Source organism: Bufo gargarizans, chromosome 1, assembly GCF_014858855.1.
Source record: "Bufo gargarizans isolate SCDJY-AF-19 chromosome 1, ASM1485885v1, whole genome shotgun sequence".
In the NCBI taxonomy this organism is placed as follows: Eukaryota; Metazoa; Chordata; class Amphibia; order Anura; family Bufonidae; genus Bufo; species Bufo gargarizans.
In genome coordinates this window covers 515,703,291-515,847,469 of record NC_058080.1, presented here as the reverse complement: position 1 = coordinate 515,847,469, position 144,179 = coordinate 515,703,291, and positions in this window count along the sequence as shown.

The window sequence follows — 144,179 nt, the reverse complement described above, 5'->3', positions numbered from 1 at the left end:
ACTGGAGGAATGTCCCTGTGCTGCCAGCGCTTCGAGATAGTACAAAAGAGTTGTACATGGCAACCTGTACCAAGTAGACCGCAACTTTTTTGTACCATGCCCGGGTTTTGCGCATGGCATTATATGGCCTGAGGACTTGATCAGAGAGATCAACTCCTCCCATATACCGATTGTATGACACTAAGCTATGTAGAACTGTACAGTCTATGGAAGATGTCCATAAACTACAAGCTGACTTGAACACTCTGAGTGATTGGGCATCAAGTTGGAAAATGAGGTTCCATGTGGATAAATGTAAAGTTATGCATCTTGGTAGTAATAATCTCTGTGCTTCATATGTCCTAGGGGATGTAACACTGGGGGAGTCACTTATAGAGAAGGATTGGGGTGTACTTGTGGATGGTAGATTAAATAACAGCATACAATGTCAATCAGCTGATTCTAAGGCACCAGGATATTGTCATGCATTAAACAAGGCATGGACTCGTGGGGCAAGAATTTAATATTACCACTTTACAAAGCGTTGGTGCGGCCTCATCTGGAATATGCAGTTCAGTTCTGGGCACCAGTCCATAGAAAGGACGCTCTGCAGTTGGAAAAAGTACAGAGGAGAGCGACTCAACCAGTGGCGTACACACAATCCATGGGGCCCCGGTGCGAAATTGATCCATGGGCCCCCCCCCCCCAACCCGCCGCCGCACCTACCCCCACTACCGCCCCTCAGATGATCAGATCAGCCCAGGCCCCAATCTGGCAATCCCGTCAAAGCAAGGCAGATGGCCCCTGGCAGTTGACCCTGGGGGGGGGGGGGGGGGTTTACAGTCACTGGCACTCGTCTCTGGCAGGAAAAGCCCACAGCAACAGGGCACACTGAGGCCCTCAGCCCCGCAGGCATCCCCCCTGGCAGATGACTGGGGGAGGGGGGGTTTACAGACTACAGTCACTGGCACTCATTTCTGGCAGGAAAAGCCCGCAACAGGGCACACTGAGGCCCCCAGCCCCCCAGGCATCCCCCCTGGCAGATGACCGGGGGAGGGATTACAGTCAGACTCAGTGTGCCCTGTTGCGGGCTTTTCCTGCCAGAGACGAGTGCCAGTGACTGTAAACCCTCCGCCGGTCATCTGCCAGGGGGGATGCCTGGGGGGCTGGGGGCCTCAGTGTGCCCTGTTGTGGGCTTTTCCTGCCAGAGACTAGTGGCAGTGACTGTAGTCTGTAATTACCCTCCCCCTGCCCCCGGTCATCTGCCAGGGGTAATGCCTGGGGGGGCTGGGGGCCTCAGTGTGCGGGCTTTTCCTGCTGCCAGAGACGAGTTGTGGCCCCCCCCCCCCGGTCATCTGCCAGGGGGTAATGCCTGGGGGGCTGGGGGCCTCAGTGTGCGGGCTTTTCCTGCTGCCAGAGACGAGTTGTGGGCCCCCCCCCCGGTCATCTGCCAGGGGGTAATGCCTGGGGGGCTGGGGGCCTCAGTGTGCGGGCTTTTCCTGCTGCCAGAGATGAGTTGTGCCCCCCCCCGGTCATCTGCCAGGGGCTAATGCCTGGGGGGCTGGGGGCCTCAGTGTGCACTGTTGCGGGCTGCCAGGGTCCGCTCCTCCTCCTCCTCCTCCCTCCCCCCCTCTTTTCTTACTTACCGTCTGCAGTTCTTCTCATCCTCTTTCAGTCCTTCCGGATCCCGGTCTGACTTCAGGCGCGCGCCGCGCGCGCATGTTCTCGCGAGACCTGCACGGGAGTTCGCACAGGTCTCGCGGGAGTTCACGGGCCCGGCGCCGGCCGCAAGGAGGAGGGAGGGGGCGGGGGCAACTTAACTGGTATTGGGATGGGAAGATTATCAGATGCCAGACGCAGCTGCAGCAGGGGCCAGGGGTCCGCAGGCGGCCGGGCCCCCTGAGGTGCCGGGCCCGGTCGCAACTGCGACCCCTGCGACCCCTATATGTACGCCACTGGACTCCACTCATAAGGGGCATGGAGAGTCTTAGTTATGAAGAAAGCTTAAAATAATTGAATTTATTTAGTCTTGAGAAGAGATGTCTAAGGGGAGACATAATTAACCTATACAAATATATAAATGGGCCATACAAAAAATAAGCTGAAAAACTGTTCTATGTAAAATGCCCTCAAAAGACAAGGGGGCACTGCCTCCGACTTGAGAAGAAAAAGTTCAGTCTCCAGAAGCGTCAAAGATTCTTTACTGTAAGAACTGTGAATCTGTGGAATAGACTCACTGATGTACACGGGGAGGTGTAATCAGTGATTGATAGCATTCTCTGTGTAAGTGTGTATACATAAATAGCTGTCAGTCACAGATAGTTGTACATGGGGGAGGTGTTATTAGTGATTGATAGCATTCTCTGTGGGCATGTGTATACAAAGATAGCTGTCTGTCACTGATAGATATACATAGGGATATGTAATCGGTGATTGATATCAATGTCTGTGTAAGTGTGTATACATAGATAGCTGTCAGTCACTGATAGTTGTACAGAGGGGAGGTGTTATTAGTGATTGATAGCATTCCCTGTGTAAGTGTATATACAGAGATAGCTGTCAGTCACTGATAGTTGTACGAGGGGAGGTGTTATCAGTGATTGATAGCATTCTCTGTGTAAGTGTGTATACAGAGATAGCTGTCAGTCACTGATAGCTGTACACGGGGAGGTGTAATCAGTGATTGATAGCATTCTCTGTGTAAGTGTGTATACAGAGATAGCTGTCAGTCACTGATAGTTGTACATGGGGAGGTGTAATCAGTGATTGATAGCATTCTCTGTGTAAGTGTGTATACATAGATAGCTGTCAGTCACTGATAGATGTACACAGGGGAGGTGTTATTAGTGATTGATAGCATTCTCTGTGTAAGTGTGTATACATAGATAGCTGTCAGGCACTGATAACACCTCCTTCCTGTACTGATAGCTGTTCAAACAAGCAAAGATAATGCATAAATGACAAGTTTTACTGAATCTTTTCTCACAAAAATATATATATCAATCTGCTCAACTCCTCCTGCTCTATGACACGGTACTTTAAGAGTGCACTGCATTTTGTGGTGACAAGTCCTCTTTAACACACTAGTTAATGTTTCCTACATCTGTATATCTAAATTGGAAGCACTTCACAAATATGTTTAATATCAATATAAAAAGATGCTAATGCAGGAAAACAGGGGGGTCTGAATGGACAATTAGGCAAATCTATTATTTCTTTGCAGCTCATTCTAAGATAACGCTAAGAATAAATTAAGTGTGTATATCGCGGTAATGATATTGCTTGCTTAATGCACATCTACAATCACATAGATTTATATATGCCCTTTTAAGGGAGATAGATATTTTATATCAATATGATAACATTTCAACATTTTTAAAGTGCATCCTTAACAGGATACCCAAGCAACTTAAGCCTAGTAGACTGCATGGGGGAGATTAGCCAAGACTAGTTTCATATCCTTTGCACATAAATCTGGCCACCTGATCCGGCAGACAATGCCAGGGATTGTTCGGAGACAAACTGCAGCGGCCGACTGGCATTCTGTTTGTATCCGGCAGTACCAGATCCAGAGAATTCCGGCAGGCTGTTCTCTGCCAGAACAGCCTGCTGGAATACATGCCCAAGATGCTAAACTAGCCTTAATGAATGCACCAAAATTCTTGAAACTTCTCCTCTAGAAGAATTGCTATAGAGAGGCTGAGGCTATGTTCACACAGATAAAATGCGCTGCGGAAAACGGTCATTTTCCACCCTGTAAATAAAAACGACAACAGCTTCTCATTTACTTCAGTGGGGTAAACACCACTGTGCAAAAACACAGAAATATAGTGGCAAATCTGGGGGAGCTGCTCAACCCCTAACACTGTAGCGTGTTTTTCATTGGGATAGCAGCCCCACCGCATGTGGACCGCAGCAAACGACTATCCCCAGCAAAAAATATTTTGCATACGGTGGAGGATGACGGCGCGGTCCACATGCACCACAAAGGCATCCTACACAAAACGGAGCATTGTGCAGATGAAAATATAATCATAAATCACAGAAAAAATGCACCACACGGATATGCCACTGACTATACTGGCTAGTCATAAATGCAGATATTAAAAGCTGAGACTTTTGCCAATATATTCCTGTCAGGAAGATATCGGAGCCCCAAGCACCACGTCACGGTTCTCAGCATGGCAAGGGGTCCTACCACTAAGCTACCTATGGTGTGAACAAGGTCTGAAGGTGATGTAATCCAGCTCACAGCCAAGCTTCCACACAACCGCCTAGCAGGACAACTAGTGCAATGTGAACAAAGCCAGACTGTAAGCCACACCCATATCAGACCATGTGATGGAGGCTACCAGGTGCAAAGGAGAGTGTTTAAATGCCAGGTAAAGGCACATACACTACATATAAAACAAGACAAAAACACAGAAATATAGTGGCAAATCTGGGGGAGCTGCTCAACCCCTAACACTGTAGCGTGTTTTTCATTGGGATAGCAGCCCCACCGCATGTGGACCGCAGCAAACGACTATCCCCAGCAAAAAATATTTTGCATACGGTGGAGGATGACGGCGCGGTCCACATGCACCACAAAGGCATCCTACACAAAACGGAGCATTGTGCAGATGAAAATATAATCATAAATCACAGAAAAAATGCACCACACGGATATGCCACTGACTATACTGGCTAGTCATAAATGCAGATATTAAAAGCTGAGACTTTTGCCAATATATTCCTGTCAGGAAGATATCGGAGCCCCAAGCACCACGTCACGGTTCTCAGCATGGCAAGGGGTCCTACCACTAAGCTACCTATGGTGTGAACAAGGTCTGAAGGTGATGTAACCCAGCTCACAGCCAAGCTTCCACACAACCGCCTAGCAGGACAACTAGTGCAATGTGAACAAAGCCAGACTGTAAGCCACACCCATATCAGACCATGTGATGGAGGCTACCAGGTGCAAAGGAGAGTGTTTAAATGCCAGGTAAAGGCACATACACTACATATAAAACAAGACAAAAACACAGAAATATAGTGGCAAATCTGGGGGAGCTGCTCAACCCCTAACACTGTAGCGTGTTTTTCATTGGGGGAGCAGCCCCACCGCATGTGGACCGCAGCAAACGACTATCCCCAGCAAAAAATATTTTGCATACGGTGGAGGATGACGGCGCGGTCCACATGCACCACAAAGGCATCCTACACAAAACGGAGCATTGTGCGGATGAAAATATAATCATAAATCACAGAAAAAATGCACCACACGGATATGCCACTGACTATACTGGCTAGTCATAAATGCAGATATTAAAAGCTGAGACTTTTGCCAATATATTCCTGTCAGGAAGATATCGGAGCCCCAAGCACCACGTCACGGTTCTCAGCATGGCAAGGGGTCCTACCACTAAGCTACCTATGGTGTGAACAAGGTCTGAAGGTGATGTAATCCAGCTCACAGCCAAGCTTCCACACAACCGCCTAGCAGGACAACTAGTGCAATGTGAACAAAGCCAGACTGTAAGCCACACCCATATCAGACCATGTGATGGAGGCTACCAGGTGCAAAGGAGAGTGTTTAAATGCCAGGTAAAGGCACATACACTACATATAAAACAAGACAAAAACACAGAAATATAGTGGAAAATCTGGGGGAGCTGCTCAACCCCTAACACTGTAGCGTGTTTTTCATTGGGGGAGCAGCCCCACCGCTGCTCCCCCAATGAAAAACACGCTACAGTGTTAGGGGTTGAGCAGCTCCCCCAGATTTGCCACTATATTTCTGTGTTTTTGTCTTGTTTTATATGTAGTGTATGTGCCTTTACCTGGCATTTAAACACTCTCCTTTGCACCTGGTAGCCTCCATCACATGGTCTGATATGGGTGTGGCTTACAGTCTGGCTTTGTTCACATTGCACTAGTTGTCCTGCTAGGCGGTTGTGTGGAAGCCTGGCTGTGAGCTGGATTACATCACCTTCAGACCTTGTTCACACCATAGGTAGCTTAGTGGTAGGACCCCTTGCCATGCTGAGAACCGTGACGTGGTGCTTGGGGCTCCGATATCTTCCTGACAGGAATATATTGGCAAAAGTCTCAGCTTTTAATATCTGCATTTATGACTAGCCAGTATAGTCAGTGGCATATCCGTGTGGTGCATTTTTTCTGTGATTTATGATTATATTTTCATCCGCACAATGCTCCGTTTTGTGTAGGATGCCTTTGTGGTGCATGTGGACCGCGCCGTCATCCTCCACCGTATGCAAAATATTTTTTGCTGGGGATAGTCGTTTGCTGCGGTCCACATGCGGTGGGGCTGCTCCCCCAATGAAAAACACGCTACAGTGTTAGGGGTTGAGCAGCTCCCCCAGATTTGCCACTATATTTCTGTGTTTTTGTCTTGTTTTATATGTAGTGTATGTGCCTTTACCTGGCATTTAAACACTCTCCTTTGCACCTGGTAGCCTCCATCACATGGTCTGATATGGGTGTGGCTTACAGTCTGGCTTTGTTCACATTGCACTAGTTGTCCTGCTAGGCGGTTGTGTGGAAGCTTGGCTGTGAGCTGGATTACATCACCTTCAGACCTTGTTCACACCATAGGTAGCTTAGTGGTAGGACCCCTTGCCATGCTGAGAACCGTGACGTGGTGCTTGGGGCTCCGATATCTTCCTGACAGGAATATATTGGCAAAAGTCTCAGCTTTTAATATCTGCATTTATGACTAGCCAGTATAGTCAGTGGCATATCCGTGTGGTGCATTTTTTCTGTGATTTATGATTATATTTTCATCCGCACAATGCTCCGTTTTGTGTAGGATGCCTTTGTGGTGCATGTGGACCGCGCCGTCATCCTCCACCGTATGCAAAATATTTTTTGCTGGGGATAGTCGTTTGCTGCGGTCCACATGCGGTGGGGCTGCTCCCCCAATGAAAAACACGCTACAGTGTTAGGGGTTGAGCAGCTCCCCCAGATTTGCCACTATATTTCTGTGTTTTTGTCTTGTTTTATATGTAGTGTATGTGCCTTTACCTGGCATTTAAACACTCTCCTTTGCACCTGGTAGCCTCCATCACATGGTCTGATATGGGTGTGGCTTACAGTCTGGCTTTGTTCACATTGCACTAGTTGTCCTGCTAGGCGGTTGTGTGGAAGCTTGGCTGTGAGCTGGATTACATCACCTTCAGACCTTGTTCACACCATAGGTAGCTTAGTGGTAGGACCCCTTGCCATGCTGAGAACCGTGACGTGGTGCTTGGGGCTCCGATATCTTCCTGACAGGAATATATTGGAAAAAGTCTCAGCTTTTAATATCTGCATTTATGACTAGCCAGTATAGTCAGTGGCATATCCGTGTGGTGCATTTTTTCTGTGATTTATAAACACCACTGTGTCCACATGTTGGCATTTTTTCCCACCGCTGATTTGCAATCTGCTTCAGAAGTGGCATCTTACTTCTTTGAAGTTGATTTTAGCTGTGTTCCCCATTGAAGTCAAGGTGGAAGGGTTAAAAAAGCTAGGTTTTCTGTGCACATTTTTGGCAGCGTTACTGCCACCATACATGTGCTGCTCACAGAGGCATGTGAGCCTACTGATCTGCCGCTGTTTTTTAACATGGCGGATTTTTGCTGTGTGAATATAGCCTGAGGGACCCTATAGCCTGCTGCACAGCGCTCTGCTTTCTGCATACAACTGAAGGTAAAACTAGTTAATTTGTGACGCTAGCATGTCTGGAATAACACCCCCGCTTTCACCAACTGAAGTGGAAAATGTGCTTGTCTGGGTAAAAGTGGTGGAAAACCTTTATACATATTTTAAAGGTAGTTACTTTAGATACCTGATATATTTGCATTCATTATATCATAATGTTCAGATTGCCATGCATTTAGTTGGTAGGGCTTGTAGAAATTATATGCATACAGTACATAGATAAGGGGCAAAGATGATTGTAAAACGGTATCAAAATCCTTTTCTCATCCCAACACATGATAGACATGCAAGTAACAGATCTTACAAGGAGTCGGTCAGTTAGGGCTCATGCACACGAACATTTTCTCTCCGTGTCCGCTCCGTTTTTTTTGTGGACCATATGGGGAACCATTCTTTTCAATGGGTCCGCAAAAAAAGAACAGAAGGTACTCTGTGTGCATTCCGTTTCTGTATGTCCATTCTGCAAAAAAATAGAACATGTCCTATTATTGTCCGTATTACAGACAAGGATAGGACTGTTCTATTAGGGGCCATCTGTTCCGTTCTGCAAAATACAGAATGCACATGAGCATCATCCGTATTTTTTTGCAGATCCGTGTTTTGCGGACCGCAAAATACATATGGTTGTGTGCATGAGTCCTTGGAGAGTACCTTTAACCCCTTAAGGACTCAGCCCTATTTTACCTTAAGGACTTGGCCACTTTTTGCAAATCTGACCAGTGTCACTTTAAGTGCTCATAACTTTAAAACGCTTTGACTTACCCAGGCTGTTCTGAGATTGTTTTTTCGTCACATATTGTACTTCATGACACTGCTAAAATTGGGTCAAAAAATTTTTTTTTTTTTTTTTTGTTCATGATAGTGCAAACGGATCCGTTTTGACTTTACATTGAAAGTCAATGGGGGACGGATCCGTTTGAAAATTGAGCCATACTGTGTCAACTTCAAACGGATCCGTCCCCATTGACTTACATTGTAAGTCTGGACGGATCCGTTTTCCTCCGCACAGCCAGGCGGACACCCGAACGCTGCAAGCAGCGTTCAGGTGTCCGCCTGCTGAGCGGAGCGGAGGACAAACGGTGCCAGACTGATGCATTCTGAGCGGATCCGTATCCACTCAGAATGCATTAGGGCTGGACGGATCCATTCGGGGACGCTTGTGAGAGCCTTGAAACGGAACTCACAAGCGGAGCCCCGAACGCAAGTGTGAAAGTAGCCTAATACATAGTAATACCCCAAAAAATTGTGATGAATTTACATTCCCCATATGTATACTTCATGTTTGTAGCATTTTGGGAATGATATTTTATTTTTTGGGGATGTTACAAGGCTTAGAAGTTTAGAAGCAAATTTTGAAATTTTTCAGAAATCTTCAAAATCCCACTTTTTATGGACCAGTTCAGGTTTAAAGTCACTTTGTGAGGCTTACATAATAGAAACCACCCAAAAATGACCCCATTCTAGAAACAACACCCTTCAAGGTTTTCAAAACTATTTTTTACAAACTTGGTAACCCTTTAGGTCTTCCACAAGACTTCATGGCAAATGGACATAAATTTTATGAATTTAGATTTTTTTAAAATTTTTCCAATATAATCAATTTTTTCCTGGAAAAAAATAAGTGTTAACTGCCAAACAAAACTCAAAATGGGTTTCCCTGATTCTGTAGTTTGCAGAAACACCCCATATGTGGTCGTAAACTACTGTTTGGCCAAACGGGAGGACATAGAAGGAGGGGATCACCATATGGGTTTTGCAAGGCAGATTTTGTAGGACTGGCTTTGTTTATACCATGTCCCATTTGAAGCCCCCTGTTGCACCCCTAGAATAGAAATTTCAAAAAAGTGACTCCATCTGCGAAAGTACACCCCTCAAGGTATTCAAAACTGGGTTTACAAACTTTGTTAACCCTTTAGGTGTTCCACAAGAGTTAATAGAAGATGGAGAAACTATTTAGAAATTTCAATTTTTGGGAAAATTTGCCAATATAATAAAAAAATTTCCAGGAATAAAACAAGGGTTAACTGCCAAACAAAACTCAATATGGGTTGCCCTGATTCTGCAGTTTGCAAAAACACCCCATATGTGGTCGTAAACTACTGTTTGGCCAAACAGGAGCACATAGAAGGAGGGAAACACCATATGGGTTTTGGAAGTGTCATGGAACCATGAACCAGACGTACAACAAGAGATAAGTGGAAATAAGAAGGCTTTATTGAAAATCAAGCAGTAAGCAAAAGTCCAAATGGATGGCTAAACCGAAGCAGGGTCTTGCGTAGACAGAGGTCAGGAACCAGAAGGGTAGTCAGACGAAGCCTGGATCAGGAACCAGCAGGGTAGTCAGACGAAGCCGGGATCAGGAACCAACGGGGTAGTCAGACGAGGCCAGGATCAGGAACCAGAAGCAGCAGCAGTCTTAGAAGCATGTGAACACAGGAGGACCAAGCAAGGAACTGAAGCCACAGACCTCCTATATATATGAGCTAGGCATCCAGCTCCTCCCAGTGGGAAGGAGAAGCCGCAGGGTGGGAGGCTACAAGAAACCCAGAAACCAAGATGGCCGCCAGCACATGTCAAACGAAGGAGAACAGTAAGAAGGTAAGACCATGACAGTACCTCCCCCTCAAGGGCCCCTCCTCCGCGGAGTAAGGAACGGTTTCTGAGGGAAGCGTGCGTGGAAGGCTCGGAGCAAAGCAGGAGCATGAACATCTGCGGAGGGAACCCAGGAACGCTCCTCTGGACCATAACCACGCCAATGGACCAAAAACTGCAACCGACCGCGGACCAGGCGTGAGTCCAGGATATTGCTCACCTCATATTCCTCACGATTGCCCACTTGGACCGGACGGGGCCGAGGAAGTGAAACGATTACACACCAATGGCTTCAACAGGGAGACATGAAACACGTTGGAGATCCGCATGCCAGGAGGAAGCGCAAGGGCATAGGCTACCGGGTTTACCCTGCGAAGCACTCGGAAGGGACCAACAAAGCGAGGCGCCAGCTTGGGAGTGGGCACTCGAAGGTTGAGGTTGCGGGTGGACAACCATACACGGTCTCCGACCTGGTAGGAAGGAGCGGGCGCTCGTCTGCGATCAGCCTGGAGTCTCTGGCGCTGCGCAGAGACCTCAAGGGACCTCTGGATCTGTACCCAAGAAGCACGTAGGACGGAAAGGTGATCCTCCACAGCCGGAATATCCTGGGGAGAGAATACCTCCGGTAACACGGCAGGTTGGAACCCATAATTGGCCATGAAGGGAGACGTCCCAGAGGAAGAGTTCACCGCCGTGTTCCTGGCAAACTCAGCCCAAGGCAGGAGGTCAACCCAATTGTCTTGGTGATCGGAGACATAGCAACGAAGGAATTGCTCCAAGGCCTGATTGGATCGTTCTGCGGCCCCATTGGACTGAGGGTGGTAGGCCGAGGAGAAAGAGAGATGAATCCCCAACTGGGAGCAAAAGGCGCGCCAGAACCTGGACACAAACTGACTCCCCCGATCCGACACAATCTCCTTGGGCAAACCGTGCAACCGGAAGACCTCCCTGGCGAAAATCGTGGCCAACTCTTGTGCAGAGGGTAACTTCTTGAGAGGAACACAGTGGCACATTTTGGAAAACCGACCCACAATCATGAGAATGACCGTATGGCCTCGGGATGCAGGGAGGTCCACAATGAAATCCATCCCCAGGTGTGACCATGGGCGCTCCCCGGTGGCTATGGGTTGCAAAAGGCCCAACGGAAGGTGCCGAGGGGACTTACTCTGGGCACAAACGGAGCATGCCGCTACATATGCGGCGATGTCGGAACGTAGAGAAGGCCACCAGAACAGACGTGAAACAGCCCAGGACAGCTGATTCTTTCCAGGATGCCCCGCGGCCTTGGAGTTATGGTAGGTTCGCAACAACCGAGTGCGCAACCCCTCAGGCACAAAACACCTGCCGTTGGGTCTCCCAGAGGGAGCACCAGATTGAGCCGCCAAAATCTGCTCACCCAGGGGAGAGGTCAGGCTGGTGCGAATGGCGGCCAGGATCTGATTCGGAGGTATGACCGAAGTCGGAATCGACTCCTCCCCAGACAGCTCGGAGTACTGCCGTGATAAGGCATCCGCTCTGATGTTCTTGGAACCGGGTAGGTAGGAGACCACGTAATTAAAACGTGACAAGAACAGAGCCCATCTGGCCTGACGTGGTGTCAATCTCTTGGCCTCAGAAAGGTAGGTCAGATTCTTGTGGTCCGTCAGGATGAGAACCGGAACCACCGAACCCTCGAGCAAGTGCCTCCATTCTTTAAGGGCCTGCACGATGGCCAATAACTCCCTGTCACCAATCTGATAGTTGCACTCCGCGGAAGACAGTTTCCGGGAGTAAAACCCACAAGGAAGCAGAGGACCCTCTGGTGTTCTACGCTGAGACAGAAGGGCGCCTACTCCCGTCTCAGACGCGTCCACCTCGAGGACAAAGGGCAACCCAGGGTTGGGATGCGACAGAATCGGAGCCGACACAAAGGCGGACTTTAGAGCCTCAAAAGCTCGGATGGCCTCGAGCGGCCAGACCTGGAAATTACTGCCCTTCCTGGTCAGATCCGTGAGAGGCTTGGCTAGCATAGAAAAGTCCCTGATGAACTTCCGATAATAATTGGCGAAGCCCAAAAAGCGCTGCAGGGCACGGAGACCACTGGGCTGGGGCCACTGTAAGACAGCCAAAACCTTCTCAGGATCCATGGAGAACCCCTCAGCGGAAATGATGTAACCTAAGAAGGTTACCTGGGATCGGTGAAATTCGCATTTCTCAAGCTTACCGAACAGCCTGTTCTCTCGTAACCGTTGCAACACTCGTCTGACATCCATAATGTGGGCCTCCATGGATTCAGAATATACCAAGATGTCATCCAAATAGACCACCACACACTGCTGCAACAGGTCACGGAAAACATCGTTGATGAATTCCTGGAAGACTGCGGGCGCATTGCACAACCCAAAGGGCATAACCAAGGATTCATAATGACCGGTCCTGGTGTTAAAAACGGTCTTCCACTCATCGCCCGCCTTGATCCTTACCAGGTTATATGCCGCCCTCAGGTCGAGTTTGGTAAAGACCGTGGCCCCTTTGAGGCGATCGAACAGCTCGGAAATCAAGGGTATCGGGTAAGCGTTCTTGATCGTGATGCGATTGAGACCCCTGTAATCGATGCAAGGCCTCAACTCACCGCCCTTCTTTTTCACAAAGAAAAATCCAGCCCCTGCCGGGGACGAGGATTTGCGAATGTGTCCGCGTGAAAGCGCCTCCCTCACGTACTCCTCCATGGCCTCATTCTCCGCTACCGACAGTGGATAGACTTTGCCACGAGGAGGAACGGCACCAGATTGTAACTCTATGGCACAATCGTATGGGCGATGCGGAGGTAGGGCAACCGCGCGCACCTTATCGAATACATCCCGGTACTCTTCGTATTCAGGAGGCAACAGAGAGTCCGAGGAAGTACACAGCAACTTGACAGGCCCATGGATGCAACTAGCCCCACACTGCGGTGACCACGAGAGGATCTCGGCCGATCTCCAATCGAAAGTCGGATTATGCTTCTGGAGCCAGGGGTACCCCAAGACCACCGAGTAGTGTGGAGACGAAATCACCTGGAGACAGACCGACTCTCTGTGAACGGCACCAATGGCTATCCCCACTGGAAGGGTCTCATGAGTCACGTGTGGCGGCAGAAGGGGTCTGCCGTCTATCGCCTCAAGAGCCAGTGGGGAACCTCGAGGCTGCAGAGGAATGGAATTGGCGGCAGCGAACACACTATCAATGAACAAACCACCAGCACCAGAGTCCACCAACGCCTGGGTCGTCACCGAGCCCCCGACCCAGGAGAGGACAACAGTGATCAGTGGTTTGTCAACACGGGAAACCGGGGACGAGGAGACTCCACCCAAGATCTGCCCCCGACAGGATCTCAGGTGCGAGCGTTTCCCGGACGGTTCGGACATGCCAACCGAAAATGCCCACCGAGACCACAGTACATGCATCGCCCCTCGCGTCTCCGGAGTACCCTCTCCCCCTCGGACAGGCGAGCAAACCCCAGCTGCATGGGTTCACCCCCAGACGAGTCATCCCCAGGAGGCGTGGGAGGAGAGGGAGTCACGGGTGGGACAGCAAACGTAGGCGCCAATCTGTTAGAAGACCTCCGCAGGCTCTCCTTAAAGGAAGGTCTCTCCCTGAGTCTGGTGTCAATCAAAATCAGGAAAGAAATAAGAGACTCGAGCTCCACTGGTAGGTCCTTAGCTGCAACCTCATCCTTCAAGGCATCCGAGAGACCATGAGAGAAAGCAGCGACCAGAGCCTCATTATTCCAGCCCACCTCTGCTGCCAGGGTACGAAACTCAATGGCGTATTCAGCTACGGATCGTGAACCCTGTCTGATGGACATAAGGAGCTTCGCAGCAGAGGCAGCACGAGCCGGCACATCGAATACCTTCCGAAGAGAAGCAACAAAACCGGAAAACTCGGCAACCACCGGATTGTTGTTCTCCCATAAAGGGCTGGCCCAGGCCAAGGCCTTGTCCGAGAGCAGCGAGATCAAGAAGCCCACCTTTGATCTCTCAGTAGGAAAGGCATGTGGCAGCAACTCGAAATAAATGCCCACCTGGTTAAGGAAACCTCGGCACTGAGTTGGCTCTCCCCCAAAGCGCTGTGGAAGGGGGGCAGAACCGGTCATACCCCGAGACACCGCAGGCGCAGCAACAGGTGTCGGGGTAGACTCTGGCGCAACAACCGGAGCGGCAGTAGGAGCGGGCCCAGGAGCGACAACCGACCCATCGGCAACGGAAGCGAAATGAGCCGTGCGTTCAAGCAGGGTTTGCAACGCCACAGCGAACCGACCCAACAGGTGATCCTGCTGATCAAGTCTGGCAACCAGCGTAGGTAGCGAGGATGGCCCTGTACCGTCAAAATTCATGGCTTGGTCCTAATGTCATGGAACCATGAACCAGACGTACAACAAGAGATAAGTGGAAATAAGAAGGCTTTATTGAAAATCAAGCAGTAAGCAAAAGTCCAAACGGATGGCTAAACCGAAGCAGGGTCTTGCGTAGACAGAGGTCAGGAACCAGCAGGGTAGTCAGACGAAGCCTGGATCAGGAACCAGCAGGGTAGTCAGACGAAGCCGGGATCAGGAACCAACGGGGTAGTCAGACGAGGCCAGGATCAGGAACCAGAAGCAGCAGCAGTCTTAGAAGCATGTGAACACAGGAGGACCAAGCAAGGAACTGAAGCCACAGACCTCCTATATATATGAGCTAGGCATCCAGCTCCTCCCAGTGGGAAGGAGAAGCCGCAGGGTGGGAGGCTACAAGAAACCCAGAAACCAAGATGGCCGCCAGCACATGTCAAACGAAGGAGAACAGTAAGAAGGTAAGACCATGACATGAAGGCAGATTTTGCAGGACTGGTTTTGTTTATACCATGTCCCATTTGAAGCCCCCTGTTGCACCCCTAGAATAGAAATTTCAAAAAAGTGACTCCATCTAAGAAAGTACACCCCTCAAGGTATTCAAAACTGGGTTTACAAACTTTGTTAACACCCTTTGGGTGTTCCACAAGAGTTAATGGCAGATGGAGAAACAATTTAGAAATTTCAATTTTTTGGAAAATTTTCCATTTTAACCCTTACTTTATTACTGGAAAAAATGGATTGCCCTGATTCTGTAGTTTGCAGAAACACCCCATATGTGGTCGTAAACTACTATTTGGCTAAACGGCAGGACATAGAAGAAGGGGAACGTCATATGGTTTTTGGAAGGGAGATTTTGCTGGACTGGTTTATTTACACCATGTACCCATTCAAGCCCCCTGATGCACCCCTAGAGTAGAAACTCCATAAAAGTGACCCCATCTAGGAAACTACGGGATAAGGTGGTTGTTGTTTTGGGACTATTTTAGGGGTAAATATGATTTTTGGTTGCTCTATATTACTCTTTTTTGAGGCAAGGTAACAAAAATGTAAATTCAAAAATTGTTTCTACATTCGCTATTTAGTTTTGTAGAACACCTAAAGGGTTAACATAGTTTGTAAAGTGACTTTTGAATACCTTGAGGGGTGTAGTTTCTTAGATGGGGTCACTTTTTTGGAGTTTCTAGTCTAGGCTACATCAGGGGGGGCTTCTAATGGGACATGGTGTAAAAAAAAAACAGTCCATCAAAATCTGCCTTCCAGAAACCATATGGAGTTCCCTTCGTTCTATGCCCTGCCGTGCGGCTACATAGTCATTTATGACCACATATGGGGTGTTTCTGCAAACTACAGAATCAGGGCAATAAATATTTAGTTTTGTTTGGCTGTTAACCCTTGCTTTATTACCGGAAAAAAGGATTCAAATGGAAATTTTGGCACCGTTTTTATTCATTCGAGGGGTTTGGTCAAAAGTTATTTTTATAGCGACGACTTTTACGCACGCGACGATGCCCAATATGTATGGCTCTCAGACTTTGGAGACACTAAGCAGGCATCATAAAACTGCGGCCCTCCAGATGTTGTAAAACTACTATTTCCACCATGCCCTGCTGATGGCTGAAGGTTGTCTGGGCATGCTGGGAGTTATAGTTTTACAACATCTGGAGGGCCGAAGTTTGAGGATGCCTGCACTAAAACTAATATTTTTTTGGGGAAAAAAAATTGTTTCCGTGTCTGAGAACCATAGTTTTTTATGTTCTCTAGGGGACTGTTGGGGATTATAAAAATTTAGTACTCCATGGAAGTGTGATACTCCCGAAGCAATCTATAACGCAGAGGCCCAGATGATCGGGGCACGTGTCGCACTGAGTGGTGGTGTCCTTCCGTATCCCCCTCCTGCGACACACTCTGCACTTTTTTGGGGTTTGTCCCTTCTTTCCAGTATGGGGGACCATACCTGGAAAGTGTTGGCCAGGGACGATCCGGGCGCCTCCAGTTCCCGAGGTACTCCGGCCTGCTCTTTCCCGGTCCGAAAAGATCAGGGCCTTGAGGACTGCCTCATAGAACTGGAGGAATGTCCCTGTGCTTGCAGAGCTTTGGGATAGTACAAAAGAGTTGTACATGGCAACCTGTACCAAGTAGACCGCAACTTTTTTGTACCATGCCCAGGTTTTGCGCATGGCATTATATGGCCTGAAGACTTGATCAGAGAGATCAACTCCTCCCATATACCGATTGTAGTCGACGATACAATCGGGCTTGAGGACCGTTGCCGCGGTACCTCGCACAGAGACGGGGGTGTTGCTGTTACCGTGGATTGTGGACAGCATAAGGACATCCCTCTTGTCCTTATACCTGACCAGCAACAGGTTTCCACTGGTAAGTGCATGGGTCTCACCCCTGGGGATAGGTACCTGGAGGGGATAGGCAGGAAGGCCGCGTTGATTTTTCCGCACAGTCCCACAAGCGAACGTGAATCTGGCGGCATAAGGTCCCACACGAGTTTCCCGCTAACACCCAGAGTGGGGGGACATTCTGGGGGTTGAATACAGGGAATCTCGCCCCTTGTACACACGAAATTTGTAAGTGTACCCTGAGGTACTCTCACAAATTTTGTATAGCTTCACGCCATACCTCGCCCGCTTTGTGGGAATGTATTGGCGGAAACTGAGTCTCCCCTTGAACGCAACGAGAGACTCCTCAACCGCAACCTCCCTTCCAGGTACGTAGGCCTCCATGAATTTGGCCCCAAAATGATCGATGACCGGCCGTATCTTATACAGACGGTCATAGGCAGGATCACCTCGGGGGAGGGACATGCTGCATTATCGGAATAATGCAGACATTTCCAGATGGCCTCAAACCGGGGACGTGTCATGACCATACTGTACAGTGGGGTCTGGTATAGGACGTCCCCACTCCAGTATTGGCTGACACTGGGTTTTTGCACTAGACCCATATGCAGCAGGAGGCCCCAAAATGTCCTCATCTCGGCTGCACTGACCGGCGTCCATCCACCGGGTCTAGCCAAAAATGAGCCCGGGTTTTGAGCGACAAACTGTTGGGCGTACAGATTCGTCTGCTTCACCATCAGATTCACCAGTGGGTTACTGAAAAAAAAACTAAAAAAGTCAATTTCAGTAAACCCCACTGTGGGAATCTGGATTCCAGGATTGCCAGCAAAATCCGGAATCTCAGGCTCAAAGTCCACTGGGGGACACCAATTAAGTTCATCGGCAGGGGGCTCCGGTGGGCTTATTTGGTGGGCCGGGAAACCAGTACGAACCCCAGGGCGGCTCGTACTAGGGTGGGCGACAGGATCCCTAGCATGTGGGGCCCCTGGCTCCGCCTGGCGGCGTCATCCTCACTGGGGCGTATGCAATCTGGGCGTATGCCTCCTCGGCCGAGAACATCCGGCGGGCCATGGGTGTGTGTGCGTGTATATGTGCGTGTGTGGAAACCTTTATTATATGTGCGTGTGTGGGGGGGCAACGCGTGTTCGCGTACTAAAAATTCCAGGCAAAAAAAATGGGCAAGTGTTAGAAAAAAAAATGTATGTAATAACATTTCTGGAACATCTCAATAATACAATAAAGTTCCAACTGGGTGTTACCAGTTGGGGGGGTGTCTTTGCACAGTCTGACACTACCCAATCAGTGCTGGCACTGTCAGACTGTACAGGTAACACCCATTTGGAACTTTGTTGTAGACGGCTAGGAATTTATTTAGAAACTGTTAGTAGGAATAATCAAGGAATGGCACAACTTAGAGCCATAGAAATAGATGCTCCCGAATTTATATTACATGAGGAATGCAAGTAGCCTCTAACGCAGATATGCTATCTAATGATATTGATGACTCATTGGATTTGTACAGATTAGGGCGCATTCACATCACTGTTTTGTTTTATGTTCTCTAGTCCATCAGAAGACCCCCCCCCCCCCCCAAAAAAAAAAATATATATTTTTTTTAAATGGATCCGTTATTCTGAGCATCAGATGTTATAGGTTAGCATTAGTTTACACTAAAAATAACTGATTAGTCTTTTTTGAGCATCCTTTATTATCAGTTTGCTTCAGTTTGTGTCAGTTCCTCAGAGATTCATTATTTTAGATGGGAGAAAATGTCCTGTGAGGAGGACTTTTCCTGTCCTCTAAAATAACGGATCTGTAAAGAAAAACGGATGCAAACTGATCATAACAGATGCTCTAAATAACAGATTCTTTTTTTAAAAAAGGTTTCTGTTCTGACAGATCAGAAAATCAGAAAACAAAATGTGCCCTTTTAAGGATGTGCCCTTTTATTATTATTTAACTACAACTGAAATAGTAGAAATGTTAAAATTCAAAGACTGCAAGCAAAAGTGGTTTATTTTTTTCTATAGATGCACTTTCATTTATTATTTATCTATTATTTTATTCATGTACTTCACAAGAATTCATTTAAAAAGTCTGTTTCTCCACTTCTTGTTATTGCTCTGTGTATCTGAATAGACTCAGAAGATGAATCCCAATCAATTTCTTGAAATTTCATACATTAAAAATGTGATTAGGAATAAATGCATTACAGCGAAGATAATGCATAGCTTTGTGCTGATATTGATTTGTATCCTAATTAAAAACTAATATAAAAATGCATAAATCCCCTATTACTTATTACTGATTTACCTGTGCGGCTGCTTTATAGTTCAAGCACGCACTCATAAGGATAATCATAATGCATCAGTAACATCTGGATATTTTTAGATAGCGACAAACATTTCATTTTTATTTAAAAAAAATATACATACAGGTTGTCAGCTTGTTAGTCAAGAAAACCTGGAAAAGCTTGTGTAATTCTACATCCAAATCGGTGGTACTGTATTCCGATAGTCTGTTCTGGCAGAGAAGCAGACTACCGGAATTACCAAATCCAGCATAGCCAGACACTACCGATGCCTGCTGGATCCCTATTCACTATAACAGGATCTGTTGTGATTCCAGCAAGAATGTCAGCTTTCTGCAGCAGTTTTTTGTTTCGACAGAAAGCTGGCATTCTTGCCGTAAACCCAACAGATTCCATTATAGTGAATAGGGACCCAGCTGTGTATGGCTATGCAGTAATTCCAGTGCTCTATTCCTCTTCCAGAAGGGACTAGATTAGAGCAGTGTTTCCCAACCAGTGTGCCTCCAGCTGTTGCAAAACTACATCTCCCAGCATGCCCACACAGCCAAAGGCTGTCCGGGCATGCTGGGAGTTGTAGTTTTGCAACAGCTGGAGGCACACTGGTTGGGAAACACTGGATTAGAGTACTGAAGATGTGATCCTATCCTAATCCTACAGGCTACGGTATGGTTTAAATTGTACATGTCTGCATCTAAGACTTGTACAAAGTTCAACTCATAGTTGGGGTTGATTGAACATCAGCAGCCACATTTATGAGTATGATCCCATGGGATGACTTTTCTGATGAATTTCCATCGCAAGTTTCTTTGAAATCCACACCTGCATTGCTGCAGGAATAGCGGCGGGTTTTTCTATGCTTTTAACCTTTGCATTCGAAAGCCATGGGTACAACCCGCAACATAAATTGACCTAATACAGACGAAAAATGGAAGCACGAGTCAAATTATGTTGCTGGTTTTCCTCCTCACAGTGTCCCCTTTTTTGCTACCACACAACTCTGCAGATTTGTCGCACACAGAAAATCCAAAGTGTTAACACTCTGTGGGAATGTACCTTACGTGTCTGTATTACAGCCAAAACACCTACTGTTTGACTAAACAAGAACCACGATCACTATAGGGGTCAATGATCTCCTAAAATGTATTTCAGTAGAACCATGTACAACGCCATTATTGCTGGTGGGGGGAGGGTTAGTTTTAGTCATCCCTCCAGATCATACTAGGTCTGATATTCATGGCAGGTTGGCCCCCACGCCATGGCTCACATGACAAAAGGATATATTACACCGCATGATTATGGGCAAATTATCGTGAACATGCGTTCATAGGTGTGCTCATTGTGATAATTAGTTCATATAATCAGTGGTGTCACCAAAGAGGGGGCCACGGCCTCCCCTACTTCACGCTGTGCTCCCCCAACTGAAATGCCCGCATTCATTTTGGTGTGCACTGTGGCAGGGCTGAACTGGCGGATCCAGGGGGGGGGGGGACAACGGGACAATTGCCCCCCCCCCCCGAGCTGCTTAGAAGTGGGGGGCGGCAGCCGCAGGGCACAGGGAGATGAGCGTTTCCATTGTGCTCATCTCCATAGTCATCTGTATCGCCGTTCTCAGCGATACAGATGCCTGTGCAAGTGCGGCGGGGCAGGGGAGGGAGAGGTGTGTCCCTTCCCCTGCCTCTGATAGGCTGCAGGCACTAGGCCAGCAGCCTATCAAAGGCCGCCACAGGCGGCGCAATGACGTCATCGCGCCGCTTGAGCCGTACAGCGCGGGACACAGGCCGGAAGAGGCCTGCATCACATTGCATCGCTGACACGGAAGTAAGTATAAGTGTTTTTTTTTTTTATATGTACAATAGTTTTACAGGCATATTAGGGGGCTCTTGTTACTGGCACATTGGGGGGCACTTGTTACTGGTCTGGCACATGATGGGGGGCTTATTAGTGGCACATGATGGGGGAACTCTTGTTACTGGCACATGATGGGGGGCTCTTGTTACTGGCACGTGATGGGGGCCTCTTATTACTAGCACGTTAGCACATTATGGGGGGCACTAGGAGGAAGGGGAGAGGAGCACTATGGGGGCATTTACTGGGGGAACTATATAGTGGTATTTTATACTGGCACGTTATGGGGGCACTATTGGGACATTAGCTCAACTGGGCATTATGAGGGGGTATATTTTGCACTGTCACGTTATAAGGAGAATTATTTCTACTATGGGGGCATTATGGTGGGCTTTATTACTCCCCCATGGTATGACCCCCTAGTAGCAGCACCAGACTCTCTCTGCTCTGCTATCCCTCTGCCCAGCTCCAAATCCTTATTATGAAATCTTTCTCATTAGGATAAAACACAACATCAGCTCCACCGAGCCCCCCAGCCAAGTGTTGAAGTGGTGTCCGAGACCCCCAAGGGCCAAGCCAAGTAACTGTAAGTGTTCATGTGAAATATGTTTATGTTATACACATATAGCATACACTGTGCCACACAATATACAGTATACCTCTACACTGTGTAGTCTGTTCTATAAGCACCCTTGTTCTGTGGCGGCGGACAGAAAATAATCTGGAAGTGCCCCTCCTGAGACCAGGCTCTGGATCTGCCACTGGACCGCTCACAGGAGTGTACATTTCTTCTAAACTGTAATCCGTATCCTCTGACCTGCAGAAATCAGCGCTTGCTCGGTAACAACTAACAGGCAGTGCCTGTAGGCTGTAGCCTGGCCCTGTTACAAAAGCTAGCCGAGTGGTGTAAGGTTAAGGTACTAGTAGAGATGAGCAGCCGCTTAATCCTGATTTAAAGTTAAAGTTACTGCAGGATATGGATTACAGTTTAGAAATGTCAAATGTACACCCCTGTGAGAGGCGGATCGCACCCACACGGAAAACTCGCCCGTGTGAAAGGGGCCTAATGGTACGGCCACACAGTCAGATTTCTGATGCAGTTTTGGAAGCCAAAACCAGGAGTGAATTCAAAAAAGGAGGAGAAGGTGTATATCTCCTTCATACTTTCCCTCCTTTTATAATCCAACTCTGATTTTGACTTCCAAAACTGCATGAGGAAACCTGACCGTGTAGCAATACCATTAGTCTTTGGGCCAGATTTATCATTACTCTGACAGCTCACTCCACTTTAACATATGGCTAAAGTCAGTTTTAGCCAAGTCAGATTTATGAGAACACATAGGGCCAGATTTATCATTAGCTCAGGTCAGAATAATGGAGTAAAAAAAGTCCCCAAAAAAGTCCCAAACGCTAAAACTGCGCACAAATTTTCTGCTCTGCACTGTGCTCGGCAGTTTTCTAAAAGTGGGCGTGTTTTCTTATGTAAATGAATCTCTAGACAGATTTACTATTGGGACTATTTAAAAAGTCGTAAAAAAGTCGCAATTTCACTCCAGTGAGGACCATGCTTATCTTATGAGACTTTTTAATAGAACATGCGACTTTTTCATAAAAACGTGCGACTTTTTCGGAAAGATGTGCGACTTTTGTAAAGCTGCTTACTGACGGATAAACTGCTACCGTCAAACCACATTTATTACAGTCTTAAAGGGCCAATCATAAATAGGACTTGGCTAAAACTGACTTTAGCCATATGGTAAAGTGGAGTGAGCTGTCAGAGTCATGATAAATCTGACCCATTCTCCCTAAGTCTATGGATTACGTATCATGGGTCTGTACAACCTGGAGGTTGAATGGAGCCATTTATTCCCATCATACATTACATACTGTATAGAAACATAGAAACATAGAATGTGTCGGCAGATAAGAACCATTTGGCCCATCTAGTCTGCCCAATATATCTGAATCCTATGAATAGTCCCTGGCCCTATCTTATATGAAGGATAGCCTTATGCCTATCCCATGCATGCTTAAACTCCTTCACTGTATTTGCAGCTACCACTTCTGCAGGAAGGCTATTCCATGCATCCACTACTCTCTCAGTAAAGTAATACTTCCTTATATTACTTTTAAACCTTTGCCCCTCTAATTTAAAACTGTGTCCTCTTGTGGTAGTTTTTCTTCTTTTAAATATGCTCTCCTCCTTTACCGAGTTGATTCCCTTTATGTATTTAAAAGTTTCTATCATATCCCCTCTGTCTCTTCTTTCTTCCAAGCTATACATATTAAGGTCTTTTAACCTTTCCTGGTAAGTTTTATCCTGCAATCCATGTACTAGTTTAGTAGCTCTTCTCTGAACTCTCTCTAGAGTATCTATATCCTTCTGGAGATATGGCCTCCAGTACTGCGCACAATACTCCAAGTGAGGTCTCACTAGTGCTCTGTACAGCGGCATAAGCACTTCACTCTTTCTACTGCTTATACCTCTCCCTATACATCCAAGCATTCTGCTGGCATTTCGTGCTGCTCTATTACATTGTCTTCCCACCTTTAAGTCTTCTGAAATAATTACTCCTAAATCCCTTTCCTCAGATACTGAGGTCAGGACTGTGTCAAATATTCTATATTCTGCCCTTAGGTTTTTACGCCCCAGGTGCATTATCTTGCACTTATCCACATTAAATTTCAGTTGCCAGAGTTCTGACCATTCTTCTAGTTTTCCTAAATCCTTTTCCATTTGGCGTTTCCCTCCAGGAACATCAACCCTGTTACATATCTTTGTGTCATCAGCAAAAAGACAAACCTTACCATCGAGGCCTTTTGCAATATCACTTATGAAGATATTAAACAAAATTGGTCCCAGTACAGATCCCTGTGGAACCCCACTGGTAACATGACCTTGTTTTGAATGTTCTCCATTGACTACAACCCTCTGTTGTCTGTCACTCAGCCACTGCCTAATCCACTCAACAATATGGGAGTCCATGCTCAATGACTGCAGTTTATTCATAAGTCTTCTATGTGGGACAGTGTCAAAAGCCTTACTAAAATCTAGATATGCAATGTCTACTGCACCTCCACCGTCTATTATTTTAGTCACCCAGTCAAAAAAATCTATAATATTTGTTTGACATGATCTCCCTGAAGTAAACCCATGTTGTTTTTCATCTTGCAATCCATGGGATTTTAGATGTTCCACAATCCTATCCTTTAATAGGGTTTCCATTAATTTGCCTACTATTGATGTCAGACTCACTGGTCTATAGTTGCTCGATTCCTCCCTACTACCTTTCTTGTGAATGGGCACGACATTTGCCAATTTCCAATCTTCCGGGACGACTCCTGTTACTAATGATTGGTTAAATAAATCTGTTAACGGTTTTGCCAGCTCACCACTAAGCTCTTTTAATAATTTTGGGTGTATCTCATCAGGCCCCTGTGACTTATTTGTCTTCACTTTAGACAGCAGACTTAGAACATCTTCCTCTGTAAAGAAACATGCATCAAACGATTTATTAGTCATCCTTTCTAGTGGAGGTCCTTCTCCTTCTTTTTCTTTTGTAAAAACTGAACTGAAGTATTCATTAAGTCAGTCGGCTAGCCCTTTATTCTCTTCTACATACCTTCCGTCCTTTGTTTTTAATTTAGTTATTCCTTGTTTTAATTTCCTTTTTTCATTTATATATCTGAAGAATGTCTTATCCCCTTTTTTCATAGACTGAGCTAGTTTTTCTTCTGCCTGAGCTTTAGAAGTTCTTATAACTTGCTTGGCCTCTTTCTGCCTAATCTTGTAGATTTCCTTATCTTCATTGCTCTGTTTTTTTTTTTATAATTACAAAATGCTAGCTTTTTATTTTTAATGATTTGGGCCACTTCTGCTGAGTACCACAGTGGTCTTCCTTTTTTTGCTTTTACTGACAAGTCTAATGCAATTTTCTGTAGCCTTCAATAATGCACCTTTTAAGTAGTCCCATTTCTCCTGGACTCCATGTAATCCGTTCCAGTCTGATAAGGACTCATTTATGACTAATTTCATTTTTGAAAAGTCTGTTTTTCTAAAATCTAAAACTTTAGTTTTTGTGTGGTGGGACTCTTTCACAGTTCTTATATTAAACCACACTGCCCCCCATAACGTTAGCACATTATGGGGGGCACTAGGAGGAAGGGGAGAGGAGCACTATGGGGGCATTTACTGGGGGCACTATATAGTGGTATTTTATACTGGCACATTATGGGGGCACTATTGGGACATTAGCTCAACTGGGGCATTATGAGGGGGTATATTTTGCACTGTCACATTATAAGGAGAATTATTTCTACTAGGGGGGCATTATGGTGGGCTTTATTACTCCCCCATGGTATGACCCCCTAGTAGCAGCACCAGACTCTCTCTGCTCTGCTATCCCTCTGCCCAGCTCCAAATCCTTATTATGAAATCTTTCTCATTAGGATAAAACACAACATCAGCTCCACCGAGCCCCCCAGCCAAGTGTTGAAGTGGTGTCCGAGACCCCCAAAGGCCAAGCCAAGTAACTGTAAGTGTTCATGTGAAATATGTTTATGTTATACACATATAGCATACACTGTGCCACACAATATACAGTATACCTCTACACTGTGTAGTCTGTTCTATAAGCACCCTTGTTCTGTGGCGGCGGACAGAAAATAATCTGGAAGTGCCCCTCCTGAGACCAGGCTCTGGATCTGCCACTGGACCGCTCACAGGAGTGTACATTTCTTCTAAACTGTAATCCATATCCTCTGACCTGCAGAAATCAGCGCTTGCTCGGTAACAACTAACAGGCAGTGCCTGTAGGCTGTAGCCTGGCCCTGTTACAAAAGCTAGCCGAGTGGTGTAAGGTTAAGGTACTAGTAGAGATGAGCAGCCGCTTAATCCTGATTTAAAGTTAAAGTTACTGCAGGATATGGATTACAGTTTAGAAATGTCAAATGTACACCCCTGTGAGAGGCGGATCGCACCCGCACGGAAAACTCGCCCGTGTGAAAGGGGCCTAATGGTACGGCCACACAGTCAGATTTCTGATGCAGTTTTGGAAGCCAAAACCAGGAGTGAATTCAAAAAAGGAGGAGAAGGTGTATATCTCCTTCATACTTTCCCTCCTTTTATAATCCAACTCTGATTTTGACTTCCAAAACTGCATGAGGAAACCTGACCGTGTAGCAATACCATTAGTCTTTGGGCCAGATTTATCATTACTCTGACAGCTCACTCCACTTTAACATATGGCTAAAGTCAGTTTTAGCCAAGTCAGATTTATGAGAACACATAGGGCCAGATTTATCATTAGCTCAGGTCAGAATAATGGAGTAAAAAAAGTCCCCAAAAAAGTCCCAAACGCTAAAACTGCGCACAAATTTTCTGCTCTGCACTGTGCTCGGCAGTTTTCTAAAAGTGGGCGTGTTTTCTTATGTAAATGAATCTCTAGACAGATTTACTATTGGGACTATTTAAAAAGTCGTAAAAAAGTCGCAATTTCACTCCAGTGAGGACCATGCTTATCTTATGAGACTTTTTAATAGAACATGCGACTTTTTCATAAAAACGTGCAACTTTTTCGGAAAGATGTGCGACTTTTGTAAAGCTGCTTACTGACGGATAAACTGCTACCGTCAAACCACATTTATTACAGTCTTAAAGGGCCAATCATAAATCGGACTTGGCTAAAACTGACTTTAGCCATATGGTAAAGTGGAGTGAGCTGTCAGAGTCATGATAAATCTGACCCATTCTCCCTAAGTCTATGGATTACGTATCATGGGTCTGTACAACCTGGAGGTTGAATGGAGCCATTTATTCCCATCATACATTACATACTGTATAGAAACATAGAATGTGTTGGCAGATAAGAACCATTTGGCCCATCTAGTCTGCCCAATATATCTGAATCCTATGAATAGTCCCTGGCCCTATCTTATATGAAGGATAGCCTTATGCCTATCCCATGCATGCTTAAACTCCTTCACTGTATTTGCAGCTACCACTTCTGCAGGAAGGCTATTCCATGCATCCACTACTCTCTCAGTAAAGTAATACTTCCTTATATTACTTTTAAACCTTTGCCCCTCTAATTTAAAACTGTGTCCTCTTGTGGTAGTTTTTCTTCTTTTAAATATGCTCTCCTCCTTTACCGAGTTGATTCCCTTTATGTATTTAAAAGTTTCTATCATATCCCCTCTGTCTCTTCTTTCTTCCAAGCTATACATATTAAGGTCTTTTAACCTTTCCTGGTAAGTTTTATCCTGCAATCCATGTACTAGTTTAGTAGCTCTTCTCTGAACTCTCTCTAGAGTATCTATATCCTTCTGGAGATATGGCCTCCAGTACTGCGCACAATACTCCAAGTGAGGTCTCACTAGTGCTCTGTACAGCGGCATAAGCACTTCACTCTTTCTACTGCTTATACCTCTCCCTATACATCCAAGCATTCTGCTGGCATTTCGTGCTGCTCTATTACATTGTCTTCCCACCTTTAAGTCTTCTGAAATAATTACTCCTAAATCCCTTTCCTCAGATACTGAGGTCAGGACTGTGTCAAATATTCTATATTCTGCCCTTAGGTTTTTACGCCCCAGGTGCATTATCTTGCACTTATCCACATTAAATTTCAGTTGCCAGAGTTCTGACCATTCTTCCAGTTTTCCTAAATCCTTTTCCATTTGGCGTTTCCCTCCAGGAACATCAACCCTGTTACATATCTTTGTGTCATCAGCAAAAAGACAAACCTTACCATCGAGGCCTTTTGCAATATCACTTATGAAGATATTAAACAAAATTGGTCCCAGTACAGATCCCTGTGGAACCCCACTGGTAACATGACCTTGTTTTGAATGTTCTCCATTGACTACAACCCTCTGTTGTCTGTCACTCAGCCACTGCCTAATCCACTCAACAATATGGGAGTCCATGCTCAATGACTGCAGTTTATTCATAAGTCTTCTATGTGGGACAGTGTCAAAAGCCTTACTAAAATCTAGATATGCAATGTCTACTGCACCTCCACCGTCTATTATTTTAGTCACCCAGTCAAAAAAATCTATAATATTTGTTTGACATGATCTCCCTGAAGTAAACCCATGTTGTTTTTCATCTTGCAATCCATGGGATTTTAGATGTTCCACAATCCTATCCTTTAATAGGGTTTCCATTAATTTGCCTACTATTGATGTCAGACTCACTGGTCTATAGTTGCTCGATTCCTCCCTACTACCTTTCTTGTGAATGGGCACGACATTTGCCAATTTCCAATCTTCCGGGACGACTCCTGTTACTAATGATTGGTTAAATAAATCTGTTAACGGTTTTGCCAGCTCACCACTAAGCTCTTTTAATAATTTTGGGTGTATCTCATCAGGCCCCTGTGACTTATTTGTCTTCACTTTAGACAGCAGACTTAGAACATCTTCCTCTGTAAAGACACATGCATCAAACGATTTATTAGTCATCCTTTCTAGTGGAGGTCCTTCTCCTTCTTTTTCTTTTGTAAAAACTGAACTGAAGTATTCATTAAGTCAGTCGGCTAGCCCTTTATTCTCTTCTACATACCTTCCGTCCTTTGTTTTTAATTTAGTTATTCCTTGTTTTAATTTCCTTTTTTCATTTATATATCTGAAGAATGTCTTATCCCCTTTTTTCATAGACTGAGCTAGTTTTTCTTCTGCCTGAGCTTTAGAAGTTCTTATAACTTGCTTGGCCTCTTTCTGCCTAATCTTGTAGATTTCCTTATCTTCATTGCTCTGTTTTTTTTTATAATTACAAAATGCTAGCTTTTTATTTTTAATGATTTGGGCCACTTCTGCTGAGTACCACAGTGGTCTTCCTTTTTTTGCTTTTACTGACAAGTCTAATGCAATTTTCTGTTGCCTTCAATAATGCACCTTTTAAGTAGTCCCATTTCTCCTGGACTCCATGTAATCCGTTCCAGTCTGATAAGGACTCATTTATGACTAATTTCATTTTTGAAAAGTCTGTTTTTCTAAAATCTAAAACTTTAGTTTTTGTGTGGTGGGACTCTTTCACAGTTCTTATATTAAACCACACTGACTGGTGATCACTAGATCCCAAGGTTTCGCCTACAATGACATCATATACCGAATCCCCATTTGTGAATACCAAATCCAAAATGGCCTCCCTCCGGGTTGGCTCCTCAACCATTTGTTGTAGGGATAACCCCAGTAGGGAATTTAGAATATCTGTACTCCTGGTAGAACTTGCTATTTTGGTTTTCCAGTTTATATCTGGAAGATTGAAATCTCCCATAATGATAACTTCTCCTTTCATTGTCATTTTAGCTATTTCTTCAACTAGTAGATCATCTAGTTCTTTAACTTGACCAGGTGGTCTATATATCACACCTTATATGTATAACATATTCCTGCCTAAAGGGAATGCGTTGCCTATATATTTTTCTTTTAGTTATAACTAAATAGTGACCTTTTTCTAATCTGCTTTTATTTTCTGATTACAGATTTTTTAATTCAATTTCTGCACATGATTATGGGGGCTGCCATCTTGCCCAAGCTGTTGTTAACAGCATTTAGAGATATGCCCTACAGCAGCCACCATTGGCCATAGACTAATAGTCTGGAGGGGACCTCATTGACTTCTATGGGAAAGTTTTTTAGACATGCTCTGTGACCTGTACTAAGCATTTAGAGATATGCCCTACAGCAGCCACCATTGGCCATAGACTAATAGTCTGGAGGGGACCTCATTGACTTCTATGGGAAAGTTTTTTAGACATGCTCTGTGACCTGTACTAAGGTCAGAAGGGAGTAGATAAGCTGTGATATCACCTAATGTGAATGGTGGATCCTGTGGTATCTATATTTAGGTGATATCTGTTCTAATCATTCCTGTTATGATAATGATGAAAAGTGATCTGACCAGAGTACGTTGGCATAGTGGCCAGTGCAAAAAATGCTGGATTTTAGGATTTTTTTAAAATCCTAGATATAGAAAATTTAAAATAACCATCCAAAAGCTTTTAAAATATGTTTAACATAAAAAGTTGATTCCAACTATTTTTCTGATGATGCATTCCCTTTAAGGCCTCTTTACACAGGCCAATGATCTTGGCAATTATCAGGAAGGAGTGTTCCTAGAGTGCTTCCCAGTGATTGCCCTGTGTAAAGGTGCCGCCGATCACCCGATGAACCAGCATTGGGTGAAAATATCACCAATGCCTTCACATAAAGCCATCGCTTGTCCCCATCCAGTAGAGTGAATGTGTCATTCACAAAAAGTGCCTGCTGGGTCGGCCCATGTAAAGGAGATACACAGATACAGGCATATTTTGTAGGGATGCTATATTAGAGTACAGTATAGGGGTGAACACTGATATGCAAATGGAAGCAGGCAATGGTAAGAAGTTTGTGTTTTAAAAATCAATAGTTGATCGCCTGTGTTCATTTTTGCTGGACTCCATTTTTAAAAAAATTGTCAGTACTTGTCTATTTTACTTGCAGGAAAAACCATAGCCACCTGCTCCCCGCTGCTCTCTCCAAGTTCTCTGGTTTCGTTTATTGTTCTTTCAGTCCAAATCCTGTTAACTTCTGGACGGATCAGCTACTATGCACTGCTGCAGCCAATGACTGGCCTCAGTGGTGACCTGTCCCCAAGCGCCACATGACATAGCAGTGATGTGCCACTTGGTGATACATCACCTCTATGGCCAGTCATTGGCTGCAGCAGGAACTTTACAGATACAGGACGGGGACTTAAAGGGAACCTGTCACCAGGATTTTGGGTATAGAGCTGAGGACATAAGTTGCTAGATGGCGGCTAGCACATCCACAATACCCAGTCCCCATAGCTCTGTGTGCTTTTATTGTGTATAAAAACCAATTTAATACATATGCAAATTACCCTGAGATGAGTCAGAGTTTGAAAATATGACTCTTCTCTGGTCACACAAGTAAGATATGACTCTTTTATGTTAATTTGCATATGTATCAAATTGTTTTTTTTACACAATAAAAGCACACAGAGCTATAGGGACTGGGTATTGTGGATGTGCTAGCGACCATCTAGCAACCCATGTCCTCATCTCTATACCCAAAATCCTGGTGACAGGTTCCCTTTAAAGACCAGTGAAGGGAGCCAGGAAGCCTGAACGAAACAGCAGGATGCAGGTGACTATGGATTTTCCAACCGATATAATGGGCCGCTACTGACAGTTTAAAAAGTTAACAATACTTGGCAACCCCTTTAACCTCTTAACAACTGGGAAATTTTCACATTATTTTTTTTCGTTTTTACTCCTAACCTTCCCAAAGCCATAATTTTTGTTATTTATTTTTTTCAGTTACATAGCTGTATGAGGGCTTGTTTTTTACAGGACAAGATGTACTTTGGGTGCAGGTGAACAGATTGAAAATCCATAACCACTTGCAACCAAAGTGCATATTGCATTTTAATGCTTTAAAAAAATGTTTTTTTCTTTTCATCACCATATTCTAACTAACTTTTTTGTAGTTATGTGTATAGATCTGTGCTAGGACTCTTTTTTGTGGGGCGATCTGTACTTTTCAATAATAACATTTTGGTGCGTGTATGACTTTTTGATTACTTTTTATAAAAAAAATTTGGGGGAGGTGAGGCAACCAAAAAACTGCAAATCGGGCATTTTTTTCCATTTCTCCGTTTGGCGTATGGGAAAAATATTTGTATATGTTTAACATGCGGAGATGCCCATACTGTCAAATAGGAGGACAGGGGCTTAAAAGGACTATTCTGGGAATTGCTATTAAATTAAAGCCAGCAATTTACTCATAGAACCCTTTAAAATCCTTGAACTGCAGTCTTGTCCAGTACATTTAGTTTGTGATGAGAAGAAGACTTAATGTGCATTCCCTACTAGTGATAACAGATTCACTATCACATTTCTTCTAAAAGACAAGGTTCAGCGAGAAATCTTGCTGTGAATTAGTATGGATAAGGCTTTGTAATCTGGCTGTTCTGTGAGGACTGTATGACTGGTAAAGATAATATAATGTAGTAATAAATGAATGTAGGCCATTGTGGGTGATCACTGCGTGATGTCTCAGATTGTAAAGCAGAAGACTCTAAAACATATTGCAATTTGGCCTATAGTTGTTTTACATTAGCTGTAATTGGTGTTCTGTTCTTTCCGTTTGTATAATTGCCAACAAGACATCAGGGCCAGCGGAAACTGGCATAAATTGAGAGTTATCTCATCTGCGTGCCTCTTAATAGCCTTAATATGACTAAGCATTTTTATGAAAGCAGTAAAATTGTGTTTAGTAGGTAAGAAGATTGGGGCGTAAGGAACAGCGTCTCAGCACTTTTTAATAAAACTATCCCATGACATGACTAGACATTTACTGTTCTGGGCAGCTGAGCTTTAATCATGTATAATGTTCCTAAAAGACCCTATTTGGTGCTACTTAACAAACATTTTTATACTTTTACATTAAAATTACGAGGGGAGATTTATCAAAACTGGTGCAAATGAAAACTGCCTTAGTTACCCATAGCGACCGATCAGATTCCACCTTTTATTTTCAAAAGGAGCTTTGAAAATGAAAGGTGGAATCTGATTGGTTGCTATGGCCAACTTAGTCAATCTTCCTTTACACCAGCTTTGATAAATGTCCCCCTATATATATTTAGAGTAGTACACTAGCATGACGAGTCCAAGGGAATCCGACTTGCAGGAAAAGTTCAAGTCACCTCCAAATGAAGTATAAGCTGCTATATTTGGAGCACTTAAGCTAAAAATGGCTATTCATGGCATACATTATGTTATCATTAGTACAAAAGGTATATGTTGTTGTAAAACAACCTACAGGAAATTGGATTTAGCTGTGGTCTATTCACTGTAGCTCATAATTGAGTCAATTCTGATGCTATACATATACACCGATCAGCCATAACAATAAATCACCCGCTTTATATTGTGTAGGCCCCTCTCAAGCTGCCAGAAAAGCTCTAAAGAATAAAATCCACAAGACCTCTGAAAGTGTCCTGTGGTATCTGGCACCAGGCTGACAGAAGCAGATGCTTAGAGTTGCGAGGTGGTGCCGACATGGATCAGACTTGATTTTCCAGTTCATCCTACAGAGGCTTGATTGCATTGAAGATTGGAGGCCAAGTCAACACCTTGAACTATTCGTCATGTTCCTAAACAATATCTGCATAGTGTGGCAGGATTATCCTGAGTTGTGTTTTTTTTTTGTTCATCCTCCCTCAAATAAGTTTTAAAAACTTAAATAAGTCTTATGTACAGGACGCCAGAATGGTGCTAACTCCGGCAAAAAAATAATTCTTAGTCAGCAGTGAATAGAAGTTTATATTATATTTTATATAAAAAGTATGTATATTTGGTATCACTTTATACTACACAGTGAATGATGTAAAAATAAAAAAAAGCATATAAAAAATATATATAAAAGTTAGCTTCTCCACTTTTCCTGTGCCGTGAGGTTTAAAAATCCCTCCACTATTAACCCTATCCAGAATGATTATCTTATTTCTCTCCTAGTATGAAATGATTGGAGAGATATCTTGGAAATGCATTATTGTGTAAGAGCTGTTGGGTCTACAATCAGCTTGGCATTCCAATGTAGGTGAAGCAGATATGTCAAGTTGGGTTGTGCAGTGTCATGATATTGGAAAGGCTGCAACGCCTGTGCCTGCACGCCATTTTCCTCCTAGTGGCGGTGCAGTGTAAATACAGCTGTTTGTCCTAAGTGAATGGAAGAGGAAGCTGTAATTACACTGCAGCAGCGCCACTATAATTTAGACGGAGTGCAGGTAAACATTAAATAAGACGTAGCACTCACATGAGCACTGCGGCCTCTTCAAACACCTGATCAGGGGAGGTGCCAGTAGAGAGCAAAGTTTAGAAAAATTAGATTTGGCAACTTTACCAAACTTTGACAAGAAATTCAATTTATTACGAATTACTTAGTCACGATACACTTTCCATTTTATGGAGAGGGCGCAGTGACGGGGAATGGCGATTGAATGGCCCCCATCATTTAACCCCTCAGATGCTGCGTTCAACCATCTGTCATTATCCAGCATTGACCCCTGGCTTGTCTGTTTTCTCTTTCATCTGTTTCACCAGTTGGAGACGCAGGCAGGGAATTCCCAGCGACCAGATCCCTGTATAGGGGTAAAAGCAGGGGCATAGCTATAAGGGAAACTGATGCTTTGGGCCCCAAACTCAGAAGGGGCCAACCCAGAGGGGGGCTAAAAGATTTTATTGTCAGGGCCCCGTCAACAGTATTATACAATGACATTATACACAGAGACACTGTACGAATCGGACGGAGCGGCTGCTGGACCTCTTCTGAGAGAACAATCCTGACTAGCCAAAGGAGTGGGGGGTGGCGAAGAAGTTGCTGGGTGGGGGCCCATTAAAAAATTTGCTGTGGGGTCTAGTCATTTCTAGTTATGCCACTGGGTAAAGAGGTGAAGATTTGGGAGTTGTAAAAGCTGTGGAAGAGAAGCAGGTGGTTCCATACAGTACCATACAACTGCACACAATTTTTGGTAGCACGACTTGATGTCCTGCAACCAAAGTCGCCTTGTAAATCTATCTTTAGCCTCCAAAACTATAAGAAAGAAGATAAACTTTATAAGGAGGCAAATGTATTTAGTTATACACATACTGTATACTGTAAAGGGATATAACCAAATATCTAATATAACTAGAAATGTAAAAAATGCATATAACAATGAGAATGTGAAAGCTGGCAAGTAGTGCAATAGTTATGAATAAACCAATGTAAAACCAAAGATGGCACCTGTCCTGATGTCATCGGTGGGGGCTCTATAAAAAGCTATAATAGGGGTCGATGATTTATAGCAAGCAGGAGCAGACCAGATGAGGTGCACCAAGTGAGCCTGTTTATGCCATAAAGAATTCTCTGTGAAATGTCCAGCACCAGAAAAAAAAAAAAAAAAGGAAATACACAACACATGGTAAAACGGGTCGGAAAATGTAATGGGATTTTCTCCGGTCAGGCCTTCGTTCCTGGCGAATGTTATGTATGATTTATTTTTTTATACCCTACCCTGCTTCCTCCGTCTGCTCTGCAATCTGTCTCTCTCCTCGCTTCCTTCCATGAATCATATCTAACATTGTACTGATCTCCAAAAAGGCATTTAACCCTGAAACCTGTGTGATCTGTAATGCTTTATTATACAGAGCAGTTAGTGACACCTGAGAAGCTGCACAATTCTCTATGTATGACTCCAAGAAATAATATAAATTATAGTTATGTTGTTCTCGTGCAGCAGAAGATAAGGAGAGAGGTCACAGACTGGCGATACTAATGCTGCCTTTAAACTCTACAGTTATAAACTATCTACTAGCTTTTCTATTGACCGCCTTTTCGATCCTTACAGTTTTTTTCAGTTGTCCATTCCTCAAATAAAATTTCCATTTACTTAGGGTCCATTCAGACATTCGTAGTGTTTTGCAGTCCACCGCACATCGCCGGCACTTAATAGAGGACAAGAATAGGACATGCTCTATTTTTGTGCGGAGTTGCGGACCGGAAGTTCGGGGCCGGGGACCGGAAATGCGGATGCAGACAACACACTATGTGCTGACCGCATCTTTTCCGGTCCCATTGAAAATGAATGGGTCCACACACGTTCCGTATAATTGTGAAACGGATCCGAACCCATTCTACGGACGTCTGAATGGACCCTTAAACAGGAAAATTTGTAGATCTCAAAGAAAGAATGAAGATAAAAGTGGAGATGTAACTTAAGGCTCCTGGGCCTTAAAAGGGTTATCGCATGATTGATGTAATAATAAAATTCAGACATCATATAGTATACGACTAATTCTTTCTAACAAATCTAGAACCAACAAAGGGGGCATGTCTCAGCTCTCCCTATCACAGCTCAGGAGAAAGTTGAAGAATGGAACTGATCATGTGCGGCCTTCTCAGGGCAAAGAAATAAGGAAAAGACACACAGCAGGTGGCGCTATAAAGATACATTTTATTAAATAACTCAGTGGCGCTACAAAATTTTTAATTACATGCAATTAAAAGTGTTCAGGTCCAGGCGCTGGTTTGAAAACAGTAAAATATTTTTCATGGGACAATTCCTTTAACCCCTTAAGGACCGGGCTCATTTTCACCTTAAGGACCGGGCCATTTTTTGCAAATCTGACCAGTGTCCCTTTAAGTGCTCATAACTTTCAAACGCTTTGACTTACCCAGGCCGTTCTGAGATTGTTTTTTCGTCACATATTGTACTTCATGACACTGCTAAAATTGGGTCAAAAAAGTTATTTTTTTTGCATAAAAAAATACATTTTTTACCAAAAATTTTGAAAAATTAGCAAATTTCAAAGTTTCAGTTTCTCTACTTCTGTAATACATAGTAATACCCCCAAAAATTGTGATGACTTTACATTCCCCATATGTCTACTTCATGTTTGTAGCATTTTGGGAATGATATTTTATTTTTTGGGGATGTTACAAGGCTTAGAAGTTTAGAAGCAAATTTTGAAATTTTTGAGAAATCTTCAAAATCCCACTTTTTATGGACCAGTTCAGGTTTGAAGTCATATTGTGAGGCTTAGATAATAGAAACCTCCCAAAAATGACCCCATTCTAGAAACTACACCCCTCAAGGTATTCAAAACTGTTTTTTCAAACTTTATTAACCCTTTAGGTGTTCCACAAGAGTTAATGGCAGATGGAGAAACAATTTTGAAATTTCTATTTTTTGGAAAATTTTCCAATATAATAAATTTTTTCCAGGAGTAAAATAAGGGTTAACTGCCAAACAACACTCAAAATGGGTTGCCCTGATTCTGTAGTTTGCAAAAACACCCCATATGTGGTCGTAAACTACTGTTTGGCCGAACGGTAGCACATAGAAGGAGGGGAACACCATATGGGTTTTGGAAGGCAGATTTTGCAGGACTGGTTTTGTTTATACCATGTCCCATTTGAAGCCCCCTGTTGCACCCCTAGAATAGAAATTTCAAAAAAGTGACTCCATCTAAGAAAGTACACCCCTCAAGGTATTCAAAACTGGGTTTACAAACTTTGTTAACCCTTTAGGTGTTCCACAAGAGTTAATGGCAGATGGAGAAACAATTATGAAATTTCAATTTTTTGGAAAATTTTCCAATATAATCAATTTTTTCTAGGAGTAAAACAAGGGTTAACTGCCAAACAACACTCAAAATGGGTTGCCCTGATTCTGTAGTTTGCAAAAACACCCCATATGTGGTCGTAAACTACTGTTTGGCCGAACGGTAGCACATAGAAGGAGGGGAACACCATATGGGTTTTGGAAGGCAGATTTTGCAGGACTGGTTTTGTTTATACCATGTCCCATTTGAAGCCCCCTGTTGCACCCCTAGAATAGAAATTTCAAAAAAGTGACTCCATCTAAGAAAGTACACCCCTCAAGGTATTCAAAACTGGGTTTACAAACTTTGTTAACCCTTTAGGTGTTCCACAAGAGTTAATGGCAGATGGAGAAACAATTATGAAATTTCAATTTTTTGGAAAATTTTCCAATATAATCAATTTTTTCTAGGAGTAAAACAAGGGTTAACTGCCAAACAACACTCAAAATGGGTTGCCCTGATTCTGTAGTTTGCAAAAACACCCCATATGTGGTCGTAAACTACTGTTTGGCCGAACGGTAGCACATAGAAGGAGGGGAACACCATATGGATTTTGGAAGGCAGATTTTGCAGGACTGGTTTTGTTTATACCATGTCCCATTTGAAGCCCCCTGTTGCACCCCTAGAATAGAAATTTCAAAAAAGTGACTCCATCTAAGAAAGTACACCCCTCAAGGTATTCAAAACTGGGTTTACAAACTTTGTTAACCCTTTAGGTGTTCCACAAGAGTTAATGGCAGATGGAGAAACAATTATGAAATTTCAATTTTTTGGAAAATTTTCCAATATAATCAATTTTTTCTAGGAGTAAAACAAGGGTTAACTGCCAAACAACACTCAAAATGGGTTGCCCTGATTCTGTAGTTTGCAAAAACACCCCATATGTGGTCGTAAACTACTGTTTGGCCGAACGGTAGCACATAGAAGGAGGGGAACACCATATGGGTTTTGGAAGGCAGATTTTGCAGGACTGGTTTTGTTTATACCATGTCCCATTTGAAGCCCCCTGTTGCACCCCTAGAATAGAAATTTCAAAAAAGTGACTCCATCTAAGAAAGTACACCCCTCAAGGTATTCAAAACTGGGTTTACAAACTTTGTTAACCCTTTAGGTGTTCCACAAGAGTTAATGGCAGATGGAGAAACAATTATGAAATTTCAATTTTTTGGAAAATTTTCCAATATAATCAATTTTTTCTAGGAGTAAAACAAGGGTTAACTGCCAAACAACACTCAAAATGGGTTGCCCTGATTCTGTAGTTTGCAGAAACACCCCATATGTGGTGGTAAACTACTATTTGGCTAAACGGCAGGACATAGAAGAAGGGGAACGCCATATGGTTTTTGGAAGGCAGATTTTGCTGGACTGGTTTATTTACACCATGTACCCTTTCAAGCCCCCTGATGCACCCCTAGAGTAGAAACTCCATAAAAGTGACCCCATCTAGGAAACTACGGGATAAGGTGGTTGTTGTTTTGGGACTATTTTTGGGGTAAATTTGATATTTGGTTGCTCTATATTACTCTTTTTTGAGGCAATGTAACAAAAAAATTAAAATCTAAAATTGTTTCTACATTCGCTATTTAGTTTTGTGGAACACCTAAAGGGTTAACATAGTTTGTAAAGTAACTTTTGAATACCTTGAGGGGTGTAGTTTCTTAGATGGGGTCACTTTTTTGGAGTTTCTAGTCTGGGCTACATCAGGGGGGGCTTCTAATGGGACATGGTGTCAAAAAAAAAACTGTCCATCAAAATCTGCCTTCCAGAAACCGTATGGCGTTCCCTTCGTTCTATGCCCTGCCGTGCGGCTATATAGCCATTTACGACCACATATGGGGTGTTTCTGCAAACGACAGAATCGGGGCAATAAATATTTAGTTTTGTTTGGCTGTTAACCCTTGCTTTATTACCGGCAAAATGGATTTAAATTGAAATTTTGCCCAAAAATAGGTGTTTTGGCACCGTTTTTATTTTATATTTTTAACACCGTTCATCCGAGGCGTTTGGTCAAAAGTTATTTTTATAGCGACGACTTTTACGCACGCGACGATGCCCAATATGTATGGCTCTCAGACTTTGGAGACACTAAGCAGGCATCCTAAAACTGCGGCCCTCCAGATGTTGTAAAACTACAATTCCCACCATGCCCTGCTGATGGCTGTAGGTTGTCTGGGCATGCTGGGAGTTATAGTTTTACAACATCTGGAGGGCCGCAGTTTGAGGATGCCTGCACTAAAACTAATATTTTTGGGGGAAAGAAAAATAGTTTTCGTGTCTCCAAAGTCTGAGAGCCATAGTGTTTTATGTTCTCTAGTGAACTGTTGGGGATTATAAAAATTTAGTACTCCATGGAAGTGTGATACTCCCTGAAGCAATCGATAACGCAGAGGCCCGGATGATCGGGGCACGTGTCGCACTGAGTGGTGGTGTCCTTCCGTATCCCCCTCCTGCGACACACTCTGCACTTTTTTTGGGTTCGTCCCTTCTTTCCAGTATGGGGGACCACACCTGGAAAGTGTTGGCCAGGGACGATCCGGGCGCCTCCAGTTCCCGAGGTACTCCGGCCTGCTCTTTCCCGGTCCGAAAAGATCAGGTCCTTGAGGACTGCCTCATAGAATTGGAGGAATGTCCCTGTGCTGCCAGCGCTTCGGGATAGTACAAAAGAGTTGTACATGGCAACCTGCACCAAGTAGACCGCAACTTTTTTGTACCATGCCCGGGTTTTGCGCATGGCGTTATATGGCGTGAGGACTTGATCCGAGAGATCAACTCCTCCCATATACCGATTGTAGTCGACGATACAATCGGGCTTGAGGACCGTTGCCGCGGTACCTCGCACAGGGACTGGGGTGGTGCCGTTACCGTGGATTGTGGACAGCATAAGGACATCCCTCTTGTCCTTATACCTGACCAGCAACAGGTTTCCACTGGTAAGTGCACGGGTCTCACCCCTGGGGATAGGTACCTGGAGGGGGTAGGCAGGGAGGCCGCGCTGATTTTTCCGCACGGTCCCACAAGCGAACGTAGATCTGGCGGCAAGGGACCTGAACAAGGGAATGCTGGTATAAAAGTTATCCACGTACAAGTGGTAACCATTATCCAGCAGTGGGTACATAAGGTCCCACACGAGTTTCCCGCTAACACCCAGAGTGGGGGGACATTCTGGGGGTTGAATACGGGAATCTCGCCCCTCGTACACACGAAATTTGTAAGTGTACCCTGAGGTACTCTCACAAATTTTGTATAGCTTCACGCCATACCTCGCTCGCTTTGTGGGAATATATTGGCGGAAACTGAGTCTCCCCTTGAACGCTCTGAGCGACTCATCAACCGCGACCTCCCTTCCAGGTACGTAGGCCTGCTGAAATGTGGCCCCAAAGTGATCGATGACAGGCCGTATCTTATACAGCCGGTCATAGGCAGGATCACCTCGGGGTGGACATGCTGCATTATCGGAATAATGCAGACATTTCCGGATGGCCTCAAACCGGGAGCGTGTCATGACCATACTGTACAGTGGGGTCTGGTACAGGACGTCCCCACTCCAGTATTGCCTGACACTGGGTTTTTGGACTAGACCCATATGCAGCACGAGGCCCCAAAATGTCCTCATTTCGGCTGCACTGACCGGCGTCCAGCCACCGGGTCTAGCCAAAACTGAGCCTGGGTTTTGAGCGACGAACTGTTGGGCGTACAGATTCGTCTGCTCCACCATCAAATTCACCAGTGGGTTACTGAAAAAAAAACTAAAATAGTCAATTTCAGTAAACCCCACTGTGGGAATCTGGATTCCAGGATTGCCAGCGAAATCCGGAATCTCAGGCTCAAAGTCCACTGGGGGACACCAGCTAAGTTCATCGGCAGGGGTCTCCGGTGAACTTATTTGGTGGGCCGGGAAACCAGTACGAACCCCAGGGCGGCTCGTACTAGGGTGGGCCACAGGATCCCTAGCATGTGCGGCCCCTGGCTCCGCCTGGCGGCGTCTCCGCCGCCTTGGTGGCTCATCGTCATCCGATGATGATGAGGAGGATGCTGATGATAAGAGGAATGTGGGGTCATCCTCATCCTCACTGGGGCTCTCGGAGTCGGAGGCAATCTGGGCATATGCCTCCTCGGCCGAGAACACCCGGCGGGCCATGGGTGTGTGTGCGTGTAGGTGTGCGTGTGTGTAAAACTTTATTATATGTGCGTGTGTGTGGGGGCAACGGGTGTTCGCGTACTAAAAAAAGGAAAAAAGGGCAAGTGTTAGGAAAAAAAAAAAGTTGCTGATTAGCGGTACAACGCTGATCAGCGGTGGGGCAGGCGATGCGCTAACAGTGGACGGACGCTAAAAAGTGCCGACCAGTCAGCGAACGCAGAAAAAAAAGTGGTGGTGAGGGGGCTAGTGGTGGTGGTGGGGGGGGGGGGTTGGGGGGAGTGGTGGGGGGATGGGTGGAGGGGGTGGGGGGGCTGGTGGTGGTGGGGGGCTGGTAGGGGGGGGCAAGTGGCAGGGGGGGGTCTGGGGTCTGATGGATCAAAAAAAGATTTGTGTAAAAGTTAAAAGTTTTTTTTTTTTTTTTTTTCCTAACTAACTTTTCCCTTCTTTCCCTGCCTAACGATGCCTCTCCCTCACTGACCCTAACCTACCTGGGTGGCGATGGGTGCAGGAGGGTGATGGATGGCGATTAGGGGGACACAGGAGCTGGTGCTGGACGATGCTGCCGGGTGCTCGTGCAGAACAGGAAGAGGAGGGGAGAGAGGAGCGCAGGAAGTTTGAATCTCGCGCCTCTCTCCCCTGCACCAATCAGCACCCTGGACAGCAGTGTTCAGCACCAGGGCCAGCACCGCCTCCTCAAATCCTCGGACTGCGATTGGTGGTGTATAATTACGCCACCGATCGCAGTCTTTTTCCGGTTCATCGGGTCACCGGACACCCGAATGGACCGGAAACGCAGAAAACCGCAGGTCTGAATTGACCTGCGGTTTTCTGCGATCGCCGATACGGGGGGGTCAAATGACCCCCCCCTGCGTTGTTACGGGATGCCGGCTGAATGATTTCAGCCGAAATCCCGTTCCGATTAACCCCCGCGGCGCCGGAATGCCGATTTTAAGTCAGGACGTACCGGTACGCCCTTGGTCCTTAAGGACTCGGGAAATAGGGCGTACCGGTACGCCCTGTGTCCTTAAGGGGTTAAAGTACAATTTACCTCCATCTACCATGTGCCATTTATAATACTGATAGCCATCGGGCCCCTGTAAAAGAGATATATCAGGATTTAAATATTGATGGCCTATCCTTATGATAGGCTATCAATATCTGATTGGTGGGGATCTGACAGCCCACACCCCTGCAGATCAGCTGTTACTGAGTAACCCCTGTGCCATAACTCAGTGCTGGTCTACACAGCTATGTCCATTGGGTAGTGGACGGAGCTGGTTACTGTAGGGCTGCTCCCATTCACTTTAATGTAATCAGCTCTGTCCACAACACAGTGTACGAAGCTGTGTGAGATGAGGAAACAGCTCTAATTATGTGAACATTGTATTTGTTTAAATGAAGTTAAATGATTTGGACTGATATTTTGCTTTTTGGCCACAGGATGCCGCTGTTTCCTTAGCATAGCTAAAAAGGACTGCATTTCTGGATTCATGTGATGTTGGGAACTCTCTGAGGGTGGAGTTACAGAGCCTGGAGAGGAAGTGAAGGATCCTCCATCTTAGAGAGGAGCTGAGACAGACACTGAGGACCTGTGTGAGGAGAGAATCCACCGGCATCAAGGTGTGGGAGCATCCTTCAGTGACCAGAGCTGCAGCCGAGTGAAGCTGATCGTGTCCAAGACACTTATCCTGTCCAGAGGAAGGAGGATTGCTGCCAGGAATGCTGATGAGAGCTGAGGAGCAAAGCAACATACTACTATGCTTGTTGGAGAAGCCTTTGGTCATTTCTCAGTCACCAGCTACTGCAGAGCAGACCGGGGTTGGTAAGACTGATCGTGCACTCACTTTACAGTATTGGCTCATAGAATCCTAGAGACAGAGACCAGGCCTGTAGTTAGTTAGTTAGGGTTTGTGTCAGGCCACAAGGATTTTTAACTGTTCATTACAAGGACTGCACAGTTAAAGTTACAGTTCACACAGAGGAGGGCTGATAAGCTTCACCACAAACTTAAGCCAGGCTGGCATTTACTCAGCAGAAGAAACACTAAGGCATGTGCTACATTACCAGTTACTGAAGAGGGAATACTATAGAGCAGGGGTGGCCAACCTTACAGACACAAAGAACGCCCATGCTCAGTAGACCGGCCATGCTCAGATGACGCTCCATGCTCAGATGACACCCCATGCTTAGATGACCCTGAGATCATGTGTATTGGGTACACTGCGCTATCAATGACAATTAACCTTTAATACAGATACACATAGCCGACACCTGGCCTCTATGAATGCACTGCGATCCCGATCAGGTGCGGCACCTATGGGGTTAACTGCCGCGGATCCACCTCTCCTAGAGGCGGGTGCAGGCTATATGATTCTGAAGCCAGCACCCGCCTCCTGTATTTGAATAAATGAGTGAGTTAACTTCATTGGTGGCAGTGGCCATAGCCCCTCCCCTCCTCTTCCCATCTATGTTCTCATTGGTGGCAGTGGCAGCAGCACAGGGGGGAGGGGGGACTGCTTCCTTCTCCCCTGTGCTGCTGATATTTCCATACCTGCGAGCAACATCCCTAGTACAGGAATAGCTCGCCCGCTCCCCTGCGAGTCGCATATGTAGAGGAGAGCGCGCTCTTCTGCGAGCCGCAAATGAAGGTGCCACCCCTGCTATAGAGTATAATAAGATTGTAAGCTATTGTGCTGCACCGCAGGCTAGCCTGCACCACACACCCAAACATTTGTTCCTGATTTTTAGGGTAATAACAGGTAAGGTATGGCTGTTTTAGTTGAGCCTGCCAGCAGGTAAATTACCGCTCTTGCCTCCAACATCCACTGTTGGGCGCCACGCTGTGCAGCACACGGGTCACAGCCTTCTGGCTGGGTATATTTAAATTTAATTGTGTTAATAGCATTTTCGCTCCTGCTCATTACCATGTTTAAGTAAAATACTATTTTGGCAAAAAGTGGTGTTGGAGTTGTTTTCCTCGTTCGTGACTTCACTGTATCCTGGGATGCCCACCCCGGTACAAGGCTTACAAGCTGTGTAGTTCCAGCCACAGAGCTACTGCTGAACAGCTTATCGGCAGTGATCGATATTGGTGGCCTACCCTGAGGATATGCCATGAATATTAAAATCCTGGAATACTCCTTTAAGAACCAGTGTCTGGATAAAAAATAAATTAAAGCTCAATCTTTTAATTTATCTTAAACAGCATCCAGCGATCAGGGCAAAAAATGTTTAAGGGCTCATTCAGATGGCCGTATTTTAAGTAACTTTAATAAAACATAAATATTTATTCTCAATTTTCAAAACTAATTGAAAAAGCAGAGTTAGATTTATGCCATTTGGATGAATCACTGTCCATATACAGTTGTGTTCAAAATTATTCAACCCCCACTGAAATTGAGTGTTCTGGCCAGTTTGACATTGATTTTGATCATTTCAGTCATCTTGTTTACAATTAAATGAAAGAGGCACTTGTAAGTCAGACAAATATAACATAACATTTATAATGAAATAACCACAAATGTCTTTTCTGTGCTCACATCATTATCAGTTTTATTCAACCCCCAAGTGACATTCAATCTTAGTACTTAGTACAACATCCTTTTCCAGTTATAACAGCTTTTAAACATGAAGCATAGCTTGACACAAGTGTCTTGCAGCGATCTACGGGTATCTTTGCCCATTCTTCATGGGCAAAAGCCTCCAGTTCAGTCACATTCTTAGGCTTGCGCGCTGCAACTGCTTTCTTTAAGTCCCACCAGAGGTTCTCAATCGGATTTAAGTCTGGTGACTGCGATGGCCACTTCAAAATGTTCCAGCCTTTAATCTGCAACCATGCTCTAGTGGACTTGGAGGTATGCTTGGGATCATTGTCCTGTTGAAAGGTCCAACGTCTCCCAAGCCTCAGGTTTGTGACGGACTGCATCACATTTTCATCTAATATCTCCTGGTACTGAAGAGAATTCATGGTACCTTGCACACGCTGAAGCTTCCCTGTACCTGTAGAAGCAAAACAGCCCCAAAGCATGATTGACCCCCGCCATGCTTCACAGTAGGCAAGGTGTTCTTTTCTTCATAGGCCTTGTTCTTCCTCCTCCAAACATAGCGTTGATCCATGGGCCCAAACAGTTCTAATTTTGTTTCATCCACAGAACACTATCCCAAAACCTTTGTGGTTTGTCCACATGACTTTTGGCATACTGCAGTCGACTCTTCTTATTCTTTGGAGACAGCAAGGGGATGCGCCTGGGAGTTCTGGCATGGAGGCCTTCATTACGCAGTGTGCGCCTTATTGTCTGAGCTGAAACTTCAGTACCCACATCTGACAAATCTTTTTTCAGTTCCTCAGCAGTCACACGGGGACTTTTCTCCACTTTGCGCTTCAGGTAGCGCACAGCAGTCGAAGTCAGCATCTTCTTTCTGCCACAACCAGGTAGCATTTCAACAGTGCCCTTTGCCTTGAATTTGCGAATGATGCTTCCTATGGTGTCTCTTGGTATGTTTAACATCTTTGCAATCTTCTTATAGCCATTGCCCTTCCTGTGAAGAGAAATCACCTCTTCTCTTGTCTTCCTGGACCATTCTCTTGACTTCACCAGGTTTGTAAACACACTAGTAAATGTCTAGAAGGAGCTGAGTATCACAGTCCTTTTAAATCTGCTTATTATGCTTGATTGCTGCTCCTTGACATCCACAGGTGTTTTCAATACCTGATCAAAAACACTTGAATGAACCTCTGTTCTTAAGAGTGGTAGTCTTTAAGGGGTTGAATAATTGTGTCAATGAAGAAATCACAAAAAAAACATTTAATACTGTAGTACAAAAACAATTGATCTCATTTTAGTTGCATTTGGTTCTTTAAAAAGTCCTTGTAAGATTTCATTCTGAACACAATTACAAATGTACACTAAATTTCCTAAAACCCTTTACAGCATTGGGGGTTGAATAATTTTGAACACAACTGTACTGCATGGACATGCTAAATCTGCCAGTGCTCTTACAGAGTGGCACTCTACTTTGGCACACAGAGGGATATCATCTATATGGTGTAGGGGCAGGGTTATCACCCTTTTAATACATGTATGTATACATGTATGTAATAGAGTTAGCACATAAAGTACACAAGTGGGTGTAAAAAAAATAAATCTGTCACCTCATCCACTTGCATGTGCCGAGGCAGTCATTCCTCTCTTGATTGTAAAGGCGTCACTACGGCGTCACTACGCAGTCATGCTAGGAGCGTGCGGTGATGTCATCACACTGAGCGCAGGTCTTTCAGCAGGTCGTTTACAATCAAGAGAGCAGCGACTGCCGCTGAGGATGCAAGTGGATGAGGTGAGTGATTTTTTTTTCTAAAAAGAAGCATGAGACGACATTATGGGCCACTATGGGGGGGGGGGGCATTATTACTGCTGGGTCCACTGTGGGGGACATTATAGATCACTATTGGGGACATTATTACTGCTAGGGTCACTATGAAGTACATTATGGGCCACTATGTGGGACATTATTACTGTTGTGGCCACTATGGGGAACATTATGAGCCACTATGTCACGGCCATGGTTATGGCCGTGACTCCTTGGGAGCCGCATACAGTTGCCCGCGGTTTGGGTTGTTGTTTCAACCGCAGCTTGAGGCTTGATGTTGTTGGCCTCAAGTGCGGTTGCCGCGGACAACAGCTGTGTGTGCGATTCCCTAGGAGTTGTGTGCGTGTGTGTTTGCACGTTTGTATGTCTGGTGTGCACTTTGTGTTGTTTGGTGCTCACGGACATCTTCCTTTCCCTGTGGCTGCCCGTGGCAACGTTTGGTATGTTGTACATGTGGTGGCAGGGTCACGGCCTTCGGGCTGTCTCCCAGGACGGCTGCCACCCATGTCGTTGCCTGTGGTAACAGCCACAGTGTGATCTTAGGTTGGACACTTTTCCTTTATGTGTGTTTTCCCTTCTGTGGTACTGGAAGGATTAACTCCCTTCCCAGTGTGTGTGTGATCTCACTGGGTGTGTCCGACTGTGGGGTGTGGCTTCTTGCCCTATAAAGCCTTGGTGTTTGGCATGGCTCAGTAGGATGCTTCAGTCATGCTTGGCTGGAGCAGCCGCCTGTGCACATTACCTGCCAGTGAGAGCCACCCCTGTGGTCATAAAGAAAAGATATTGTTGTTATGTTTATGTCTTGCTGTGTGTGATGTGGTATGTTATGTTCTGTTGGGACCTTTCTATGTGTTTGGTGCAGCTTACGGTTCTGGATTCCTGTTTGCGCAGGGATCCAGTCAGCAAGGCTGTGACAGGTTGGTGGAACTAATAGTTCGCCTGTCATTCCCGTAAGGCTGTATGAGTTCTCCTTTTCCCAACAGCTTGGCCTTGGAGACTCCTGCTCCTCCGTGCCTAGGAGGAGTAGGTCGTCTTACCCAGCTCCTAGCTCAGGGATCTGCGGAGGGTAAGTCAGGGCTCCGAGGTTCCTGCGCATGGGTCCTCCTACCTTAAAGGTCGGCCCATGCAGGTAGGAGTTAGGGTCAGGTTAGGGATGCGTGAGGAGGTGACCTGCTCCCTATCCTGTTCTCCTGGCCGAGCAGCCACATCACCACCTGGCATCACACGGCTGAGGGTTTCCCCCATCCTCAGCCGTGACACAATATGGAGGAAATTATTACTGCTGGGGCCACTATGGTGGCATTATTTTCATTGGGGTCCACTATGTGGGGACATTGTGAGCCACTATGGGGGACATTATTAATGCTGGGACTACTATGGGGACATTATTACTGCTGGGGCCACTATGTTGGACATTTTGGGCCACTATAGGAGACATTATTACTGCTGGGGCCACTATGGGGGACATTATTACTGCTGGGACCACTATGGGGGACATTATTTCTGCTGTGGCCACTATGGGGGACATTATTTCTACTGGGGCCACTATGGGGGACATTATTACTGCTGGGGCCACTATGGGGGACATTATTTCTTCTGTGGGCTATTATGGGGGACATTATTACTGCTGGGGCCACTATAAGGGACATTATTTCTTCTGGGGGCCATTAGTGGGGACATTATGTATACTGAGGGCACTGCAGAGGTTGGGATTTTATAAAAAAAAAACAATGAAATTCATCCATTTTTATGGGCATTTTTAACAGCCATAAAAAACATATGCAAAACAGTCATAAAAAAATGGACAGACAGAAAATGGATGCACAAGTGGTTGAAAAATGGCCATAAAAAACTGACTGTGTGTCTGTCGTGTGCATGTAGCCATTTTTTATTTATTTTTTGTGCAGGAAAAGGTAAATGAACCCTTTGGAATTTTGGAATTACCTGGATTCCTGCATTGATAAAAAAAAAATTGTCTGATTGTTATCTAAGTCACAGTTTTAGACAAATCTACGCTAACTAAACTAATAAGGGTTATTTTAGTCCTACACACCAGCCGATGGATACTGTATGGGGGATCAATGATCATTACCACAATTGTTCATCTCCTATACCCTTTATATTATTGTATTATTATTATTTATTTGAAAGCGTTGTTAATTCCATGGCACTGTTGTACATCAAAATATAACAAACAATTGCAGATATCCCATCTGGGGTATTGCATAAACTGCATTGGATTTCACTGCTTCCTACTGCAGGGCATCAGTAAAGAATCTTAAAGGGAACCTGTCAAAATAAAATTTAATCTGATATGCAGACAGCATGTTATAGAGTAGAAAGAGCTGATCGGATTAAAATAAAGACTCTCATTCTAGGTTTTATTGTCCAGTGGTCGGTTTCACTCAGTGATTGACAGTTATCGCTATGCACACTGCATACACAGAACACTGTCAGTCTCTGAGTAGGACCACCCATTGAAATCCTAAACCCAGAATAAGCAGACTTAGATCAATAAATGACAATCTATGTTGAATCTTTTATATCTTCTCTGCTCCTCCTGCTCTAATACATACTTCCTAAAGATCAGACTGTAGTTGTCATGGCGGTATCTCGACTGTTGTAGTTCGCCGTGACACGTCGGCAGTGGATGCAGTTGCCTGGGGCAACATGTTGTTCTGCATGTTTGTGCACTGCTCCCTTTATCTTTGTTCCTTCCCAGTCTGGTGTGTGTAGGGTTAAGGTGTGGATCTAGTTGTGTTCTGGGTGTGGCCTCATGGCTCTACTTATTCTGGTGCTGTGAGCTTGAGGTCAGTGGTTTTCCTGCCTTGGTTGGTGATGTAGCTTTGCTCCTGTCTGGATATTCCATCTGTGCAGTGTGAGGGCCACCTAGTTATACATTAATGTCTCTCCTTTTTCTTCCCTTGTTTATATGTCCTTTACCCATCCTCACCTGTTTTGTTTGGTGTGGTTTATGTAGAGGGTGTGTTATTATGTCTAGTTTGGCATTCCATGTCTGGTCTGTTTGGTGTTTGTAGTCCAGCATTGTTGATAGACATTTCCTGGGTCTGTCTGTGCCTTCGGTGAGAGGGCTCCTGGGTTCTCCGGAGGGTGAACTACAAGTCAGTGAGCAGCTCTGCCTGGTGCCGCCATGCATCCTGTCCGCATGGGGGTCCAGGTAGTTCATGGTGTTGGTGTTCCACCCTGTTGTTGCAGCAGGTAAGTGCTTGTTGTTCCGGTGTGTTGTTGTATCACTGGGTTCTTACCTGCAGATCCAGTTGCTGTTCACTGTCTTCCCCTATCTTTTCTGCTAGGCCTGTTGAGACTCCTGGTTGTCCATGTTGTGGAGGAACAAGTTGTATCTAGTTCCTGACCTTAATTTCAGGGATCATCAGGGCAACTCTTGGTCTGAGATTCCTGTGGTCCGAGATTCCTACCTTCTGGGTCCTCTGATACGGTTAGGAGTCAGGGCTAAGATCAGGGTTGCAATAGGAGGTGCCCTGCTCCCTTATCCTGGTATCTAGGCCTAGTTTCAACTCCCGCTTCCTATCGGTGTTCAGTGTGCAGACCCCCACACACCACACCGTGACAGTAGCTCTCAATATGGCAGGTTCACCTTAAGTGCTTCACTTTCCTGGTTCTAATATGATCCTAATATTCACATTATATTAGGGACTTGCTAATTATGAAGAATCGGAAGGTGAACTTTTTTTAATGCCTTCTAGACAAAATTACAATACATAATATATTGTAGCATTAAAATACAATAAAAGAGAGAAAATAAAGTTGCAAGCTTTGTTCTTATGAATTCCCGGCAGCACAGTGCAGAATAAAGCAGCCATATCTACTTATGACCTATTGCAGACTAGAGAACATGTTCCTCCTGGGTCTTGGCATGGCTAGTCAGCCTTCGGAAAGTCCCAGGTTACTTTGCTCTTTTCTGCAAAGCATTCCCATAATTCATTTGCTTGTTCTAGTAATAAAACCTGAAGTGTGAAGCTTTGCTATTATTTATTTTTACAGTTGTATCAAAATGTATAAAATTTTTGGTGAGAAATGCCAATTTCTCTCCTTATTTTTACATCAGAACCTCATGTAATTAATAACTTTGCCTAAAATAAAATTACCTTCCAATGTAAATCCTTGAGTTTTCATTGTCTGTTGGATTCACACAGAGGTGGATTCACAAATAGGTATTTTGCTATGTTTTTCAGCACTTTTTGCATTTTTAGTAATGTTTTCTACACCTGCATTTCTTTGTGCTTTTTTTTATTGAAAAAACGCCAGCCCCTGATGTTAGCTGAAAGTCTATGGGAAATATGACATGCAGGACATACATGCATTTTTTGGCTACTGGCGTTTTCTTTTAAAATGCAGCATGTTCAAGCAATGACATATTTTTCATTTTCTTGAGAGAGAAAAAAGACTTTGAAAAATTCCATTCAAACATGTATTAAAATGTAATAAAAATGTATGCAGTATTTATAAAACGGTAAGACATTTTAATGGTGTTTTTAGAGGCAAAAAAAATAAAGAAATATACAATCCTCAACATTGAAATTGCAACAACAAGAAGGAAAAAAGTTGTGAAATTATGGAAATCATAGGATTGATAGACATGTTAATGATATGCAAATGATAAACAAATGGAAACTAAATATTGAAAACATCTCTATTAAATCAGTATGGAGTATAAGCGCCACAAACAGAAATACATGCACTTACACACCTTGGCATGCTACCAATAAGGTGGCTATCAATGGTTGTCTGAGGAATGTTGTGCCATGCTAAATGCACTTGGGCACACAAATCATCAAGATCCTAGGAACCACTGATAGATAGATATATATATATATATATATATATATATATATATATATATATATCTAAAATCTGTACGCATGGTTTTACTTGAGTATCTATATGTATGAGTGTGGAGTAGCTGTGAACATGTATGTCTGTGTATGTGATTATAGATTCAACTTTATTGTCATTGTGCAAGTACTGTACAGTACATGGCCAACGAAACACAGGTGATATCCAACCAGACTATAAAAGAAAACATTACAGTATAGAAATTAAAAATACATATTCATATTCAACAATATCACAGCTTCAGGAAAAAAAGAACTCTTTCCGCAAGATGTTCCTATGGCACTGATGACATCTATAGTGCATATCTGATGGCAACAATTTGAGCAGAATGTGATTTGGATGATGGCTGTCCTCTAAAATCCTTCTCCCTCATCTCAAACATCAATTCTGGTAAAGGCACTCAATTGAGGGTAACTGCACCCCTATAATACATTTAGAGATGGGTGAAGTTATCAAAAATTCAATTCGGCTGCTTATCCCGAATTTCACAAAGAAATTCCATTTGTTACGAATGACTTTTGTCACAAATTGCATTTCACTGTATGTAGCGGGCCAAATGGTGTTAAACGGCGATCGTGCCTCCCCGTCATCGAACCCCTCATCATCACTGATAGCAGGATCTTACATTAACATTGAGGCCTTCCAGGGTTTATTCAGTGAGAAAAAAATATACATACTCACCTCATGCATTTGCTCACGGAGAGGCCATCTTAATTACAGAATCCACACACAATTCATACTGTGACATGATGATGTCACCACGTCTTCATGCAGGCCGGGCGTGGTGAATGACATCACACGTCACCGCGTGCGAGATTCTGCGCGGTCTCTTCAATAAAGATAGCTGTGACGGCCTCTCCTTGAGCAAATGGATGAGGTGAGTATGTTGCTTTTTTTTACCGACATTTCAGAAAAAAAAGTCAATTTGTTTTATCTCTATTTGCTCAAAACCAACGATTATATATAGAACAATTACCATACCAAGCAGCAATGCAATTAGTTAATATGCCCTCTATAGTACAATGGAAGTCTACTAATATCCTAAGGCTTAAGTTGACCTTTTTTTTTATACATCTTAAAAAACATTTTTCGACCTTTGTGTAAACCACTTGAGATCTTCAATTTTTGTATACCTAAGAATATAGATTCAGATACTTGTGCCACAGCTTCTCTAATAATACAAATTGGATCATGGCCTCCCCTCTTGGGCTTTCTAAAATCCACTACAATCTCCTTTGTTTTTAATATTGAGTGCCAAGTTATTGTCTTGCCATGATGTTCTTAAACATGAGTGTACACACGGATCTGTGTACATGAATGGGGTTATCTCTATGTATGTACGTCTGTGTACATAAATGTGCGCTTCTGTTTCTCACGGTCATAAAACATGAAGCCTGCACACTGCTACTGCTAACCATGTGGCTTCTTTGTAGAAACACCTTTCACAAAACTTATATACGATGTTTGCAACCATTGTTATTTTAAATTTATGCTTTGGGTGACAGTGAAAGGGTTACACGCTCAATAAATAACCAGCCCATTTGCACTTGCTTCCAATATTTGTGCTGCTGTACAAAAGAATTAATTAACCAGGAATATGAAATGAGTTAAGTGTGTGATATGAGCCTTAATCTGCTGATTAGGAGGGAAGAATTGGGGAATAAAAGAGAACGCCTCATAAATTAAACAGCTCTTGTACAAAACAAATATTCTGTTTATTAATCATAAATAAAGGATGAGACATATTTTAAAATCTTATCCTCTTTTTAACTCCAATTTCCAGGCTGCTGTAAACATGATACATAAGGAAATAATCTGTGTGTTTAGATAACGGTCTCTTCGTTTTTCTTATTTAAGGGCAATACAAATAGTACAACACAGAAGGAAAGCTATTAATATACAGTCCACGGTAAGAAACTCATTTGATGAGCAACTATTTGCTTTCCTAAACCACTATTACACACAAGCATGGCATTTCCCTGCAGAGTGGCATTATCATCATCAATTATTATTTATATATCCTTAAAATGTAAAGAGCATGATTTCTAGAGATGGCCTTGCGGTTTGCCCGGCGGTCGTTTTGCTGTGAACTTTCCGTGTTCGCAATTCGCCGAACATATGGAGAAATTCGCACTCGCCATATTCTTTTACATTGTGAAGAACTTTGACCCATGACACATCCATCAGGTGGTACAGGACAGCCAATTGAGACGTTTCAGCACATGGACATACCCCCTACCTTATAAATAAACCTGATCTGGCCGCCATTTTACATTCAGTGTTTTGCCAGTGTAGGGAGAGGTTGCTGTGTGGAGCAGGGACAGGCTGTTAGGGACACCAAACGCTAGCTAATAGGGCCACAAAAGTCATTTTAAGGACTGGTATTGGTGCGCTATCGATATGTGTGATACACAGAGGGGTGCGATATACTTATAATATACTTTATAATGAGTCAAAAACACATAGATGTATATAGTGATCACCTGGAAGTCAGGGGCCTAGGGGCTTACTCGGGCCATTTTTATATAGGGTAAGGTTCCGGACGGGTTCGCTCTTATCAGGGCGGGTGGTCTGTGGTTAGGCTATCAGGGCTAGAATAGCACCCCCTGTAGGGCAATATCAGGGACAGTTCTTTGCCCACCCTGTAATTCAATACCACATCATCATCTAGCCCAGGGATAGATGTTTTTTGCTTTCCCTCCGGGGTTCATGGATGTGCACTGGAGCCCCCCGGATTGTGGTAGGACATATGGTTTCTGATTTGGTGCCGCCGAGCACCTGATTTAGTGCCGCCGAGCACTTGTTATTGCCTACCACATCTATGCTTTTTGCTTAACTTTAGTAATTAAATTTATTTTCATTTTGAGGGATATCTTTTCCATTCACACATCTGCAAAATGGGTCCGCATCCGTTGGGTGCAGACCCATTAATTTTCAATGGAGCCGGAATGTTCTGTCCGCATCCGCATTTGCGGATCCACATCCGCATTTGCAGATTCGCACTTCCGCATCTGTGCTCCCGTTTCCTCCAAAAAAATAGAACATGTCCTATTCTTGTCTGCAATTGCAGACAAGATTAGGCATTTTCTATTATAGTCTCGGTGATGTGCGGTCCAAAAATTGCGTAATGCACGTTGCCGATGTCCATGTTTTGCGGATCCGCAAAACACTTACGGACCTGTGAATGGACCCTCATAGTATTATTAAAGGTTACGTTTTATCTTCATGTATATTCTAATGGATTGCCTTCCTTGTACAATGTTGTAATATACTTTCTATGTTAGAAAGTATATTATAGTGCATTTGTATTATACGGCAGTTGTGTGCGGTTCTGCTGCGATACTGCAGGTATATAGAGAGACAAGCGTTATTGGAACAAATAATTTCTACTGGTGTGATATACCAGTCGCCCCCCCAAAAAACTGATTGAAGCGGGGTGTTATATACCAATATACAAACCGGATTCCAAAAAAGTTGAGACACTAAACAAATTGTGAATAAAAACTGAATGCAATGATGTGGAGATGGCAAATGTAAATATTTTATTTGTAAAAGAACGTAGATGACAGATCAAACATTTAATCCAAGTAAATGTACCATTTTAAAGGAAAAATACGTTGATTCAAATTTTCACGGTGTCAACAAATCCCCAAAAAGTTGGAACAAGTAGCAATAGGAGGCTGTAAAAAGTAAGTTTGAGCATAACGAAGAGCTGGAAGACCAATTAACACTAATTAGGTCAATCGGCAACATGATTGGGTATAAAAAGAGCTTCTCAGAATGGCAGTGTCTCTCAGAAGCCAAGATGGGTAGAGGATCACCAATTCCCACAATGTTGCGCAGAAAGATAGTGGAGCAATATCAGAAAGGTGTTACCCAGCGAAAAATTACAAAGATTTTGCATCTATCATCATCAACTGTGCATAACATTATCCGAAGATTCAGAGAATCTGGAACAATCTCTGTGCGTAAGGGTCAAGGCCGTAAAACCATACTGGATGCCCGTGATCTCCGGGCCCTTAAACGACACTGCACCACAAACAGGAATGCTGCTGTAAAGGAAATCACAGAATGGGCTCAGGAATACTTCCAGAAACCATTGTCAGTGAACACAATCCACCGTGCCATCCGCCGTTGTCAGCTGAAACTCTACAGTGCAAAGAAGAAGCCATTTCTAAGCAAGATCCACAAGCTCAGGCGTTTTCACTGGGCCAGGGATCATTTAAAATGGAGTGTGGCAAAATGGAAGACTGTTCTGTGGTCAGACGAGTCACGATTCGAAGTTATTTTTGGAAATCTGGGACGCCATGTCATCCGGACCAAAGAGGACAAGGACAACCCAAGTTGTTATCAACGCTCAGTTCAAAAGCCTGCATCTCTGATGGTATGGGGTTGCATGAGTGCGTGTGGCATGGGCAGCTTGCATGTAGAAAAATATATTCAGGTTCTAGAACAACATATGCTCCCATCCAGACGTCATCTCTTTCAGGGAAGACCCTGCATTTTTCAACAGGATAATGCCAGATCACATTCTGCATCAATAACAACATCATGGCTGCGTAGGAGAAGGATCCGGGTACTGAAATGGCCAGTCTGCAGTCCAGATCTTTCACCTATAGAGAACATTTGGAACATCATAAAGAGGAAGAAGAAGGCCCAAGACGATTGAACAGTTAGAGGCCTGTATTAGACAAGAATGGGAGAGCATTCCTATTTCTAAACTTGAGAAACTGGTCTCCTCGGTCCCCAGACGTCTGTTGAGTGTTGTAAGAAGAAGGGGAGATGCCACACAGTGGTGAAAATGTCCTTGTCCCAACTTTTTTGGGATTTGTTGACACCATGAAATTCTGATTCAACATATTTTTCCCTTAAAATGGTACATTTTCTCAGTTTAAACTTTTGTTCCGTGATTTATGTTCTATTCTGAATAAAATATTAGAAGTTGGCACCTCCACATCATTGCATTCAGTTTTTATTCACAATTTGTATAGTGTCCCAACTTTTTGGGAATCCGGTTTGTACTTTCTTTATAGTGCATTTGGGTACTGTATAGTGCATTTGCGCATGTGCGTACGCGAAAATTATATTGCCGATATTTTGCATTGAAAAAAAAATGAATGGAGATGGCAAATTCGAATAATACATCTGGTATGTCACTGTCCATGTTGTGGGACTATTTGTGCACTTCTAGTAATTATTTCTTGGCTGCAAATATGAGCTAAAGGTTTTACAGGTTCGCCTGCCATTAAAACGAATGGGACCCGCCACGAACTTGCGGTTCGCGAACATTTGATCGCGTTCACGAACCGTCCCGGCAGATGTACAACTAAACAGTATGGTACGACTACACACCTAAACAATACCACAAAGCTGTACATTACAACAATGCTACAATATTGCACAATTTAACAATGCCATCATGGGATACAGATGAAAAATGCTGCCTTATGGCAAACTTAAAAAGAGCAAGAAAAAAGCACCCTCATGTGTAATAATAGATCAGTCCACTGCATCCAAAGCGTGTCAAAGCTGAAATCTGATAAGGACCAAGAGGCATCGAGCTTGATGCATTAGAGTTGGTCAAAACTCGGAAGTGATTTACATGCAGAAGATGTATTTTTAAAGGATTATGCTTTTATGAATCATGCTTGATGGTCCCTGTTCACAATTAAAAATTCCCAACTTACTGTACATTAGTAATAATCAAATAGTAATGCCCAGCAGAACTTAAATGATAGCACCGCATGGCCCCCAAGTTATACTATTATAGAGTGCCCAAATAAAGCTGCTATTTCATATAGTTTATTCTGTTTGTACATGCACGTCTGGAAGTGTGGCAACTCCAGGTTTGAATGTGCTGTGATTTTGATCTATGAGTAACATTCAGGTGCACCCTGTGTGGCCTGCGTCACATGAGTCAGTGGTAGGTGGGATTTATAGCCTCCTCCCTCCTCCCATTGTATGTGTGATTTTACGCTGGAGGTAACTGGAGTTGTTCACCGTTTGTCGGACCTTATGGCCCTGTAATTGCCCATACAGCCCATGTAATTGCACAATTTGGTTAGCGTTAGGTCTCGTGCCACTTTGAGATACCTTGACGGGGTGCGCGGGCTCTGGTATGATAAGAATATATTGGCGAAAGTCTCATTTTAATATCAGTGTGAGGGTTTAGCCATATATTGTCAATTGCATTTACCATTGTAGTGCACCATTTTTTTAAATCTTTATTTCATACAGTTACTAGTAAAATGCTGTCTGATATTGTTTAGTTGTCAGAGTTATGACTGCAGAGAACACCATAACTCTCCTGCAACCATTCAACTTCTCACTTAAATCAGGACACAGGACTCCTGAGATGTATAAAAAAAACTAAACGTTTATTGGATGGGGGTCAGTCACAGCTTATTGAAATTATTAATTATAACCACCAAGTTGTTCTCCAAACATTGTAACCATACTGAAGGAGGAACTAAAGTGGTATCCCAACCACCTTTCCTGGTGGGCAAGTCTGCCCCTCAGCTCCACCACCTCAACTCCAAGCAACCACCAACAACCAGCTGTGACTTCAGGAGATGGAAAGCAGTAAATCCTGCTAAAACAACATGAATATAAACAAATGTCATAAGGCAAACTACCAAGAATGGAGGGAGCGGGAGGGTGTGAAGCTCCAGCAATCCACTAGTGAAAGAGGTAGGTGGAGCATCATAACTCCATTGGACAGTGCCATTATTCACAACCTACAGGGCGGGTGAGGAGAGGGAGGGAACACATGCCAAACCCAGCCTGGGGTAGCCTACTTAGCTCCCACAACTTCCCTAAATGATTTGCAGAATTTAAATAGTGTTGAGCACGAATATTCGAATAGCGAATATTTATCACGAATATCGCCACTTTGAGAATTCGCAAATATTTAGAATGTAGTAATATATATTCGTTATATCGAATATTCGTCATTTTTTTCCATCTGAACACATGATTCCTCCCTTTTTCTTGCTTGTGGGCCAATGAGAAGGAAGCAATGTCAAGTTCACAACAATACTTAGTGCACCAATCAGTAATCTGTAGTCAGACCTGCAAAAAATGTGAAGTTGCACGTAAAAAAATATTCTAATCACTGCCGATTAGCGCAGTCGCGAATATATTGGAGCACTTGACTCTATCTGCATATAAAGCTATTCTAATGTTCTGCCGTGCCAACCATTTTTTCCAGTCTCAGGAAACTTATACCAGCTTGAAAAATTTAGTCAAAGTGACCCACGCCTGTATTTCGCGTTACAAATTCACGTGATTTTTACATTGCCGATTTTTCGCATTCAATAAAAAAAATCTCAAATTCTCGAAATTCGCGAATATATTCGTGAAATATCGCAAATTCAAATATAGCCCCTGCTGCTCATTACTAAATTTAAATAAAATAATAGTACCAAAACAGTTTTACTACTTTTATTGAGCAAATTGGATAAGCATTCACAGCGCAGGGAGGAAAAGTAAGTGGACTCATGAATTTAATAACTTCTAGATTCTCCTTTAGCAGAAATTACCTCTGCCAAATGTTGCAGGAAAATGTTGAGGAAGAATTTTGGACTATTCCTCCCTGCAATTGTGTTTCAGTTCACCAATATTTCCGGCATGTCTTTCCTGAACAGGCCTCTTCAAGTTATTTCACAGCCTCTCGGTAGGGTTAAAGGGGTTCTGCAGTTTGTTTAAACTGTTGATCTATCCTCTGGATAGATCATCAGAATCTAACCGGCTGTTTGAGAAGGCAGCGGCGCTTCAGCAGCGCCGCGGCCTTCTCACTGTTTACCGCAGGCCCACCGACGTCACAACTAGTATCAACTGGCCTGGGCGGGGCTAAGCACCATTCAAGTGAACAGAGCTTAGCCGCGCCCAGGCCAGCTGATACTAGTTGTGACGTCACTGGGCCATGCGGTAAAGAACGAGAAGGCCGCGGCGCTACTGGAGCGCCGCTGCCTTCTCAAACAGCTGATCGGTGGGGGTCCTGGGTGTCGGACCCCGCCAATCAGATGCTGATGATCTATCTAGAGCAGGCATGCTCAACCTGCGGCCCTCCAGCTGTTGCAAAACTACAATTCCCATCATTCCCGGACAGCCTACAGAAGGGCATGGTGAGAGTTGTAGATTTACAACAGCTGGAGGGACACAGGTTGAGCATCCCTGATCTAGAGGATAGATCAGCAGTTTAAACAAACCGCAGAACCCCTTTAAGGTCATGACTCCTATTTGGTCATTCCAAAACACAAACCTTTTTTCTCAACCATTCTTTAGTTGGTTCACTTGAGGTCGTGGACTATTGCCATTATATTCTCCTGTGAAATGTTTTGATACTCCTTAGAATTCATTGTTCCTTCAATAATTGCAAGACATCGAGCCATCCTGAAAACATGATGTTCTGTTGCACAGTGCTTTACAGTTGAGGTGTTTTTGTGCAGTGTTCTTTTTCCTCCACAAGTAGCTTTTTGAAAGGCACTTTGCTCAAAGCCACCTAGATGTTCCACATTGCTTCTGGGAAAATGTTCTGTGGACAGATTACACAAAAGTAAACATTTTAGCACCAATGCGCAACACCATGGGGATCATTTTAAGTCAGGATTTGAGTCAGATCTAATTTGAATAGGTGGCCTATTTTGTTTTAGATATACCAAAATTTGCACCTTAAATTTGTTGCAAATACAGACATGCGTGTTTTCCACTCTGTACATATAAATAGTGCGTTGACCGGGCTGCAGAGGCAATATGTGAGTGAGAGTTATTGTGGGCCAATGGGGGTAGTAGTATTACTCACTGTTCTGTAGCTCCCTGGGCCGGTGTGCAGTGAAGGGAAGGACGGCACAAAATCCCTCGGGGAGCTCTCTATTTGTCCAGGGATCCCTAGCCAGATGTTAATCGAGGTGCCCTTGATGGTGTGGGTGCTTAGGGTGCCTTGGTGGCAGGGTCCCTGGTGTTCATGATGCCAGCACCGTAAGGTGTGTTGAAAGATGAATGGAATAAGGAGAGAGTCAGAAGTTTAACCAACAAGAACTTTACTTGAAATATTTGCCTTGAGGTAAATAGCATCCACGCAAGTAATGCCTTGCTACATAAGATGTAGGTAAGCTACAACTCCAGACAACAGGCACGGTGGAATAGTGGTAAACTGCAGGTTCCAACTCAATCTGATAGAGAGGGTAATGCTTTTCTTATCTTGCTTAATATGCTCTGGAACTTCAGTCTTTTGGTACTTTGGTCATTCTGAATTAGATTTTGGCAACCAACAGGGCAGTCTCCCTAGTGGCAGGCATTACTTATCAGCTCCATTATGTGGACATGTTGCTTCAATACAATAAATCTACTTCGTCTCTGACTCCAGGACAGTGGCACTACAAAAAGAAGGGATCCAATGGTCCTTGAGCTTGGTTTCCAATCTATCCTACCTTTCTCCTGGGGGATACCCATGGGCACACAGCTTAAGTTACAGGCTTTCCTCTCCTACCTTCCTCCCCACCCACAACTAACTTCCTGTGTTTGACCTGTCCTATATAAATGAAGAGACAGCTATACCTAGTGGTGAAAGTGTGTAAATCCAGTTACCAGTCTGTTGTGAGGAATTTGCAGCTATTGCAAGGGAAAATATACAATGGCATAAGATGACATATACAAAAGTTTGAAGTGTTCCCTTTTCACACGTAGTGGGACACTAAAAAAGCATCCAAATGAAAGGGGTTGTCCGAGTTATGAAAAAAAAAATATATAGCACTGTAAATCTGTTGGGTCAGCAATATATAACTAAGTTAAGCAACTTTTCGGAAAAAAAAAAATCTATTTTCTCATTTCCCTGGTTCTTCTCTTGCCCTTTGTTTACCTGCCATAACAACAATCTCTGCCCCTTCCCGTTCTCTGCAAAGGGAGTGAATAAGTCTGCCCTGAGGGACATGTCTGCCTGCTGGGCAGCTATATTAATGTAGATAGGGTCTACTTTTCATAATCATTTTACAACATTATTTAAATGTTTAGACACCCTACATTCGTATATATAAAAATTACTCTAAATTTACATTTTACATTTTACTCCTGAAACCGTGTATTGATAATATATAGCTAAGATATAGCACTTGGACATAAATGTAGTAACAGTGATTTGTATTTGTTATGTAGCCCAGACATGGATATTGTCGTAAATGTATTGCCACCTTACAAACTAGCCAGACATCCAAGAAGGTTGCGTTTTAGACCAGGTGTATAAAGTATGCTTGGGTAGGAGCTGGCGTGAGATGCAACTTTTTTTGCGACATTTGGATAAGTTGCAAAACATAAATGAGCCCTAATCCCAGTCTAATCTGATGTTCTCTTCTTGAATTTAATTTATGAGGAATTGGCGAAGAGACACACAAGTCTAAAAAAAAAACTGCAAAAAGTCACAAAAACGTACTTTTTTTAGACTGGTTCATAATTACCTTAAATTTCTGTTTGACTCAGGTGGTCTTGAATTGTTATCTATACTGTTATATACTGGTTCATAAATGTTTCAGCATTTATGATGTTAGTTTTTTTTATCGATACTGTATGTATATTCTACATATTTAGCATAATGGCAGACAAACCAATGTTAGAAGTGGTTAAGTGGTTCTCTCTGAATCTTGACTGTTTACTTATGGCACATATGTAGTGTGTATGACCTAATGAAAGATTCATACTTACCTGCTCCCCTATGATCCTGGGCTCCCATTCGTCCATCTTCCAGTCTTCAGCTTGTTTACTTCCAACTAGGGTATGGACATGTTCATCTGCGCTGCTGACGCCAATGACTGGCTTCAGCAGTGATGTATCCCCAAGAAGCCCTGCTGTGTCACATGCCACATAAGGCACCTAGTGTCCCACAGTTACTGGCTTCACTGCCATGCAGGTGGCTATGCCAATACCACAGCTGGAAAGAAATAAGCAAGGGGGCTTGAAGATGGCTGTAAAAGGAGCCAGGGCACAGGACCCAAATGGTGGGGAGCAGGTAAGTACATGCTAGGGGCTGTAAGTAAATTGTCAAGACTTCCAGAAAACCCCATTGAGGCTGCCCCATACACACCATGAGATCCCACCTACATTTGACAGCAGCAGATGCAGACATTGGCAATATACTAATGGAAAGCAGGATTCTCTAATACAGGGATCCGCAGCCTCTGGCACTCCTGGAATCCTCAGTTCACTTCTATGGGAGTTACAAGAACAGTTGTGTAAGTATGTATGTATATATATTCATCTCTGTACAGTATTAGAATGTATGGGCTCCGATGAGCCAAAGTGAGTTATTCACGAAGTCGCGCGTGATTTAGTTGAATAACTTCGGTAGTTTATTTTAAAAGGGGAAAACCAACTTGAAACCGAATTCGGCTTTGGTTACGAGGTACTAGTCGCTTTGCTAAACTCTAGTTGTTATGTGAGCCTGAGGCCTTACGAAGTCCTTGGGGTATGCCAGCTATGGAATCCTATGAGGCCCAGCTCCCAGGCTGGGTGTCATAGGTAAACTGTCAGTGTGAATCTGACAATTCCAATGCGGTACAATACAGTATGTTGCCCCGTCTGTACTGACCGGCTCTATACAAATTCTGTAATGACCGGCTCTATACAAATATATGATCTACCCTATCCGGGTAAAAAATAATAAATAAAAACATGAGCCATTTTTGGTCATCTTTCCTCACAAAAAGCATAATATACAAATAAATATTGCTGTTAGATAATGGTGACACAAAAACATGACACAAATAAAAAAAATATAAATCACTAAACTAGGCCTCAAATGCAAGTGTTCTTTCTCTTCTGAACAATGCAGTGTGAACAGCAATTTATGACCACATATGGGGTCTAACCATATTCAAGAGAAAATGAGTAACAAATTGTAAGGTTCTTTTATTGGAATAAATGTAATTTTTCATGAAACACCTGTGAGGTCAAAGCACTAACTAAACCCTCACTAAATTCCATGAAGGATGTACTTTTCAAAATGGGATCACTTTTGGGAAGTATCCACTGTAGGGTTACCTCAGATATAACATATTGTGGGACATTTATCAAGACTGGCAGATCCATACACCAGTTTTGATTTCCCTGCTCTGGCGTGAGAGGCACCTAATTTATTAAGAGGCAGATGACTCTTAACAAATCAGGCGCATCTTTGTCCTGCCATGCACCAGATGCTGAAGTCCAGGCCAGCTACAGACTGGCAAAGACTTCAGCTATACCTGAAGCATTGCGAAGCATTGCCCCTTTCCTCACCACTTTGGAAAATTGGTGCAAAGCCTAAAAAAGTCACAAATTATGGTGCACATATGGTGTGCACCACAATGTGTGACTTTTATACGCCATACAACTGCAACATAAAGTGAAAAATGTCTGATTTGCAAAATTAGCCAGAGTCTGGAAGGTGAAAATGGAATGGTCCTGGGTTAAAGAAAAATGAGTACAAACTGAATGGCAATAATCAGCTCAGATATGCATTTGATTTGTTGAACGCCTTCCATGAGAATGTCACCGGGGGTGAGAATTACCAACAACAACAAACAAAAGGAAATGAAACTTCCATAACTGACAAACCCCCAACCCAAGGAAGGCCTCCTAGTGTGTCCCCTATTCAGTCTCCACAAAGGGGCATTTCCATCCTAGAAAGTTATGCATTTCTCCATGCTATGCCATAATGTTCCAATCAGTGGGAGCCTGGACACAATGATCCCAAAAAAGAGGAGGTATTTTGGTTTGTTTATTTTTTTTAAGGGGTTGTCTTATCTCAGACAATGGGGGCATATCGCTAGGATATGCCCCTATTGTCTAATAGGTTCATATCCCACCGCTGGGATCCACAACTATATCAAGAATGTAGCCCCTAAAGTGTTGGAGGGCACACTACGCATGCGCAGCCACCCTCCATTCGTTTTCTTTGGGGCCACCGAAAATAGCCGAGTGCTGGCTCTTTGTCGGGTCCATAGAAGTGAATGGAAGCAGTGGCCGGTTATGCGTGGTATGCTCCCATTCACTTCTATGGGGAGAGCACTTTGTGATGGCTGGACGGGAGTCCTCCAGCCACCACTTTGCCTGCTCTGTTCTCGATATAGGTGCGGGTCCCAGACAATGGGTGCATATCCTAGGGATATGCCTGCAATGTTGGAGATGAGACAACCCCTATAAATAAATAAACCAAAATGCCTCCTGTTTTTCGGGATCAGTGTGTCCAGATTCTCACTGATTGGAACAATATGGCATAGCATGGCGATATGCCCCCATTGTCTGAGATGAGACAACCCCTTTAAAGCCGCTAAACTGGCCACAGACTTTTTTGAACATTCCTACTGCCCAATAATTTCTAAATCAAAGGAAAAACTGAAAAATGTTTTGGTATTTGTAGCTTATAACATTGGAGGATTGCCAGCGCTTTAGTGGTTAATAAAAGCTGCTTAATCATTCAATGTACTGTGGCCTGAACTTGTTGAATAGCCAATCAATGAAATGAAGATGCATACTGCTGCTCTAAAATTGATTCCTGATTTAAATTATTCCAGCCTACGTTTAGGAGCTGAAGGAGAGCGGTAAGGAAACAATATATGATAGATTTTGCTATACTCTATGTGAATTGTCTAGCAGCTACTCTTCTTCTGGCATCACCAGGCTGTACATGCAGATATTGTTTTACCATTTTACTTCAATAAATGATGCTATAAATTTTCATTTGCTATTTTTCATAACCAGATAGACATTAAAAAAATAACCAAGTGGAGAATTTCTCCTATGTTGTTACAAGAACAGCAGGCAGTTGCAGTATTGATTATTCATAATCGTAGAGCTGTCAAATGTCAGTTTTATAGCGCATTCATATTTCATCATAAAAGTTACTTCTTAAGAAGCCATGAAAAATGTTACTGCTTTAATAGGAAAAAATGTTATTAGGAAAATGCTGAAACTAGCTATTTTAACCTATGCTTTTTCTGCATGGAAAAAAAAGGATATAAATGAAAGGGTGATTTGAGGGAAAATTGGAAAATTCTGTTTTGCTAGTAAAGTATGCGATCTCTAAACACCTCTTCTTCAGGCAGCTTGGATCTTTCATGGCGTGCATGGAACATTTCCACAGTGGCCTTTTATTGCAGTATTTTGCCACTTTGAGAGTAGTTCCTCCCTTAGAAATGAATGGGATCTATTAAGATTAGTTGTTTTCACAAAAATATTTAGTAAAAAAAAAATGTAATGACAATTGACAAACATAATGCGCCCATAAAGGAGAAAGCTACCATGTTCCCAAAAGAGTGAATGTCACATTGCCTCTGGGCTGGAGACTGACATAGTACGTGTAACTGTACAGTATGTAAACATACCAATACATATTAGAGATATTAACAGTGTACCAGCAGTGTTGTCTTCTTAAAGGGCTTACATCATAAAACCCTGTCCAACACTAGTGTCTAGAACACTCCTATAGATGTCAATGAACATCTCTACTCTAATGTGCCGGTGGTGTATGTGGCTGCTATCAGGACAGGGGCGGATTGGCCATAGACCGTACAGGGAAATTTCCCCGTGGGCCGATGCCCAAAGGGCCACCTGAGCCCTCCTCACAGCCGGCCAGTGGAATTGAGGATGTATTTTGGGCTGATGGGGGCAACATTTTGTGATGAATTCTGGTATTTGGCTCTATTGATGTGGTATAATGTGCCATAATATGGTATTGCTGGCCCTGCCTTCCATCAATTTGGACCCGACTACAAAACAGGGCCACTTTTAGTATTTTCTCCAGGGCCACTTTAAGTTCCCAGTCCGCCTCTGTATCAGGTATATCTGTAAATGATGTTAATAACAGCTCAGGCAAGATGGCAGCCCCCATAATCATGTAGATAAAAAAAAAATGTGAAAAAAAAAACTACAATCAGAAAAAAAGACTATGAATTTTTTTTTTTATTGTCTGTTTCCAGTTATAAAAAAATAATTCCGGTGATTTTCTATTTAAAGGAGTTCAGTGCGTCCCTTACTAGTGTCTTCTTTGAGGGCAACCTGTTTTGTTATTCTTTCCATTTCTTTTAATGATTGGCTTAAAAGGATTTTCTACAGACTGCTCTCAAATCTTCCTTCCAGCAAATTCTATATTCCTGCCACTATACAGCAATCAAAGTCAAATATTACAGCATATACACGTGACACAGTGGTGTAACTAGCAGTGACTGGGCCCCACAGAAAATGTTTGAATGGGGCCACCTTCCTTCTCCCGTGCAACCCCCACTCCTGTGGCTAGTCAAAATCGCTCTCTCAGACTTGGCCCAACAGCCTCTGTCTGTCCGTTTTCTACAGTGTCTCCGTATATAATGTCAATTTATAATACTGTTGAGGGGCCCGAACAATAAAATCCTCCTGGGTGGGTCTCCTCTAAGTTCGGGCCCCAAAGCAGCCACTTCCCCTATTTCACTTATAGCTACGCCCCTGATCTGACATGTACATTATATACAATACAACACATGCAGCGACCCTCTGAGGAGCGGGGATAGAGGATAGGAGTTGTAGTGGCTCTGATGAACTGTTGTGTCACTGTGAATTCCCGCTCCTCAGGCCTGGACTGAAGCTTATGAGGCAGAACGGAGGGGATGGGAGCCATAGGATTCCATCACCCTCATTATACTGCCTGCTGCCTGGCGCCCCCTACAATTTGGCGCCTGGGGCAACGGCCCCCCTGCCACCCCCCCCCCCCCCCCACGCTACGCCACTGATATAGCTATATAACTGATCCATGTTGTACAAATTCCTAATACAGGTTATTACAGCCTAATATACAGTTTAGATCACTGTGGACCTTACTCAGCAGCACTTGGGTGTGCTATGGATATCTATTTATCTGATTGATGACTGGAACATGTCCTCGACAAGTACCTCTATTGACAAACAAACTGTGGAATACAGTACCCGGAATTATATTACAGAGCTAAATCTCCTAAAGAAATATTGCTCATGGATGGCACCATAAAATGGCTCAATGTAAAAGCAAGTTTTGAGGGTGGCACGCAAGGAAATTGCTAAGGCACTACATTTCCTAGCGGCCCCATCAGAATGGGAGTCCTAAAAGAAACAAACAAACAAACAAACAAGTGGTATACAGTGGTCTTATTTTCAAAATGTATATTATTACATTGTTATGTGGACTTTTTATGGCAGCATTATTTTAAAACTATGTAGCAGTATGATATATTCTGTATGTAATTTTATGGGGACACTGTATAGGAAAATTATTTAGGCATTGTATGATGGTATTATATGAAAATGAGTACTGAATAGCAGTATTATTTACACTGTATAGTAGTATTTGGATACTGTGTGGAGGCACTATTTAGATAGGAAAATGCTGGTAAGGAGCCCCATTTTGTCTAAATTGGCACTGTACATAGGTCAAATGTTTTCATATGCATGAGCCCTGAGGCTTAGATTTAGCTGGATTGCTGCACTGGTTGTATAATTAATAGGGCCGTAACTTTTTCACATGGATAACATGCATAGTCAATAACTCTGTTCTTTAACCAGTTCAACACAGGGACATTTACCACCCCACTCCCTTTCAATGTTATATCACATGCATCTTTGAGAGCCACAATTTTTTTTTAAGTTCAGATATGTAAATAATGGTTGCATTTTTTTGGGTGATATATATAGGTCTTTATTTTAGTAATTTTTTTTTCTAACATTTTTTGTTGTAATTTTTATAGGCAGGAAAAATAAAAACAGGTAAAGAATTGTTTTTTCTCACATTTTTTTAATAGCACAATGTGCAACTAAAATACTTTTTTAGTATTAGGTCCCCTTCTGTAACATTCATTCTGATATAGAGGGATATATAGTTTACAGTCAAGCAGGGGTGGGGCTGGAAGTTATGGTGTGTGGTGTGGTGGCGTTTTTAAGTTGTTTTTTTTCTTTTACACTTTTTGTCTCCCATAAGGTTATGACCTTTGGGGGGGCAGTAAACATAAAAAAAAAATTAACCTGTAACTGAGGTGACGTATTAGCCCCAGTAAGGGTTCATTCACACGTCTGTATTGCATTGCGGATCCGCAGTTGCGGACAAGAATAGAGCATGTTCTATTATTTCCCGGAGCCACGGACTGGAAGATGTCCACATCCATTCCTGCTGTCTCGAACCATTCCTGCCCCATAGAGAATGAATGGGTCCGCACCCGTTCCGCTGACCCATTATTACGGACGTGTGAATGGAGCCTTACAGGGAGAATACAGCCCCTAGAGACATAGCACAAGGCTGTTTAGCCTCACTGCAGAGCTGACCTGGGTCTGCTAATACCCAGCAGCTCATGCAGATACTGGGCCCAAGCGATCACATGGACAGGAAAAGAAAGCTCTTGAATTGCTGCTTTCTGATCTATACAGAGCTCATTAAGCGTTGTGTATACAACGATGTGGAAGGCAGGCACAGTAAAAAAAAAATCCTGCCTTCTCTATAAGGAGTCCTGCTGTTACAGACACCCAGTTCCCCGTTCTTGGGGTGCAACAGCTCACTCTGGAAAAAACGTCCTGTCACGCCTTGCAGCGTTAATTGTGGACCAACCAGAAATATATAGTCAATGGACTTTCCTAAAGCAATTAAAACAAATGCAATTATAAAAGTATCTAAAAAACAAATTGTTTCTCATAGCAACCAATCATAACACAGCTTCATTTAGTATTCTGGTCTTGAAGAATTAATGCTGCATTGTGATTCCTTGCTGCGTTGTGATCCCCTTTGAATGAAGCTAAACCACACATGGACACCCACTTGTGGCTTCCAGTGATAACCATCTGGACCTCACTCCAAGAAAGGATATGTATATATAAACAATGGGAGGTGGATTCTGCATGGCTGCTGTTGGCTTTTAGGTGTCTGGCATCAAAAGAAGCTATGTAATCGGGCGCTTAGACAGTTTGATAAATCTGCCACTTTTTTTATTACATTTATCTAATACCACATGTGTCACAGGTAAAGAGAAAGGGAAAACACCAGATACACACAAAAGGAAATAGCTTTTGAGGCACTCCTGCCAGTATGAGAAGATTCTGACGGTGGAATGCTCGTACGCCGGATACCTAGGCCCTGCTAAAACTGACTAGCCCTAGAATAGGTAAAGGGAGTTGAGACAGCTGGTTCCTTCCCAGATAAAGAAACCAGCGTCTCCCTGAGGCCTAGAACCAAAACACACCAGAGAACAATAAACAGAAAAGGCAACTAGTGCTTTAAGATGTATGGAGAAGCAGGAGATCCAAGACAAACAAGCTCTAGCAACTCCAATATTAACCGCATGGTCAGCAGTGTGAGGCAGACCTAAAAAGAGCCTCATCACTGATAATAAGCAGAACCTGAGAAGAGGTGAGATCCTGACAAACAACAACATACAAAGAGGAAAACAGAGAGACCTGTCAGATAGCCTCATGTGCAGCAAGTCTATCCGATCTTCTCACCTCTGTTACGGGAGGGACCGTGACAGTACCCACCGTGACAGTACCCCCCCTTCTACGGGTGACCTCCGGACACCTAGGACCGACCTTATCAGGATGCGCCCTGTGAAATGCCTTCACGTTGGTCACCAAAACCCACATTCTTTCCTCTGGACCGTAACCCTTCCAGTGCACGAGATACTGAAGAGATCCACGAAAAATACGTGAGTTGACTAGTCTGTCAATCTGAAACTCAAGATTACCATCCACCATGACAGGCGGGGGGGGGGGGGGGGGGGGCAGGGAGGATGGTTCAGCAGGTTCGACATATCTTTTAAGCAATGACTTGTGAAACACATTATGAATTTTCAAAGCCTGCGGAAGTTCAAGACGAAAAGCCGCAGGATTAATAATGGCAGAGATCTTGTATGGCCCGATAAACCTTGGTTCCAACTTCCAAGAGGGTACCTTCAATTTAATGTTTCTTGTGGACAGCCACGCAGAATCACCCACTCTCAGGTCCGGACCACTCATACGTCTCTTGTCAGCCATACATTTATACTTTTTGCCCATTTTACCAGAAAATGTGCCAAACTGCGGATGGAACCCATATGCACCAAAAAATGGCAACTTATCAGTGGACTCCTGTCTACGGTCATTTATAGCCAACTTGGCCAACGACAAAAATTAAGACCACTCTTTTTGATTCTAAGAGACAAAACATCTCAAATAAGTCTCCAGATTCTGGTTAGTGCATTCAGTCTGTCCATTCGACTGATGATGAAAGGCAGAAGAGAATTGGACTCCTAGACGAGTACAGAATGGCTTCCAGAATCTGGAAACAAATTGAGTCCCTCTATCATACACCACATCAGAGGGAATGCCGTGTAGTTTCACAATGTTATCGACAAACACTTGAGCGAGAGTTTTGGCATTAGGTAAACCTGATAATGGTATAAAGTGCGCCATTTTGCTGATGCGGTCAACAACCACCAGAATCACAGTTTTCCCAGATGAATTAGGAAAATCTGTGATAAAGTCCATGCACAAATGAGCCCAGAGTCGGGATGGGATAGACAAGGGAAGTAGAGATCCTGAAGGCTGAGTATGAGTCACCTTAGCACTCGCACAAGTCTCACAAGCTGCCACATAGCCCTCAACACATTTACGTAACTCTGGCCACCAGAATCTCTGGGAAATGAGATCCACAGTGGATCTGCTCCCAGGGTGTCCCGTAAGAACAGTATTGTGATCCTTAAACACCTTGTGTCATAGTTCCGAAGGGATAAACAACTTCCCTGGAGGACAGGAATCAGGTACCTCTCCCTGGGCTTCCAACACCTCTGCCTCAAGTTCAGGATAAAGGGCGGATACAACCACCCCATCAGTCAATATCCCCCTGAGAAAGCTACGCGACAAGGCATCCACTTTGACGTTTTTTTAAACCCAGGGCGATTAGTGACAATGAAATTAAATCTAGTGAAAAACAACGACCATCTCGCCTGCATTGGGTTCAGACGTTTAGCCAACTCTAGGTAAGCCAGATTTTTGTGATCAGTAATTACCGTAATGGGATGAATCGCTCCTTCCAACCAATGACGCCATTCCTCAAATGGTCAGCAACTATCTATTACCTACATCATAATTGTATTCGGCAGAAGAGAGTTTTTTTCAAAAAAAAAAAGCACAAGGGTGTCATTTGCTAGGAAAAGGACCCTGCGACAAGACTGATTCAACCACTACCTCTGATGCGTCAACTTCCACAAAGAATGGTTGTGACACATCAGGTTGCACCAGAATAGGAGCAGAAGCAAAACATTCCTTTATCACTGAAAAAGCATGTAATGCTTCTTCAGACTAGACAGAGAAACCTGCACCTTTCTTAGTCATATCAGTTAAAGGTTTAACAAGAGTTGAGTAATTCAAGATACATTTACGGTAGTAGATGTGAACCCCAAAAATCGCATGAGTGCCTTCAGATCTTTGAGTCGATCCCAGTCCAACACAGCACAGACTTTTTCCGGATCCATACGAAAACCCAAAGATAAGAGCAGGTACCCAAGGAATTGCAGTTCTGGGACCACAAACACACACTTCTCCATCTTAGCATACAATTTATTTTCTCTTAGGATCTGTAAGACCTGTCTCACTTGATCCTCATGCATCTCCAAATCAGGGGAATAAAATAAAATATAATCCAGATAAACCACCACAAACCTGCCCACCAGATGAAAAACAGCAGGAGCACTGGTCAAACCAAAAGGCATGACCAGATTCTCAAAATGACCCTCAGGAGTATTAAAGGCCGTTTTCCAGTCGTCTCCTTCCTTGATAGTGATGGACGAACATCGACCAGGACGGTTCGAGATCAAATATTCGCGAACCGCAAGTTCGCGGCGGGCCCCATTCACTTTACTGGCAGACGAACCTGAAAAACCTTCAGCTCATATTTGCAGCCACCAAATACTTAGTAGAAGTGTACAAATAGTCCCACAACATGGACAGTGACATACTAGAGGGGGATCAATGACAACAATTCCAACAAAAAAATATGTATCTTAAAGGGAAATTCTCTGAAATCTGCCCTGCTGGAGCCGAGAAAAAATGTATTTTAGGTCGCAGGAGTACATGCCTTAAAAATTAGGCATTCACCTGACATAAAAGAAATTCTGATAATGTGGCTTGAGGTTCATTATGCAGTCAATGGATAAAACTTTTACTGTAGGCCACTGGACTACAGGCCCCAAACATTAGGCATTCACATGACAGAAAATAAATTCTGATTATGTGGCTGGAGGTATATTACATGGTCAATGGATATAAATTTTACTGCAGGCCAGGTCAAATACATATGTTTAAAAGAACTAAAAATATAAAATTGGATTAAAAACATGGCTAACAAAATCCTCCCTCTTGAAAAAAACAAAACAAAACACACTAATGATAATAGTTGAAATTCGATAAAACGTGGTCGTCACTGGTGTTGAATTCCTCCGAGGCCGCTACAATTATTCATTCAGCGTACATAAAAGAACAAGTAATTATGTGGCTGGAGGTAGATTACACGGTCATTGGATATCAAGTTTCCAGCAGGTTAGTGTACTACAGGCCCCAAAAATTGTGCATTCAGCAGACATAAAAGATCAAGTAAGTGGCTGAAGGTAGATTACACGGTCATTGGATATACATTTTCCAGCAGGCCAGTGTACTACAGGCCCCAAACATTATGCATTCACCGTACATAAAAGAACAAGTAAGTATGTGGCTGGAGGTCTATTAGATGGTCAATGGATATCAATTTTGCTGAAGGCCAAGAATTAAAAATATAAAATTGGATTAAAAACATGGCTAATGAAATCCCCCCTCTTGAAAAAAAATTTACACAGTGTTGAATTCCTCCGAGGCCCAAAACATTAAGCATTTAACGGACAGAAAAGGCCTTTTATGCCGCTGTATTTACCTAAGACAGGGACCAATATTTGTTCTGAGTGGTGCTGGATATTTGTGGGCTGGCATGAGAAAAGACAATTCAAATTGTTGAATTCCTCCGAGATCCATGCTTCATTCATTTTTAGAAATGTGAGGTAGTTCACACTGTCGTGAGCTAGGCGAGTGCGCTTATCGGTTACAATCCCCCCTGCTGCGCTGAACGTCCTTTCGGACAGGACACTGGCCAAGGGGCAAGCCAAGAGTTCCATGGCAAATGGTGCCAGCTCTGGTCACAGGTCAAGCTTGCACACCCAGTAGTCCAGGGGTTCCTCGCTTCTCAGAGCGTCAACATCGGCTGTTAACCCAATATAGTCGGACACCTGTCGCTCTAGGCGTTCTGTGAGGCTGGATCCAGAGGGCGGCTGTCGGATTGGCTGCAAGAATGATCTCATATCTGAAAGTGACCAACACATCTTCAAACCGCCCTCTACTTGCATGCGCACTTGGATTGGTACCCGCAACTGTTTCTCTGTGAGTGGAAATTCCTCTGCCAGTACCTGCAAAAGCAGAATGCAGCATTTCTCAAAGTAAGGCCTAGAAGTGCTGGATTTTGACAGCTCTCTGTGATGGTGGTAACATGTCTGCCATGTTGTGTTTGTACAGGGGGTCTAAGTACATTGCCACCCAGTACTGGTCCTTGGCCTTTATGCTTTTTATACGGGGGTCCCTCTTCAAACACTGGAGCATGAAGGCCCCCATTTGCGCTAAACTGGAAGCGGTGGAGTGGCCTGGATAATGTCGTCCTAGATCTCCTCCACCCAGCCACGGACAAAACCAGGGATCCCAGAAACATCTAAAGCGTGCTCTTCTTGCTCCTCCTCCGCCCCAGCACCATCCTCCTCTGACTCCTCTTCAGACTCCTGTTGACTTGTCTCAGATGGAGTAGACCCCCCTGGGAATTCATCCAGCATTGCGACTTCCTCATGTTCTTGCTCCTGCTCTTCGACGGCTTGATCAATGACACGACGCAATGCACGCTCCAGAAAGAAGGCATAAGGTACGATGTCACTGATGGTGCCCTGGCTGCAACTGACCAGTTTGGTGATCTCATCAAATGGCTGCAGAAGTCTGCATGCGTCGCGCATGAGCAGCCACTGGCGCGGTGAAAAAAAATCCAAGCTCCCCAGAGCCTGTCCTGCCGCAGGGTTCGTACAGGTAGTCATTAACTGCACATTTCTGCTGGAGCAGCCTATCAAGCATATACAAGGTGGAGTTCCAGCGTGTTGGGCATTCACAAATCAGACATCTGTCGGGCAGGTGGTGTCGCCGCTGAACATCAGCAAGGCGAGCCATGGCCGTGTAAGATCTTCTAAAATGGTCAGAGATTTTCTTGGCCTGCCGCAAGACGTCTTGAACCCCGGGGTATTTGGCAATGAATCGCTGCACGACTAAGTTCAGGACGTGTGCCATGCACAGCACGTGTGTCATTTTGCCCTGTTTCAGGGTGCTCAGCAAATTGGCACCTTTGTCACACACCACTTTGCCAACTGTCAAATCGAGAGGGGTTAGCTACTGATCGGTCTGTGACCGCAAAGCTGAAATGAGTGCAGGACCAGTGTGGCTCTTGGCTTCCAGGCACAGCAGCTGCAGCACAGTATGGCAACATCTCACTTGGCACGTCGAATAGGTTCTGGGGAGCTTGGGGGGCACAGCAGAAGAGGCGGTAGCAGTGGAAAAGGAGGAGTCAGCTAAGGAGGAGACGGAGGATGGAGTAGGAGGAGGAGAAGAAGAGGCAGGCCTGCATGCAATCCATGGCGGTAACACCAAATCCACACGGGTGCCACGGGTTGCAAGCTTGACGGCCGTTAGAAGGTTCACCCAGTGGGCAGTAAAAGATATGTACCTTTCCTGCCCGTGTTTGTTAGACCACGTTTCTATGGTCAGATGTATCTTGGCACCGACACTGTGTGCCAGAGATACATTCACTTGCCACTGAACTTGGCCATATAGCTACGGGATGCCCTTCTGGGAGAAATATTTCCTTCCGGGTACCTTCCATTGCGGTGTGCTAATGGCAACAAATTTTCAAAAGGCCTCCAAGTCCACCAATTTATATGGCAGTAGTTGGCAGGCTAGTAGTTCCGACAAGCTGGTGGTCAGCCGTTGGGCAAGAGGGTTATCCGGTGTCATGCTCTTTTTGCGCTCGAACATTTGTGCCACGGAAGCCTGCCTTCTGCCAGATGAACGCGACGATGGCACGGTGGAAGGTGGCGTAGAGGATAAATGGGAGGAGAGAGGAGAAGGGGAAGGAGAAGATGCATGACGTGGAATCTTTGTGGGTTCTGACGGTGTTGCTCCCACTGGGCTCGGTGATGGGAGGCCAGGTGCCTTCTTGAGGCGGTCGTCCCTAGCTGAGTGTTGGGCTTACCGCGACTTATGCGTTGACAGCACAGGCTGCAGATGGCAACACTATTGTCAGCAGAGGACACGTTAAAAAAAGCCCACACTGCGGAGCCATGTGCCGGCCTTTTGGGAGCACCAAATGTGACCGTACATGGTGGATGGCTCACTTTTGCCTCCTGTGCACTGTAAGTTCTGCCTGCTTCTCCTCCTTCTCCCCACCGTACATGGTGGATGGCTCACTTTTGCCTCCTGTGCACTGTAAGTTCTGCCTGCTTCTCCTCCTTCTCCTTCCTATCTGCTGCTCCATCTCTCCCTCTGAACTCTCCTCCTCTTCCTCTGTTGTGGGCACCCACATGACATCCATAGACACATCATCATCATTCCCTTCACCACCACTGACATTAGAGATCTCGGAGTAGGCAGCAACCTCCTTGGGCTGATCTGGGTACTGTCGTCAGACTGCTGGGTGGCGACTGTTGCTACCTCCTCTTCCTGATCCGATGCCAAGAATGGCTGCACATCTGTAAGGTCTTGTAATGGATGGGAAAATAATTCCTCTGACTCAAGCTGAGGGGATATGGTGGTGGTGTTTTTGGAAGTGCACACAGCAGAGAGTGAAGAGGGTGCAGATAGAGAGGATGAAGAGGGTGCAGAAGCGGAAGGCTGAGTGAGCCACTTAACCAAGTCTGGTGCATCCTTTGACCTTTAATAGCATGCACCTTCTGCAACTTCCCACTTAGGCTCCGGCCTGGTGCACCTGCCCAACCTCTAACACCCCTGCAGAATGGCCTGCCTCTTCCTCTGCCTGTCATTTTCAAAAAGGGCAACTGGTATATCACACCAGTAGAAATTATTCGTTCCAATGTTGTTTGTCCCTATCTGTACCTAAGGTAATGCAGCAACACCGCAAAGAAATGCTGCACTACCCAAATGCACTATATAGAAAGTATATAATTGGTATATAACACCCCTGGTTTAAGAAAAAAAATTGGGGGGGGGGGGGCAACTGGTATATCACACCAGTAGAAATTATTTGTTCCAATGGTGTTTATCACTAGCTGTAGCTGCGGTAACACAGCAAAACCGCAAACAAATGCTGCACTACCTAAATGCACTATATAGAAAGTATATTATTGGTATATAAAACCCCTTCTTTAATCAATTTTTGTGGGGGGTCAACTGGTATATCACACCAGTCTAAATTATTTTTTCCAATAGCGTTTGGCACTTTGTGTAGCTGCAGTAGCGCAGCAGAACCGCACACAACTGCTGCACAATACAAATGCACTATAATATGCTTTCTATGTTAGAAAGTATATTAGAAGTATATTACACCCCTTAATAAGTAACACCTATCGACAGCACACCTATACCAGTCCTTAAAAGGAATTTTGTGGCCCTATTAGTTAGCGTTTAGTGTCCCTGACAGTCTGTCCTTGCTCCACACAGCAACCTCTCCCTACACTGGCAAAAGACTGAATGAAAAAATGGCAGCCATATCAGGTTTATTTGTAAGGTAATTGGCTGTCCTGTACCACCTGATGGATGAGTAATGGGTCAAAGTTCTTCACAATGTAAAGGATATGGCGCCAGCGGACATCGCCATATGTTCGCCCGTTCAGCGAACCACGAATGAACAAAGTTTGCCATTAAATGACCGCCGGGCGAACCGCAAGGCCATCTCTATTCCTTGACTCTTATCAGATTTTATGCCCCCCTCAAATCCAACTTAGAGAACACCTTGGCGCCAACAATGTGATTGAATAAATCTGGGATCAAAGGAAGTAGATAGTGATCACGTACAGGGAGTGCCGAATTATTAGGCAAATGAGTATTTTGACCACATCATCCTCTTTATGCATGTTGTCTTACTCCAAGCTGTATAGGCTCGAAAGCCTATTACCAATTAAGCATATTAGGTGATGTGCATCTCTGTAATGAGAAGGGGTGTGGTCTAATGACATCAACACCCTATATCAGGTGTGCATAATTATTAGGCAACTTCCTTTCCTTTGGCAAAATGGGTCAAAAGAAGGACTTGACAGGCTCAGAAAAGTCAAAAATAGTGAGATATCTTGCAGAGGGATGCAGCACTCTTAAAATTGCAAAGCTTCTGAAGCGTGATCATCAAACAATCAAGCGTTTCATTCAAAATAGTCAACAGGGTCGCAAGAAGCGTGTGGAAAAACCAAGGCGCAAAATAACTGCCCATGAACTGAGAAAAGTCAAGCGTGCAGCTGCCAAGATGCCACTTGCCACCAGTTTGGCCATATTTCAGAGCTGCAACATCACTGGAGTGTCCAAAAGCACAAGGTGCAATACTCAGAGACATGGCCAAGGTAAGAAAGGCTGAAAGACGACCACCACTGAACAAGACAGACAAGCTGAAACGTCAAGACTGGGCCAAGAAATATCTCAAGACTGATTTTTCTAAGGTTTTATGGACTGATGAAATGAGAGTGAGTCTTGATGGGCCAGATGGATGGGCCCGTGGCTGGATTGGTAAAGGGCAGAGAGCTCCAGTCCAACTCAGACGCCAGCAAGGTGGAGGTGGAGTACTGGTTTGGGCTGGTATCATCAAAGATGAGCTTGTGGGGCCTTTTCGGGTTGAGGATGGAGTCAAGCTCAACTCCCAGTCCTACTGCCAGTTTCTGGAAGACACCTTCTTCAAGCAGTGGTACAGGAAGAAGTCTGCATCCTTCAAGAAAAACATGATTTTCATGCAGGACAATGCTCCATCACACGCGTCCAAGTACTCCACAGCGTGGCTGGCAAGAAAGGGTATAAAAGAAGAAAATCTAATGACATGGCCTCCTTGTTCACCTGATCTGAACCCCATTGAGAACCTGTGGTCCATCATCAAATGTGAGATTTACAAGGAGGGAAAACAGTACACCTCTCTGAACAGTGTCTGGGAGGCTGTGGTTGCTGCTGCACGCAATGTTGATGGTGAACAGATCAAAACACTGACAGAATCCATGGATGGCAGGCTTTTGAGTGTCCTTGCAAAGAAAGGTGGCTATATTGGTCACTGATTTGTTTTTGTTTTGTTTTTAAAAGTCAGAAATGTATATTTGTGAATGTTGAGATGTTATATTGGTTTCACTGGTAAAAATAAATAATTGAAATGGGTATATATTTGTTTTTTGTTAAGTTGCCTAATAATTATGCACAGTAATAGTCACCTGCACACACAGATATCCCCCTAAAATAGCTAAAACTAAAAACAAACTGAAAACTACTTCCAAAAATATTCAGCTTTGATATTAATGAGTTTTTTGGGTTCATTGAGAACATGGTTGGTGTTCAATAATAAAATGAATCCTCAAAAATACAACTTGCCTAATAATTCTGCACTCCCTGTATAGTGATGCGATTAAGCTCACGGAAGTCCAAACATGGCCTAAGAGTTTCATTCTTTTTTTTAACAAAGAGGAACCCTGCCGCCACTGGTGATTTGGATGGTCTAATATGACCTTTAGCCAAACTCTCGGTAATATACTCTCGCATGGCTACTCTTTCGGGTTCAGAAAGATTATAAAACCGAGACTTTGGCAATCTAGCTCTGGGAATAAGGTTGATGGGGCAATAATACTCCCGATGAGGAGGCAACTCCTGGTCTCCACCCTCAGAAAAAACATCAGAAAAATCTGAAAGGAAAGAAGGGAACATTTTAGTAGTTACAACAGAAAGCGACGTGCTGAGACAGTTGTCAATGCATTAATCACTCCAATTGAGAATCTGTCTCACTTGCCAATCGATGGTAGGGTTATGTTTGGTTAACCATGGTAAACCTAGCACCAGAGGAGCAGGCAAAGCCTCCAGCACAAAACATAAAAGGGATTCAATATGAGAATCTCCCACCTTAAGTCAAATGTCCTGCACCATTTGAGACAGACACTTTTGAGAGAGAATGGCGAAATCAATCGCAAACAGAAATATTTTTGTCTAATGCGCTTGTTGTCAAACCATGCACACGGACAAACTGGCCATCTACTAAGTTAACCCCTGCTCCACTGTCAATAAATACTTCCATTTCCACAGTTTTGGAGTTTAGCGCCACCTTGGCAGGCAGGAGAAATCGGGTACTACCGGTAAATGACAAAAGTACATTCTCAGATTCCCCATCCACACTACCAAGAGTGAGAAGAGGACTAAACAGATTATTATTTTTTTCCCCTTTTCACCTTGATGTTTAACATAAGGACATACTTTAACAAAATGTCCTCCTTTACCACAGATGTCCTCCTTTACCACAGAAAAAGCTAAGTCTTTTCTTAACCCTAATGTTTTTATCACCTGGTCCTGGAGTGACCTGCCCCAATTGCATTGGCTCATCACCAGACATTAGCTTGAGTGTCTCTCTACCCAGAGTGTCAGAAGAGACCGCTTCCCCATATTATAGTACATCCTGGGCGAAAGGAACTTTAGATCTCTCCCTCAGGCGTCTATAAATACGTACAGCTAGAGACATGGCCGACTCTGGAAATGCCAAGGTGTCCTTCAGGTTCTCAGACAGCCCTTGACAGAATTGACATTGTCATTCAACTCTGTATCAGTTGCCCACCTCCTAAATTCAGAGCAATAGGACTCTGCAGAACGCTCTCCCTGCCGCAAACCACGCAACTTAGATTCGGCCAGGGAAACCCGATCTGGGTCATCGTAAATAAGTCCCAGAGATCTGAAAAATTCCTCTTCTGACCGGAGAGATTGTGATCCGGTTGGCAAGGAGAAAGCCCAAGACTGAGCGTCACCTTTAAGTAATGAAATAATAATCTCCACTCTTTGACTCTCGTCCCCAGAAGAGTTAGCACACAGTCTAAAATATAATTAGCACGACTCCCTGAATCGAACAAAGTTGTCACTTCCCCCAGAAAACCTATCATTGAGAGCAACCGTAGGTTCACGGCAGGCTTGGTTTCCACTGCCGGAACCCACTGCCTGTGGTCTCTGAAATTGTGCAATGGCCGTACGGAGGTCAGCTACCTCCAAAGACAGTCCCTGCATACGATTGACCAGTGCAGAAACAGTATCCATAGCTGCACTGAAAAACACACAGGATAATGTTTTTTTGGGCGGTTGATAATGTCACGGGTAAAGGGGAAGGGAAAACACCAGATACACACAAAAGGAAAAAGACAACAGTCTAGGCCTCAAAAGCTAAGGAAGAGGGATGGTGACCTTCTAGTAATCCCTAGGCCTTTACTTAACTCCTGCCAGTATGAGCATATCCTGAGGGCGGAAAAATGCTCATACGCCGGATACCTATGCCCTGCTTAAAAAGACGAGCCCTAGAATAGGTAGCAGTTGATACAGTTGGTTCCTTCCCAGATGAAGAAACCCACATCTCCCTGAGGGCTAGAACCAAAACACACCAGAGAACAACAAACAGAAAAGGCAACTAGTACTTAGCTTTGAGATGTATGGAGAAGCAGAAGATCCAACACAAACAAGCTCTAGCAAATCCAAGAGGAAATATCAACCGCATGGTCAGCAGTGTGAGGCGGACCTAAATAGAGAATCATCACTGATAACAAGCAGAACCTGAGGAGAGGTGAGATAATGCCAAACAACATACAAAGAGGAAAACAGAGAGACCTGTCAGATAGCCTCATGTGCAGCAAGTCTACCCGATCTTATAACCTCTGTCATGGGAGGGACTGTGACAACATGTTCTATTTCCTGAGAAATATTTGCAATAATAGGAAACACATAGGGACATACTGGGACACATCTATATATGTAAAGGGGATCAGGATAAATTACTTTTGCATGTTAGAAATGTTTCATTGTATCTGATTTATAATAAACAAGACTCTTAACCTCTGAAACATCCTGCCTTCATTGAATATGCACTTATAATGAGCTGAATGGTAAATTTAATAAAAGTATTTCACATCGCTGTATAAAACAGCAGAGATGTTTCAACAGCATGGTAAATTTGTTTTTAACACACGACAAGAGGTGTGAATGTGAAAATCCACTTAACTATGTGTGTAGGAGCTTCATTTGAGGGGGGTGTTAATGAAAGCCTGCAAACCTTTTTTTGACAGCATTAAATGTGTCATGTGAAAAAAAAAATTAGTTTAGCACTTAAAATTGCTAAAGTCTCCAAAATACATCTGATGTATGTGCTAATGGATCAGATCTTGTTTAAATTGCTATTTAAAAATGTGCATTGTGTTAAACCAAAGACAAATGCAACACCTTTGTATTTTATGCTAGTCCATAAGCAAAGATAAATAAGGAAGGAAGGGGGTCTTGAGTTATATTGAATCCTTTTGAGTATGTTCATAATTTTTTTAAGAGAATATGTGAAATATCCAGAAGGACACCAAACCATACTTATTATAACTACCCATGAAAAACTGTCAGAATGAATCGACACCAGGGTTTTAGTTATAGGGAATACAAAGGAAAAGTCACAAGGGGGTCCTTGAGGAGGCCCAAGGCACTTCTGCCACATATAAGATAGCAGCATTGTAAATGGCACTTGGTAGGTGTGGGAGATTTTTCATTGAGACCTTGTTCAAATGTGGGCAGCTGTTTTCTGATCTTTTCTTTGTGAACATGCAATATCTTATGTGGCCTAACTATTCAGAAAACCACCTGTTTACTTCTATGGGAGAGTGTTGTGGGCATGCTCTGTGAAATGTGCAGGAGTCACATAGCAGGGAGGGTGAGAAGGAAGGAGGAACTGGACTATTTCTATCAACTTTTGTCTATGGTGTGAGCCTGTTTTATCTCTTGGCAACTTTCTAATAAATGTACTAAATTTCATTTTAATCCTACACTTTATTGATGAGGAGATAATAATGACTGCTGAACCTGCCCCCTACTATTCACAGCCCATGCTGAAAAGTGGTCGCCACAAAGCAGGAAGTGTCAGCCTGATATGAGTGCCATCTGGAATTTAGCAGGATTACATTGTATAGATAGTAACATGAAAAATTTAAGAAAACATTCAAAAACATAAAAAAATGTGCTTTTCATAAAAACAATGTAGACAACAGGTCCGTTTCTGATAAGATTTTCCCTTTAAATGTGCCACCATATGTAGTATCTTGTAGGCACCATTTTCTCTCCTAGAAGAAACAAATACTGAATAATGCGAGTCAAGTTTTAGTAGCTGTATGTCTTTTCTGAGTGGCAGATTCAAGTTGAAAGGAAGATTATTTTTGAATGGAACATCACTTTTTGTATGATCAAAATCAATGGTGAACTATGGCAGAGAAATAAAGATTTTTTTTAAGCAATTAAAAATGATTGAACCTGAAAAAAAAGGAATTTGGAAATAATGTGAAAATTGTCCTGTTTGTCAAGGAGTTGGCACAAAAGTATCCTAAAAGTATAAAAGAAAAATGATAATTGGTTGACCGACACATGCAAAAAATCATGAAGCATATCCTGAACCTTTGCTGGTACAGTTCTTCTCCTTACATTCCGATTGAAGGTTTAGAAAGGTCCTACACATATCATGGACTTTGTTTGAAAACCTTGAGTATTGCATATCTAGTCATTTCATTATTTTGTTTTGTTTATAAACATAGCTTGAAGCCTTAGATTTATTTGTACACTCCACTTTCTCTCGGAGTGCTAGTTCATCAAACTTCCTGTACATGATCAGGAATAAGCATCCTTGGTAAGGTAGAGTTTAAAGATCTAACATAGGAAAAATGCCTTGTTTTCAAAAAGAAGAGAAGAGATCATACAAGATGTACACCATTTAAGTAGCATTTTGGCAAAAAGGAGCAAAGATGCAGCCTATAAACCGCATCTTAATGAGTTATCACAGAAGAACATAGCAGCAGGGGAAAAATGTGTCCATTTGTTAACATAAGCAAAAAGAGAGACCCCCCCCTTCTCCCCAGTGAGTCCCCATAATAAAGTTCACCTAAAGCTGGTTAAACATTAGTGATTTTGACATCTATAATAAGGGGAAAAGTAGTTTATGGCACAGCCCCTTTAAGGCTTTGTGGCCTGCTCAGGACCTGTGAAATCTACATACCAGTAGATCGAGACTTACTGGTTGCCTACCTAGGGCCTAGTGGATGGTGGGAAAGGTCTCTAAAACGATGATGGCCCTTGAGTAGTTAAACTTTTGCCCTTCCCTGATTTCTACACCTAAGGGCTCATGCACACGAACATATTTTCTTTCCGATTCCGTTCCGCTTTATTTGCGGACCGTATGCGGAACCATTCAAGTCAGTGGGTCTGCAAAAAATACGGAACGCACACAGAACACATCCGTATGTCATCTGTATTTTGCGGATCCATACTGTAGAAATGCTATGCCCAGCCCATATTGCTAATGTGTTTGGTGATTAATAAGTTACTGTTTCCGTTTCCGATCCGCAAAAAATGGATGGCATACGGAAACCATACGGATATGTTTTGTGGAATAATGGAATGGAAGAGGACTTAAATCAGAGAAAAAAAACCTCAGATACGGAACAGCGGAAAAAACGGACCGCAAAACAACGGTCGAGTGCATGAGCCCTAAAGAAAAGAAAGAACATAAAAAGAAATGAGTGATGTAAAAGCAATAGTATAGTTTTATTACCAGTGAAGTCTAGTTGGAAACTTCTGTCATCTATATTATCTTAAAAGGAACCTGTCATGTTGAATATTGTGTCTGAGCTACAGGCAGCAGGTTATAGAGCAGAAGGAACTGAGCAGATTGATATACAGCTTTGTAAAAAAAATATTGTGTATAACTTAAATTTGTGTTTATTCTGGGCTTTGAAGTCAAGGAGGCTTGACTGTATGACTGTGCATACAGAGATAGCTGTCAATCACTGATAGGACCACCTCCTTGACAAGTTATACTGAATCTTTTTCCACAAAACTATATATCAATCTCCTCAGCATCTTCTGCTCTATAACATGTTGCCTGTAGCTAACATTACATTTTCATGGTGACATGTTCCCTTTAAAGGGGTTGTGTAGTGCACAGATGACTTATCCTCAAAATGTGAGCGTTGTCTTGCTTTTAGGGATGGTGCACTGTAATTTCAGCTGCTTGACCCATTCAGTGTAATCTACAAGTGAGACAATGCACACTTCAAACCGCTGATCGGTGGGGATGCCAGGAGTCAGACCTCTACTGATCAGAAATTGATGACCTATCTTAAGGATAGGTCATCAATATCTGAGCACTGCACAACCTCAGATATTTTTATGGTTTTTTTTCAGTGGCATTTTTCTTTTTTATAATGAAAAATTATGACCCTACCTGGGAAGGGTTTCATAAATCATCAAGAACTAAAGCCTAATTCGGCCAATAACCCCACTTGTCCCAGATGATAAAACGTAACTTTTAATAAAGTGTTTAAGAAATACTTAAATAACTGTGAGCTAAAGAGGAATAAAACTATCTGATGCCTAGTCTGTAGTGAGCTTGATGTGCTATAGTTGCTATGACCAATGGGGTGCACTCACACACTTGCTACCTATATAGCACTCAGTGCTTAAACGCCCTGTGTATGTTAGTATGCTACTGTAGTATAATTCAGCCACTATTCACTTGTGGAACTGTACTGACGCGAGACTGCACTTTTCACTGCCAGGCAGCAGGGGGCAGTCATGTACACAGTTCAAAGTATATTCTAACTAGAAGCGTCCCCATCACTATGGGAACGCCTCTGTTAGAATATACTGTCGGATCTGAGTTTTCACGAAGTGAAAACTCAGCTCTGAAAAAGCTTTTATGCAGACGGATCTGCGGATCCGTCTGTGTGAAAGTAGCCTACGGCCACGGACCGCGGATGCCAATCTTGTGTGCATCCGTGTTTTTTCACGGACCCATTGACTTGAATGGGTCCGTGAACCGTTGTCCGTCCAAAAAATAGGACAGGTCATATTTTTTTGACGGACAGGAAACACGGATCACGGATGTGGCTGCAAAACGGTGCATTTTCCGATTTTTCCACTGACCTATTGAAAGTCAATGGGTCCGCGAAAAAAAAATGGAAAACGGCACAACGGCCACGGATGCACACAACGGTCGTGTGCATGAGGCCTAAAGCTAAGTTTACATCAGCGTTGTGTTTTTTGCATTTCTGTTCAATCAAAGGAACAGAAACTGTAAAAAAAACTGATCCATTTTATTTTGAGCATTAGTTTGGCTCAGTTTGCATCAATGTGTGTCAGTTCCACCAGGTTTCAGTTATTTTCGACGGGAGAAAAAGTACAACAGACAGAACTTTTTCTTCCATCAAAAATAAATGAAACCTTGTGGAACTGACACATGTTGATGCAAACTGAGCACAGCTCTTTGCTCAAAATAACCAGTTCAAACAAATGGAGCTTAAAATTGTTTACATTTTTTTTTCTCCCATTTTTGTAGAAACCACAAAACAGATTTGACCTGATCTTTTGGCATCATGCACATGGCCATAGCCATTTTTGCAGTTCGTAAATTGCAGATCTGCAAAACATGGATGCCAGCCATGTGCATTCTGCATTTTACAGATCGCTAAGTCCTGCCCTCTGTTAGAACTGCCTATTCATGTCTGCAAAACGGAGCAGCGGGGCAGTGGAATGGATGTGCGGATGTGGACAGCACGCGGTTTGCTGTCCACATCTTTTGCAACCCCATTGAAATCAGTTAGTTCTCATCCGGCCTGAGGCCTTAAAGTGGTTATGCACCTTTACCCTAAGTTCACACCTGAGCGTTTTACAGCGCGTTCAAACGCGCTGTAAAACGCTCAACACATGAAAACCAATGCTTCCCTATGGGAATGGTTCTCACCTGGGCGTTTTACAGCGCGTACGATCGCGCTGTAAAACGCCCGACGCATAATCAAGTACTTGAGCTTCTTTGGGGCGTTTTGACGCGCGTTTGTGGCCATAGGACACTGCAGTCAATGACACAAACGCGCGTCAAACGCGCGTTTACTATTACAAAAAACGCGCATAAAAACGCGCGACAAAACGCGCGTTTGAGAAACGCTTAGGTGTGAAAGCAGGGTTAGGGAGGTTTTGGCAACCCCCCTTCCCTCCCACTGACAGACCTTCAAAGAGTCTCCCGACACTGGCTCATGGCTGCATATTATTTACATACTGTAGGACATATTCATTGGTACAGTTCATTGTATTTAGGCACCGTATACCATTTCTATAGATACTATTTCACATTATTTGGGTATAGTATAACATTATTTGGGCACTGTAAACATATTTTTGGCGTTTGGTACATTTGAGCTCTAAATGGTTTATTGTTTGGGAACAGTCTTACTGTATTGTGACTAGTGTTGAGCGAATAGAAGTGAAAAGAATTGAATTTGATCCGAATTTAAGTAAAAATTTGGTTAGCTATGAAGCTGAATTTCCTGGCTCTTTGTGGTAACAAATCAATGTTTCCTGAAATGGTGGTAAAACCATGTCAGAAAAATGTGATGACACAGTGATATGGTAACATCATCACATCAGAGCGCGTGAGATTAGATGCGTTTCTTTAATCAAGATGGCCACGAGCAAATGGATGAGGTGAGTATGTTATTTTTTTTTAACCCATGATTAACCCCTGAAAGGCCTTAATTTTACTGTCAGATGGCACAGTCAGCGTTCAACGTAGGGGTTCAATGACTGAGGGGCGGAGTGATCGCTGTTCCCCATCATTGCGTCCGCTACATAGAATGGAATGCAATTTGTGACAAAGTAATTTGTAATGAATCGAATCTCTTTGTGAACTTTGGTGAAGCAACCGAATCGAATTTTAGATAACTTTGCTCATCTCGAATTGTGACACTAAATAAAAACAGTTTTGCCAACCCCTACTTAAGTGTATATTTTGCATTTTACTGCAAAACATTAATATGAAAACTGCTAATTTAGTGAAAAAATATAGGAAAATATAGGAAAAGCCACACTGCATGAATTAGCTGTGGCTTCACAGGTAAGCTTGCTAAATCTTCTTCACGCAGGTTTTTTTGTTGTGAATAGGGATGCGCGAATGTTTCATCCGAATATTTCATCATCGATTCGCATAAAATTTTGTAAGAATACTGTACAGAGCGAGCGCTTTGTACAGTATTAGAATGTATTGGCTCCGATGAGCTGAAGTTATTAGTTTGTGAAGTCTCGCTGGACTTCGGGAAATGACTTCAGAAATTAATTTCTACTGTTGAAAACATTTTACCAAGCTCAGTTTTGGTTAGAATTGGTGCCTTGGAACCGAACCCAAGTTCGATAAAAGGTTTTTAACAGTAGAAATTGATTCATGAAGTTATTAACTGAATCTCACGAGACTTTGCTAAGTAATAACTTTGGCTCATTGGAGCCAATACATTCTAATACTGTATGGAGCGCTCGCTCCGTACAGTATTCTAACAAAGTTTTATGCGAATCGACTTCGGATGAAACATCCTAGTTGTGACATATAAAAAAAAAACTTTTAAAAAACACCTGCTTTGGAAAGTTTTTTGGGGTTTCTGCCAAAACCCATGGAATTTGAAGGTGGTGTCTCTGTTAACTTGCAATTAATTTGCCCATTGACCAACGCAGATAAACTTGGTTGTGCCCACCATGTGGAAATCCACCTTTATGGTGTTTGTCGTTTACTTTCCATGGACTTTTAAAGATATATTTAGAACATCCAATAAATAACCCTACAACATGCTGCTTTTTTATATGAATAATACGGAGACCCAAAATGCAGTTTTTCACAGCATTTTAAAGTTTAAGAGAGAAAAAAAAACAATTTATTTGGGTAGTGGGGCAATAAAATACATTTTCACACAGAGAGCTATAAAAGCTAAGGTCGGCCTTGTAGACATCCATTCGGACTTACCAAATGTAGGCACTGGAAAAAATGTTTGCAGCAGAAAGCCAGATATATTGCATTAAAAAATATGTCCCATTGTACATTTGTTTTTATAATATTCGCAGATTTTAGTTTTTTTTAAGCAGATGTCAATTATTTGACTATGGTTTGTTAAGAAAAGCTTTACATGTGTGTAGAAAGAAACAATGTGTGCTCGTGTTATAATCTGGATAAAGTGTGAATGGGAGGCATAGCTAAGCCTTTGTCTCTCCCCCAAGTATATGTGAGCGCTTTTTACCTTGTCTGCATGAATAAAATGTATTTGAGTTTTTCTAAGGCAAATACATGTTTCTTTTTTTCCTCCTCATATGAAGCCCACTCAGTGGAATATTTTATTTTTAAGTATGATTGATAGGTAAGAAAGTTTTGAAATATTTTTTTTCCATCTGCCTTCAGAAGGAGTTGCTTAAGTCATCAGAGTGGCGCACACACAAAAATGTGTAAAAAGCTAGAAAATTATAGGTGTTTCATAAAAAACAGAAGCCCTTTGTCTTTTTTGAAGAAGCAAAATTGCTTTTTTTTTTCTTTTTTTTTTTTCTATACAGTAATTTCCTTAAGAAAAAAAAAAACACAACTTACTTGAAATTGCATAGGGGGACTTAACAATACCCCAGTGGTAATCACTAACAAGTCTCATTTTGGACTGAATTTGACAGCGAGATTTGATTGCCTTTCTATAATCAGACTGAAATCTATGTTCCTGGGAGAATAAATGATTTTTCGGGGAGGGGGTGAAGAGAGGAGAGAGGCTTGTTAGTTGTTATTATCCAAGGGATGGCTACACCCCTCAGCAACTCTGAAATAAAATGCTTTAAACAAAAATGTGGATAGAATTAACCCTGTGATTGCCAAGGAAACAAATGCCCATGTTGATAGATGCTACATTCTGTTCTCAGGTTATACTGAAAATAATCAGTTCTGAGGTCATTGAATTCAGGTACACAAGTGCATTTATTTGATTAAATGCAAGGTACAATATATACAGCATATATACAGCAGACACCAGAGTATGTTAAGCTTATGTTATGGAGATTCAAACTCATTTGTCCCATGGAGTGTCAATCAACATTGTCTATCTATCATAATAACTTTTCTGAACTGTTTTCCATTCCAAGACTATAATGCAGGGATGGCCACCCTGAGGCTCTCCAGGTGTTGCATAACTACAACTCCCTGCATGCCCAGACTGCCTACAGCTATCAGCCTACAGCAGGGCATGGTGGGAGTTGTAGTTTTACAACAGCTGTAGAGCCACAGATTGGCCATGCCTGCTATAATGCTTTAAAGGGATTCTGTCACCTCCCCTAACCCAAAATCGGATTTTAAAGCAGTCATGCAGCACAGCTTACCTTGAATCGGCTGTGCTCTTCTATCTTGTAATCCGTCCAGTAGTTTATGAGAAAATCGACTTTTATGATTATGCAAATTAGCCCTGAAGGTGCCCAGTGACGTCCTGAAGCTCCTGCCCTCAGTCTCCTGCAGATCACACTGGCGCATCCCTCAGTGGGTACTGCGCCTGCGCGAGAGTTCATTCGGCCGTGACGGAGGGGGAGGAGAGGGATGAGGCTGTGGGCGGTTAGGCAGTCGGAAGGAAGGCGTTTTGGGCACTGTAAGAGGGGCGTTACTGGGCACACTAAGAGGAACAATACGCCCCTCGGGGCACCTTCAGGGCTAATTTGCATAACGGATTACAAGATAGAAGAGCACAGCCGATTCAAGGTAAGCTGTGCTGCATGACTGCTTTAAAATCCGATTTTGGGTTAGGGGAGGTGACAGAATCCCTTTAAAGACGCTGCTCAGCAGTGTCTGAATAGGGTTCTTTGGGCTCACCAGGGAATTCTGAGGACCCAACGTCCGTATATACAGAACACATACTCATCCAATTTTACTCACAATGAATTTTTTTTTATCATTGTAGACCCAAGACATGGCATCAGTAAGGTCAAATAGGTTATGTGTGAATTAATTCATAAGAAAAAGAACTAAGAAGAAAGTGAGTGGCTCCAAATGGGGTTGTTTTCTTCTAGACCTTTGGGATCCATTAATTTATTAGCACCTGGGGCCTCTGGAATTTCTTCTGGTGCTCTGGCAAGCCAATCTCACTGTGGTCCTACAATTTCAAAGTGGAGGAGAGCCTGACAGAGAAGCAGCTGGTGCATTTTTATAACTTTTCCTTTAAAAATCTAGACAGATGACTCAGGATCAACTTTTCACCTTTTAAAAATTGTCTTCTAAATTTTTTTATGTCTCTGTTTTCCCATCTCATTTTATGGTAAAATATTGGTTTGAGCAGGGGATGCATTTTAAGCTGTTTTATTTCAAGTTAGGAGGAAACATGCTATGGCAGATCCCTGAATAAATTTGATCCGAATCAAAAGTGCTCCAATTGCCATGAAAAGTTGTGGATGACATTCTGGAGTCTTCTAGAATTGTATGCAACTCTTTTCAAGCTCTTTAACACCAAGCCAACATTAGTAATCTTTACATGACAGCAGCGATATATACAGCTATGGATAAATGCATTGCCGCTGGTGGTAACAAAGAGTTTTTTAAATGTTCCGATTTTTTTTTTTGATTTTTGGCACCAATTGTCTGCTGGTGTGTAGATAATCCACCTGGGTTCATCTTCCTTCTTCATCTTTCCTGTTTTCTGATCTGAAAAATGACGGGTCCCTATCACAAGTACAAATGTAGCTGGTTCCTTCACTGCCCTGATAATGTGGACTTGGATAAGTCCAAGAGAGGCGGTATATTAGTGATAGTGATCCGTCTGCGGAAGCCACCTTGATGCTTGGTAGATGGGCCCGACACAAGTTTGATCAAAATGTGCGCTAAGAGCTTCCATTGATACATTTATAGTAGGTATAATACCATTTGAATTTAGAATGATCCCCATTTCTTAGCTTTACTGCTTATATATGTGTGCAGCCATTTTTTTTTAATTAATTATATTTGCTTTATGGATATGCACCTATGACTATGAATAGGAATATGCCAGTCTAAATTTTCTTGTAATATTTATTTGAGGGTAGCGCCTCTTTTAGACGGAGCACACGCCCATCTACCTGGGGCTTCTGAGCAAAGTACAAATGTAGCTGGTTCCTTCACTGCCCTGATAATGTGGATTTTGATAAGTCCAAGAGAGGCGGTATAGTAGTGATAGGAACCCATCAGCGGATGCTACCTTGACGCTTGGTAGATGGGCCCGACACAAGTTTAATCAAAATGTGCGCTTTTTCACACAGCGATGCCCATGATGTTTAGTTTTTTTTCTGTTAAGTATTTTTTTTTTAAGGAAAGGGTGGTGATTTGAACTTAAATTTTTTTTTATATTTAACTTTTTACGTCATCTTGGGTGACAATAACTGGCAATCATTAAATTGCCTATTGTGTTCATTGATGGCTAAATAGCCATCATTGAACACTTCATTTGGAATATAACAATACAATGCTGCCACCTAGTGGCCTGTATTGGTATATTCCTTAAATAGGCACCGAAATCTGCTTGAGGTTTCGGCCTATTTCAGCAATGTAACAGGTTCCCCGATCTCAGTCAGGGAATGCTGTTACCGGAAGGGAAGCACGCAACTTCTGCTTCCGGACTGCTCTGATGCTGTGGTCACATTTGACCACGGAATCTGAAGGGGAAAATGTATGTGATCCACCTTATGGATGATCGCATACATGTGGCGCGGGTCTCTGCTATTTAAAATAGCAGAAACCCGGCGGCTTTGGCACCTGCTGCACATGCGGGCGGGCACCATAACATAGTATGGCTACATTCACACGTCAGTATTTTTCTATATCCCGAATTTAGGTCCGTTTTTTGCGGATCCGTTGTTCTTGAAAATGTTTCCGTATGTCATCCGTATGTATAAATTTCACAAAGCAAATAAAGTTGTTTGGATTTCTTTGAAAAAAAAAAAAAAGTGAATAAGTGATTTCTGTGGGCAGGATTTAATTTCCAGGAACGGATTCCGCATAAAACGGATGACATACGTAATGACATACGAATGTCATCCGTTTTTTGAGGAACCATTGACTTTGTATTGTACCAGGATCAGATTTTTGCGGAAAAGAATAGGACAAGTTTTATATTTAATCGGACATGCGGAACGGAACAACCGAAACGGACAGCACACATTGTGTTGTCCGATTTTTCCAGGACCCATTGAAAATGAATGGGTCCAGAACTGGTCCTGATCTGTTCCGCAAAAAACGGAACAGATCAGGAAAGAAAAAACGGACGTGTGAATGGACCCTAACATAGTACATAAGGCCGAAAAAAGAAATTTGTCCATCCAGTTCGGCCTGTTATCCTGCAAGTTGATCCAGAGGAAGGCAACAAAAAAAAACCCTGTGAGGTAGAAGCCAATTTTCCTCACTTTAGGGGAATAAAAAATTCCTTCCTACCATGTTTAGGGAACGGACGTCCGCCGTACATATATGGTGGAGGTCCTTAAGGGGTTAAGAATGCAGTGACAGGGAAGATCAGAGTGATGCTGGAAGAGGCAGAGGGTAAAATAAGTAAGTATATGTGTTTTTTTTTTTTTTTATGACAATTCCTACCTCAGGATCAATTCTGTTTTATAAGGCTATTTTCACAATGACGTTAAAGAGATCCAGCAGGCTGTTCCGGAGTCAGCTCTCTGGATCATTGCCATACACTGCTTGAATGCCCTTTGGCCCCATTCACTATAATGGTGACTGGTGGAGATCCAGCCACAACCTGGCAAATATGTTGAGAATTGGCCGGACAAAAAACACTGTGTGCATAGGTAATGGAGCTGGTGAGCATCAGGTAGCATCTGGCATTGCCTGATCCATAGAGATTCGACAGGCGATGCCCCGCCAGAACAGCCTGACAGATCTCTTTAACGCTAGTGTGAAACTAGCCTAAATCCACCAACCCACCTCTAATATGGACAACCTAACGTTCTTCTAAAGAAAAGCTGATCTCAGACCATCAGAAGCAACAGAACCCCAGAGGCAGCCAGCCTCATTCTAGAGAAAATTAAGAATTACAAGATGTCCACTGTAATCAGTGGGGCATCATTGGTATGTGACAGATACTGTTTATGCTGTAATATAGAATGTCATTTAATATATATCTATAGTTACCATAATCATCTACCAAACTGTGCAAATTGTATCAAACTGTTCATGTTTTGTATTCACTCTTATTCAGAATACATCATCATATAATTTTCATCATAAAAAAAATAAAAAATAACATTGACTTTCTTGATGGAAGTAGGGATTCTATTTATCTGAACTGTCTGTGACATAGACCATGAAGTGAACCAGAAAAATCTCAAACCTCTCACAACTCCAGCTGTGAAAATCAGGTCTGCAGTATTTTAGCTCAGTTCAACTGTCACATAGATGAGTCTGTGGGAATCTGAAATTATCTAAAGAACTACAATCCCTAGACAAAAAAAAAATGTTTCTCATTACACAATCAGTCACTGCTTACATTAAATATCTTCTGACTTCCAATAAAACATAGGCAGGTGCCTACAGTATCTATGAGTTTCCATACCACCATGAGAAAAAGGAGACGGATTTAAGTGTATCATTATGAATATACAAGTGGTCCCTCAAGTTACAATATTAATTGGTTCCGGGACGACCATTGTAAGTTGAAACCGTTGTAACTTGAGTCCATAACTCTATGGAAAACTAGTAATTGGTTCCAGAGCCCCTAAATGTCATCCCAAAACAAAAAGTTTGCAGTTTGAAGAAAAAATTGCAGATACCCAAGGTGGATAAAGCAACCTCCTTGTGTAAAACAGTCAGGAATAGATGATGAAAGCTGTAAACTACTTCTATGGTGAGGGAAGGAGCTTCTTCATGGTATTGCATAGTACAATACCCAGAAAAAAATTAAATGAAGTGTCCAAAAGAGCAGCTCATTCTGGCACAGACAGGGGGTAGTACAGGACATGTAGTACCTCAGAGACATTACTAGACAACCAATACAGATGCTTTACTAGTGAAATGGCCATGTTGATTGGTTGGATCTGAGTCTGAGGCATTGTATGTTGAGTTTAGTTTCAGCTTACAATGGCCCAGGAATAAACACTATAAGTTGAAAATATTGTATCTTGAGGCTATTGTATCTTGGGGGACCACTGTACCATGAAAACAGGAACCCTGGATAAATCTGACTGAGACATATCCTTACAAAAAGATCTTACTTAAAGGGCTTTTGTCACCCCACTAAACATTTTTTTTTTGTGTACTTATAATCCCTATACTGCGATTTATCCATACATAATGTGATTAATCATTTTGGTTCAGTAGATTCTGCTAAAAACATACTTTTATAATATATAAATGACCTGTCTACCAGCAAGTAGGGCGGCTACTTGCTGGTAGCAGCCGCATCCTCCTATCATAATGAGGCCCCCTCCGCATGTTGATTCACAGGGCCAGCGAACGGGATCGTTCTCTGCTGGCCCTGCCTGTTTGCATTCAAAATCTGGCGCCTGCGCCGCGGCCGTACCTGTCTTCAATCGGCGCAGGCGCACTGAGAGGCGGCCGCTCGCTCGGCTGCTCTATCCTCAATGCGCCTGCGCCAGGTGTAGATGTGACGTCATCTACTGGTTGGTTCCCCTGAATGAGGGGGCGGTGCTGCGAAGGAAGCGCACGTTGCCGACCCCTTGTTACAAGTTGCTCATAGCAACCAGTCCTATCCAGTTGTAATTTTTTTGTGGTCTTTTTAAATGATAGATATTACCTGATTGGATGCTATAGACAGGGCTGGCCTTAGGTGTTCAGGCGTCCTGTGCGAGATAATCTTGTGGCGCCCCCCCCCCCCACTGTTTTACCTAAACATACACAAAGAGGAAAACAATCTTTGTAACAAAGTTTCCCAGACAGTGACAGTGCCACTTTAATAGTATTCGACACTAAGCATGTATAGCCTCTCCCTCATTTCTTCAACCCAAGTCTTTGTTTGGCCCCCTCTAGACAATTTCAGGCACACCATATGCCGCCTTCACCCCCTTCACCAAAACCCTTGGCCACTCCTTCAATAAAACCCCTGCCCCCTTCATCAGACACTGGCCCCCCTTCAACAGATACTGCCTCTATTCATCAGACCCTGTCACCTTCATCAATCCCCAGGCTGAACCCCTTCATCAATCCCCAGGCTGCACCCCTTCATCAACCATTTGCACTCCTTAATCAGACCCCTGCTCCCCTTAATCATACCCTGTCACCCATACCCAGTCCCCTGCCCCCCTTAATCGTACCCAGTGTCAACTAGAGCCAGTCCCCTGCCCCCTTAATCATACCCTGTCACTCATAATCAGTCCCCTGCCTTTCTTAATCATACCCAGTGTCACCTATAGCCAGTCTCCTGCCCCCCTTAATCATACCCTGTCACCTTTGCCCAGTCCCCTGCCCCCCTTAATCATACCCAGTGTCACCCAGAGCCAGTCCCCTGCCCCCCTTAATCATACCCTGTCACCCTTACCCAGTCCCCTGCCCCCCTTAATCATACCCAGTGTCTGTCACCCACCTTATCCAGTCCCCTGCCCTCTCAATTAGACCCTTCACCCCCTAATCATACCCAGTGTCACCCATATAGCCAGTCCCCTGCCGCAGGGTCTAATTAAGGGGGGCAGCCGGGCAGGGGACTACTGGATAAGGGTGACAGACACTGCGGTATGATTAAGGGGGCAGGGGACTGGATCTGGATAAGGTGGGTGACAGTCACTGGGTATGATTAAGGGGGCAGGGGACTGGATAAGGCCTAAGGGTGACACTGGGTATGATTAAGCCGCAGGGGACTGGCTATATGGGTGACACTGGGTATGATTAAGGGGTGAAGGGTCTAATTGAGGGGGCAGGGGACTGGATAAGGTGGGTGACAGACACTGGGTATGATTAAGGGGCAGGGGACTGGCTTTGGTTGACACTGGGTATGATTAAGAATGGCAGGGGACTGGGTAAAGGTGACAGGGTATGATTAAGGGGGGCAGGGGACTGGCTCTGGGTGACACTGGGTATGATTAAGGGCCTTAATCATACCCTGTCACCTTTACCAATTCCCCTGCCAGCACTTAATCATACACAGTGTCAACCAAAGCCAGTCCCCTGTCCCTTAATCATACCCAGTGTCACCCTTAGGCCTTATCCAGTCCCCTGCCCCCTTAATCATACCCAGTGACTGTCACCCACCTTATCCAGATCCAGTCCCCTGCCCCCTTAATCATACCGCAGTGTCTGTCACCCTTATCCAGTAGTCCCCTGCCTGGCTGCCCCCCTTAATTAGACCCTGCCCCCAGGCCCCATTTAATGAAAGTCTTAAAGATATTTGGTTAAAAAAAAAAACAATAAGAACAGCCAGGTAGGTACTCACTGACACTGTCTGTCTTCTGCGACTGCTCCCTTCCCCCTGTCTGCAGAGGCGCACCGCCGGTCCGGCCGCAGTCACACATTGAGCGGCGGATCCTTCTCGGCTAGTCTCTATGAAGGCGCAGGCCGAAGCACTTGGACGCTGCGCCTGCGCCCCTAAGCTCCTCCTCCACACTCCAGAACCAGCGGCTCAGCCTCAGCTCGCCACTCGCCAGGCCCAGGCTCGCCTAGTCGCCTCGCCGCTAACACAATCTCGGGTCGGGCCGGCTGGCTGCTGTAGCCTGTGTAAGAGAGAGTAGAGAGTGACCGACTGCAAGCTGTGTCGGCCGCCGGGCGCCCCTGTTGCCATGGCGCCCTGTGCGGCCTTACAGCTCGCACACCCCAAAGGCCGGCCCTGGCTATAGACAACTACTTTTCAGTAGCAAAGCAACTTTGAGATACCTTCTTTCTACTAATGGCTATATCTCAGGCTATATAGTAGGTCTTGAAAAGCTAACAATCTAATCTTTAGGATAAGACCAGGATTGAGATATAAATCTTAGAAATCAAATTGAGAGTGAGATCTGCAGGTAATGCCTAGGTAGTATACAGCCTAAGATATTCCAGGGTGAGCAGAACTCTCCTCATCTGGCCAATGGAGGAGGAGAGTTCAGAGCCAGTAGTGGAAGTGTTGGCAGGTTGCAGGGACAGGAGGAGCGGTATAGATCCTCATGTTCTTGTGTAAACTGTACATGACCCAGGGAGAGGGATAAGGCTGGGTTCATAGTGGCATTTTTATTTCCATGGTTCTGCTCCATTATAGGAGCAGGACAATGAAAATAATAGAGGCAGTTTTTCCATAAAATGATGGAAACAAACACCAGTTGATGGACCCAATTGACTGACAAAAAAGTGCTGCATGCTATGCTATTTTGCCCCATATTTTTGTGAAATCTTATTTTTTTTAAGGGATAAAATTCTGCAGTAAGTTTTTTTTTTACCATCCAATATAATGGAATCATAAAGAAAATGAGTTTTATATATATTTTTTAAAATTAAAGTCAATGAATGATAGAAACATATGTATTATTGGCAATCCATATTGCAGCAGTAGTCCTGTCTATGTAAATAAAAATGCATTTTAACATCTATCTATCAAGCTATCTTGATTTATATGGAGTGGGTGTCACAGTAAAGCTTTGTTACAGGTGAAGAAATGCCTAGCTACAGCACTGGGTCTATCATATGCGTCTATATGCAATACTTTATTCCCACTTGGTAAATGATGTTGACATGTATAGGAATAATAATTCTGGGATTGTATTATTTGCCCTACACATCCATATTTAATAGACTGTAAACAGCCTTTAGTTTGAAGATAAGCTATCCCCAAATACCGCCCAATTGTCCCAATTGCAGCTTAAGCACATTCACTTCATAGTGTTTCTTTATTTCTTGAGAAATGAATTCACTTGAAAAGGAGTTCTGAAAAAAATGCTTTCACTTTTTATTCAGTTCATTTCAATAGTAATAATCCCAGAGCAGAAAACTCTTTTAACACAGCAAAGCCCTGCATGACATTTCATTGTGGAGCTCCCCGCCTGCGAATACTTAACACAATGCAAATGGTTATTGCAGCAGCTGAAATAAAAAAATAAAATAAAGGCAACCCATGTTGAAAGTAAATACATTCAGAACTCGAGTGGCGGTAGAAATATTACCTAGTGCAATTAGGCCTGACCTTTCAAGACTTTTTATCCATTTAAAGGTGCAGGCCCTCTAGCAGGGTTGCGAAGCTGAGAGTAGCAGCAGTTTGCTGTGTGCATGAGCTTCGGAGAATTCACTCCTCAGTCAAGGAAGACATGTATGTAAGGGGGGATGAACCTAGGGTAAACCTTACGTGTCCCCTTACAAAGCAATGTTATTTAAAATATGCTGATTGATGCTTTTTGTGTACAAGGTATTGTATTCTGCATTGGTGTTGCACCCCACTGTCCAGGAACCTGACTTCTGCTTTGGGTAACAGTTGGCAAACCGCTATCATCAGTGGTGTCACCATATCCTGTTTAAAAAGGTTCTGTGGGCAAGGCGCCAACAACCCAAATGGTCGTCATCTGTGTCCAATGAAAAAAAATAAAAAATCCACCTGTCTGCAATCCTGCCCTTCCTGCACCACTTTCCCATTCCTGGCTGGCTTGTTCCAATAACTACTGCAGTCAATCACTGGCCTTAGTGGTCACATCTGCTCATGTGCTAGAACAGCACATCACTAGCAGCCAGGGGGATCCAATGTTACAGTCAGAGCCAGGTGTAATAACCAGGAAGGACTAAGTATCAGAACTGCAGACAAATGGGTAGTAAGACATTCCAGGGTAAAATCCATGTCTAAATTGCAAAGGTTAATCTGGAGAATTACAGAGGAAAGTCAGGTCAGAGAATGAGAAGTCAAACCAGCAATCAAGTACACTGGAATGAAGAGTCAATAATTGGCATTGGCTGAACAGAGGATCAGATGCAAATAGAGCCAAGTTCCTCTGGTTGGCTGGAACCTCTGAGCATTATTTGCCTGCCCAGTCTGCCAGTGTCACAAATGTCCTAAGTGTCAGGTCCAGATGGGCAGGATTGTTACAGCCATATGGTTGTCATGGAATGCATTCTAGCAAGTGCAAGCTTTGGTGAATGTCTCTACCTCCACAGTTGTGGGTAGTGAGGAGGAATTCCCTGAGAAAAGTTGCAGCCGAGTGGTCATGATCACTTTCAGGGGGCAATCACCATTGTATACTGAGGCTAGTAGAACCCCATGAGAGAGGTTTAGGTGGAAACAAGCTGCTTTAGGGTGTAGCACTTACTTCGGGCAAGAGCTGCCAATCATCACCTCCTGAGTAACTAATGGTGTGATGCACTGTCTTCTCAGCCTGGCAACAATACTTCTATATTCATGACTGAGTTAAAATTGAAGTTCTGCAACTGTTCATCTGCAGTATGCCAGACCTTGCAGGGGAATTATATGTGAGGTCACGGTGTGAGCAATAGGTGGGCCGAGGTAAATACAGTTCTGGTTACTCACGGCTATGTCGTCCCCGGGCAGGCTCACATAAGTGAAAAGGAGAATGACACAAGGATTCTCTGGGGCACACTCTGGTGTAAAGGACGCTGGCCAGATGGTGGTTTGAGGTGCCCTTGATGGTCTGTATTAATGTGCCAGTGGCAATGTCCCTTGTATTTGTGACGCCAGTACCTTTTGTATGGAGGTACAACCATTTACTATAGTGTTAATAGAGGAACTGAGTCTGAGGCAAGCAGGGTGAAACTCCAAATGGCACTTTACTGATGATGACTCTTGATTACAATGCATCCATAGGCATTAAACAGTCTCTTGATACAATCCGGCATTAAGCACAATCTCCCATGCATATGGGGAAAGGGAAATGCAAATCCTCAATGAAGTACAGGCTCTTGTAATACATAAGAAGACTACTGCTCAGACTAGGCTGGTAATAATGAAAGTCTTACACTGGTAACTAGGGATGAGCGAACTCGAACTGTATAGTTCGGGTTCGTACCGAATTTTGGGGTGTCCGTGACACGGACCCGAACCCGGACATTTTCGTAAAAGTCCGGGTTCGGGTTCGGTGTTCGTCGCTTTCTTGGCGCTTTTGTGACGCTTTCTTGGCGCTTTTTGAAAGGCTGCAAAGCAGCCAATCAACAAGCGTCATACTACTTGCCCCAAGAGGCCATCACAGCCATGCCTACTATTGGCATGGCTGTGATTGGCCAGAGCACCATGTGACCCAGCCTCTATTTAAGCTGGAGTCACATAGCGCCGCCCGTCACTCTGCTCTGATTAGCGTAGGGAGAGGTTGCGGCTGCGACAGTAGGGCGAGATTAGGCAGATTAACTCCTCCAAAGGACTTGATTAACTGATCGATCTGCAGCTGTGGATCATTGAGCTGCTGATCCTCAATTGCTCACTGTTTTTAGGCTGCCCAGACCGTTTGTCAGTCACATTTTTCTGGGGTGATCGGCGGCCATTTTGTGTCTTGTGGTGCGCCAGCACAAGCTGCGACCAAGTGCATTTAACCCTCAATGGTGTGGTTGTTTTTTGGCTAAAGCCTACATCAGGGTGAAGCTGTCACACCAAGTGCATTTAACCAGCAATAGTCTGTTCATTTTTTGGCCATATACAAAATCAGGGGCAAGCTGCGCCTGTCACCAAGTGCATTTAACCCTCAATGGTGTGGTTGTTTTTTGGCTAAAGCCTACATCAGGGTGAAGCTGTCACACCAAGTGCATTTAACCAGCAATAGTCTGTTCATTTTTTGGCCATATACAAAATCAGGGGCAAGCTGCGCCTGTCACCAAGTGCATTTAACCCTCAATGGTGTGGTTGTTTTTTGGCTAAAGCCTACATCAGGGTGAAGCTGTCACACCAAGTGCATTTAACCAGCAATAGTCTGTTCATTTTTTGGCCATATACAAAATCAGGGGCAAGCTGCGCCTGTCACCAAGTGCATTTAACCCTCAATGGTGTGGTTGTTTTTTGGCTAAAGCCTACATCAGGGTGAAGCTGTCACACCAAGTGCATTTAACCAGCAATAGTCTGTTCATTTTTTGGCCATATACAAAATCAGGGGCAAGCTGCGCCTGTCACCAAGTGCATTTAACCCTCAATGGTGTGGTTGTTTTCTGGCTAAAGCCTACATCAGGGTGAAGCTGTCACACCAAGTGCATTTAACCAGCAATAGTCTGTTTATTTTTTGGCCATATACTACATCAGGGGCAAGCTGCGCCCGTCACCAAGTGCATTTAACCCTCAGTAGTGTGGTTGGTCAAGCTGTGACACCAAGTGCATTTAACCAGCAATAGTCTGTTCATTTTTTGGCCATATACTACATCAGGGGCAAGCTGCGCCCGTCACCAAGTGCATTTAACCAGCAATAGTGTGGTTATTTTTTGGCCATATCCCAGTCTAATTCTGTCACTAAATCCATACCGGTCACCCAGCGCCTAAATACTAGGCCTCAAATTTATATCCCGCTAAATCTCTCGTTACCGCTGTCCTGTTGTAGCTGGGAAAGTTATTTAGTGTCCGTCAAAGCACATTTTTTGTTCTGGGTTGAAGTACAATTCCCAATTTAGCAATTTCATAATTTAGTGGTTTCTGCTATATCAGAGCTATTTGAAATCTATCCCTAAAAGGGTATATAATATTCAAGGTGCACATTGGGTCATTCAGAATAACTTCACACACACCCGCTACTGTGTATTTTCAAGTCTAATTCTGTCACTAAACCCATACCTGTCACCCAGCGCCTAAATACTAGGCCTCAAATTTATATCCTGCTAAATCTCTCGTTACCGCTGTCCTGTTGTAGCTGGGAAAGTTATTTAGTGTCCGTCAAAGCACATTTTTTGTTCTGGGTTGAAATACAATTCCCAATTTAGCAATTTCATAATTTAGTGGTTTCTGCTATATCAGAGCTATTTGAAATCTATCCCTAAAAGGGTAGATCATATTGAAGGTGCACATAGGGTCATTCAGAATAACTTCACACACACCCGCTACTGTGTATTTCCAAGTCTAATTCTGTCACTAAACCCATACCTGTCACCCAGCGCCTAAATACTAGGCCTCAAATTTATATCCCGCTAAATCTCTCGTTACCGCTGTCCTGTTGTAGCTGGGAAAGTTATTTAGTGTCCGTCAAAGCACATTTTTTGTTCTGGGTTGAAGTACAATTCCCAATTTAGCAATTTCATAATTTAGTGGTTTCTGCTATATCAGAGCTATTTGAAATCTATCCCTAAAAGGGTATATAATATTCAAGGTGCACATTGGGTCATTCAGAATAACTTCACACACACCCGCTACTGTGTATTTCCAAGTCTAATTCTGTCACTAAACCCATACCTGTCACCCAGCGCCTAAATACTAGGCCTCAAATTTATATCCTGCTAAATCTCTCGTTACCGCTGTACTGTTGTTGCTGGGAAAGATATTTAGTGTCCGTCAAAGCACATTTTTTGTTCTGGGTTGAAGTACAATTCCCAATTTAGCAATTTCATAATTTAGTGGTTTCTGCTATATCAGAGCTATTTGAAATCTATCCCTAAAAGGGTATATAATATTCAAGGTGCACATTGGGTCATTCAGAATAACTTCACACACACCCGCTACTGTGTATTTCCAAGTCTAATTCTGTCACTAAACCCATACCTGTCACCCAGCGCCTAAATACTAGGCCTCAAATTTATATCCTGCTAAATCTCTCGTTACCGCTGTACTGTTGTTGCTGGGCAAGATATTTAGTGTCCGTCAAAGCACATTTTTTGTTCTGGGTTGAAATACAATTCCCAATTTAGCAATTTCATAATTTAGTGGTTTCTGCTATATCAGAGCTATTTGAAATCTATCCCTAAAAGGGTATATAATATTCAAGGTGCACATTGGGTCATTCAGAATAACTTCACACACACCCGCTACTGTGTATTTCAAGTCTAATTCTGTCACTAAACCCATACCTGTCACCCAGCGCCTAAATACTAGGCCTCAAATTTATATCCTGCTAAATCTCTCGTTACCGCTGTACTGTTGTTGCTGGGCAAGATATTTAGTGTCCGTCAAAGCACATTTTTTGTTCTGGGTTGAAATACAATTCCCAATTTAGCAATTTCATAATTTAGTGGTTTCTGCTATATCAGAGCTATTTGAAATCTATCCCTAAAAGGGTATATAATATTCAAGGTGCACATTGGGTCATTCAGAATAACTTCACACACACCCGCTACTGTGTATTTCCAAGTCTAATTCTGTCACTAAACCCATACCTGTCACCCAGCGCCTAAATACTAGGCCTCAAATTTATATCCTGCTAAATCTCTCGTTACCGCTGTACTGTTGTTGCTGGGCAAGATATTTAGTGTCCGTCAAAGCACATTTTTTGTTCTGGGTTGAAATACAATTCCCAATTTAGCAATTTCATAATTTAGTGGTTTCTGCTATATCAGAGCTATTTGAAATCTATCCCTAAAAGGGTATATAATATTCAAGGTGCACATTGGGTCATTCAGAATAACTTCACACACACCCGCTACTGTGTATTTCCAAGTCTAATTCTGTCACTAAACCCATACCTGTCACCCAGCGCCTAAATACTAGGCCTCAAATTTATATCCTGCTAAATCTCTCGTTACCGCTGTACTGTTGTTGCTGGGCAAGATATTTAGTGTCCGTCAAAGCACATTTTTTGTTCTGGGTTGAAATACAATTCCCAATTTAGCAATTTCATAATTTAGTGGTTTCTGCTATATCAGAGCTATTTGAAATCTATCCCTAAAAGGGTATATAATATTCAAGGTGCACATTGGGTCATTCAGAATAACTTCACACACACCCGCTACTGTGTATTTCCAAGTCTAATTCTGTCACTAAACCCATACCTGTCACCCAGCGCCTAAATACTAGGCCTCAAATTTATATCCTGCTAAATCTCTCGTTACCGCTGTACTGTTGTTGCTGGGCAAGATATTTAGTGTCCGTCAAAGCACATTTTTTGTTCTGGGTTGAAATACAATTCCCAATTTAGCAATTTCATAATTTAGTGGTTTCTGCTATATCAGAGCTATTTGAAATCTATCCCTAAAAGGGTATATAATATTCAAGGTGCACATTGGGTCATTCAGAATAACTTCACACACACCCGCTACTGTGTATTTCCAAGTCTAATTCTGTCACTAAACCCATACCTGTCACCCAGCGCCTAAATACTAGGCCTCAAATTTATATCCTGCTAAATCTCTCGTTACCGCTGTACTGTTGTTGCTGGGCAAGATATTTAGTGTCCGTCAAAGCACATTTTTTGTTCTGGGTTGAAATACTATTCCCAATTTAGCAATTTCATAATTTAGTGGTTTCTGCTATATCAGAGCTATTTGAAATCTATCCCTAAAAGGGTATATAATATTCAAGGTGCACATTGGGTCATTCAGAATAACTTCACACACACCCGCTACTGTGTATTTCCAAGTCTAATTCTGTCACTAAATCCATACCTGTCACCCAGCGCCTAAATACTAGGCCTCAAATTTATATCCCGCTGAATTTGAATACAATACATTGGGCCAAATAATATATTTGTTGTTGTGGTGAACCATAACAATGAGAAAAACATCTAGTAAGGGACGCGGACGTGGACATGGTCGTGGTGGTGTTAGTGGACCCTCTGGTGCTGGGAGAGGACGTGGCCGTTCTGCCACATCCACACGTCCTAGTGTACCAACTACCTCAGGTCCCAGTAGCCGCCAGAATTTACAGCGATATATGGTGGGGCCCAATGCCGTTCTAAGGATGGTAAGGCCTGAGCAGGTACAGGCATTAGTCAATTGGGTGGCCGACAGTGGATCCAGCACGTTCACATTATCTCCCACCCAGTCTTCTGCAGAAAGCGCACAGATGGCGCCTGAAAACCAACCCCATCAGTCTGTCACATCACCCCCATGCATACCAGGGAAACTGTCTCAGCCTCAAGTTATGCAGCAGTCTCTTATGCTGTTTGAAGACTCCGCTGGCAGGGTTTCCCAAGGGCATCCACCTAGCCCTTCCCCAGCGGTGAAAGACATAGAATGCACTGACGCACAACCACTTATGTTTCCTGATGATGAGGACATGGGAATACCACCTCAGCATGTCTCTGATGATGACGAAACACAGGTGCCAACTGCTGCGTCTTTCTGCAGTGTGCAGACTGAACAGGAGGTCAGGGATCAAGACTGGGTGGAAGACGATGCAGGGGACGATGAGGTCCTAGACCCCACATGGAATGAAGGTCGTGCCACTGACTTTCACAGTTCGGAGGAAGAGGCAGTGGTGAGACCGAGCCAACAGCGTAGCAAAAGAGGGAGCAGTGGGCAAAAGCAGAACACCCGCCGCCAAGAGACTCCGCCTGCTACTGACCGCCGCCATCTGGGACCGAGCACCCCAAAGGCAGCTTCAAGGAGTTCCCTGGCATGGCACTTCTTCAAACAATGTGCTGACGACAAGACCCGAGTGGTTTGCACGCTGTGCCATCAGAGCCTGAAGCGAGGCATTAACGTTCTGAACCTGAGCACAACCTGCATGACCAGGCACCTGCATGCAAAGCATGAACTGCAGTGGAGTAAACACCTTAAAACCAAGGAAGTCACTCAGGCTCCCCCTGCTACCTCTTCTGCTGCTGCCGCCTCGGCCTATTCTGCTGCTGCCGCCTCGGCCTCTTCCTCCGCCTCTGGAGGAACGTTGGCACCTGCCGCCCAGCAAACAGGGGATGTACCACCAACACCACCACCACCACCTCCGTCACCAAGCGTCTCAACCATGTCACACGCCAGCGTTCAGCTCTCCATCTCACAAACATTTGATAGAAAGCGTAAATTCCCACCTAGCCACCCTCGATCCCTGGCCCTGAATGCCAGCATTTCTAAACTACTGGCCTATGAAATGCTGTCATTTAGGCTGGTGGACACAGACAGCTTCAAACAGCTCATGTCGCTTGCTGTCCCACAGTATGTTGTTCCCAGCCGGCACTACTTCTCCAAGAGAGCCGTGCCTTCCCTGCACAACCAAGTATCCGATAAAATCAAGTGTGCACTGCGCAACGCCATCTGTAGCAAGGTCCACCTAACCACAGATACGTGGACCAGTAAGCACGGCCAGGGACGCTATATCTCCCTAACTGCACACTGGGTAAATGTAGTGGCAGCTGGGCCCCAGGCGGAGAGCTGTTTGGCGCACGTCCTTCCGCCGCCAAGGATCGCAGGGCAACATTCTTTGCCTCCTGTTGCCACCTCCTCCTTCTCGGCTTCCTCCTCCTCTTCTTCCACCTGCTCATCCAGTCAGCCACACACCTTCACCACCAACTTCAGCACAGCCCGGGGTAAACGTCAGCAGGCCATTCTGAAACTCATATGTTTGGGGGACAGGCCCCACACCGCACAGGAGTTGTGGCGGGGTATTGAACAACAGACCGACGAGTGGTTGCTGCCGGTGAGCCTCAAGCCCGGCCTGGTGGTGTGTGATAATGGGCGAAATCTCGTTGCAGCTCTGGGACTAGCCAATTTGACGCACATCCCTTGCTTGGCGCATGTGCTGAATTTGGTGGTGCAGAAGTTCATTCACAACTACCCCGACATGTCAGAGCTGCTGCATAAAGTGCGGGCCGTCTGTTCGCGCTTCCGGCGTTCACATCCTGCCGCTGCTCGCCTGTCTGCGCTACAGCGTAACTTCGGCCTTCCCGCTCACCGCCTCATATGCGACGTGCCCACCAGGTGGAACTCCACCTTGCACATGCTGGACAGACTGTGCGAGCAGCAGCAGGCCATAGTGGAGTTTCAGCTGCAGCACGCACGGGTCAGTCGCACTACAGAACAGCACCACTTCACCACCAATGACTGGGCCTCCATGCGAGACCTGTGTGCCCTGTTGCGCTGTTTCGAGTACTCCACCAACATGGCCAGTGGCGATGACACCGTTATCAGCGTTACAATACCACTTCTATGTCTCCTTGAGAAAACACTTAGGGCGATGATGGAAGAGGAGGTGGCCCAGGAGGAGGAGGAGGAGGAGGAGGAAGAGGGGTCATTTTTAGCACTTTCAGGCCAGTCTCTTCGAAGTGACTCAGAGGGAGGTTTTTGGCAACAGCAGAGGCCAGGTACAAATGTGGCCAGCCAGGGCCCACTACTGGAGGACGAGGAGGACGAGGATGAGGAGGAGGTGGAGGAGGATGAGGATGAAGCATGGTCACAGCGGGGTGGCACCCAACGCAGCTCGGGTCCATCACTGGTGCGTGGCTGGGGGGAAAGGCAGGACGATGACGATACGCCTCCCACAGAGGACAGCTTGTCCTTACCCCTGGGCAGCCTGGCACACATGAGCGACTACATGCTGCAGTGCCTGCGCAACGACAGCAGAGTTGCCCACATTTTAACCTGTGCGGACTACTGGGTTGCCACCCTGCTGGATCCACGCTACAAAGACAATGTGCCCACCTTACTTCCTGCACTGGAGCGTGATAGGAAGATGCGCGAGTACAAGCGCACGTTGGTAGACGCGCTACTGAGAGCATTCCCAAATGTCACAGGGGAACAAGTGGAAGCCCAAGGCCAAGGCAGAGGAGGAGCAAGAGGTCGCCAAGGCAGCTGTGTCACGGCCAGCTCCTCTGAGGGCAGGGTTAGCATGGCAGAGATGTGGAAAACTTTTGTCAACACGCCACAGCTAACTGCACCACCACCTGATACGCAACGTGTTAGCAGGAGGCAACATTTCACTAACATGGTGGAACAGTACGTGTGCACACCCCTCCACGTACTGACTGATGGTTCGGCCCCATTCAACTTCTGGGTCTCTAAATTGTCCACGTGGCCAGAGCTAGCCTTTTATGCCTTGGAGGTGCTGGCCTGCCCGGCAGCCAGCGTTTTGTCTGAACGTGTATTCAGCACGGCAGGGGGCGTCATTACAGACAAACGCAGCCGCCTGTCTACAGCCAATGTGGACAAGCTGACGTTCATAAAAATGAACCAGGCATGGATCCCACAGGACCTGTCCGTCCCTTGTCCAGATTAGACATTAACTACCTCCCCATAACCATATATTATTGGACTCCAGGGCACTTCCTCATTCAATCCTATTTTTATTTTCATTTTACCATTATATTGCAAGGCTACCCAAAGTTGAATGAACCTCTCCTCTGCCTGTGTGCTAGGCCTAAATATATGCCAATGGATTGTTGCAGTGGTGGCTGACGTGAAGCCTCATTCTCTGCTATGACATGCAGACTGATTCTCTGGTGACATGAAGCCAGATTGTCTGTTACGGGACCTCTCTCCTCTGCCTGGGTGCTGGGCCTGAATTTATGACAATGGACTGTTGCAGTGGTGGGTGACGTGAAGCCTGATTCTCTGCTATGACATGCAGACTGATTCTCTGCTGACATGAAGCCAGATCGTCTGTTACGGGACCTCTCTCCTCTGCCTGGGTGCTGGGCCTAAATTTATGAAAATGGACTCTTACAGTGGTGGGTGACGTGAAGCCTGATTCTCTGCTATGACATGAAGACTGATTCTCTGCTGACATGAAGCCAGATCCTCTGTTACGGGACCTCTCTCCTCTGCCTGGGTGCTGGGCCTAAATATCTGACAATGGACTGTTGCATTGGTGGCTGACGTGAAGCCTGATTCTCTGCTATGATATGAAGACTGATTCTCTGCTGACATGAAGCCAGATTGTCTGTTACGGGACCTCTCTCCTCTGCCTGTGTGCTAGGCCTAAATATATGCCAATGGATTGTTGCAGTGGTGGCTGACGTGAAGCCTGATTCTCTGCTATGACATGCAGACTGATTCTCTGGTGACATGAAGCCAGATCCTCTGTTACGGGACCTCTCTCCTCTGCCTGGGTGCTGGGCCTAAATTTATGAAAATGGACTGTTGCAGTGGTGGGTGACGTGAAGCCTGATTCTCTGCTATGACATGCAGACTGATTCTCTGGTGACATGAAGCCAGATCCTCTGTTACGGGACCTCTCTCCTCTGCCTGGGTGCTGGGCCTAAATTTATGAAAATGGACTGTTGCAGTGGTGGGTGACGTGAAGCCTCATTCTCTGCTATGACATGCAGACTGATTCTCTGCTGACATGAAGCCAGATTGTCTGTTACGGGACCTCTCTCCTCTGCCTGGGTGCTGGGCCTGAATTTATGACAATGGACTGTTGCAGTGGTGGCTGACGTGAAGCCTGATTCTCTGCTATGATATGAAGACTGATTCTCTGCTGACATGAAGCCAGATTGTCTGTTACGGGACCTCTCTCCTCTGCCTGGGTGCCGGGGCCTAAATATCTGAGAATGGACTGTTCCAGTGGTGGGTAACGGGAAGCCAGATTCTCTGCTATGATATGAAGACTGATTCTCTGCTGACATGAAGCCAGATTGTCTGTTACGGGACCTCTCTCCTCTGCCTGGGTGCTGGGCCTAAATTTATGAAAATGGACTATTACAGTGGTGGGTGACGTGAAGCCTGATTCTCTGCTATGACATGAAGACTGATTCTCTGCTGACATGAAGCCAGATTGTCTGTTACGGGACCTCTCTCCTCTGCCTGGGTGCCGGGGCCTAAATATCTGAGAATGGACTGTTCCAGTGGTGGGTGACGGGAAGCCAGATTCTCTGCTATGGAACCTCTCTCCAATTGATTTTGGTTAATTTTTATTTATTTAATTTTTATTTTAATTAATTTCCCTATCCACATTTGTTTGCAGGGGATTTACCTACATGTTGCTGCCTTTTGCAGCCCTCTAGCCCTTTCCTGGGCTGTTTTACAGCCGTTTTAGTGCCGAAAAGTTCGGGTCCCCATTGACTTCAATGGGGTTCGGGTTCGGGACGAAGTTCGGATCGGGTTCGGATCCCGAACCCGAACATTTCCGGGATGTTCGGCCGAACTTCTCGAACCCGAACATCCAGGTGTTCGCTCAACTCTACTGGTAACAACTCCGGCCTGATCCTAATCCTTGAATAGAAAGGTGCTTTTCTGAATCCTGAAACTTCTATTCCAATGCTGTTCTGACAGTTGGCCTGACTGTCCTCAGGATTTAAACTGGAGATGTAGATGCTTCAAGCTATCTCCTACACCTACTACAAAGGTGCCTAATAAGTCCTCAGGTAATAACTATCTTGCTAATCCTTTGTCTTGCATAAATGTGATAATTCCTTTTCCCATTTCGTCCTCCGGCAGCACAGAATGGGTTAACCTTGTCGTCATCTTTTCCAGGACCGCCCACCTAGAACATATTAATTGACAATTAATCAATCAATTCACTCTCCTATAAGGTCTCCTCCCCCACAGTGCCTCCTTGTGTTTTTTTTTTGTCCTCATCTGAGGATGAAGCCCACCTATATCGTGCGGCCGTTATGCCTTGTTGTGACAAGGTGCAAGGCCTCAGAATGGGGATAGCCATGTGTGTCCTGGCTCCATGTCTGACCCGCTAAGCGCCTTTAGATCGGGGATTGAACTAGCAGTTGCTGAACCTCCTCAGTCCAGCGCTTCCTGGGGGGTAATGAGCGGAGACTGTGATCTGTGTTGCAGTAATGCATCGATCCAAGTCTGAAGGGCCCATTCAAGCGCGACTACCTGGTGGATGCAGCCAAGCAGCTGCACATGGCGCAGGAGCGAGATGCCAACGAGGAGTATGAAGCGGAGCCATTAAAAAAGCCGCAGTACCTGCTTGGGAAGCGCCGGTGGATACTTCCGGTTTGGTGGAACGCATGTGGAACGCAGGCGCAGTGCGTCTGACGTCATCTAAAGCGGACTCTGCCCCGATCTGGCGCCAAATTTGAATGTAAAAGAGCGGTGTTGCTGAGCTTCGGTGCCTGTTGTGCCTGGCAGCCGAGCTCTAGCGTTTTAAAGGTATAGGCCTGTCCTATTGTCAGGCAAACCTTTTGATAATATGGGAACCTGGATGTTTCTGAAGTCTGCAGCATATTCTGTTTTTAATGCTCTGTTTCTTCATTCAGATGTCCAGCGCGTCCGGCAGAGGAGAAAAAAGTTCCCGCAAAAGCAGGCACAGGATGTGTCAGTCATGTGAGCAGCCACTCCCAGATGACTTCCCTCAGGATCTCTGCATAAGGTGCCATGGGGATACCCAGGAACCCTCGCTGCCAAGGAAAAAACGGAGGTCTAGCTCTCCCCTCTGCATTTCCTGTCTTCAACCCCTACCGGATAATCATGCCACTAATATATGTGAGCAATGTTCTCACCATGATGATTCTTCGGATGACGAAACGAGCAAGATGGTCTCCCTCTTTAAAGCCTTCCTGAAAAAATCCAAGGCAAAGAAAAAGAGTACTAAAAGAAGACCGCGCTCCCCATCCTCATCTGAGAAATCGTCGCGCTCTGAAGGAGAAGTCTCATCCTTTTCGGATTCTCCCGTTATTGAAGATAATTTTTTATTTGACAAAGCAGATACAAATAAGCTTATTAAAGAGGTCAAGAATATTATGGAAGCCAATAAGGAAAAATGCAGTAAACATAATGAAGAGGATCTTTTTTATTTTCCTAAAAAGAAGGCGTCAGTGTTCCCTGGACACCCAGTCCTGGATGCCGTGATGTCTAAAGAATGGGAGCGTCCGGTAGGAAGGATCAACCTAGGATCCAGGTTCAGAAGTGTATACAAAACAGATCCAGCAGAATCATCCTCCTGGGCAACCCCGGCTAAAGTGGACCCGGCTGTAGCTAGATTAGCAAAAAGATCTTTTTTTCCCTCTGATGATTCAGCCCTGTTGAAGGATCCGATGGAGAAAAAGGCTGATGGTCTCCTCAAGAGACAACATACATATCTCGCCTCTCTTAATAAGGCTGCAATGGCGACTGTTCCTGTTGCCCGAGCACTTAGAGTGTGGCTCAGCCATCTGGGCAGGGACATTGAAGATGGAGTATCAAGAGAGGAACTCCTCAAGCAATTGCCTACACTCAAATCATCAGCGGAATTTCTCTGTGACTTCCCGGTTGATACGATACGATTGTGTGCCAAGAACATGGCATTGGCCAACTCGATCCGTAGATCTCTCTGGCTGAAGATCTGGTCTGGTGATGCCTCTTCGAAAAACAACCTATGCGCTCTTCCTTTTGAACCGGGGAATTTGTTTGGATCACAGTTAGATAAACTGCTGGAAGCTAACAAAGAAGATAAAGCTTTGAACTTTCCGCAACCCAGACGCAGGGACAAAACCAGATTTTTTCGCCCCTATAAGGGACAAGATTCAGGAAGATCAAACTTCAGAGGACGTTCTGGACGGGGGAGATCTGATCGAAAAGCCTGGGCCTCCTCGGAGAAGTCTAAGAGGAAGGGAGAGGACAACAGACCCCCAAAATCCGAGTTTTGACGCCAGAAGACAGAGAGTAGGAGGTCGGTTATCTCTCTTCTACGAAAGCTGGTGTCACATCACGTCAGACATCTGGGTCCTAGGGATTATAAGAAGAGGTTATCGACTAGAACTCGATTACTTGCCAAGAAACAGATTCGTACTCAGCAAGGGGGAAGATCCACAAGTCTTCCTACTGCTAAAAGAGTTCCTAGACAAAGGGGTTCTGGAGGAAGTCCCAAATTCTCAGAAAAATTCAGGAGTATATTCCAGGATCTTCTGTATTCCAAAAAGAGATGGCAAAAGTCGGTTGATTATAGACCTCCGCTACCTGAATCGTTATATGAAGAAGATCCGCTTCAAAATGGAGACGATAAGATCCATCACAGCGGTTCTCAGGAGGAAGGTGTTTATGGCATCGTTAGACCTAAAGGACGCATACCTCCATGTCCCAATAAGTCAAGAGTCGAGAAAATTCTTAAGACTGGCCATCAGGAGAAATGGGGTGACACTCCACTACCAGTTCAAGGCCCTGCCATTTGGGCTATGTTCAGCCCCAAGAGTCTTTACGAAGATAGCTGTGGTAATTGCAGTAGCACTTCGCCTCCAAGGGGTCCAGATCTTCCCCTACCTGGACGACTGGCTAATTGCAGCCGAGTCGGAAGCCCTACTACGTTTCCATTTAAAGAAAGCTATAGAACTCCTACAGTCAGTGGGATTCCTAGTGAACTGGGAGAAGTCGGATATCATTCCAGCCACCTCCAAGACCTTTTTGGGCTTCACAATAGACACAAAGGCCATGAAGCTCTATCTCCCCCCTGGGAAGATAAGGACACTGAAGAGAGAAATAAAAATATTGATTTCTCTTCATTTCCCATCGGTCCGCAGAGTAATGAGGACACTTGGACATCTCACATCAGTCTCAGATGCTGTTCCCTGGGCGAATATTCACAGCAGAGATCTGCAACAAGATATGCTACAGGCTTGGCGTCGGAATGGGTTCAAGTTGGACGCAAGAATGAGGATAAGACCCTCTACTATCCAGAGTCTCAGATGGTGGTTGCGCACGAGTCATCTGACTATGGGAAAAAGATTTCAGTTCCTCACCCCGGTGATTATCACCACGGATGCTTCCGGTCAAGGATGGGGGGCTCACCTCCAGGACAAATGGGTGCAGGGCCTCTGGTCTTCCAAGGAGAAGATGGAGTCCTCAAACTACAAAGAGATGAAAGCAGTCCTGTTAGCCCTCTACCGGTTCGAAACCTACATATCAGGGAAGCCCGTGCTGATTCGGTCGGACAACCTGTCAACCGTATTTTATCTAAACAAACAGGGTGGGACAAGAAGCTCTCATCTTCTGAAGCTATGCAAGGAAATATTCAAGTGGGCGGAGTTACATCTGCTGGAATTAAAAGCAATGCATATCAGAGCTTGCTACAATACTCGAGCGGACCATCTGAGCAGGAAGACGATCAATCAAGCCGACTGGGAGCTCAACCCAATCATCTTTCACCAGATCATAGCCAGATGGGGGACACCGACCTGGGATCTGATGGCATCAGCAAGAAACAAGAAGCTGGACAGGTTCTGTTCTCTAAACAGTCACGACAACCCCACTGTAGTAGACGCATTTTCTATGAGCTGGAAACATCTGTCGGTCTACATCTTCCCGCCAGTCCCCCTTATCCCGAGAGTCCTGAGGAAAATAGTAGAGGAGAAACCTCAAGCTATAATAATAGCTCCTTTTTGGCCGAGGAGGTCGTGGTTCCCACTCCTATTCCAGCTGTCCAAAGGCCACTTCTGGAAACTTCCTCCGCGTCCGGATCTTCTGATTCAGAATGGATTGCATCACCAGAGTCTGGGCCATCTACACCTTACTGCTTGGAGGCTGAAAGAAGTAGATTAGAGGGGAAAGGCCTCTCACAGTCAGTTGTTAATACGCTGCTTTCTTCCAGAAAAGATTCTACGAATAGAAAATACGCTAAAATCTGGAGAAGATTTATGTCCTGGATGTCGGAGACTGGCCATAAAAACATTAGCGTTTCCTCCATCCTTCAGTTTCTCCAAGATGGATTCCAGAAAGGGCTAAAGCCCAATACCCTAAGGTCACATATGACCGCTATTAATTCCATGACTGAGAATAAGTACCTCCATCATCCGTTGGTTCTCAGATTTTTTAAGGCGGTCAGAAGACTTAACCCTACGCATAGGAATCCGTTTCCGGTCTGGGATCTTTCCTTGGTTCTGAAAAGGCTGACCCTCTCTCCATTCGAACCATTGGAAGAAGCTGACCTCAAGTGGCTCTCTTACAAAGCACTTTTTCTCACGGCCATCACGTCTGCAAAAAGACTGGGGGAACTCCAAGCTTTATCCTCCAAGTTTCCATACTTACGTTTCCTTCCAGATGGAATATTGCTTCGCACCATGCCATTCTTCATGCCCAAGGTTCCGTCTTCAGTAAACAGAAATAGAGAAGCGTTCCTTCCAGTATTCTGTCCCGAGCCTCTCAATGAAGAACAGAATCTTTGCCATACCTTGGATGTGAAAAGAGCTTTAGAAATTTATCTCCAAAGAACAGGAGAATTCAGAGGCAGTGAAAACCTGTTCGTTCTTTTCTCTGGTCCAAGGAAAGGACTCTCACCTTCCAAAGATACCCTTGCGAGATGGATAAAGTCCACTATTCTGGAAGTGTATTCACTTGAGGCCATACCTCCTCCATTTCCTGTCAGAGCTCACTCGACCAGAGCCACAGCCACTTCCTGGGCAGAGATGGCACAAGTTCCGATAGAAGAAATCTGCAATGCAGCATCTTGGTCTTCATCACTCACCTTCGTGAAACACTACCGTCTGGACATCAACGCTAGGAGCTCAGCCTTTGGCACTGGCGTGTTGTCAGCAGCTCTTTCTGAAACTCCCCCCCTTTGAGATCTATAAAAATCCCATTCTGTGCTGCCGGAGGACGAAATGGGAAAGGGAAAATTCTTACCGGGATTTTACTTTCCTTGAGTCCGAAGGCAGCACAAGTATACCCTCCCTAATAAATTCTCTTTTTTGGCATCCACTATTTGTCGGAGTCTATTATTTTTAAAACACAAGGAGGCACTGTGGGGGAGGAGACCTTATAGGAGAGTGAATTGATTGATTAATTGTCAATTAATATGTTCTAGGTGGGCGGTCCTGGAAAAGATGACGACAAGGTTAACCCATTCTGTGCTGCCTTCGGACTCAAGGAAAGTAAAATCCCGGTAAGAATTTTCCCTATATACTCTGCTGTATACAGTTTAGATATTGGTCACCCTGGAAGAGCGATCTATAGTAGTGGATTGCTCACCTCTAGGAAGAATACTTGCAGGCCTTAACCCTGGGCTATGGAACCTACAGGGACCGAGTAGAGAGGCTAGGAAGAGGCCTCCCTCCAAATCAGGGCCGTTGCTAGGGTCTCAAAAGATCCGGGCACAAGCCCCAATAAATATGTTGCCCCCCCCCCCCCCCCGCACTTTGCTATACTTACTATACAGCAGCACTTACCTGTCACATCCAGGGCCTCCAACTGGAGTCCCCACAGTCTTATCCTGCTGCTTGCTGTGCAGGATAAGCTATAGGGGGTGCAGAGCTAGCAGTCGCTACCGGGCCCAGGAGCCTGAAGGGGCCCAAAGACACATGTGCCGCATAAGAAGACACACAAAGCACTGAGGGAAGGGGAGTCCAAGCTGAACTCTTGCCCCGGGGCCCATGAGCCTTTAGTTACCCCCTGCCCCCCCCCCAATACCCCCAAATACTATCCTGAAGAAATATTACTGCCCCCCATAGTAATAGTGCTCCTCATAGTCCCACCAATAGTAATTCCCTTCTAGAATGCCTTCATTAGTAACACTGCCCCAACCGTGATAATGCTCCTCAACAATGCCCCCATTATTAGAATAGTCCTCCCATATTAATAATACCCTCACAGAGCCCCCAGTAGAAATAAGGCCCCCTATTGTTCCCCCAGTGGTAATAAAGCTCCCTACAGACCCCTCGGTAGTAATAAGGCCCCCATAGTTCGGTTAGTAGAAATAAGGCGGATCTATAGGACCCTCCTATAGAGCCCCCAGTAGTAATAAGACCGCCTATAATGTCCCCTGGATCTGCAGTGCCCCCTGCAGTTATACTCCACTCTCCACCATACAGTCCCATGTAAATAACATCATCTCCTCCCCAGCCGCCTCCAACGCACAATCCAATGTAAACATCACCCCCTAAAGCTACTTTCACACTTGTGATCGTGCAGATCTGTCCTGTACTTGTACAGGACGGATCCGCACCGATAATACAAACGAATGCATCCGTTCAGGATCGATTCGTTTGTATTAGATTTGAATTTCTAAGTCTCAATACGGATCCGTCCTGACTTACATTAAAAGTCAATGGGGGGACGGAACCGTTTACAATTGCACCATTTTGTGTCAATGCAAAGGGATCCGTCCCCAGGACGCTGCGTGCAGCCGTTTTGGAGGCAGACCCCAAAATGCTGCACGCAGCGTTTTTGTGTCTGCATGGCCTTGCAGGGCCAAATGTATCCGTCCTGACTTACAATGTAAGTCAATGCGGACGGATCCCTTTGCATTGACACAAAATGGTGCAATTGTAAACGGTTCCGTCCCCCATTAACTTTCAATGTAAGTCAGGACGGATCCGTATTGAGACTTAGAAATTCAAATCTAATACAAACGAATCGGTCCTGAACGGATGCATTCTGAATGGATCCGCATCCATTCAGAATGCATTGGGGTTAAACTGATGCATTTGGGGCTGCTTGTGAGAGCCTTGAAATGGATCTCACAAGCGGATCCCCAAACGCAAGTGTGAACATAGCCTAAACAATAATTCCCATGTACATAGACATCATTCTCCTCCACCATCCACTTTCAACATACAGTCCCATGTAAATAACATCACTCCCTTCCCCAGCCACCTCAAGCACACAGTTCCATGTCAATAACATCCCTCCCTTCAGCCCTAACATACATCCCAGTTAAATAACTACAACTACCAGCATCTGCCCCTCCCTTAACTTACCTCTCCTCATGTACAGATATTACCATTAGGCTCCTTCTCCTCTTCATTCCGGTCCAATCCTGCACTGGTCACATGATGGTGACATCATCCAGGTCATCCTATCACAGCCTGTTTTGCTGATCACATGACCTGTGATGTCACCACAGGTCCTTCGCCTCTTCCCAGTGTATTAGATTCAATTGTATTGCCATTCTGTGTACGGCAATACAGTTGTATCTAGCAGGCAGGCAGGACATTCGGGGCCTGGGACAAAACATCCGGGGCCCAGGCCCCGAATGTTTTAACCTAGCGACGCCCCTGCTCCAGATATTCAGCTACATGGTTGTTGCTTTCTTGAAGGCTCATGAGAGAACTGCATTCAACTCAACTCTCACTTGGATTTACCTGAGCTCATCTGCACTGGTTTGGACTTACCTAAACCAGGAACTGAACTGCTCTGCACAGCACACAACTGCACAGGACACATGACTGCACTGCACTGCACTGCACTGCACAGCCTAACTTAGGTCTGAGCTAAGCTATATACACACACTGACACTGCTCCATCCTGTGGAGAATTGAGTGTAGTGCACCCTGACTAGTCCTGTATAAAGGATATTTGCATGTAAAATCACATTGTGACATGGAGAATATGACAGAAGATAAAATACTAAATACAGGCATATCACATGACATTAATACATGGTAAAAACATGTTTGCGGGGCCCACGGTTACTTGAGTGGGACGCTGCACATCTATCCAAGTATAACCAAAAGTGTGTGTCTATTAGGCTGACTGTGACTGAAGTGACTGTAGCCATAAACTTCGTCTGTGTATTCAGGTATTTCATTGGGTTCAGAGAAGATATACAATGAATGTGATTTTATTAATCTGATTCCATGTTCTTGTTAAATTTGCAAGCAACCTGTATTAGCAAGGAAAAATTTAGACTAGCTATTTAAGGGAAACATGTCACTAGTGATGATCGAGCATGCTCGGCCGAGTACCAGTTTGGCACGAGCATCGCTATGCTCGGCAGATCCGAGCGCTCTGCCGAATACCACATGTGCTCGAGCACCATGCTCGAGTCTCCTCCCCGGACGTTTGGCGCCTTCTGAGCAGCCAATAAACATGCTGGTAAGTATTGCCATCACTGTAATGCTATTAGACATGTTTTCTACTGGCATCACAGTGATTGGCTGGCCGGAACACGTCATCGGGTGCTATATAGCACCCAGTCACGTGGGTTCCGCTCATTGTGAGTCAGGGAGAGCTGCTGTTAGGAAGGGACAGAGCGAGTGTACAGCGAATTTGATCTCAAACCTTTCAAAGACCCAAAAGTCATTTTAAAGGGACACTGACAGCCCCAATTAGCATATTTATAGTATATATACGTGAGTACAGGTCTTATAAAGTCTATTAAAATGATCTAAAGTATCCCCCCTGTCCACCTTATAAGTACCAAAATATAAAGTTATATAACCTGCTTGTCCGGTCACCAATCTGCCCAAGGGGCGGCGTTTCATCACAAAATGCGCCCAGCCAGCCGCTCCTAACTGCCGTTCTGAAGCCCCGCCCAGCTCATCAATATTCACTTAGCTGGGCGGTGGCTACAACTCTCCCGACTCAAGTGCCCGGCGCATGCTCATAAAGCAGAGGCTGCAGCGCTTGTAGCCGCCGCCCAGCTAAGTGAATATTGATGAGCTGGGCGGCGCTTCAGACTGGCAGTTGGGAGCGGCTGGCTGGACGTATTTTGTGATGAAACGCCGCCCCTTGGGCAGATTGGTGACCGGACAAGCAGGTTATATAACTTTATATTTTGGTACTTATAAGGTGGACAGGGGGGATACTTAGATCATTTTAATAGACTTTATAAGACCTGTACTCACGTATATATACCTAAATATGCTAATTGGGGCTGTCAGTGTCCCTTTAAGGACTATTGTTAGAGGTGGCAGCAAAATTTATTTTGGGGGAATATTTTTTTTTGTGTCAGGGCGACCATTAGTGACATTCATTTTCTGCATTCTACAAACTCTGTTTGCTGTGACCAGTGAGAAGCAATCAGCACTGATATTTAGGCCGTCTGTGACGCCTATATTTAATCCAAATAGCAGTTAGTCAGTTTCTGTATTGTTCAAACTCTGCTTGCTGCGACCAGTGAGAAGCAAATCAGCACTGATATCTAGGCCGTATGTGACGATTATATTTAATCCAAATAGCAGTGACAGTCAGTTTCTGTATTATACAAACTCTGCTTGCTGTGACCAGTGAGAAGCAGATCAGCACTGATATCTAGGCTGAGTGTGAAGAATATATTTAATCCAAATAGCAGTGACAGTCAGTTTTTGTATTATACAAACTCTGCTTGCTGTGACCAGTGAGAAGCAAATCAGCACTGATATTTAGGCCGTATGTGACGACTATATTTAATCCAAATAGCAGTGACAGTCAGTTTCTGTATTATACAAACTCTGCTTGCTGTGACCAGTGAGAAGCAAATCAGCACTGATATCTAGGCTGAGTGTAACGCCTATATTTAATATAAATAGCAGTTACAGTCAGTTTCTGTATTGTTCAAACTCTGCTTGCTGTGACCAGTGAGAAGCAAATATACACTTATTTCTAGGCCGTGTGTGAGGCCTATATTTAATCCAAATAGCAGTTACAGTCAGTTTCTGAACAGAATCGCGAAATAGGTATCAATCTGTCAATCCTTTCTGTGTCCGGGCTGGCTGAGGCTTCCCGTGCGTAGTCAAATTAAGCCGCAGGCTCCACTCCTGGTGGTGCCCTTCCATCAATTAGTTTAAGTTTCAGCTTTGCAACCATACTCCCCCCGGAACCCAAAGACTTTAGTTTCCCAGAAAATGCTCAGCGGGAAATGGGAATAACGCTGCCAGGATCGTCTTCGAACCTCCAACTTAAAGCGAACCTTTCACCTGCATTTCACTTAATAAACTATCAAAAGTACCTTATAGAGCATCCTCATTGTGTTATCATACAGTCTTGTCCCGCTTTTCTGCCATGTATATGCATGAAAAAATCGCCTTATAAAGTACTCTTCTCCAGCTCCACAAGTCACGATAGAAGTCAAGGGGGTAGCCCTTCCCTCCCTCCAGGCAGTAACTCCCCTGCCCTAACCCCGCCTCTATGCAGTCTAATTGACACCCGGCTCAGTCGCCGGGACCGCGCTTGTACAGGCAGTGCATGCGCCGTCGGCCTCAGTAGCAGCGCGACTCAAGCGCGATCCTATAATTCAGTTACAGGATCGCGCTTGAGTCCGCGCGATAGTCGGGATCGCGCTGCTACTGAGTCAAATAAAAAAATTGCAGCATGATATACTGCTCCTTCTATGGTATTTCTAGCCCTGCCTACTGGAGTTGACCCCATCGACTTATGTTGGTCCCACCTTCTGTCAATCTGGGCCCACCCACAACAAGGGCCTCTTTAAATTCCCAATCCGCCTCTGTGCATGGTAGCCAGTGGTAGAAAACAGCCAATGCAGATTTTATTTGTAAAGACATGATCCACATATAGATGCCTTCTTATGTGTCTTCTGACCTGTAAAACAGAGGCTGCCATTTTGAGAGATTCCAATGAATGGAATCTCAAAAGATTTTTATTGGTCTGGAATCCGAATTTTTGTGAAATTCAAGACAAATTTGATAAATTTAGAATCAATTTGTTCATCTCTAACGCTATGTAATAATATCTAAATAATTTGGCACACATTTCTGCCGCAGTTGGGTCATACCCTAACGACAGTGCTTCACACAGCTATGGATGATAAAAGAATCAGTGTGAATAAAAAATCATGAAGTAATAGAAAAGTTTGAAGTTTGTGTTCTGTTTGAAAACAAGAACACATCTGAAGTTTACACAAAGAGATCTCCATGTTCTGCTTTGTATTTGTAAAATTAGAACCTTTGTTCTATTTTAAAGCAAATAAAAGGTTCCATTAGCTGACTTCTAGTGTAATTAAAGCACATTTGAAAATGTAATATTATATAAAGGATATTGCAAAATAAAAGTGAAGTTTCTGAAGGGTTCTTAATAAAGAATGATTCTGAGAATTTAATTATGTAGCCAAGTCCTTGTAGCCCTGACGTTTTTTCAGTAAGTATTTCAGCTGTGAGTCGCAATTTACTCATAATTGTTCTTTATTATAATATTAATGACACTTTTGTTTTTTGTTTTTTTGATGTTTCACTCATAACAACGTTTCATAGAGAGTAATGTAACTAAATTGCTAAGGACAGCCTTGTGTACGATGTATTTTTGAGCTCATTTACTTTCCAAAACTTCTGCTGAATAATTCTTTTGATAAACTAAAATTGTGTTGGTGTTTGGACACTTGGGCATTTCTTAATCCAGACTTCCCTTACGTCCTACCCACAGCACAATAATTGGGGGGGATTTCTACCCCTGCAGACTGGTAGAACAGATAGACTCTTACTTCTTTCCAAGGAACAGGGGATCTTCTACACACTGTAGGGGTAGCACTGGCTTACTTGCCCATAGCAACCAATCAGATTCCTCCTTTCATTTTCCAAAGGAACTGTCCAAAATGAAAGGTGGAATCTGGTTGCAATGGGCAACTAGGCTAGTTCTACTGTACATCAGTTTGATAAATGATCCTCTGTATATTTTTCTCTCCAAAGCTGAAGAGGAACACCATGTGCCAGTGCTTTTTTCTCCTTGCTTTCACCCCTCTTTTGGGGTTTCTGGAGGTTGAGACTGGTGGTAAAGAAAGAGAAGTGCAGCATTGCTGTAGTGTCTGTGCTCTGTATGAGGTGCCAGGCACTTCAGATGCCATGTTACCCTGTTTGTTCTTTACTATAATTTTAAGTGAAGAGTGTGTTATTAATTTAATTTATTACATCATTAATGTATTCCTCTCTATTACATATTTGTATTATGGCTTAATACTTTTTGTTTTCCTCTTGTGGCACCAAACATGAGCTCTTGTGAAAGAATATCTACAGAGCAGGGATTGTAAAACTCCATTTCCTGATAGTTATTCACATACTTCATGACCTGTGGAAATATCTTCTATTCAGAATGTAGTCAACTAAAGAAGGACTATGTCCAAGACTCCATCTTACCAGAAATACCTAAGCATCACCTAGTCAAACCCTGCTAACTGGTACATAGATCAGATGAAGCGTATGGAATTGTGGATAATGTGAAATTTATTCTACTTCAGACAGTGAAGAAAATAATGTGGGAAAAACATTGAACCAAAAGTGTGTTAAAATAATGTTGACACATTATGGGGGGAGTCTGGTGCTGACACCCTGTTATGGGGGATCTGCTGTGACACACTTATGGGGAATCTGCTGTGGTGTACTGTTATGGGGGAGAATCTGCTGTTACGCACTGTTATGGTGGGAAATCTGCTGTGACGCGCTGTTATGGGGGAATCTGCTGTGACGCGCTGTTATGGGGTAATCTGCTGTGACGCGCTGTTATGGGGGGAATCTGCTGTTACGCACTGTTATGGTGGGAAATCTGCTGTGACGCGCTGTTATGGGGGAATCTGCTGTGACGCGCTGTTATGGGGGAATCTGCTGTGACGCGCTGTTGTGGGGGGAATCTGCTGTGACGCGCTGTTATGACGGGATCTGCTGTGATGTACTGTTATGGGGATCTGCTGCTAACACAATTGTTGGGAGGGGGATTTAAAGTGATAGGCTTTTGAGGGACACTTTATTAGGGGAATGCTGTAGGGTACGTTTCGTCAGTAGTTTAGCTGCACTGAATTTTTCACAGCAGCACAGTCACTAGGGGACACAGGTAAACAGGAGCAGGCATGTGGGAAGATGTAAGCGCAGAGCAGCCATGTGTGACAGGAAAGGCCACTCCCGCCCATCATCTGCTTGCAACCACTTTAAGTTGTCTACTAGAGATATGGAAGAAGAGCTTTCTGATGAAGCCATGGATTGTGGAGAACTGTTTGATATACCACATGTGTGATCTTGGGTCCTATTAGTTGCTTTGAAGGTTTCAGAAGATGGAGTTGAAGAAGGCTTATAGAGTAACTATAGTTTCATTTTTTTCCCCAGCATAAATGAATAGTAATATATCTCATTAGAGAAAGATGCTTTATTCTCCTCTTATCAGACTTCTCTCCTGCTCTCCCTTTCTCTTCACTAACTCTTCATTCACTGCTCAAATTTGACTTCAGTGAAGATGGGTTGCCTGCTCACTGAAGGATTAGATTGCATAGAAATCTATGGAGAGGGGAGGAGGAGCAGGAGAAAGGAGGAGCTGTCAGAGACTTCTACTAGGCAAGTACAATACTAGTGCTGAAATGCAGCCAACCAACCTGCCTCCATATTCTTTACTGGTGCCAGAAGATTGCACTTAAAATCTGCTCCTATTGAATGTATTTGAAGTTCTACATTGTAAAAGACTTATACTTTTAATTCTGGCCTCATTCTTCAATACTACATTTCCACTGCACTGGGAGCAATGTCCTGAAGGAGTACACCATGACACAATACTTCACCAAGGCTACTATCACTCCCTTCATCTGCATTGGCTGTTCCAGGGCTCGCTCACATGCACCTTTGAAAGCCATATATATTTTTTTCCGTTTGGTTATGTAAGTCATTTTTGTACCTTGCACCTCGGTGATAAATGGGACTTTCGTTTTTCATTTTTATTTTAGTATTTATTTTTTATGTTTTTTTGTAAGCAGGATTTGATGTAGTATGACTTCTATAGTTGTATAGTATATCATTGCGTTGCATGAAACACTATAACGAAATGAAGCCACATTTATTAGGACAACCCAACTAAGGCTACTTTCACACTAGCGTTCGGGGCTCCGCTTGTGAGTTCCGTTTGAAGGCTCTCACAAGCGGCCCCGAACGGATCCGTACAGCCCCAATGCATTCTGAGTGGATGCGGATCCGCTCAGAATGCATCAGTTTGGCACCGTTTGGCCTCCGCTCCGCTCAGCAGGCGGACACCTGAACGCTGCTTGCAGCGTTTTCGTGTCCGCCTGGCCGTGCGGAGCCAAACGGATCCGTCCAGACTTACAATGCAAGTCAATGGGGACGGATCCGTTTGACGTTGACACAATATGGTGCAATTTCAAACGGATCCGTCCCCCATTGACTTTCAATGCAAAGTCAGGAGTCCCCATCAGATCGGAGTTTTCTCCGATCCGATGGTATATTTTAACTTGAAGCGTCCCCATCACCATGGGAACGCCTCTAGTAAACCTCAGATCCGACAGTATATTCTAACACAGAGGCGTTCCCATGGTGATGGGGACGCTTCATGTTAGAATATACTGAGAACTGTGTACATTGCTGCCAGGCAGCAGGGGGCAGACCCCCCCCCCCCCCCTCCTCCTGTAATTAACTTATTGGTGGCCAGTGCGGGCCCCCCTCACTCCCCAGTATTAAATATTACCAGTGCGGCGGCCTCCCCCTCCCTCCCTCCCCAGTATTAAATATGACCAGTGCGGCCTCCCCCTCCCTCCCCAGTATTAAATATTACCAGTGCGGCGGCCTCCCCCTCCCTCCCCAGTATTAAATATTACCAGTGCGGCCCCCTCCCTCTATATTTATTGGTGGCCGGGCCAGTGCGGATTCCAAGTATTGTGAGCAGTGCGGCCTCCCCTCTCCCCCCCTAATTAAAATCACCCCCCCCCCCCCCCCCCATCATTGGTGGCAGCGGAGAGTACCGATCGGAGTCCCAGTTTAAATCGCTGGGGCTCCGATCGGTTACCATGGCAACCAAGACGCTATTGCAGTCTTGGCTGCCATGGTTACTTGGCAATAAATACAAGCATTATACTTACCTGAAGAGCTGCGATGTCTGACCGGCCGGGCGCTCCTCCTACTGGTAAGTGACAGGTCTTTAGCAATGCGCCGCACAGACCTTTCACTTACCAGTAGGAGGAGCTCCCGGCCGGTCAGACATCGCAGCTCTTCAGGTAAGTATAATGCTTGTATTTATTGCCAAGTAACCATGGCAGCCAAGACTGCAATAGCGTCTTGGTTGCCATGGTAACCGATCGGAGCCCCAGCGATTTAAACTGGGACTCCGATCGGTACTCTCCGCTGCCACCAATGATGGGGGGGGGGGGGGTGATTTTAATTAGGGGGGGAGAGGGGAGGCCGCACTGCTCACAATACTTGGAATCCGCACTGGCCCGGCCACCAATAAATATAGAGGGAGGGGGCCGCACGTGTCATATTTAATACTGGGGAGGGAGGGAGGGGGAGGCCGCCGCACTGGTCATATTTAATACTGGGGAGGGAGGGGGGGCCGCACTGGCCACCAATAAGTTAAATACAGGAGGGGGGGGGGGGTCTGCCCCCTGCTGCCTGGCAGCATCTGCCAGGCAGCAGGGGGCAGTCGTGTACACAGTTCTCAGTATATTCTAACATGAAGCGTCCCCATCACCATGGGAACGCTTCTGTGTTTAGAATATACTGTCGGATCTGAGTTTTCCGAAGTGAAAAATCAGATCTGAAATAAACAGTTATGCAAACGGATCCGTTCTGAACGGATGCAAGCGTTTGCATTATAGGAGCGGATCCGTCTGTGCAGACACCAGACGGATCCGCTCCTAACGCAAGTGTGAAAGTAGCCTAATATGCCTCACAATTACATACAACACACTTGACAAATGTAGCCAATTATGATTACTTGTCAAGTATTACATTTCTGAGAACAAACACTTTTCATATGTGAACAACTTCCTTCAGACAATAATAATAGTGCAATCTTCCAAAGTTAGATGGAGACTAAATGTTCTTCAAATAAAGTGTCCCAACATTTGAGGTTATATAAAGAAGCTCTTCACCTGCAGTGTTAACTCCTTACTGGATACTACATCAAAGTACTGTACATGTAAGCATCACTTTAATCCATTAGCTTCAGTATGCTTTGTGTGCCTCTGATGCTGGCTGCTTAAAATCATTCACCCTAATTAAATTGCTAGTGACTCTCCTGTGTCTGTAGTCAATAGTCACTTTATTGCTACTGAAGATGGAGATTACTTGTACTTCTGCTGCTGTCTGCTCCAGTTTGACTCATGACTGATGTTTTTTCAAGTATGTGTGAGGGCAGCCTGAGGGACTGTGCTGTTGTGTGCAAATGGATGCAAACAAAAGTGCTCTTGCAGTTGTTGGCAAGAAGACAACCTAGTCAAGAGATGCCAGCTGAGACCATTCTGTTCTAGAACTTCAGAGAGCTGAATCACATTGTTTAGTGTTGTTGTGAGGATCACTCTTTTAATTAAAACTATATAGATCAGCCATCTCATTTATAAACCTCGCGGCTCTTCAGCTCATTTGAAAAAAAGGTCTGACATTTGCTGAACCTTGATTGACCATTTTCACTCGATTTATGCAAAAATAAGACTTAGCAAGCACACTTTTAATCATATAGGAAGCATATGAATAATCCACTGACAGGCGTCTCTTTTATATATTTTACTTTATATACTAGATGTGATTAAAGCAAGTATGAGAGATGTGCAAAATATGGACTAAAACATAGTATCTAATATGCACACGGCCATATTACTCATCTGAGTTGTATGGATCTGTAATATGGCACCCATGGAAATATGTGGGGCCTACTGTACTCCTGTGTGCCTCCCATAAAAGATTATTTTCTTCATAACAGTGCCACAAAAATTGCTGAGCAGTCCCTAACAAGGGGCAGGGACAATGTGATAATTAAACTGGTCCTGTTGGGTTGTACCGTAAGAGACTATGCCTAAATAGACTGACCACTTTCACCCATACTACAGTGGTACTGTGGGTCCTTGGGAGGCAACTCCATCCAGATGCCACTCATGAGGTTCCACCAGTCACTTTCCCTGGGCCTCCTTGGGAGTCCTCATGGACGCTGTGATACTACCTTTTACAGATTGCCTTACAATCCATGGCCAACACACACAGTACCGTACAGTACTTCTCTTACTTCTCAATTTAACTGTAACAGCAACATAACTATAATCTCCACATAGGATAACTATGACTACCAGCAAACACTTTAACTTCCCTTGTAAGCAAAAGGGGTTATACTCTAAGGCTTATATTACATGTGCAGATGAAGAAGACAATTGTTGGGAAGGAAGTATTCCTTCCCGACAAATACCTGCTTGTCAGTGGAGGAGACAGCTGCTATTTCATGCAGTGATCTCCTCCACAGTATGAGCCCACCAGAGGATATTCTGGTACTCTAGTGTGCCAGTCCAACCCTGACATAACCCATGTCTACATGAATGTTTAAAGTGAAACACATTTTATGTAAGGGTCATTAAGAATAACAATAAGGCTACATTCACACATCAGTATTTTTCTATATCCCGAATTTCGGTCCGTTTTTTGCGGATCCGTTGTTCCTGAAAATGTTTCCGTATGTCATCCGTACGTCATCCGTTTTTTGCGGATCCGCAAAAAACGGAAACATGTATGAATTTCACAAAGCAAATAAAGTTGTTTGGATTTCTTTGAAAAAAAAATTGAAAAAAAAAAGTGAATAAGTGATTTCTGTGGGCAGGATTTAATTTCCAGGAACGGATTCCGCATAAAACGGATGACATACGTAATGACATACGAATGTCTTCCGTTTTTTTGCGGAACCACTGACTTTGTATTGTACCAGGATCCGATTTTTGCGGAAAGGAATAGGGCAAGTTTTTTATTTAATCGGACATGCGGAACGGAACAACGGAAACGGACAGCACACATTGTGTTGTCCGATTTTTTCCAGGACCCATTGAAAATGAATGGGTCCAGAACTGGTCCTGATCTGTTCCGCAAAAAACGGAACAGATCAGGAAAGAAAAAACGGACGTGTGAATGGACCTTTAGACTATGTGATGGAATTCAACTCTCTAATGTATCTTTGCAATTTCACCAAATAAAAAATTCAGCATTTGTCTTGAGTGGAGACACAACCTCATCACCATAATCTCACCTAAATGCTCCTCAATTATCAAGCAGTAAGAGGGCATCTCATGATATGAGCTATCGCGACTCTCCTGGGAACCTATGTAAGGAACTATTAAATGTTATCTCATGCGGTTTCATGTTAAATAAGTTATGTATTCCCTATGCAGGTCCCTAAGCAGGTCATGACAACCGCTGCTCTGAACCTAGGAATACATGCAGAATGTTGGAACTGCCTGCCAAAAGACACCCATGGGGGCTACTTAGAAGAAACTTAGAAGAGTCCTCTTTCCCATGGGGTTTGCGCATCTCTCTCCTAAAATGCTATGGTGAGACCAATGTCAGAAATGTTACTGACATTTAATGAAGTGATTGTCACAGGATCATCATATATCATCTCAAATGATGTTCCAATACATTTTTATATCATCTTAAGTGATGTTCCAATACATTTTGTAGACAAAGGTAAGGGTAAAGAAATCACATAAGATATCCTTACAGACGTCTGGTATTACCGATATGTATCCACCACTGTCTGGCTTCTGCATAAATATCCTATTTTATGAGCTTCATGTGCCATAAAAAAAATCAGCACTTTGCAGCCCAAATCCATGTATCTACCAGAATCCATTTCACATCCACTGTAAATCCATCCATTAAACTCTCCATTATAACGGGGAAATGTACACATGGCTCATTTTGTCCTATATGAACAGCAATATCCCCACTGCTCAGTGCATGCTCTTTATTGAAGTTATAATAGAGTTTTATAGTCCTATTTCACGTGCCGTTAAATTATTTAAAAGATGCTGAATTAAAGCAATTCAGAGACATTCGTTAATAGGTGCAGAGATTTACAGGAATGGATGCTGAGATGTTTTCCCATAATCAGCATCCTAGTGCCAGCTTTTGGTTTTAATTAACCCTGCAGGTTTTCTTACTACAATATCAATGCTCAGCAGAGATCATATGTGTGACTTTTCCAAGGTTTGGGTCTCTACACACAAATCATACAGCTAGGGCTACATGTGGCACAATTATCCATGGCAGAGTTCACAACACCAATTGCTTCTACTCATAATATATAACATAATTATATAACATCATTTTAGAGAAGTCATGGTTTTTCTCTTCAATGTATTGTTATTTTCATCTACGGAGAAGGCAAGCAAGTGATTGCAGAAATGTTAGTATATTATTAAGGTCTCATGTACATGGCGATGATGTGCACAGCAAGGGATGAGATTCAAACTTTTAACAAAGGGTTTCCTTCTTGAAAGACAAAAATATTCATCGTGGGTGGAAAATTTGTCGTAAAGTAATGAGCAAAGTAACAATCTATAAAATGATTGTAATACTTAAAAACAATACATTAATATTAAATCTAAAGAATTGTTTTGTAAATTACATCAGTTTCTTTTCTTCTTTTCTCCTAAACTAACAAACATTCTCTGGAGTTGGACTTTCCCTCTCCATAGACATCTAAGAGCAGCGTATACACTGATCCAGAGAATATTAGTTTGAAGGGGGGGGGGGGGGAAATATTATTTTTTTTCTCTGATAAGATATACTGTATTACAACGATTCCTTTATTTAGGCTACTTTCACACTTACATTTGGTGCGGATCCGTCATGGATCTGCACGACTGTATCCGTTCAGATAATACAACCGCATGCATCCGTTCAGAATGGATCCGTTTGTATTATCTTTAACATAGCTAAAACGGATCCGTCTTAAACACCATTGAAAGTCAATGGGGGATGGATCAGTTTTTTATTGTGCCATATAGTGTCAGTGAAAACGGATAGAGCCGTTTGGCTCAGTTTCGTCAGATGGACACCAACGCCGCAAGCGGAATGGAGGCGGAACGGAGCCAAACTGATGCATTCTGAGCGGATCCTTATCCATTCAGAATGCAATAGGGAAAAACTGATCTGTTTTGGACCGCTTGTGATCTCACAAACGGAAAGCCAAAACGCCAGTGTGAAAGTAGCCTTACCTGGACTATTGATTTATGCAAAGTTTGTTGAAAACTTAGTGACCGTTTACAGGCAGAATTAGACATGTCTGCTTTCATCCAAAGACAATGTCATAACTGTCTCCTGGTTGTATTCATTATTGCACCTCTGCCCCTTCACTACAATATCAGTCACAACTTTTGGGCATGACCTCCTTATTCAGGAATAAAACTGCCATGATTTACAGCTGTAAGTATTGTAGGTCTTTGGCTCCTCATGTTTGTGGCGTACTCTGACCACCTAAACTTAAACAGGCCACATACTGTGCCCCCTGAGTACAATGATGTCACATAATGTGCCCCTTGAAAATAATAGTGCTACACAGCAGAGTGCTCCCTCAAAATAGTAGTTCCATACACAGAACTGCCCGAAAATAATGATGCCACACATTGTGCTTCCTGAATATAAAGATATTATAATGATATTACTGAAGTCTCAACTAGGTCAAATGCTAACTGAGGCAGTTGACCTGGCTGGTGCAGTAAAATAGGTGTCGGAGAGGTCCTCTATCTGTCCAGTAAGTTCATATTAGGATCGGTGAGGGCAACAGTGGCAGTACAGTGGTCCCTCAAGATACAATGGCCTCAGGATACAATATTTTGAACATACAATGTCCTTTTCTGACCCATCGTAAGTTGAAACCAGACTCAACATACAATGTCTCAGACTCAGATCCAACCAATTAAGGCCACGTCTCTGGTAAAGTAGCTGTATTAGTTGCTAGTTAGCAGCTATTCCTGACTGTTACTGTATATGTAAGGACTTGTTTTATGTTTTAGTTTTCTTGTTTTCTTGTTTTCATAAATATTCATTTTCTCTTATCTTGGAAGACATTTTCGGCCTTTGGAACCAATTACTCAAGTTCCAATGGTTTCAACATACAATGTTTGTCCTGGAACCAATTAATATTGTAACAAGGGACCACTGTATTCACAGGAACAGAACACAAAGCCAATTCCTGTCCATAGGTGGCACACCTTGTGCCCGTGAGTCTGTGTTACCATATTTCATTTTGTGCGCCCCTTTTTGGTTTCTCAGTGAGTAGCATATCTGGGGGCGGAATACCTCCGTTATATAATTGGATTATATCACAATTTGTTTTTCTCACAGAATCTGAGATAAACTCTATGTGTGCTTTCATGATAAATTAGAGCTGCATGGATTTTCTGTATGAACTCATAGCAGGCTAAAGACAGCAACTTCTGGATTCATGTGACACATATTAACTACAGCCATGTGCATCAGTCCCAAATATGATGAACAACTGTTTTTCTAGAATGACAAGATCAGTCCTTAAAGGTATAGCTTGAATATGTTTTATCATGGCAACAACCCCTTTCTAGGTGCTCAGTTAGCACATAGGGAAGTCTTAGAGGGGGAGAACCAAATAAATTGCTTATATTCTGCTTATGGAGGAAAAAACATATCTGTTAATAGGTTTGCAACTCAACTCCACTCTACTTACTTGAGTTGCAACTTCAGACACAATACATGGAAGATATGCCACTGTTTCTGGAAGATAGTAGCCATGTTTTTTCAAGCACTTTAAGAGCAGGGGTGCCATAGAGACAGTCATCTACAACTGCTATGTGCCCCCATGAATGAGGGAAGTGAGTTAGGTTGGCACCAACCTTAGTCCCTACGGACTGTGTAAACCTTTCATTCAAAGTCACTGTAAGAATATGCCCACACTGGATGTAAAATACAGGTGAAAAGTCCACCGCAGATTTTGTAGCTGATTCACAAAAAACAAAGTACACAGAAATGGCTGTGGATTTCACCGTCTCCGTTGCAAAGAGTGAAATCTATAGTGGAGATCCAAAGCAAATCGACATGCTGCAGATCCAGTGTGTGGATGAAATTTCTTAAAATCCCATTTACTTTGTTGGTACAGTACAATGCTGTGGATCTGCTGCACAAAAATCAGTGATCCACGTGTGAAACCAACCTAACAGTAGCAAACAAGGAAGAAGTGCCCAAAATACTGGGTCTATCCTTCTCAGGATATTAATTAATAGTAGTGTAGATAGCATTAATAGTAGTGTTAATCGCAATGCTTGAGTCTCCTCCCCTCACGTTGTTGGCTGCTACGCAGTCAATAAACGTGCAGGTAAGTACTGCCACTCACTGTAATGCTGTAGCCATGTTGGTTACTGCCATTTCAGTGATTGGCTGGCCGGAACGTGTCATCGGGTGCTATAAAGCACCCGATGACACGTAGTTCAGCTCAGTCTTAGTCAGGGAGAGCTTTGCTGTAGAAGGGACAGATAGTGTAGGGAATTGCATTTTATTTTTTGTTAGGCAGGGTTGGTGTTAGAGACCCAAAAGTCCTTTTAAGGACTATTGTTGTGTCCGGCAGCAATATATATTTTTAGTGCAACTTGCGCTAAATAGCTTGCAATTGTTTGGCCGCTGCAGACATTGACATCATCTCCTGTGTAACGTTTGTGCATCCTAAAAATATCTGTGACATCCAGTGCACTTTTGCCGTAGACGGTGTCCGCTGCGGACAGTGACATTACCTGCTCTACATCTCCTGTATAACGTTTGTGCATCCTAAAAATATCTGTGACATCCAGTGTACTTTTTTTGTAGACACTGCGGACAGTGACATTATCTGTCTCCTGTATAACGTTTGCGCATCATAAATATCAGTGACATTCAGTAAAACAAATGTTGCCGCTGGTGACAGTAGCAACATTACCTGCGCTACATCTCTGTATAACATTTGCGCATCCCAAATAGTTGTGACATTCCCTGTAATTTTTTATTAGCCACTGATGACAGCAGCGCTGTAGAGGTAGAGCACCGCACACCGTACTTGCCAGTGCCAGCAAGGACTTGTCAGTCGTAGCCAACAGAAAATTGTGGCACACAGCTTTTTTTGTCTGCAATTTATGGCATTTTATTTGTGTTACATCAAATGGGATTCATGATCCATTTATATGTCAAAAGCAAAAATGTATCACATGTAATAAATTTGGCGACCGGATGTTTCGGCCTGTCAAGGCCTTTCTCGGTGGTCTATTATCTAAGGCAAAACAATATAGATATCATGAGTGACTGTACAGTATATAAAACAATAAAGGTGAAGAAGTAAAAAGAAAATATGCATAATCAAATAAATCAACTGAACAAACATATGTACATATATAATAGACAGGAGAATATACAATATCCGTTGCAAAGAAACCGAATATATCTTAAGGGTGTGGTAGCCAATCCGAATATAGGCAGGTCTGGTGGGAGACTAAATAACAATATTGAGTAGGGTTACTGTAGTGAAGGCATGGTGTCTATATACCAAAATAAAAATATTATATGCGGATAAGTCTAAAGCATAGGGCATCGTTTACACTGGGTCCCGGGGTCACATACCCGTAGCTATTTGTAGAAGTATTTACCTGAATGCAGCTCCTAGGGTGGCTCTAAAGCGCGTATCCCCTTGATTGTATTATATAATATTGCGGCTGACAGAAGGGGAAAGGGATTGGAATGGAGGGTACTGGACAGTATTGTCATTGTCATGGATCATGAATCCCATGTGATGTAACACGATTAAAATGCCATAAATTGCAGACAAAAAAAGGTGTGTGCCGCAATTTTATATTAAATTAAGCTTGTGACAGCAGCGACACTACCTGCGCTACATCTCCTATATAACGTTTGCGCATCATAAATATCTGTGATATTCCCTGTAATTTTTTATTAGCCACTGGTGACAGCAGCGTCATTACCTGCACTGCATCTGTATAACGTTTGCGCATGCTAAATATCAGTGACATTCAATTTAATTTATTTGCACATACACTTACAAAACCTGCACTAGTGTGACATACTTGCAAGCATATATTGTCACGGTAGGTAGGTAAGTGGGGAAATATCCAAACACGGGAAAACAAACAGAATAAACGACTAGGCCCAAAAGCTGAGAAAAGGGTAACCTCCTAGCGATCCCTAAAAGCTTTCCCTAAACTGCTGTGGCCATGTGCATACCCTTAGGGTGGATATGCACATGCCCTCTTGCCTAAACCTGAATGCCCTGGGCAAACCCTAAGCAGCAGGGAAAGGGAAGAGGCAACCTGCTTCTTCAAACCAGGAAGAAGCAAGAGTCTCCCTAGAGGCCTAGAGAACACACAAAGGGAAATGAAGGAGAGGACTTATCTGAGCAGAGCTGGAGCAGACGATCCAACAGACATCAAGAGCTCCCAGGAAAGAACTATAACCCGCACAGGCCATTGGGAGAAGGAGGAATAAATAGCCTTGCTAATAATCAACCCAGTACACCCTGAGGGAAGGTGGATCCAGCTCAAACCCAAACCAAAACAAAGAGAAGAATCAGACATGTGCAGTCAGCCTGGAAGATCTCCGCACATTCACAGGGCAAGGCGTGGCATATATACCATTTAATATGCAGAAGGCGAGCAGTAAGGGACGGGGAAGTAGCCGTGCTGCTGATGGTGCATGCAGAGGCCGTGGCCCTTGGCGCAGTGAAACTGTACCTGCTGCAAGAGCACAAGAAACACACTCATCCACAATACCTAGCTTCATGTCCCAGTTTGTAGGGCGGCGCAGGACACCACTCTCAAAGTCAGACCAGTGCGACCAGGTGGTCGGTTAAATTGTAGCAGATAATGCTTCCAGTTGGTTGAACACCACCCTGTCTTCCACAAAGTCCAATCTCAGTAGCCAAGAGTCTGGTCAACAGAATCCTCACCCTGATCCTCCTTCCTTCCACCATGGAGAGTGTTGCCAAACAAGTGATCCCACACTTGGATATTCCGAGGAGTTCTTTTTATTGCTATTCCTTGATTTGGGCCTCTCACCAAGCCCGCTTGAAGAGGGACATAAGGAGATCGTGTGCACCGATGCCCAAACTTTTGAGCATCCACAGTCACAAGAAGATGGCGGTGAGGAACGGCAATTAGTGTTTCACGAGGTGGATGATGATGATGAGACACAGTTGCCAATAAGTCAACGGCAATTAGTGCCTCAAGAGGTTGATGATGAGGATGAGACACAGTTGTCAGTCAGTGAGGTTGTTGTTAAGGCAACAAGTCAGGAGGATAACCAGAGTGAGGAAGTGGAAAAGGAGGTGGTGGATGAAGAAATCACTGACCCAACCTGGGAAGGTGGTAAGCCGAGCGAGGACAGCAGTACAGAGGGGAAGAGATCCGCAGCACTGCAACAGGCTGGAAGAGGCAGTGAGGTGGAAAAATGGAGAAGGCAGGCCACACCAAACAGGCCCACAACTGTTTCCCGGAGCACCCCCTTGCGGCAATCTCACTTGCCAAGGGGTAAGTGTTCCGCAGTCTGGCGCTTTTTTTGAGGAAAGTGCGGACGATAAAATAATTGTCATTTGCAACCTGTGCTGTACCAGAATGAGCAGGGGTGTGAACACTAGCAACCTCACCACCACCAGCATGATCCGCCACATGGCATCAAAGCACCCTAATAGGTGGCCGAACAGCTTGGTCCACAATCAGTGTCTGGGGGTCACACCACTGCCACTTCTTCCCCTGTGTTACATGCTGGCCAATCCCCTGTCCAAGACGCAGGCCCAGATGCCTCCCGTCCTGTACCTGGACCTTCGCAAGCACCATCAGCTAGTACATCCACTGTTTCCCAGCGCAGTGTACAGATGTACATACCCCAGGCCTTAGAACGAAAGCGCAAATACCCAGCCATCCACAGGCCATAGCATTAAATGTACACCTTTCCAAATTGCTAGACCTGAAAATGTTGCCATTTAGGCTTGTGGACACTGAGGCTTTCCGCAGCCTGATGGCGACAGCGGTCCCTCGTTACTCAGTCCCACAATTTTTCTAGGTGTGCCGTCCCCGCCTTACACCAGCATGTGTCCCGAAACATCACCTGTGCCCTGACCAACGCAGTTATTGGGAAGGTCCACTTAACGACTGACACATGGACAAGTGCTTGTGGCCAGGGACGCTACATTTCCCTGACAGCACACTGGGTGAACGTTGTTAAGGCCGGGAGCGAGTCGGACCTTTGGAAGGCACAGGTGCTACCGACGCCAAGGATTGTGGGCCCTACTTCCATCAGGATTTCCGCCACCACCTACATTAGTGGCTGCAACCCCCCCTTCTCCTCCTCCACCTCCTCCTCCACTTCCACCTCTGAATTCTCTTCTTGCAACACCAGTCAGCCATCAGTCAGTAGCTGGAAGCAGTGTAGCACTGCAGTAGGGAAGTGGCAATAGGCCGGGCTCAAACTAATACATTTAGGTGACAAACAGCACACCGCCGCAGAGCTGTGGCAGGGTATAAGGGACCAGACTGAGCTATGGCTCTCGCCACTCAACCTAGAACTAGGCATGGTTGTGTCTAATAATGGCCGTAACTTTGTGGCGGCTATGGAGCTCGGCAAGCTCACACACATACCATGTCTAGCCGACGTGTTCAACTTAGTAGTTCAGCGGTTTCTCAAAACCTACGCCAATTTGCCTGAGCTACTGGTGAAGGTGCGCCGCGTGTGTGCCCATTTCCGAAAGTCATCAACTGACTGTTGTGTGACGTGAGCACGCGTTGGAACTCCACGCTCCACATGTTGGCCAGGCTTTGTGAGCAGCAGAGGGCAGTAGTGGAATACCAGCTGCAACATGGTCGTCGCCTTTCCAGTCAGCTTCCGCTCTTCACAAGCGACGAGTGGGCATGGATGTCGGACCTCTGTGAGGTTTTACGCAACTTTGAGTAATCAACACAGATGGTGATCGGCGACGCCGCTATTATCAGTGTAACCAGCCCACTTCTGTGTCTACTGAAACGCTCACTGCTCACAATGAAGGAGGACGCTTTGCATGTGGAAGAGGTGGAAATGGGGGAAGACAGTACACAGGGTGATAGCCAGACCACCCTCCCTTTCGTCTTCTCAGCGCAAATTGGATTATGAGGAGGAGCAGGAGACTGTTGCCTCCGCTACAAAGGGTAGTACCCACAGCAGGTTTATTTCATCTGTTCAGCGTGGATGGGCCAAATAGGATGAGGAGATTGCTGTCCTCATCAGGAGGATGACTCTCAAAGTCTTGTCTGTTGGGGCTCTGGCACACATGTCTGACTTTATGTTATGCTGCCTTTCCCATGACCGATTACTGGTTGTTCACCCTTCTCGACCTCTGCTACAAAGAGAACTTCTCCTCTTTCATTCCTATGGTGAAGAGGACTAGCAAAATGGTGCAATACCAGAAGGTACTTGTGGAAAAATTGCTCCAAAAATTTCCAGCTGACAACGTTGGCAGCAGAGTACGTAGTTCCTTGGGCAACTGAGGAGGGGAGACGAGGGGTACACACAGCAGTTCCAACAGAGGCAAGGCAACACTCTCCAAGGCCTGGGACAGTTTCATGACACCCTGCCAGCAACCTCACCCTGATGCGTGGCCTAGTGTCACAAGGAGAGAAAAGTTTTGGAAGATGGTGAAGGAGTACGTAGCAAACCGTGTCAGCGCTCTCAATGATCCCTCTGTGCCTTACAATTATTGGGTGTCCAAGCTGAACACGTGGCACATACTGGCGCTGGCCTGCCCTGCTGTCAGCGTTTTGTCATAGAGGGTATTTAGTGCTGCTGGGGGAAAAATAACTGATAAGCGCATCCAACTGTAAACTAATAAATGTTGACAGGTTGAATTTTATGAAAATGAACAAGGCCTGGATTGCCCCTGACTTCTCTACTCCACCAGAGGAAAGCGACTGAACAAAAAGGCACTTTAAATGTAGTTTTTATGGTGTGTTGAATACACTGTATTCTCATGCACCCCTTCCACCACAAAAAAGGGTATATGGTTCAATCTTCCTTTTCTCGTCCTCCTCCTCCATCATATCAACATGCTTATTAGGCTGCGCTCGCTCCTAATGTTTTAGAGGGTCAGCTCAACTGCAGGCCCTCAACCATAATTTTTTCGATGGTCAGCTCAGCAGCAGGCCCTCAACCAAAAATGTTTTGATGGTCAGCTCAGCAGCAGGCCCTCAACCATAATTTTTTTGATGGTCAGCTCAGCAGCACGCCCTCAACCATAGTTTTTTCGATGGTCAGCTCAGCAGCAGGCCCTCAACCATAATTTTTGGGATGGTCAGCTCAGCAGCAGGCCCCTATCCTTAATGTTTTTGATGGTCAGCTCAGCAGCAGACCCTCACCCCTAATGTTTTAGATGGTCAGCTCAGCAGCAGGCCCTCGCCCATAATTTTTTAGATGGTCAGCTCGGCAGCAGGCCCTCGCCCCTATTGTTCTAAATGGTCAGCTCAGCAGCAGGCCCTCAACCATAATTTTTTCAATGGTCAGCTAAGAAGCAGGCCCTCAACCATAATTTTTTTGATGTTCAGCTCAGCAGTAGGCCCGCAACCATAATTGTTTAGATGGTCAGCTCAGCAGTAGGCCCTCAACCATAATTTTTTCAATGGTCAGCTCAGCAGCAGGCCCTCAACCATAATGTTCTAGATGATCAGCTCGGCAGCAGGCCCTCGCCCCTAATGTTTTAGAGGGTCAGCTCAGCAGCAGGCCCTCAACCATAATTTTTTTGATGCTCAGCTCAGCAGCAGGCCCTCGCCCATACATTTTTTTTCATGGTCAGATCAGCAGCAGGCCCTCACCGCTAATGTTTTAGAGAGTCAGCTCACCAGCAGACCCTCAACCATAATTTTTTTGATGGTCAGCTCAGCAGCAGGCCCTCAACCATGATTTTTTGGATGGTCAGCTCAGCAGCACGCCCTCAACCATATTTTTTTCGATGGTCAGCTCAGCAGCAGGCCCTCAACCATAATTTTTGGGATGGTCAGCTCAGCAGCAGGCCTTTACCCCTAATGTTTTTGATGGTCAGCTCAGCAGCAGACCCTCACCCTTAATGTTTTAGATAGTCAGCTCAGCAGCTGGCCCTCAACCATAATTTTTTCGATGGTCAGCTCAGCAGCAGGCCCTCGCCCATAATGTTTTAGATGGTCAGCTCAGCAGCAGGCCCTCACCCCTATTGTTTTAGAGGGTCAGCTCAGCAGCAGGCCCTCAACCATAATTTTTTTGATTGTCAGCTTAGCAGCAGGCTCTCAACCATAATGTTTTAGGCTACTTTCACACTTGCGCTTGATCGGATCCGTTCTGAACGGATCCGATCATATTAATGCAGACGGAGGCTCCGTTCAGTACGGATCCGTCTGCATTAATAACTTAGAAAAATTTCTAAGTGCGAAAGTAGCCTGAGCGGATCCGTTCAGACTTTCAATGTAAAGTCAATGGGGGACGGATCCGCTTGAAGATTGAGCCATATGGTGTCATCTTCAAGCGGATCCGTTCCCATTGACTTACATTGTAAGTCTGGACGGATCCACACGCCTCCGCACGGCCAGGCGGACAGCTGAACACTGCAAGCAGCGTTCAGCTGTCCGCCTGAACGTGCGGAGGCGCGCGGAGCGGAGGCTGAACGCCGCCAGACTGATGCAGTCTGAGCGGATCCGCATCCATTCAGACTGCATCAGGGCTGGACGGAAGCGTTCTGCTCCACTCGTGAGCCCCTTCAAACGGAGCTCACGAGCGGACAGCAGAACGCTAGTGTGAAAGTAGCCTTAGATGGTCAGCTTGGCAGCAGGCCCTCGCCCCTAATGTTTTAGAGGGTCAGCTCAGCAGCAGGCCCTCAACCATAATTTGTTTCGATTGTCAGCTCAGCAGCAGGCCCTCAACCATAATTTTTTTGATGGTCAGCTCAGCAGCAGGCCCTCAACCATAAAAATGTTTTGATGGTTAGCTTAGCAGCAGGCCCTAAACCATAACTTTTTGGATGTCAGCTCAGAAGCAGACCCTCCACCATAATTTCTTTGATGCTCAGCTCAGCAGCAGGCCCTCGCCCATAAATTTGTTCATGGTCAAATCAGCAGCAGGCCCTCACCGCTAATGTTTTGGAGAGTCAGCTTACTAGCAGACCCTCAACCATAATTTTTTTGATGGTCAGCTCAGCAGCAGGCCCTCACCCCTAATGTTTTAGATGGTCAGCTCAGCAGCAGACCCTCACCCTGTAGCTGGCCAGCTAAGACCTGTTCTAAGTTGCTAATATAGCTTATATGTTTATACAGCTAGACCTACCAATAACCTAATACAGTTCCTATGTTTGTATGTTAAAGACACAATCAGAGTTATTTACAGTGACTTCATGTTTGGATGGCATATAACTGTTATATATTGTGTTAATAGAAGCAAAAAAGCTAATATGCCTTTAAAATTCATTATATAATGTAAGGTAAGCTCAATGACACAGCAGAAACAACACAATGTATAGAGTTAAACTGTTGTTGCTGGGCAGAAGTCTTTACCAATCACAGCCAGCCTCACACACAGTCTGTGTGGGAAATCCCCCTAGCAGGAGCTGCTAGAATCATTACACCAGAGGAGAGAAGCTGAACAGATATTCACTCCACTAAGAGCTGTGTTTTATGGAAGCAAAGCGGCCAAAATAGGTATTTAAAAAACTGTTCTATAATGTTCCTACTGTTAATATAGTGATTATAACTGTGTACTGAACCAATCATAGCAATCATAATTTTTCAAGGGTGTGTATGATGCCCTCCTTTATGTTTAATAAAGGGTGTATTGGAATGGCGGTTCCTTGTAATTTTTGGCAGCCCTTTCACTTAGTGCATAGGCTTTATGAGTGTAGGAGTCCCACTACCTGAACAATTGTACCACAATGTGGATGAGGCCCTCCTTTATGTGATATACAGGTTGTATCGGAGTGCCTCTTCCTTGTAATTTTTGGCAGCACTTGCACTTTATATACAAGTAAATATACAAGACAGAATGTTTCCTAACAATTTTTCCTCTAAAATCGATTTTATCTTCGGTTTTGTGCATATTATTGTCAGTCTGTAAAATTGACCTACTACTCGGACAACATCGTTCCCAGCAGCGACCTGGGAGTCCAAGGTGCATCCAGATATCCTCCCCATGCTGTTCCCAAACCATTTCAGTGGTGTTTCCATCAATTTCTGACCTTTTCATGTCAACCAGACACCCTCCCCTCTTCAGACCAGGGGGTGCCTGGTATAATGCTCGGGTTTTCCCATTGACTTCCATTGTGCTCGGGTGCTCGGTAGAGCACCCAAGCATCCCAAGGTGTTCTACTCGAGCACCCGAGCACTTTGGTGCTCAAGCAACACTAATTAATAGTATAAAATACAGTGAAGGAAATAATAAAAAAGGCCTTATCTCTATAAAATGGAATATAAGCTACCCATATGCATTAGCTAAGTGAACAAATGCAACTGCTAATGTGTTCTCAGTTAACAGTTAATTTCTCTTCCTCTTTGGGTGCTTTGTATTGAGCAGAATTGTAAAAATATGGCCCTGCTACATCTCTAATATTGAGATGGTTGATTTATTTCATGCTGTACATCAGCAGTGCTAAACAAACAGAAGCTATAAATTAAAAACAATCACACATCCCCAAAGCAGCCAACGTTCAAAGCAATAAGTATAACACAATATGAATTTGGCAGAAAATGTAGAGGGTAGTTAATTATAATAGTGTAATTAGCATAACGATAAAGTACACAGATGTTCCGTTAGTTAGATCATTTGTAAAAAGGATATATATGTTATTTTGACAATGCTTAGTTTATGATCCCTCTAGGAGATGAGGGCTCGGTCGGTCCTACAAAATCTTCAGATTGCGGCAGAGTTCTTTATAGTTATTTATAAGTAAATCAATTCATTAACAACAAATACTATGCACACAAAGGGGAAAAAAAAAAGAAATATGCTTTTATCTAGAAATACTGTAATTGGTTTCTATACAAGCGGATGATGGAGAAAACGGGAGCCTTAGTCCCAATGCACCTTTGTTTTTTTACATTTGTAGTTCTCTGATCAAGGCCAAAAAGGGAAATTTACTTGTATTTTAAAGGGACACTTCCATCAGAAAAGGAATATATATATTTTTTTGTGTTAGTTTTTTGTTATCATTTCGGCAGTACTATACCATTGAAAATTAAATACAAAGTATTGTCCTCTTGTTAGCAATCAATGTACATTATTTAACCTCCTAAACAGATAAGTAGTTGATTGTGGGTTTACTGCTGTGGTAAGGGGAAGATGTGTGCAATGCTCTAATTGAGCCACTCTTTCTTATCTGGCCACAGTGATGGCCTGACTAAGAAAGTTAGTCTAGACTGTCTACAGTGCTTAAAGTCCAAAGAAAGGAGGAAGTTAAAGACTTTGGCTAGAAAATAGAATACATGAGTTAACTCCAAAAAATAATACCCAGAAAACCATCCACCCCTTTTTTATAAAAGATTTTTACATAGATTTTCACATGTGCTATTCCCCAATCGCACCAAATTATTAACATGCCATTTTTTTTTTTTTTACTAGATTATTTTTAAAGGGGTTGTCCAGCATTTAAGACTTTTTTTAAACTGTTATTAACAGCCTGTTGTACCCGTTGAAAAAATCATAGTCACTTACTGCCCGCCACTTTATTCTGGCAGCTCCCTTAGGGCTCTTTCACACTTGCGTTGTCCGGATCCGTCGTGTACTCCATTACACGCCGGATCCGGAAAAACGCAAGTGAACTGAAAGCATTTGAAGACGGATCAGTCTTCAAAATGCGTTCAGTGTTACTATGGCAGCCAGGACGCTATTAAAGTCCTGGTTGCCATAGTAGTAGTGGGGAGCGGATCACGTCATCCATGCGCATGGGGCGCTCTGACGTCATTCAGGAGCGCCCTGGGAGCCGCACGGACGGTAAGTATACTGCTCCCCCGCTCCCCACTACACTTTTCCATGGCAAACAGGACTTTAGCGTCCCGGCAGCCACGGTAACCATTCAGAAAAAGGTAAACGTCGGATCCGGTAATGCGCCGAAACAATGTTTAGCTTAAGGCCGGATCCGGATTAATGCCTTTCAATGGGCATTAATTCCGGATCCGGCCTTGCGGCAAGTGTTCAGGATTTTTGGCCAGAGCAAAAAGCACAGCATGCTGCTGTATTTTCTCCGGCCAAAAAACTTTCCGGTCCGGAACTGAAGACATCCTGATGCATCCTGAACGGATTTCTCTCCATTCAGAATGCATGGGGATAATCCTGATCAGGATTCTTCCGGCATAGAGCCCCGACGACGGAACTCTATGCCGGAACATTACAACACAAGTGTGAAAGAGCCCTAAAGGACACGATGTTGTAAATTTTTGGATGGACAGGGTCTCATGCACTGTTG